A 140,436-nucleotide genomic window follows, 5' to 3' on the forward strand; every position below is an offset into this window, starting at 1 on the left:
GTATTTATTTATTTATTTTTTTTTTTGAGACAGAGTTTTGCTCTTGTTGCCCAGGCTGGAGTGCAATGGCGTGATCTTGGCTCACTGCAACCTCCGCCTTCCAGGTTCAACCGATTCTGCTGCCTCAGCCTCCCGAGTAGCTGAGATTATAGGCACCCACCACCACACCCGGCTAATTTTTGTATTTTTAGTAGAGACGGGGTTTCTCCATGTTGGTCAGGCTGGTCTCGAACCCCTGACCTCAGGTGATCCGCCCACCTCAGCCTCCCAAAGTGCTGGGATTACAGGCGTCAGCCACCGCGCCCAGCCTACTTTTTGTATTTTTTAGTAGAGATTTCACCATGTTGGCCAGGCTGGTCTCGGACTCCTGCCTCAGATGATCCGCCCGCCTTTTCCTCACAAAGTGCTGAGATTACAGGTGTGAGCCACCATGCCTGGCTGTGTTTGTGTGTTTTCATGCATGCAGATAGTGTTTGTGTGTTTGAATGCACATGTATCTGTGCATGCATTCCATGTGTACACACATGTGCATACACAAATATACGTGCATGAGTCTGCATGTGTGCATGTGTGTATGTGCCTAAAAGTGCATATTTGTTTATGTGCACGCATGTGTGAATGTATGTGTACAAATGTGTTTGCATGAGTGTGTACGTGTGCATGTATGTGCATCTGTGTGTGTGGCAGCCTTTCCCTTTTGAAAGAAGCCCTGCCAGCTGGGTGTGGTGGCTCATGACAGTAATCCCAGCACTTTGGGAAGTGGAGGTGGGCAGATTGCCCGAGGTCAGGAGTTCAAGACCAGCCTGGCCAACATGGCGAAACCCTGTCTCTATTAAAAATACAGAAATTAGCTGGGCGTGGTGGTGGGTGCCTATAATCCCAGCTACTCGGGAGGCAGAGGCAGGAGAATCGGTTGAACCTGGGAGGCAGAGGTTGCAGTGAGCCGAGATCGCGCCACTGCACTCCAGCCTGGACGACAGAGCAAGACTCGTCTCAAAAAAAAAAAAAAAAGAAAAAGAATAAAAGAAAGAGCTCCTGCCCTGGGGGTTTAGCCCGTTCTTGGCTCGAGCTGTAGCCACAAACCAGGAAAACACATCCTCTGCGGCACCAGGAAGCTCAGATGACAAAGCAATGGAAGGAAGTTTAATTACAATTATGTAACCAACACATAGAAATCCCTAAGTGGCTGCAGTTACCGTAACAAGGGGGTGCAGGACCTCAGCCTCCTGCGCTGGAACTTTCTGCCACATCCCAGACAGGCTGGCTCTCCTACATTGTGCTCTGGGGTGGCAGCTGTCTTCTTTTTTTTTGAGATGGAGTCTCACTCTTATCACCCAGGCTGGAGTGCAGTGGCGCGATCTCAGCTCACTGCAACCCCACCTCCTGGGTTCAAGTGATTCTCCTGCCTCAGCCTCCCCAGTAGCTGGAATTCCAGGCACCTGCCACCCCACCCAGCTAATTTTTGTATTTTTAGTAGAGATGGGGTTTCACCATGTTGGTCAGGCTGGTCTCGAACTCCTGACCTCAGGCGAACCGCCCACCTTTGCCTCCCAAAGTGCTGGGATGACAGGCATGAGCCACCGCGCCCGGCCTAACGTCTTTTAAAGAACCAAATGGCTTTAGCATCAGTGGACCTTGCTTGTCTCCGAATTATAAATGGAAGGGGTGAGCCTGGAAGAAGCTGAACCCCTTGAGGCTTGGGACAGGACTGAGGGCAGCAGGGAAAAGATGAAATGAGGTTCCAGAGGCTTCGGAGCCCCTTCCTGCCTGGGCAGAGGGACCAGAGCCCACCTCCAAGGCAACAGGCAATCTCTGGAGTCTCCCTTGGGACAGAGTCTGTGTTCAGCTCAGCCAAGAGACCAGGGGGTGAGTGCCCAGAGTGGCCTCGCTGTCCAAAATGTGCTGGGCACACCGTGCACGGTCACACTTGCCTGTAGGGGCCGTGGTCCAGGAAGACGCCTGAGTAAGAACGTTGGGAAATCTGTGCTCTTAACATTTATTGATTAATATTTTCATTGGCCAGGCACGGTGGCTCACGCCTATAATCCCAGCACTTTGGGAGGCTGGTTGGGGGGGGGAGTGGATTGCTTGAGGTCAGGAGTTTGAGACCAGCCTGATCAACATACTAAACATATAAAATCTCTACTACTCTACTAAATATACAGAGTCTCTACTAAACATACAAAAATTAGCCGGGCATAGTTGTGGGTGCCTGTAGTCCCAGCTACTCGGGAGGCTGAGACAGGAGAATTGCTTGAACTGGGGAGGTGGAGGTTGCAGTGAGCTGAGATCACCACTGCACTCCAGCCTGGGCGATAGAGTGAGACTCTGTCTCAAGAAAAAAACCACCACTTCTATCTTCTAGAACATTGTCATCACCCCAAAAGGAGACCCCAGACCCATTAAAGACCCGTCCTTCCCTCCCCAGCCTGTGGCAAACCACTCATCCACTTTCTGCCTCTGTGGATTTGCCTATATCTGGACATAGGGAATACGTGGAGTCATACAGACACTGTGTATCTTTTTGTATCTGGCCTCTCTCAGGAAGCATGATGCCGTCAGCGGTCACCCACATTGCCACCTGTGGCAGAGCCTTGTTCCTTTTCATGGCTGTGTAATATTCCACCGTGTGGATGGACCACATTATATTTCTCCATTTATCTATAGATGGGGGTATGAGGGCTGTCTCCACCTCTTGGCTATTGTGAATAAAGCTGCTTGTTCCTTTTCATGGCTGTGTAATATTCCACTGTGTGGATGGACCACATTATATTTCTCCATTTATCTATAGATGGGGGTATGAGGGCTGTCTCCACCTCTTGGCTACTGTGAATAAAGCTGCTAGGAGGGACCTGAGGTTTCACCAGCCATAGGGGGCATTCTGAGTCCCACCAGCCTTTGAAAACCACTGAGAAACACTACAAGCATGCTGGGGTCCCAGCCCCAAAAGCAGCTCCCCGGCTGACAGCCCGCCCTGGGCATGAGCTCCTTGACTAGCTGAACCAGCGCTTTCTAATAAACAGAGAACTGTAGCCACGTGTAGGTGTTTACATTTTCTAACAAGTACACCGAAAAAGCAGAAAACACAGTCAAATTACTTCTAATACTATCACCTTTCTAAACCCAAGGCATCTAACATGCTATGATGGCTTCAGCGTGAGATCCACGTACAAACGATGAATGATATCGCAAACATCCTTCTTTGGTACCAGGTCGTTCAATGGGCAGTGTGGTGCCCACGGACAGCAGGTCTCAGCAGAAACCTGTTACGTGCCAATGCCCCGTGTCTGCCAGCATGGATTTAGGAACCTACAGTCCACCGCCTCCCCTGCCTGCCCTCTTTTTCCCTCATCCCACCCTGGAGAGGGGACCTTACCTTAAATGCAGATCAAAGTGCTGTGTGGAAGAAACAGCCTCCGTGGCTCCAGTCGAGAAGATCTGGGGGGTCCTGATCCTAGGATGTTTCCGATATCTTCCCGTGTGTGCTGAAAGCAGCTTTCCCCAAAGAGAAACCGAAGGTTGTACTCCCTGATTGAGCTGTTTTATAACCTCCAGCCAGGGCCCCACCCCTGAAACTCAGACCCAATAAGGATATGGCAGTGGGAAGGGGTGGGCGCTGTCAGAGACCCCCTTCTCTCCCACAGGCTGGGATCCTGGGGTCAGCAGCCCGTAACCATGAACCTGACTTGCCTTGAAAGAAAGACTCTTTGAAAATTGTCATGTTCCCGTTCTCATTTTTTTTTTCCCTGCAAGTGTTTCTGTTTGCTATAATTAGAATTCTTGCTAGCTATTCAGGCAGGGTTGGGCAACTTCCTGACATAGTAAATTCAGCCCTGGAGGAGTGAATGCCGGTGTCCAGGGGTTCCTACCTGTGTTTCCTCCCTGTCCCATGGGAAACTGCACCCAGACAGGGAGGTGGACCCTGGTCTCAGATGATGGATCTTATTAAAGATATGTTAGTGGCCGGGTGCAGTGGCTCACGCCTGTCATCCCACCACTTTGGGAGGCTGAGGCGGGTGGATCACTTGAGGTCAAGAGATTGAGACCATCCTGCCCAACATGGTGAAACCCCGTCTCTATTAAAAATACAAAAATTAGCCCAGCGTGGTGGTGGGCACCTGTAATCCCAGCTACTCAGGAGGCTGAGGCAGGAGAATTGCTTGAACCTGGGAGGCGGAGGTTGCAGTGAGCAGAGATCGTGCCACTACACTCCAGCCTGGGCGATAAAGCAAGACTCCGTCTCAAAAAAAAAAAAAAAAAAAAAAAGATATCTTAGTGGTCTGGGGCTGTGGCTCACTCCTGTCATCCCAGCAGTTTGGGAGGCTGAGGCGGGTGGATCGCCTGAGGTCAGGAGTTCGAGACCAGCCTGGCCAACATGGTGAAACCCCGTCTCTAGTAAAAATTTAAAAATTAGCCAGGCCTGATGGCAGGTGCCTGTAATCCCAACTTCTCCCAAGGCTGAGGCAGGAGAATAGTTTGAACCTGGGAGAGACGTTACAGTGAGCCAGAATGGCGCCACTGCACTCCAGCCTGGTGACGAGCAAAACTCTGTCTCAAGAAAAAACAAACAAAAACCCTTTAATCCCTTTAAGCCCTGAATGGGGCACCCACCAACCTGTCCCGGGCTTCCCTTTCCAACGCTGAAATCTGTTATTTGTTTACTCAGCACACGCACTCCCAGACAGCCCTTCCCCTCCCTCTGAATGTATCAACTCTTCTCTCGTTCTTGGCACCCTTCCCGAATTCCAGCCCAACCTCAGCCCTTCCCTGGAGCCTCCATCTTGCAAACAGGCTCCTTTTTTTTCTTTTTTTTGAGACAGAGTCTCACTTTGCTTGCTCTGTCACCAGGCTGGAGTGCAGTGGTGCGATCTCGGCTCCCTTCAACCTCTGCCCCAGGTTCAAGCGATTCTCCTGCCTCGGCCTCCCAAGCAGCTGAGATTACAGGCACCTGTCACCATGCCTGGCTAATTTTTAAATTTTTACTAGAGACGGGGTTTCACTATGTTGGCCAGATGGTCTCGAACTCCTGACCTCAGGTGATCTGCCCTTGTCGGCCTCCCAAAGTGGTGGGATGACAGGTGTGAGCCACCACACCTGACCACTAAGATATCTTTTTTTTTTTTTTTTTTTTTTGAGATGGAGTCTCGCTCTGTTGCCCAGGCTGGAGTGCAGTGGTGCGATCTCGGCTCCCTGCAACCTCTGTCCCAGGTTCAAGCAATTCTCCTGCCTCAGCCTCCCAAGTAGCTGGGACTACAGGTGCCCACCACCATGCACGGCTAATTTTTTCAATTTTTAGTAGAGACGGGGTTTCACCATGTTGGCCAGGCTGGTCTTGAGCTCCTGACCTCAAGTGATCTGCCCGCTTCAACCTCCCAAACTGCTGGGATGACAGGCGTGAGCCACGCCGCCCGGCCCTGCCCCGACTCCTTTTGTCTCTCCTGCTATTCCAGGGTGAGCTGCCTCTCTCCCCACCGCCCCCCAAATTTATGTCCACCTGGAGTCTCAGAACATGACCTTATTTGAGAAGAGGGTTGTTGCTGATATAATTAACTCAAATGAGATTTTCTGGGAGCAGGATGGACTCTAAAGCCAATGACAGGTGTCATTCTAAGAGGAGACACAGACAGAGGAGGAGGAGGCCACGTGGAGATGGAGGCAGAGACTGGAGTGATGGTGCCACAAGCCCGGGGACCCCTAGAGCCTCCAGAGGGAACTGGATACAGCTGTAGTGGATTAATCTGTGGCCCCGGAAAGATCTGTCCATGTCTTAATGCCCAGACCTGGAATAAGGCCTTATTCAGCAATAGGGTCTTTGCAGATGTGATTAAGTGAAGGAGCGTGAGATGAGGTCATCCTGGAGTAGGGTGGGTCTTAAATGCAATGACATTCTAACAGAAGAGGAGACACAGACACAGAGGAGGAGGCCACGTGGAGATGGAGGCAGAGACTGGAGTGATGTGGCCACAAGCCCAGGGATGGCTGGAGCCCCCAGGAGCTGGGAGAGGCAGGAAGGATCCTCCCCTAGAGCCTCCAGAGGGAAGTGAACACAATCACAGTGGACCCAGCAGTGGCCCCCAGAAAGATCTGTCCACATCCTAAGAAGGAGAGACAGGGAGTCTTAACACTCAGACACACAGAAGGCCACGTGGAGACGGAGGCAGAGACGGGAGTGATGCGGCCACAAGCCCAGGGATGCCTGGAGCCCCCAGGAGCTGGGAGAGGCAGGAAGGATCCTCCCTTAGAGCCTCCGGAGGGAGTGTGGCCCTGAGGAACTTGAATCTCAGACTCCTGGTCTCCACAGCTCTCCTCTCCTACTTCCTCCTCCAGGCTCAGAATTCACATCTTTTTTTTTTTTTTGAGATGGAGTCTCTCTCTGTCGCCCAGGCTGGAGTGCAGTGGCGCCATCTCGGCTCACTGCAACCTCCGCCTCCTGGGTTCACACCATTCTCCTGCCTCAGCCTCCCGAGTAGCTGGGACTACAGGCGCCCGCCACCACGCCCGGCTAATTTTTTGTATTTTTAGTAGAGACGGGATTTCACCATGTTGGCCAGGATGGTCTCGATCTCTCGACCTCGTGATCCGCCCGCCTCGGCCTCCCAAAGTGCTGGGATTACAGGCGTGAGCCACCACGTGTGGCTCAGAAGTCACATCTTGTTGAGAATTCAGGCGTTTCTGAAATGAGCAGCATTGGATGCACAATGCCCATTCCCAGTGCAGACGGCTCGGTCTGGGGTCCCTCTGGGTCTGGGACCGTGCTCTAGGCAGACGGGGTGATAGGTGGACTCACAGAAGAGAGCGCATCAAAGTCCTACGGCCTTCAGCCGTGAGACCCTAAGGGCCTGCAGTTGAGCGCAGGGCTGGGCCTGTGTGGGGAGGCTCCTGTGTTAGACACCGCCGTGCACTTGGTGATCTGGACAGGGATCCAGCTCAGAGGCTGACTCTGATGCACCAACCTGGGTGGGGCATTTCCCACCAGCTCGGTGGCAACAAGAGCCTGGGAAGGAGAGGGTGGAGACGGGCACAGGAGGGGACCCAGGGGGACTTGAAATGCAGGAGGAGGTGCTGGGCAGGTCCTGGGCAGAAGCGTGGGGATGACAAGGGGATGACGAGGCAAAATTACCCCACACTTTTACCTCAGAACAGCTCCCGTTACAACACACACAGGCGCTGTCGTCATGCATTATGAGTCAAAGTGTGCTTTGGGGCAATGACCCTGAGTTTCCTCTGTTCTTAGAATGCCCCAAAATCAAAGAAAAGGGTTTTAGGCTTTCCTCCCTCCTTCTCTCCCTGCCTCTTCTCCTTCCTTCCTTCCTTTCTTTTCTTTTCTTTTTCCTTTTCTTCCTACCTGTTTTCTTTCTTTCTTCCTTTCCATCTTTTTTTTGCTTTCTTCCTGTTCTTTCTTTGCTTTTTCCTTCTTTTCTTCCTACCTTTTTTCTTTCTTCCTTCCTTTCCTTCTTTTTTGCTTTCTTCCTGTTCTGTTCTTTCTTTCCTTTTTCTTTCTTTTCTTCCTTTTTTCTTTCTTTCCTTTCTTTCCTTTTTTTTGTTTGTATTCTGTTCTTTCTTTCCTTTTTCCTCCTTCCTACCTTTTTTCTTTCTTCCTTCCTTTCTTTTCTTCTTCTTTTTTTTTTTTTTTTTTTTTTTTTTTTTTTTTGAGACGGAGTCTCTCTCTGTCGCCCAGGCTGGAGTGCAGTGGCGTGATCTTGGCTCACGGCAAGCTCCACCTCCCAGGTTCACGCCATTCTCCTGCCTCAGCCTCCCTAGTAGCTGGGACCACAGGCACCCGCCACCACGCCCGGCTAATTTTTTGTATTTTTAGTAGAGACGGGGTTTCACCGTGTTAGCCAGGATGGTCTCAACCTCCTGACCTCGTGATCCACCTGCCTTGGCCTCCCAAAGTGCTGGGATTACAGGCGTGAGCCACCATGCCCGGCTTCTTTTTTTTCTTTCTTCCTTTTCTATCTTTGCTTTTTCCTTCTTTTCTTCCTACCTGTTTTCTTTCTTCCTTCCTTTCTTTCCTTCTTGTTTTTCTTTCTTCCTGTTCTTTTTGTTTTCCTTCTTTTCTACCCCCCCTTTCTCTTTCTTTCCTCCCTCCCTCTCTTTCTTCCTTCGTTTCTTTTCTTTCTTCTTGTTTCCCTTTCTTTCCTTTCCTTTATATTTCTTTCCTTCCTCCCTCCCTCCCTTCCTTTTTCCCGTCCTCCCTCTCTTTCTCCTCTTTTTTTCTTTCTCCTCTCTCTCTCTTTCTCTCTTTCTTTTTGACAGAGTCTCGCTCTGTCACCCAGGCTGGAGTGCAGTGGCACCATCTCAGCTCACTGCAACCTCTGCCTCTCGGGTTCAAGCGATTCTCCATCCTCAGCCTCCCGAGTAGCTGGGATGCCAGGCATGCGCCACCACACCCGGCTGATTTTTGTATTTTTAGTAGAGACAGGGTTTTGCCATGTTGGCCAGGCTGGTCTCAAACTCCTGACCTCAGGTGATCCACCTCCGTTGGCCTCCCAAAGTGCTGGGATTACACGCATGAGCCACCGTACCCGGTCTCTTCCTTCCTTCCTTCCTTCCTTCCTTCCTTCCTCCCTCCTTCCTTCTTCCTCCTTCCTTCTTCTTCCTTCCTTCTTCTTCCTTCCTTCCTCCTTCCTTCCTTCTTCTTTCCTTCCTTCCTCCCTCCCTTCCTTTTCTTTCTTCTTTCTCTCTCTTTCCTTTTTCTTTTCTTTCCTTCCTTTCTTTTCTTTTCCTTTTTTTCCCTTTCTTTGCTTTCATTTCTCTTCCCTCCCCTCCTCCCTCCCCCTTCCTTCCTCCCTTCCTTCCTCCCTGCCTCCTTCCCTCCTTTCTTTCTCTGTCTCAGGATCAGCAGTCACTACAGCCCCCATTACAGCCCTCCTTGGAGACACATAAGATAGAAGTAAATTAAGCAACGGGTGTGGCGGGTGTAAGTGTGACGGTGGGTGGGGACTGCTGTGGGGCAGGCAGAGTCACACATTTCATTTCATGAAGACGTCAGAGCTGCCGGGAGTGAGCACAGGAACGCTGTGCTCACAGGAGGGTATTCTAATTTTAAAATTATTATTTGTTTTTTTTGCAGAGATGGGGTCTCAGTATGTTAGCCAGGCTGGTCTCAAACGCCTGGGCTCAAGTGATTGACCCGCCTCAGCCTCCCAAAGCGCTGGGATCACACGCATAAACCACCGTACCTGGCAAAGGCAATGCGTTCTAGATGCAGAAAACACCAATTGGCAATGTTCCAGGGCCTCAACTTCTGTATTGGGCTTTGTGGATAAGTAAGGGGGCTGTGTCTAGAGAGGGGAGGATGCTGAGGAGGTGGGATGCAGCTGGGAACCAGGTCCTGCAGGGCCTCATTGTGTCTAGAGAGGGGAGGATGGTGGCCAGGCGCAGTGGCTCATACCTGTCATCTCAGCACTTTGGGAGGCTGAGGCGGGTGGATCACGACATCAGGAGTTTGAGACCAGCCTGACCAACATGGGTGAAACCCCATCTCTACTAAAAATACAAAAATACAGGCGTGGTAGCGCATGCCTGTAATCCCAGCTACTGAGTAGGCTGAGGCAGGAGAATCGCTTGAACCCGGGAGTTGGAGGTTGCAGTGAGCCGAGATCATGCCACTGCACTCTAGCCTGAGCAACAGAGTGACACTCCATCTCAAAAAGAAAAAAAAGAGAGAGAGAGAGAGGCTGGGCGTGGTGGCTCATGCCTGTAATCCCAGCAGTTTGGGAGGCCGAGGCAAGCGGATCACCTGAAGTCAGGAGTTCGAGACCAGCCTGGCCAACATGGTGAAACCCCGTCTCTACTAAAAATACAAAAATTAGCCAGGCATGATAGCAGGTGCTGTAATCCCAGCTACTCGGGAGGCTGAGGCAGGAGAATCCCTTCAACCTGGGAGGCAGAGGTTGCCGTGAGCCGAGACGGTGCCACTGCACTCTAGCCTGGGTGACAGAGCAAGATTCTGTCTCAAAAAACAAAACAAAACAAACAAACAAAACAAGAAAAGCAAAAGAGAAAAAAGAAGGGAAGGGAGGGAGGGAGGAAGGAGACAGAGAGAGATGGGGGAAGGAGACAGGGACAGAGGGAGGAAGAGAGGAAAGGAGGAAGGAAGGAAGGAAGAAAGGGAGGGAGGGAAGGAAGGAGGAGGGAAGGAAGGAAGGGAGGGAGGGAAGGAAGGAAGGGAGGGAGGGAAGGAAGGAAGGAAAAAAGGAAATCAAGGAAGAAAAGGAGACAGAGAGGAAAGGAAGGAAGGAGGAAGGGAGGGAAGAAAAAAGAAGGGAAGGAAGGGAGGGAGGAAGGAGACAGAGAGGGAGAGAGGAAGGAGACAGGGAGGGAGGGAGGAAGGAGACAGGGAGAGAGGGAGGAAGAGAGAGGAAAGGAGGAAGGGAGGGAGGGAGAGAGGGAAGAAGGGAGAGAGGGAAGGAGAGAGGGAGGGAAGGAGAGAGAGGGAAGGAGTGAGAGAGGGAAGGAGTGAGGGAGGGAAGGAGGGAGAGAGGGAAGGAAGAGAGGGAAGGAGGGAGAGAGGGAGGAAGGAGACAGAGATGGAGGAAGGAGACAGGGACAGAGGGAGGAAGAGAGAAGAAAGGAGGAAGGAAGGAAGAAAGGGAGGGAGGGAAGGAAGGAAAAAAGGAAATGAAGGAAAGGAGACAAGGAGAGAGAGGAAAGGAAGGAAGGAGGAAGGGAGGGAAGAAAAAAGAAGGGGGGAAGGAGACGGGGAGGGAGGGAGGAAGGAGACAGAGGGAGGAAGAGAGAGGAAAGGAGGAAGGGAGGGAAGGAAGAAGTGAGAGAGGGAAGGAGGGAGAGAGGGAAGGAGGGAGAAAGGGAAGGAAGGAAGGAAAAAAGGAAATCAAAGAAGGAAAGGAGACAGGGAGAGAGAGGAAAGGAAGGAAGGAGGAAGGGAGGGAATAAAAAGGGAAGGAAGGGAGGGAGGGGGGAGAGAGGGAAGGAGGGAAGAAGGAGACAGGGAGGGAGGGAGGAAGGAGACAGGGAGAGAGGGAGGAAGAGAAAGGAAAGGAGAGAGGAAGAAAGGAAGGAAGGAGGGAGGGAGGGAGGGAGGGAAGAAGTTTGAGCAAAGTTTCCAAGCGGGCCGCCTGAACCGGGTCGTGCTCTTGCTGCTGGAGGTCTCAGCCCGCCAGGGGCTCTTTTATCGTGAAGCCTTCCCAGGTGGTAAGGGGAGAGAACCAAGGCTTTGGGGGCCCCTCCCAGGGTGCCCTCTACTCCGCTGTAACTTCCCCCACCTGCTGTGGCCCCTGTGAGTGGGGGTTGAGGGGGCCCTTACCCTTCCCAGAGGGAGTGTGAGGTCCTGGCCCCACTTTGGAGTTCTCTATGTTAAACCAGAGCCATCCGCCTGGCCTGGTGCTGCTGTGGGGATTCAGGAGGCAACCGTGGCCTCAGGGACGGGTGGCTTGCGGACGTGGCCTCAGGGACTGGTGGCTTGTGGACGTGCCCCTGGCTGTGGATCGGGTGGGGAGGGCTCTGCCATATTTTAATGTGACGGTTTCCCTCCAGAAAAAAACAGCAGGAAGTGAGACCCACCCTGCTAAGTCCCCGCCGAGGACAACAGCCTTCAAAGCTTTTCCTCTCTCCTGGACGATCTGCTCAACCCACACCACCCCTGGGCTGCCCACCGCTCCCCCTGGCATCCTTCCTGCCTCATTCTGTGAATCACAGGGTCAAGGTCTCCCCTACACCGGTGACTTTCAGCAACCAGAGGACAGTAGGCGCCTCTGAGACCGTCTGCTCTGTAACAGAATCCTGAGTCATTAGAACGCCTGGAATTCAACTACACGGGCATTGTATGTCTTTTTTTCCTTTCTCTTTTGCTTCCAACAACCCTTTAACTGTGTTTGGGGGCCAGGGTATCTCCCCGTCCCCTGGTCAGCCCACCCTGGACACCCAAGGGTCAACTGTCTATAGACACACTGAAACCTTTACTGCAGCCCAGGAGGCTAAGATGCACCCAGGCCCCCAAGTACACATAAGTCTCCTACGCAGGTTTTGTTTTGTGTTTTTGAGATGGAGTTTCGCTCTTGTCGCCCAGGCTGGAGTGCAATGGCACGATCTCAGCTCTCTGCAACCTCCGCCTCCCAGGTTCAAGCGATTCTCCTGCCTCAGCCTCCCGAGTAGCTGGGATGACAGGCACCTGCCACCACGCCCAGAAAAGGAAGTTTGAAATGATGGGGTTGTAAACTTGATGTCAACTCATGGCTAACCGCTTCCTTATTTTTTTTTAATTGGATATATTTAATGTACAAACAAGATGTTTTGATACAGAATTGACCCTTGAACAATGTGGAGGTTACAAACACTGCCACCATGTGCAGTCAAAATCCAAATATAGGGCAGGGCCCAGTGGCTCAAGCCTGTAATCCCAGCTCTGTGGGAGGCCAAGATGGGTGCATCACGTGAGGTCAGGGTTCGAGACCAGCCTGGCCAACATGGTGAAACTCCGTCTCTACTAAAAATACAAAACTGACCCAGGCATGGTGGCACACGCCTGTCATCCCAGCTATTCAGGAGGCTGAGGCAGGAGAATCGCTTGAACCCAGGAGGCAGAGGTTGCAGTGAGCTGAAATCACGCCACTGCACTCCAGCCTGGGCAACAGAGCAAGACTTTGTCTCAAAAAAAAAAAGAAAAATACAAAAAGTAGCCAGGCATGGTGGCAGGCACCTGTAATACCAGCTACTGAGGAGAATGAGGCAGGAGAATCGCTTGAACCTGGGAGGTGGAGGTTGCAGTGAGCTGAGATCGTGCCACTGCACTCCAGCCTGAGTGACAGAATGAGACTCCATCTCAAAAAAAAAAAAAAAGATTTAACACAAACACCCTGGCAGGCTTGGGTCAGTTTTTTCCATGGTAACATCTTACAAAATGAGGGTTGCAAAGTTGCAACCTAGAGATTGGTACAATCTTACTTAGGTGTTCCCAGTATTACTAAGCATTCACTTCTAAGTAATTTTATCACATGTAGAAAATAGCCCTTTAGATGATCATTCTACTATAAAGACACATGCACATGTATGTTTATTGCAGCACTATTTACAATAGCCAACACTTGGAACCAACCTAAATGCTCATCAATGATAGACTGGATAAAGGAAATGTGGCACATACACACCATGGAATACTATGCAGCCATTAAAAAGGATGAGTGCATGTCCTTTGCGGGGACATGGATGAAACAGGAAACCATCCTTCTCAGCAAACTAACACAGGAACAGAAAACCAAACACCACATGTTCTCACTCATAAGTGGGAGTTGAACAATGAGAACACATGGACACAGGGAGGGGAACATCACACACCAGGGCCTATTGGGGGTTGGGGGGGCAAGGGGAGGGAGAGCATTAGGACAAACACCTAATGCATGAGGGGCTTAAAACCTAGATGATGGGTTGATGCGTGCAGCAAACCACCATGGCACATGTGTACCCTTGTAACAAACCTGCATGTTCTGCACATGTACCCCAGAACTTAAAGTAAAATAAAATAAAAACAGAAATAAAAAACAAAGAAAACAGCCCTTTAAAAACCAACACCTCCCCTCCACCTTGAGTCTGGGGGAATGGGGTCATTTTATTTTTATTTATTTTTATTTTTTTAGATGGGGTCTCTCTCTGTCGCCTAGGCTGGAGTGCAGTGGTGTGATTTCAGCTCACTGCAACCTCTGCCTCCCAGGTTCAAGCGATTCTCCTGCTTCAGCCTCCCGAGTAGCTGAGATTACAGGCGCCAGCCACCACGCCCAGCTAATTGTTGTATTTTTAGTAGAGACGGGGTTTTGCCATGTTGGCCAGGCTAGTCTCAAACTCCTGACCTCAGGCAATCTGCCGGCCTCCCAAAGTGCTGGGATGACAGGCATGAGCCACCATGCCTGGTGGGGGCCATTTTATTTATTTATTTATTTATTTATTTATTTATTTATTTTTGAGACAGAGTCTTGCTCTGTCGCCCAGGCTGGAGTGCAGTGGTGTGATCTCAGCTCACTGCAACCTCCGCCTCCCAGGGTTCAAGTGATTCTCCTGCCTTAGCCTCCTGAGTAGCTGGGATTACAGGCACCTGCCATCATGTCCAGCTAATTTTTTTGTTTGTTTTTTGAGACGGAGTCTCGCTCTGTCGCCCAGGCTGGAGTGCAGTGGCGAGATCTTGGCTCATTGCAACCTCCGCCTCCCAGGTTCACGCCATTCTCCTGCCTCAGCCTCCCGAGTAGCTGGGATTACAGGTGCCCACCACCATGCCCGGCTAATTTTTGTATTTTTAGTAGAGACAGGGTTTCAGCTTCTTAGTCAGGCTGGTCTTGAACTCCTGACCTCAGGTGATCCACCTGCCTCTGCCTCCCAAAGGGCTGGGATTACAGGCGTGAGCCATGCACCCGGCAGGGGTCATTCTGAAAAACTCCTTGGGCTGGTGGCAGAGGAGGGAGGCAATTGGGAATAGCTTCAGAAATTTGCGAGAGGGGTGACAGCCTTGGCAGGACTCAGGCCTGCACACGGCGGGAGGAACAGAAACAAGGATATGAGAAGGGATGGTGGGTGAGTCTGGCAGATAACACAGATGGGAGACACCCGAAATAGAACCTCCTTAACGCAGCAAGGCGTGCACCTGTGTGTGCAGACCCTCGTGTGTGTGCCGCACAGGCCAGGAGCACAGCCGACGTTTTGTTTGTTCTTAGAGACGGAGTCTCGCTCTATCGTCCAGGCTGGAGTGCAGTGGCATACTCTAGGCTCGCTGCAAGCTCCGCCTCCCGGGTTCAAGCGATTCTCCTGCCTCAGCTTCCCGAGTAGCTGGGATGACAGGCACCTGCCATCATGTTCAGCTAATTTTTTTTTTTTTTTTTTGAGATGGAGTCTTGCTCTGTTGCCCAGGCTGGAGGGTGGTGGTGCCATCTCGGCTCACTGCAAGCTCTGCCTCCTGGGTTCACGCCATTCTCCTGCCTCAGCTTCCCGAGTAGCTGGGATGACAGGCACCTGCCATCATGTGCAGCTAATTTTTTTTGGAGACGGAGTCTTGCTCTGTCACCCAGGCCGCAGTGCAGTGGCGAGATCTGGGCTCACTGCTACCTCTGCCTCCTAGCTACTGTGGAGACTGAGGCAGGTGAACCCCGGGAGGCGGAGGTTGCAGTGAGCTGAGATCGCCCACCACACTCCAGCCTGTGTGACAGAGCAAGACTCCATCTCAAAAAAAAAAAAAAAAGGTGTCTCAGGGTTGACCTCCCTCTGGAGGCTCTAGGGGAGGGTACCTCCTGCCTCTCCCAGCTCCTGGGGGCTCCAGGCGTCCCTGGGCTTGTGGCCGCATCACTCCAGTCTCTGCCTCCGTCTCCACGTGGCCTTCTCCTCTGCATCTGCGTCTCCTTTTCTGTCTCTTAGAAGGACATCTGTCATTGCCTTTACGGTCCACCCCAACCCTGGATGATCTCATCTCCAGATCCTTCACTTAATGACATCTACAAAGACCCCTTTGCCATGAAAGAGGCATTTTCAGAGGTTCCAAGGATTGGGATGTGAACATCCTTCCGGGAGGCATTAGTGAGCCAACCACTCTCCCCTGGCCCCTCTCCCCCCACCCCACCCGCTATAGTCCATGGTGTCCCAGCATATCCAGCCTGCATTTGCCTGGGATGAATTAAACTGGGAGTAGTCAGCCGGGCACAGAGGCTCAGGCCTGTAATCCCAGCACTTTGGGAGGCTGAGGCGGGTGGATTGCCTGAGCTCAGGAGTTCGAGACCAGCCTGGGCAACACGGTGAAACTCCATCTCTACGAAAATACGAAAAATGAGCCGGGAGTGGTGGGGTGTGCCTGTGATCCCAGCTACTCAGGAGGCTGAGACAGGAGAATCGCTTGAACTCGGGAGGCGGAGGTTGCAGTGAGCCCAAATCACACCACTGCACTCCAGCCTGGGCGACAGTGAGACTCCATCTCAAAAAAAAGAAAAAGAAAAGAAATCTCAAAGAGTCAGCCCCACTTCCCCAGGGATCCCAGGAGTGAGGGGGCTGCAGAGCCTGCGACCGGATGCGTTTTCACTGGGAAAGTTCGCCAGGAAAGCCCCTCGTCTCAGGGGAATTCCACGGGCAATAATGGGGTCACGGAAACCAGGCCTGCCTGGGTTGGACAGTAACGGCTGCCCGGAGCCAGGAACTAGCCCCACAGGCCCCTGCAAGACCCTCCTAGGGATGGTGTCGCTGAGACCTTCCATGGCCAGTGGGTCTCTTAGACTGCGTGCTGACTCTTTGCTCTTACCCTGGCTTCTAAGAGGGTGGACGTGCAGGTCTGTCCCGGGGAAATGAGGCACCCTCCAGCCCCCCACCCTCCCCCCACCGTGAGGCTGACTCCTGGTTCCCGGCTCCTGCAATGTGGCTGGCTCTGCCACTGCTCAGAGCCCCCCAGGGCAGGGGCCACGGTCACTGGCAGTTGCAAGACCGACCCACTTCTGTCTGAACTTGAGATACCATCCCCTGGGTACTGTTCAAAGGGCTCGTGGGGATGAGGGGCTCCAACTATGCTCAGTTTTATTTATTTATTTACTTTTTGAGATGGAGCCTCACTCTGTCGCCAGGCTGGAGGGCAGTGGCGTGATCTCGGCTCACTGCAAGCTCTCCCTCCTGGGTTCAAGCGATTCTCCTGCCTCAGCCTCCTGAGTAGCTGGGATTACAGGTGCACACCACCATGCCCGGCTAATTGTTGTATTTTTAGTAGAGACGGGGTTTCACCGTGTTGGTCAGGCTGGTCTCGAACTCCTGATCTCAGGGGATCCACCCGCCTCGGCCTCACAAAGTGCTGGGATTACAGGTGTGAGCCACCGTGCCTCGCCTGATATTTTTGTTTTTTATTTTTTTATTATTTTATTTTATTTTTATTTATGTTTTTTTGAGATGGAGTTTTGCTCTTGTTGCCCAGGCTGGAGTGCAGTGGCTCTATGTAGGCTCACTTCAACCTCTGCCTTTCTGGTTCAAGCAATTCTCCTGCCTCAGCCTCCTGAGTAGCTGGGATTACAGGCACACGCCACCATGCCCAGCTAATTGTTGTATTTTTAGTAGAGATGGGGTTTCACCATGTTGGCCAGGCTGGTCTTGAACTCCTGACCTCAGGGGATCCGCCCGCCTTGGCCTCACGAAGTGCTGGGATTACAGGCGTGAGCCACTGCGCCTGGCCTGATATCTTTATTTTTTGTTTTTTTTATTATTTTATTTTACTTTTTTTTTTTTTTGAGATGGAGTTTCACTCTTGCTGCCCAGGCTGGAGTGTAGTGGCACGATCTCGGCTCACCTCAACCTCTGCCTCCTGGGTTCAAGCGATTCTCCTGCCTCAGCCTCCTGAGTAGCTGGGATGACAGGTGCCCGCCACCATGCCCAGCTAATTTTTGTATTTTTAGTAGAGATGGGGTTTCACCCGGTTGTCCAGGCTGGTCTCAAACTCCTGACCTCAGGTGATTCGCCCACCTCGGCCTCTCAAAGTGCTGGGATGACAGGCGTGAGCCACTGCGCCCGGCCTGATATCTTTTTTTCTTATTTTTTTATTTTATTTTATTTTATTATTTTTGAGACGGACTTTCACTCTTGTCACCCAGGCTGGAGTGCAGTGGCGTGATCTCAGCTCACCTCAACCTCCACCTCCCAGGTTCAAGCGATTCTCCTGCCTCAGCCTCCCAAGTAGCTGGGATTGCAGGTGCCTGCCACCACGCCCAACTAATTTTTATTAGTAGTAGTAGTAGTAGAGGCGGGGTTTCACCATGTTGGCCAGGCTGGTCTCGAACTCCTGACCTCAGGTGATCCGCCTGCCTCGGCCTCCCAAAGTGCTGGGATGACAGGCATGAACCACCACGCCGGGCCTGATATTTTTCTATAACTCCCTCCTGCTAACTCAGAAGTTTCTCCACAGCTGAGCTCATCCGTAGAGCCACAGCCAGGGTGTCCCAGAGAAACCTTATGTTTTGTGTTCAGAGGTTCTGAAAACCAAAACTACCATCACCGACGGTAATGTGGGCACTGCCTGAGTCACTCAGGGGCTATCACAGATGGCACCTTGACTGTTTGGCTGGGGGCACGGGGCTTATCTTGGTCAGCGGCTCCGCAGGAGCAGGTGGTCACAGAGATAGCAAATCATCTCTTTTTCACTGGGCAAGTGTCAACTCAGTTTCTCAACACAAAGGAAGTCTTTTGAAAGATGCTCGCTGTTAGCACCTGTTTATCGCTCCCCCTGCCTGAACCCAAAGACGTGGATGAAGTTTTGAAATTAAAATCTGTCTGATCAGGAGCCACGGCCTCTTAGGAAATGTGTTATTTCTTCATTGTTTTGACCCAAGGTCAGGTCAGGGTGTTTCTAATTCCCGCGGGAATCTCCTGGCTGGTATCTGTCTTGAGCACCCACCACTGGCATTTTTACTTTTCCTTCATAGCAGATTTGAGGCATGTGGCCTGGGAAAATTCCCCTGCCTTGCCTTCCCCTCCGCTCCCCTTCCCTCCCCTGCCCTCCTCCTCCTCCTCTCCCCTCATCCCCTCCCTCCTCCCCTCCCCTCATCCCCTCCCCCTCCTCCCTTCCCCTCCTCCCCTCCCCTTCTCTCCTCCCATCCCCTCCCCTCCCCTCCCGTCATCCCCTCCCCTCCACTCCCTCCTCTCCCCTTCCCTCCTCTCCCCCAACTCCTCTCCTCGGCTCCCCTCCCCTCCCCTGCCCTCCCCCCTCCCTCCCCTCCCCTTCCATTCCCCTCCTCCCCTCCTCGTCCTCCCTCCCCCCTCCCCTACTCCCATCCCCTCCCCTCCCCTCCCCCCTCCCCCCTCCTCCCTCTCCCCTCCCCCTCCCCTCCCCCATTTCCCCCCTCCCCTCCCCTCCCTCCACCCTCCACCCTCCCCCCCCCCTCCCCCTCCTCTCCTCCCCTCCCCTTTCCCCTTCCCCTCTGCTCCCCTCCCCTCCTTCCCCCCTCCCCTTCCCCTCCACTCCCCCCTCCCCTTCCCCTCCACTCCCTTCCCCTTTGCTCCCCTTCCCTCTCCTCCCCCTCCTCTCCTCCCCCTCCTCCCCTCCCATCCCCTCCCCCATCCCCTCGCCCTCCTCCCCTCCCCCTCCTTGCCCATGGTGTCAGCTGCTCGGGAGGCTGAGATGGGAGGATTCTTTGAACCTGCGAGGCCAAGGCTGCAGTGAGCTGAGATTGTGCCACTACAGAGTGATGTGTTTAGGCCAAGGCTGGCTGTGAATGGGCCCTAATTTGGAAAAAGGGTCTTTGCAGGTACAATTAGTTAAGAAGGTCACAGTTAGATCATGCTGGAATATTTGGGTGGGCCCTGAAGCCAATGATAGGTGTCCTTTGAAGAGACAGAAGGGGAGACACAGACACAGAGCAGGAGGCCATGTGGAGACGGAGGCAGAGACTGGAGTGATGAGGCCACAAGTCCAGGGACGCCTGGAGCCCCCAGGAGCTGGGAGAGGCAGGAAGGACCCTCCCCTAGAGCCTCCAGTAGGAACCAAACACAATTGCAATGGATCGGATGGTGACCTCCAAAAGATCTGTTCATGTCCTAACCCTTAGACTTGTGAATAGAATCTCATTTAGAAATAAGGTCTTTGCAGGTGTAATTAAGTTGAGGATCTTGAGATGAGATCACTCTGGATTAGGTGGGCTGTAAATGCAATGACAGGTGTCCTTCTAAGAGACAGAAGAGGAGACACAGCCACAGATGAGAAGGCCACGTGGAGACGCAGGCAGAGACTGCAGTGATGTGGTCACAGGCCCAGGGTCGCCTGGAGCCCCCAGGAGCTGGGAGAGGCAGGAAGGACCCTCCCCTAGAGCCTCCAGAGGGCGTGGCCCTGAGACACCTGCACCTCAGACTTCTGGCCTCCAGAGCTGGAGAAGATACTTCTTTTTTTCTTTTTTCTTTCTTTTCTTTTCTTTTTTTTGAGATGGATTCTCACTCTGTCGCCCAGGCTGGAGTGCAGTGGCGCGATCTCGGCTCACTGCAACCTCTGCCTCCTGGGTTCAAGCGATTCTCCTCCCTCAGCCTCCTGAGTAGCTGGGATTTCAGGCGCCCGCCACCACACCCGGCTAATTTTGTTGTATTTTTAGTACAGACGGGGTTTCACCATCTTGGCCAGGCTGGTCTTGAACTCCTGACCTCATGATGAGAGGATACATTTGTACAGATTTAAGTCCCCCAGTTTGTGAGCTGTTCTTCCAGAAGCCCCAGGACACTAATATGGGCTGAATGGGATACAGGTGGGAGGGAGGGATGCTGGACCAAGGCAGGACCGTGGCAGAGTCCACAGCACGAAATCAAACCAGAGTCCCCCTCCAGGACCAGGATTCACTGTGGGCGTCTCCACGGAGCCACGTCTGTCCCACACCCTGTGGGAACTCGACATGCGGCTGGATTTGGGTGGGGCATCTCTGCCACCTTAGCGGGAACCATTCTACCCCGGGAATCAGGAGAGGGAGACGCCGGCCTCGTGGGACCCAGAACTCATAACGGACCATCCACACGTGTGTGTTGAGGACACCCCGCCCTAGCAATGGGCTCATCATTTAGAAGCATTCAGCCGCCGGGCCTCATTCCTCCAACTTACCTGCAGGATCACCTGTGTGTGTTACCTGTGAGATCACCTGTGTGGGTCACCTCTGTAAAAAGTCTGTCTGAGGCCAGGCGCAGTGGCTCACGCCCGTAATCCTAGCACTTTGGGAGGCCGAGGCGGGCGGATTGCGAGGTCAGGAGATCGAGACCATCCTGGCTAACATGGTGAAACCCTGTCTCTACTAAAAATACAAAAACGAAATTAGCCGGTCATGGTGGCGGGCACCTGTAGTCTCAGCTACTCGGGAGGCTGAGGCAGGAGAATGGTGTGAACCCGGGAGGTGGAACTTTCAGTGAGCCGAGACTGCGCCACTGCATTCCAGCCTGGGCAACAGAGCGAGACTCCGTCTCAAAAAAAAAAAAAAAAAAAAAAAAAAAAGTCTGTCTAAGGTCAACGATTGGAAGTTACCTGTGTTTTCACCCGGGTTAGGCACCTGTATGGGTCTCCTGTGTGAGTTTATCTGTGTGGTCATTGTGTGTGGGGTCACCTGTGTAGGTCACCTTTGTAAAAAAACTTTCTGAGGTCTATTTGAGGTCACCTGTATTTTCACCTGTGTTAGGTAACCTGTGTGAGATTATCTGTGTGGTCACTTGTGTGGGTCACCTGTGCAAAGGATCTGCCTGAGGTCATCTATATGAGGTCACCTGTGTGGGTCACCTGTGTGAGGTCACCTATGACTGGGTGGGATACCTGTGGGAAAGGTCTGTCTGAAGCCATCTATATGAGGTCCCCTGTGTTTTCACCTGTGCTAGGTCACCTGTCTGGGTCACCTGTGTGAGCTCACCTTTGTGAGTCACCTGTGTGAGGTCACCTCTATAATAGATCTGTCTGAGGTCACCTCTATGAGGTCACCTGTTGGCCACCTGTGTTAGATGACCTATATTGGTCAGTTGTCTGAGATCACCTGTGTGGTCACCTGTGTGAGGTCACCAATGAGGTTACCTGTGTGAGGTTACCTGGGTAAAACATCTGTCTGAAGTCATCTATATGGGTTACCTGTGTGAGTCACCTGTGTGAGGTCGCCTCTGTAATAGATCTGTCTGAGGTCATCTCTATGAGGTCACCTGTTTGGCCACCTGTGTTAGGTCACCTATACTGGTCAGTTGTGTGAGATCACCTTTGTGGTCACCTGTGTGAGGTCACCTATGAGGTTACCTGTGTGAGGTCACCTGTTTAAAACATCTGTCTGAAGTCACCTATATGGGTCACCTGTGTGGTGGGTCACCTGTGTGAGGTCACCTATGAGACTACCTGTGTGAGGTTTCTTTTTTATTTTTTTATTTTTTTTATTTTTTGAGACGGAGTCTCGCTCTGTCGCCCAGGCTGGAGTGCAGTGGTGCGATCTCGGCTCACTGCAAGCTCTGCCTCCCGGGTTCATGCCATTCTCCTGCCTCAGCCTCCTGAGTAGCTGGGACTACAGGCACCCACCACGTCACCCGGCTAATTTTTTGTGTTTTTAGTAGAGACGGGGTTTCACCATGTTGACCAGGATGGTCTCAATCTCCTGACCTCGTGATCTGCCCACCTTGGCCTCCCAAAGTGCTGGGATTATAGGCGTGAGCCACCATGCCCAGCCGCTGTCTGCAGGTCTTAAAAGGAACCAGAATGGGTCAATCCAAAATATGCCAAGTTGGGGCTGAGCACGATGGCTTAGCCTATAATCCCAGCACTTTGGGAGGCCGAGGAGGGTGGGTCACCTGAGGTCAGGGGTTCAAGACCAGCCTGGCCGACATGGTGAAACCCCATGTCTGCTAAGAAAAATTACAAAAATTAGCTGGACGTGGTGGCATCTGCCTGTAATCCCAGCTACTTGGGAGGCAGAGGCAGGAGAGTCGCTTGAACCTGGGAGGCAGAGGTTGCAGTGAGCTGAGATCGCGCCACTGCACTCGAACTTGGGTGACAGAGTGAGACTCTGTCTCAAAACAAACAAACAAACAAAAAACAGAGATCATAAGGTTGACAAAACAGGCTGGGTGCAGTGGCTCATGCCTGTAATCCCAGCACTTTGGGAGGCCGAGGTAGGTGGATCACAAGGTCAGGGGATCGAGACCATCCTGGCCAACATGGCAAAACCCCGTCTTTTCTAAAATACAAAAAAAAATTATTAGCTGGGCATGATGGTTGGTGCCTGTAGTCCCAACTACTCAGGAGGCTGAGGCAGGGGAATTGCTTGAACCTGGCAGGCAGAGGTTGCAGTGAGCCAAGACCATGCCACTGCACTCCGGCCTGGGTGACAGAGTGACACTCCGTCTCGGAAAAAAAAAAAAATAGCCACATTGGCATACAAATTCTTCTGAACTGAGGCATTTGAGAATCAACAGATCTAGAGAGAAACTTCTTGCAGCTTCCCTTTTCTGACTAAAAGCAAAAACCTCTGAGAAATGATGAGTGTTGTAAATTCTGTGTGGAAGTTTTATGACCATGAAGAAGACAGCATTAGCCGAGTGCGGTGGCTCACGCCTGTCATCCCAGCACTTTGGGAGGCCAAGGCAGGTGGATCACCTGAGGTCAGGAGTTCGAGACCAGCCTGGACAACACAGTGAAACCCCGTCTCTACTAAAAATACAAAATTAGCCGGGCGTGGTGGCGGGCGCCTGTCATCCCAGCTACTTGGGAGGCTGAGGCAGGAGAATCACTTGAACCCAGGAGGTGGAGGTTGCAGTGAGCCGAGATCACACCATTGCACTCCAGCCTGAGCAACAAGAGCAAAACTCCGTCTCAAAACAAAAAAAAAACTATCTGCACAAACCAACCTTATTTAAATAGCCCTTATCTTCCATTAATTTTCCCCATACACTCACTTTTCCACAATTTATTTCCCACAGAAGCTCAAACCTGCTATTCTTTGCCTCGTTACCTCCAGAATGTATTGCTGTTTGTTAAAATGATATATAAGACCTGAACCTAATTGCTTCTCCGGGAGTGCTTTTTCTTTTATATTAACACCCCATGCATGTACAAATTAAAAATTGAGCCAGGCGTGGTGGCTCACGCCTTTAATCCCAGCACTTTGGGAGGCCGAGGCAGGCAGATCACGAGTTCAGGAGATTGAGACCACGGTGAAACCCCGTCTCTACTAAAAATACAAAAAATTAGCTGGACGCAGTGGTGGGCGCCTATGGTCCCAGCTACTCGGGAGGCTGAGGCAGGAGAATGGCATAAACCTGGAAGGCAGAGCTTGCAGTGATCCGAGATCGCACCACTGCACTCCAGCCTGGGTGACAGAGCGAGACTCCATCTCAAAAAAATAAAATAAAATAAAAATTGAAATCAAATTGGTGTGCTTTTCTTCTGTGAATCTGTCTTTTGTCCGTTTAATTTGCAGTCCCCATGCACAGAACTTAATAGCGTAGAAGACAATGGTTTCTTTCCTGCCCTGCGTTGCTAAGTGCAAGATGGCTGTGAAGTGCCTTCTGGAGAAAATACGTGTGTTGGAGAAGCTTCTCTCAGATATGAGTGATAGTGATAGTGGCTGTGAGTTCAGTTTGAATGCACTAACAATACGTGTTAAGTAAGGTGTCTCTTTTTTTATTTTATTTTTTATTTTTTGAGACAGAGTCTCACTTTGTTGCCCAGGCTGGAGTGCAATGGTGCGATCTCAGCTCACTGCAACCTCTGCTTCACGGGATTCAAGTGATTCTCCTGCCTCAGCCTCCCTAGTAGCTAGGATTACAGGCACGCACCACCATGCCTGGCTAATTTTTTTGTATTTTAGTAAAGGCGGGGTTTCACCATGTTGGCCAGGCTGGTCTCGAACTCCTGACCTCAGGTGATCCACCCACCTTGGCCTCCCAGAGTGCTGGGATTACAGGTGTTTGCCACCACGCCTGACCAAATAAGGTGTCTTTTTTTTTTTTTTGAGATGGAGTTTCACTCTTGTTGCTCAGGCTGGAGTGCAATGGCGTGATCTCAGCTCACTGCAACCTCTGCCTCCTTGGGTTCAAGTGATTCTCCTACCTCAGCCTCCCCAGTAGCTGGGATTACAGGCACGCACCACCACGCCCGGCTAATTTTTTGTATTTTAGTAGAGACAGGGTTTCGCCATGTTGGCCAGTCTGGTCTCGAACTCCTGACTTCATGATCCACCTGCCTCGGCCTCCCACAGTGCTGAGATTAGAGGCGTGAGCCACCGCTGCCGACCAATTAAGGGGACTTTAAACAGAAGGACATGTCAAACAAGGTCATTGATTGGTTGATTGGTTGATTACAACTGTGACGAGAAACTCTTGGGATCTAACCTTGTATTTCCCCTAGGAGGTAATGGCTCTGTATTTGTTCTTCCAATGCTTGCAGGAAATCTGTGGGCTGTAGCTGCCATGCAGAATGCGAATTGCTTATATCTACCATACTGTCATGCACCATACAAACCTAGGCCTCTTTTTTTTTTTTTTTTTGAGACAGAGTCTCGCTCTGTCGCCCAGGCTGGAGGCAGTGGCGCGATCTCGGCTCACTGCAAGCTCCGCCTCCCAGGTTCACACCATTCTCCTGCATCAGCCTCCTAGCTGGCTACAGCCCCCACACGCCGCTTTTTTTTTTTTGAGCAGGTCACCGTTAGCCAGGATCCGATCCCGACCCTGCCCGCCCACCCCAACGTGCTCGGATGACAGGCGTGAGCGCGTATGCCTCTTTTTCATTCCACCCGAGGGACAGTCACAGCCTGTCTTCCTCCTCCTTTGGGTATTTTCCAGACCCTGAGTCTAGACCTCGGATCTCTCTCAGGCTCATCTGGGTCCCACCACCCCCACCCCACCCGCTCATAGGCCAAACCAGAAAGCAGCAAAGGTAGACAGCTCCCATGGGGGAAGGAGCAAGCTGGGAGGTCAGCTTACCAATGGTAAAGGCTTTAAATGGAGGCAAGTCGGCCGGGTGTGGTGGCTCACAACTGTAATCCCAGCACGTCGGGAGGCTGAGGTGGGTGGATCACACGAGGTCAGGAATTCACGACGAGCCTGACCAACATAGTAAAACCCTGTCTCTACTAAAAATGCAAAATTAGCTGCATATGGTGGTGGACGCCTGTAATCCCAGTTACTCGGGAGGCTGAGGCAGGAGAATTGCTTGAACCCAGGAGGCGGAGGTTGCGTTGAGCCAAGATTGTGCCATTGCACTCCAGCCTGGGCAACAAGAGCAAAAATTCCATCTCAAACAAACAAAAAGGTAATTATTTTATTACTGAACTGGCATGAAACCTGAATGGGATGAACACGTCAGGCAATCTATAATAAAGGATTGCAAGACAGAAAGAAATCTTCCGGCCTGGCACAGTGGCTCATGCCTGTAATCCCAGCACTTTGGGAGGCTGAGGCGGGCAGATCATGAGGTCAGGAGTTTGAGACCAGTCTGACCAACACGCTGAAACCCTGTCTCTACTAAAAATACAAACAAATTAGCCAGGCATGGTGGCATGTGCCTGTAGTCCCAGCTACTGAGGAGTCTGAGGCAGGAGAATCTCTTGAACCTGGGAGACGGAGGTTGCAGTGAGCCAAGATGTTGCCACTGCATTCCAACCTCGGTGACAGAGCGAGACCCTGTCGCAAAAAAAAATTTTTTTAATTAAAAATTAGCCGGGTGTGGTGACATTCAGCTGTGAGATAAGTGAGTACTCACATGAGCTTGCTAGTTGGAGTATTGTTATAGAGAATTGTTGAAGAATTGGCTCTTGAATGTAACATACGGTCTCCATGGAATTTTTCTATTAAACTAAAGAGCTTCTGGACAGCAAAAGAAACTACCATCAGAGTGAACAGGCAACCTACAGAATAGGAAAAAATATTTGCAATCTACTCATCTGACAAAGGACTAATATCCAGAATCTACAAAGAATGCAAACAAATTTACAAGAAAAAAACAAACAACCCCATCAAATGTGGGCAAAGGATAGGAAGAGACACTTCTCAAAAGAAGACATTTATGCAGCCAAAAGACACATGAAAAAATGCTCATCATCACTGGCCATCAGAGAAATGCAAATCAAAAGCACAATGAGATACCATCTCACACCAGTTAGAATGGCGATCATTAAAAAGTCAGGAAACAAGTGCTGGAGAGGATGTGGAGAAATAGGAACACTTTTACACTGTTGGTGGGACTGTAAACTAGTTCAACCATTGTGGAAGACAGTGTGGTGATTCCTCAAGGATCTGGAACAAGAAATATCATTTGACCCAGCCATCTCATTGCTGGGTATATACCCAAAGGATTATAAATCATGCTGCTATAAAGACACATGCACACGTATGTTTACTGCAGCACTATTCACAATAGCAAAGAGTTGGAACCGACCCAAATGTCCAACAACGATAGACTGGATTAAGAAAATGTGGCACATATACACCATGGAATACTATGCAGCCATAAAAAATGATGAGTTCTTGTCCTTTGTAGGGACATGGATGAAACTGGAAAACATCATTCTCAGTAAACTATCGCAAGGACAAAAAACCAAACACCGCATGTTCTCACTCATAGGTGGGAATTGAACAATGAGAACTCATGGACACAGGAAGGGGAACATCACACTCCGGGGACTGTTGTGGGGTGGGGGGAGGGGGGAGGGACAGCATTAGGAGATATACCTAATGCTAAATGACGAGTTAATGGGTGCAGGAAATCAACATGGCACATGGATATGGATACATATGTAACAAACCTGCACATTGTGCACATGTACTCTAAAACCTAAAGTATAATAATAATAATAATAATAAAAAGAAAATGTGGCACATATACACCATGGAATACTATGCAGCCATAAAAAAAGATGAGTTCATGTCCTCTGTAGGGACATGGATGAAGCTGGAAACCATCATTCTCAGCAAACTATCGCAAGGAAAAAAACCAAACACCGCATGTTCTCACTCATAGGTGGGAATTGAACAATGCAAACACTTGGACACAGGAAGGGGAACATCACACACACGGGCCTGTTGAGGGGTGGGGGGAGGGGGGAGGGACAGCATTAGGAGATATACCTAATGCTAAATGACGAGTTAATGGGTGCAGCACACCAACATGGCACATGGATACATATGTAAGAAACCTGCACATTGTGCACATGTACCCTAGAACTTAAAGTATAATAAAAATAAAAAAGGAAAAAAAAAGAAAGTTAAAAATAAATCCATAACAAATTTGGTCTTACCAACCTCACATTATGAAATCTACTAAATATCTTGAGACTTTAACATAGATTCTTATAATCAATAAATGAAAATATTTGTGATATGTAAATGTATGATGTTGCTTTTCCTTTATATAGACATCAAATGTAAAATATTTTTATTTTCAAACTGTGGTAATACTATATAAGTTAACAATATTTTACAGGATGCTTATTCTGTCCCAGACACTATACAAAGTCATGTTATATAGACTATCTTGATTTACACATAATCTAGTTCTTTGATTTAATGAGAAACCTAAGAGGAATATACATTGTGTCTATTTTACAGAGGAGAAGCCAAAAGCAAGAGAGGCATTGATCATACCTCATTTACAGGGAGGAACTAGGGTATACCTGCTTGTAATGGTAGAAAACATTGTTCAGCTGCACCTAACAAGGGAAGTAAGAAACCTTCTTTTAAAAAATGAGTAAGAATGTACAGAAAAAATTATTATGTGATGAGAAAATGATATGCTTAAGAAATAATGCAGGCTGAATTTGTCTATAATTAAAATTTTTTGTAAAAATGCTTTTCATAGTGTTGTTTTAAGCACTATAAGAGAGATAAAAATTTAACTGATATTATTTAAAGGAAAATGAAGGATTGCAACTGGACTGGTGGGGGTATAACGATATTCAGATTGGAAAGGAAGAAGGGAAACTGTCTTTATTCACAGATGACACTATCATGTATATAGAAAATTCAATGAAATATACAAAAATGCTTCTGAACATAATGAGTGAGTTTTCCAAGGTTGTATGATACCAGTGGGTATACAAACATCAATATTTATATATGCTAACAACAAAAAATTGGAAATTGCAACTAAAAAAAAACTACATATAATAGTATGAAAAACAATATTTAGGAAAAATCTGGAGAGAAAAAGATGTGAAAGGCACATACACTAAAAAACACACAATATTCCTGAGAAAATGAAAAATCACATAAACAAATAGAAAGCTGTACATTTCTCAGTGGTCAGATTTCCTATTGTTAACATGCCAATTATCCTCAAATTGATCTATAGATTCAACAGAATCCTAATCAAATTCCCAACAGGACTTTCTTTTTTTGACATTGACAAACTGACTTTAAAATTTCTATAGAAACTCAAAGGACCAGGCCGGGCGCGGTGGCTCATGCCTGTAATCCCAGCACTTTGGGAGGCCGAGGCGGGCGGATCACCTGAGGTCGGGAGTCCGAGACCAGCCTGACCAACATGGAGAAACCCTGGCTCTACTAAAAATACAAAATTAGCCAGGCGTGGTGGCGCATGCCTGTAATCCCAGCTACTAGGGAGGCTGAGGCAGAAGAATCGCTTGAACCTGGGAGGCGGAGGTTGCAGTGAGCCGAGATCGCGCCATTGCACTCCAGCCTGGGCAACAAGAGTGAAACTCTATCTCAAAAAAAAAAAAAAAAAAAAAAAAAAAAAAGAAATTCAAAGGACCTAGAAAGAACTAACTTTATAAAAGAATATTGTTAAAGGACTAATACAGCCTAATTTCTAGATTTATTATAAAGCCAAAGTAACCAACAGAGTGTGAAATTTGTGTGACAGAAAAATCAATGGAAGAGAAAAGAGTGTCCAGAAATTGACCTTCAAAAAATATACACAACTGATATTCTACCAATTTCCAAATGTCATTCAGTGGAGAAAATTTAGTCTTTACAAAAATAATTCTAAAATTATCAGATATATGTAAGCAATAGGTACATTTTTAAATAAAAACTTTGATCTATATCTTGTGCTGTTTACAAAAATTAAACCTTGACCTATGGATAGGCCAAGTTTTCATAGATACATCAAAAGAAGCACAATCCATAAAAGAATAAGTTGATCAATTGGACTTCATCAAATTAAAAAACTTGCCTTTGACACTGTTAAGACAATGAAAAGGAAAAGCCAAGTGAAAAATTTGCAAATCATATATCTGATAACCTATTTACATCTAGAACACAGCAAGGATTCTCATCACTAAATATGATGTCCAGCAATACAATTTAAAAATGGGGAAAAGATCCACAGACACTTCAACCAAGGAGAGATAAGGATGGCAAATCATCAAATATAGAGATGTTCAATAGCAGTAGTGATTAGGAAACACACATGAAACCCACAATGAGATTCCACTATGCACCTGTTAGAATCTGGGCTGCGCTTGTGACGTCAGCGCTGCTCCGCCTCCAGGAAGGAACCTGGGCTGCACGTGGCTGGCGGTCTCCTAGCGACTAGAGTGGCAGGGATCAGAAACCGCAGAAGCTGGAGACTTGGCACCCCAGCGAGGGCCACCATGGCGGACCAGAGGCCGCAGGACCGGCTGAGGTCCCCAGGCATGGACTCCAAGCCCCGGTACTGTAACCATCCGCCTTCCAAGTGCTTCGCGAAGGGCAAGCACGGGCGCCTGAGGTTCCCATCCGTGGACACCCAGAACTGGGTATTTGTGAGGGAGGGCGTGGACAACTTCCGCTACGGCTGTCCGTCTCCCGAAGACACACTCGTTTGTCACCATGACGAGTTTTTACTCCCCAAAATATCTGTCAGAGGTCCCCAAGCAGACCCCAAACGACGGCAGAAAAAGCTGCTCAAGAAAGCGGCGCTATTTTCCAAGCTCTCTCCAGTGCAGCTAGCACGGAAGGCGTTTGTAGAGCAAGTGGAAGCCGAGCTCATGGCCAAGCATCCCTTGGCCATGTACCCCAATCTGGGAGAAGATCTGCCTCCAGATCTCCTACTACAGGTGCTGCAACAGCTGGATCCTGAGAGGAAGCTGGGGGACGCTTGGGCTTGTTGTGAGGCCCAGGAGAAGACAACCGAGATACCCACCGAGCCTGCTCAATATCCCCGTGGGGAGTTCTGCCCGCGGCCTTTCGAGACTGGCATGTCCCATCTCCTCCCAGTGCCTCCCAAGATTCTGGTGTCCAGTCTCCGCCTGGAGCCTCCCGAGACTGGAGTGACCCATCGGCGCCCGGAGCCTCCCAAGACTCCTCGGGGGTCCAGTCTCCACCCGGAGCCTTCCGAGACTGGACTGTCGCATCTCCGCCTGGAACCTCCCGACACCACTCGGGTGTCCAATCTCCTACTAGACGTGCTGAAATTGCTGGATCCTGGGAGGACGCTGAAGGACGTATGGGATCGTTGTGAGGCCCGGGTGAAGAAAACTGAGGAACCCAGCAAGCCTGATCAATGCCCTTGTGGGGAACCCTGCCTGCAGCCTCCCGAGACTCCGGTGTCCCATCACCACCCGGAGCCTCCCAAGACTCGTCGAGTGTCCAGTCTCCACCCGGAGCCTCCCAAAGCTCCAGAGTCCCATCAATTCTCGGAGCCTCCCAAGATTGGAGCATCCTGCATGAAAGAACTGCTTCAGGAAGATACACCAAGCACAAAAGAGTGCGTTTCTGACCCTCTTCAATATAGATACACGTCGGAAAAACTCCGTGAATTCTTCAAGTGGGCTGCAGACCTGGGAGTTGATGAAGAAACAATCTGGAATCTGTTTGACTTCACCACCGAGTACAGAGCAACCCATGACGACCAAAAGATTAAGAAGGTAAAGGAGTGCTCCTCAGAGCTGAAGTACAGCATGGAGCTAGATGAAAAGGATGAGGACAAATTCTTCTCACAGGAAAAATACCGGGGCAGGAAATTCCACAGGCCATCGAATGCTTATACCGCTCAGCCTGTGAAGATGAGGTATGGAGCACGGTACCTCAAGCCAAAGTTGTGGAAGAAGCGAACAAGTGATGAACCTTTGACTGACCCCAAGCTCTTACTTAAAAAGCCTGATGAACCTGACATTCTTGACGATCTTTATGGACCAATTGCCTTTAAGGATTTCATTCTAAGCAAGGGCTATGAAATGCCTGGAATCCTGGAAAGGCTGTTTGCCAGGAAGGGATGGACTGATGACTCTGTTAAGACTCCTATTCAACATGCAATGATATTTTACAAGTACGAAGAAATCGTAGAGTCATCGGAAGAAGATTAGGCGCTTTTCAATTTACTACTCAGTTGGGTATTTCTTGCTCTCATTTTAATCATCAATCATAATTTATGATGACTGGCCCCGTGGATGTACAACTTCGGCAACATCTGTAAATTCAATACCGAATGTTTATCAATGTTTCCTAATGACCTGCTTTGGCTTCATCATTTCATATATTTTATCAATTATGTGATTAATATTCACATATACTTTCTCACATTGTTGAAGCATTGTGAATATTACATCATCATGTCAATTATTTGTAAAAATACATAAAACCAGAAATTATTATTATTAGAATTATTCTTTAAAAGAGAAATAGGGTCACGCACATTTGCTCATGCCTGTAATCCTCCCCGCTTTGGGAGGCCCAGGTGGGTGGATTGCTTGAGCCCAGCAGTTCAAGACCAGCCTGGGAAACATGGTGAAACCTGGTCTCTATAAAAAATCCATAAATGTTGAAGCATTGTGGATTCCATTTTTGGATTTTTAACAACCTAAACTTTCTGTTGATATCTCTAAGAGCTATTCTCTAAGAGTAAGAGAGAACTAGAAATAGCTCAATCTCAACAAGGACTGAAGCCCAGTTTCTAATAATAAACTCATTACCACATGATTAAGGTGATCTTCCATTAGCACATCTGGTTGAGGGAAACAAAATGAAATTTCTTAGGAAGAAGTTAACATCAGATGGAATTTTAAAGTATCTGTACATTTTCCGCACATACTATCCTGAATAAAAAATAACCAGACATAGGAAAAGACAGAACTGAAGTAAACATTAATTGTAAACATGACCATTGCAATTGACCCACAATATAGTCAGGTATTTGAGATATCAGGCAAAAACTAAAATTACCTGGAGTGATATTTCAAAAAACGGAATGGCAAGTTAAACAATTTTAGCAGAGAACTGAAAAAATGAAAAATGGACACTTTAGGACTAAGTATACAATAAGCAATTTTAAGAACTCAGTAAATAGATTTAATAGTACGTTAGACAGCTAAAGAGAAAATTAATGGCCTGGAAGATAAGCCAGAAGAAAATATCCCTATCCAGCTATTGAGAGAAAAACAGAACAGATAACAGAGAAATAAGTGTAGAAGGCATTTGGGACATGGTGAAAAGTATAAAAATGTATAATTCGAGTTACAGAAGAATAGAAGAGAAAGATGGCACAACAACAATATTTGAAAAACTAATGACTAAGAAACTCTTGAAGCTGGAAAATACCAGTGACAGATTCAGGAAATGCTACAAACCACAGGAATGATAAATATAAGGAAAACCACACCTAAACACATCATATTAACATTTCTGAAAACCAAACCTGAAAATAAATACGCATGTTTGTCTGTTTTAAATTTTGTATTCCTAATTTTTGTGGGTACATAGTACGTGTATATATTTTAATATTGATATGTTAATATCAACAGAGAAATAATTTCACTGCCCTAATAATTCCTTGTGCTCCATCTACTCCTCCCTCCCTTAGAACCCTTAAATCTCTGAAAGTTACTGACCTTTTTACTGTCTCCATAGTTCAGGCTTTTACAGAATGTCAAATAGTTGGAATCACGCAGTACACAGCTTTTCAGATTGCCTTTTTCCACCTAGTGAAATTAGTTCATCTATGTCTTTCTGTTTTTATCACTGAATAATATCCCACTGAATGGATGTGCCATACATTGTTCATCCATTCATCTATTCAAGGATGTCATGGCCACTTCCAAGTTGTGGAAATTATGAGTAAAGCTGCTATAAACATTAGTTTTGTAAGAAAGTTTCAAGCTGTTTTCCAAAGTGGAGTACCATTTTGCATTTTCACCAGCAAAGAATAAGAGTTCTTGTTACTCAACTTCCTTGCCAGCATCAGGTGCTATCAGTGTTTTGGAATTTTCCATTTTAATTGTTATATAGTTGTTTCTTATTGTTTGTATCAATCAAGGTTCTTGAGAGTGACAGAGCCAATAGGATATATGTATATGTAAAAGGGATTTATTAGGGAGAATTGGCTCACATGATTACAAAGGTGAATTCCCACGATAGGACTTCTGCCAGCTGGGGACTGAGAAAAGCTGATAGTGAAGCTGACAGTGCTGCCCTCAGTCTGAGGCCAAAGGCCCAAGAGAACCCAGGAGCCTGTTGGTGCAAGTCCCAGAGTTCAGCGGCCAAAGAACCTGGAGTCCGATTACCAAGGGCATGAAGAGAGAAAGCTAACTTCTGGCAAGGGGAGGGACGGTCAGAGCAAGAGACCTCAGCAAGCTGAATACCCCCCTTCTTCTGCTCCCTTTGTTCTATCTCTGTTGGCAGCCAATTGGATAGTGTTTATCCACATTGAGGTGGGGTTTCCTTTCCCAGTACTCTGACTCACATGTCAATCTCTGAAAACACCCCTTTGCACACACCCAGAAACAATGCTTCAGCAGCCAGCTAAGCATCCTTCAATCCAATGAAGTTGACACATACTATTAACCATCATAATGCTGTTTCAGTTTACAATTCCCTAATTACATATACTGTTGAGCATGTTTTCATTTGCTTATTTTCCATTTGCAGATCTTCTTTCATGAGGTGTCTGTTTAGATATTTTATCTTTTTAATATTGAGATGTTTGTTTTCTTATAGTTGAGTTTCTAGAATTCTTTATGTATTGTGAATACAAATTCTGTATTCTATATATGTTTTGAAAATATTTTGTCTCACTGTATGACTTGATTTTCATTCTCTGAACAGGATGTTTCACAGAAAAACGTTATAATTTTAAGGAACTCCAATGTATCTACTTTTTTCCATAGATTATGCTAATGGTGCTGTATCTAAATAGTCTTGGCCAAACCGAAGGCCACCTATATTTTCTCTTATGTTATCATCTGGGACTTTTATAGTTTAGCATTTACATTTAGGTCTACAATGCATTTGATGCTATTGTTTGTAAAATGTGCAAGGTCTGTGTCTACATTCATTTTTTTGCATATGAATGTCCAATTATTCTAGCACATTTTGTTGAAGAGCATTCTTTCTCCACTGACTTTTCTTGCTCATTTGTCAAATATAAATTGGTTATATTAATGTAGGTCTATTTTTGGACTTTCTATTCTGTTCCATTGATCTATTTTTCTGTTTCTTTACCAATACCACAATATGTTGATTATTGTAACAATATAGCCTTGAAGTCAGATAGTATTAATCCTCTGATTTTGGTCTCCTTCAAGGTTGGCTATTTTGGGTCTCTTGCCTTTCCACATAAACTTTAGAATCAGTTTGCTGAAATCCACAAAACAATTTTGAATTTTGATTGGAAATGTATTGAATCTATGGACAATTTTGAAAAAGTTGACATCTTTAATTATTCATCAATTTTTTAGTTTCCCTTTATGTACATCTTATACATATTTTGTTAGATTGTACCTAAGTATTTCATGTTTTTGGTGTCAATATAAATGGCATTGTGTTTCTAATTTCAAATTCCAACTGTTCACTTCTAGTATATAAAAAAGAAAATGGGCCAGGCACGGTGGCTCATGCCTGTAATCCCAGCACTTTGGGAGGCTGAGGCGGGCAGATCATGAGGTCAGGAGATCAAGACCATCCTGGCCAACATGGTGAAACCCTGACTCTACTAAAAATACAAAAATTAGCTGGGCATGGTGGCATGTGCCTGTAGTAGTCCCAGCTACTCGGGAGGCTAAGGCAGTAGAATCGCTTGAACCTGGGAGGCGGAGGTTGCAGTGTGCCAAGATAGCATCACTGCACTCCAGCCTGTTGACAGAGTGAGACTCCGTCTCAAAAAAAAAAAAAAAAAAGACAGAAAGAAAAAGAAAATTGCTTTTGTATACTAACTTTGTAACCTGCAAACTTTCTGTAATCACATATTTGATCCAGATGATTTTGTTGATTCTTTGAAATTTTCTACATAAGCAATCATCCCAACTAAAAAAAAAAAAAAAAGAGTTTTATTTTTTCCTTTTCAATCTGTATACCTTTACTTCCACTTCTGGTTCTATTGCATTAACTAGGACTTCCAGTATGATGTTGATAGGAGCGGTAAGAGTGGACTTTCTTACTTTGCTCCTCATCTTAGCATGAACTTGGTTTCTCAACTTTAAATATGACAGCTGTAGACACACAAACTCCAGGGGAACTCAGTCTTAGGAAGCATGTTCACTCTTTTGTGAGTTTTACCTCCAGGAGCCCAACTAAATTTTCACAGGGAAGATCGGAAAAAATTACCGTGTGCACCTTGGTGGGGGGTGGGGGGTACAAAATAATCCCTTTGAAAAAATATGCCAGAAGAAATAAAAGAACACCTTACCTATAAAATAACAAAGAAAAGAATTATATCTTATTTCTCCCCAGAAAGCATGCAAGAAGAGAGTGAAAATTTAAATTGTTGAGAAGAAAAAATTACCCCTACCAGCCTAGAATTCTGCATTCTGCAAAATCATCCTTCAAAAATGAGAAATAAAGACTTTTGCAGATGAGATAAGTTGAGAGAATTTGCTGCCAGTAGATTTTCCTTGCAACAAATGTTAAAGGAATATATTCAAAGAGAAAGAAAATTATACAAGTCAGATGATCATATCTCCATAAAAAAAGATCTTTAGAGAAGGAATAAGTGATGATAAAATTGAAATGTTTAATTTTATTTTTTTAGTGATATAACAGATAGTTGTCTTTCAAAATGACCATAGCAAAAATATATGATTATGCTTTATATATAAGTGAATGAATGACAGTAATGATGTAAGGGATGAGAGAAAAATTGGGAATATGTGTTATTATAAGGTGCTTGCATTGCCTAGGAAGCAGTATCAAGTTATTTTAAGGTGGACCTGGAACAAGTGCAAATGTATATTGCAAACTCTAGGCAACCCATTTTAAAAAGTTGTAAAATAAGTATCACTGATATGCTAACAAAAAAAAGTAGATAAAATGGAATCACAAAAGAAGCTGAATTAAGATGACAAAAGGCAGAAAAAAGAATAGAAGAAAAAATAGGGATAAAGAACAGAAAAAGCATGGTACATATTAATTTAACTATATCAATAATCATATTATTTGTAAATTGTTTAAATACACCAATGAAAAGACAAAGATTGTCACAGTGGGTCAAATATAAAACCCAACTATATGTTTTTTACAAGAAACTCACTTTAAATATAAATGTAGATATATAAGATAGAAGTAAAGCGATGCAACAAGATGTATCATGCTGACATCTATCAGAAGGAAAGTCAAGTAGCTGTATTAATTTCAGCAGAGCAGACTTCAGAGCAAGAACAAGTATCAAGAATATAGAGAGGTACTAACGTGATGCCCTACCTTGTTTTAACCTGATTGACTCTCCCTTAGCTGAGAGAGCCAGACAGACTCCATTTTGGCTCCTTCACTTGCAGCCCCTTACCCATCCCCCTTCCTCAAGGTCTTAACTAGAGCAAGCTGACTCCAAGCACATCCAGGAACACACTTACTGATAAGATATTGAGACAAGCTGCACCAGCAGCTCCTAGGGAAGTGCTCGGTGGATGGTACCCAAAGCCCGTGCATTGTCTCTTTGTGATAGTTTGGGCCCCTGCACCTGGAACTGTTTATTTTTCTGTAACTATCTCTGTAACCATTAATTCTTGTAACTTTTTGCCTGTTCTGCTACCGTAAAAATTGCTTCAGCTAGGCTCCCCCTCCCCTTTTAGACCAAGGTATAAAAAAGAAATCTAGCCCCTTCTTCGGGGCCAAGAGAATTTTGAGTGCTAGCCGTCTCTCGGTCGCCAGAAGTAAAGGACTCCTGAATTAGTCTCAGAGTGTGGCGTTTCTCTATAACTCGCTCGGTTACAACACTATGTAATGATAAAGGTTTCAAGATGAAGAAGAAATAACAAATCTTAATTTGTAAGCACCTAACAGCATCAAAATACACGAGGTCAAAGCAATTTATTTCCCTATTTCTGTTATTCACCATTTTCATTTCACCATTAAATTTTTTTTTGGTCCACTGATCTTTCTGAATCACAGCTTTAATCAAGTTATTCTCTGTTTAAACCTTCAATGGCTCTTCATACCCAGAGAAATAAGAATAGTGCTTCAACCTGAATTTTAGGCCAATGCTCAGTGTGATAATTTATTTCATTTTTCACATTTATTTACTACTGGTTTACTGTATCCAAAATAAGGCCTTTGCTGTTCCTGTCTCCGGAGCTTTTATTTCTATTGCTTCATGCTGGAGTAGCTACTTTTCTCTGTTTCCTAACCTTCCTTTTGAACACCATCCAAAATGCCATGTTTAAATACCACGTCGTTTTCCACACCTTCTCATTTATTTGTCATGGTCACCTTCTTAGAACGTTGTTATACTTTTAATGTTTTTTATTTGTACCATATAATATTCTGCCTTATATGAGAGTTATCTGTGAACTTGTCTCTTATGCTCCTGAATTATAAAATATTTGAGGACATGGTTTAATCATTTATATATGTTCTGCACGATATAGCACACAATCACGCTCATAGTGATAAAATACATCGGTTAGATATTGTTTTAAAATTTACATCCATGACAGCAAAATTGACATCCTCTTTCATGACGATTTCCTGACCATTCAAGTGCTTTTTAATTTCTCGCTAGTCTGAAGTTCTATGGTACTCAATCTCTGCACCAGTTGTTAGCAGTTAAATAGTTATTTAATGGTTTCATGTGTCATCCTCAGTAGTTTAAAAGTTGCTTGAGGGCTGGGACCATTTTCATTATCTCTTTTGTGTTCCTTACAATAGCTTGAATATGTAAGTGATTCAATAAATACTTGTTGAATTAGATTAAACATAGTAGTCTTTTCTACTTCTTCCTAAATGCCACCATTTGGCATGCAAATGAAGCATCAATAAATTAGTGGACAATTGTGAAAATATCATGAAAGTTACATATAAAATCCAGCTACTTGAGAGGGCAATTTCTCTGCATTAATCCATATCATTTGACAACCACACTCCATCTTCATTTATACCACAATTATCGAAATGACCCCCTAGAAGGCTACAGTTTGATATACAACTATAATTCTGAATAACCACCCATTTGTTCATCCTGTAAATCTTTATTTCAAGAGGGTTTTGCTCCATTGCTCATTTATTTGCACTTTATAAAATATGTGCATTATATGTGCTCTCTTGCCTTCACATTCACTTTTGACAGGATTCCAGTCACAGTGAGATATGTTCAAAATAATAAGTACCTTTGTCAATCAAGAGGAAAGAGAACTGTAAACACGTCTTCCTTCATATTACTCTTATTTACTAGTGTGAGAAATACATACTCGTGAAGAAATATTGAGAATATGAAGAATATGATCCCCTGTCATTAAGCCTTCTTTTCCCTTTGGTAGGTCATTACAGGTTTATATAATATGCTACTTTGCAGAGATAATGGAGGGGTTAGGGGGTGCTACTTCTCCCACCTTGAAGTTTACAGTTATTGAAAGAATTAGAATTAACAAAATTCTATATTATTTTGCCATAGAAAAAGAATCAATTTAAAAATCTCCTTTCTGGAATTTTGTCATATTGTCTTAATCAAACAAATGAATACTGTATAAGTCCCAGAAACTGTGGTGCTTTTATATCATTAGAAATTATGAAATCATTGCATAATAATAATTTTAAATTATGAATTACTTTTTAATTTGATATATCCTGGATTTTGAATACCTGGCTTGGACCATAATAAAAATGCAAAAATGTACATATACAACAGAAAATCACTGATAAAAAAAGCCATATTTTTTGACACGCATGTCACATTTGTAAATCATATCAGAATATCTGTCACAGACTCAAAGTTGCTTAAAATAATTATTTGCCAATTAAAATTAGTCAATATACACAATTCTCTCATTGATATATATAAGTCAATATGCATATTAATATGTACATCTATTGATTTATATAACAATAAAATATCAATAATAATAAATAGATATATAAATACAGGTCAACATATATAAATATATATTAACAAAAGAATTTAGTAGAGACATAGATATATACAGAAACTCAAAGTTGCAAACAGAAAAAAAACTATCAAGTATTTTTTTCAAGATTACAAGAGGAAGCAGGAAGAAAATTTGCCAAAAGTAATTTAAAATCTATATATATTTTAAGATATGTATATATATATATATCTTACATATATATCTTACATATATATATCTTACATATATATATCTTATATATACCTTATATATATATATCATATATATATATGTAAGTGGAGGTTAAGAGGAAGGAGAGGATCATGAAAAATAACTAATGGATATTATTAGGCTGAATACCTGTGTCAAAAAATAATCTGTACAACAAATTCCTATAACAAAAGTTTATCTATATCACAAACCTGCACATGTTCCCCTGAACTTAAAATAAAAGCTAAATAGAAAAAAGAAAAATGCAAAAATATCCAAACAAAATTACAACTAGATAAGAGCAATAACTTCTAGTGTTCTATACCACTCTATTATGACAATAGTTAACAATAAGACATCATTTCAAGTAGCTAGAATGACTATATTTAATTTTGGCAACATAAATGAAAAACGTTTGAGATGATAATATGCTCTTCACCTTGATATGACTACTACACATTATATATATCAAAACATCACTGTGTGTCCTGTGAAAATGTACAGTTATTTGTCAATTAGAAAATATAAAATTAAAATAATAAAGTTTTAAATTTTAAAATGTGTTATTAAAAGAAACACAATGAGATACCACCACACACCATTTGAATAGCTAAAATTAAAAAAAACAGTGACAACAGGAAGTGTTGATGAGAATGAGGAGTAACTGAGAGTCTCATTTATTGCTGGTGGAAATGTAAAATGGTGTGGCTATGCTGGAAAATAGTTTGGCCATTTCTTACAAAGTTAAATGTATGCTTTCCATAAGATCCAGTAATCCCACTCCTAGTTATTTACCCAAGTGAAATAAAAATCCACAATTACACAGACACAAAAAGAAAGAATTAGTGAGATGGAGGACAGGTTATTTGAAAATACAGTCACAGGACGCAAAATAAAGAAGAATAAAAAACAATGAAGCATACCTAATATATTTACAAAATAGCTTCTAAATGGAAAATTTAAGAGTTAGGGACCTTAGAGAGGAAGCAGACAAAGAGATAGGAACAGAAAGTTTATTCAAAGGGATAATAAGAGAGAACTTCCCAAACCGAGAGAAAGATGTGAGTATTCACATGCAAGAAGGTTATAGAACACCAAGCAGATTCAACTCCCCACAAAGGCTATTTCAAGGCCTTTAATAATCAAAATCCCAAAGGTCTATGATATAGAAAGGATCCTAAAAGTAGTTGAGAAAAGAAACAAATTGCACAAAAGGGAACTCCAATATGTCTGGCAGGAGAGTTTTTAGTGTAAACCTTACAGGCCCCAAGAGAGCAGCATGTCATATTTAAAGTGTTGAAGGAAAAATGTTTTACCCTAGAATAGTCTATCTAGCAAAAATATTCTTCAAACATGAAGGAGAAATAAAGTCTTTTCCAGACAAACCAACCTGAGGGATTTCATCAACACGAGAAATGCTACAGGGAGCACTTCAATCCGAAAGAAAGGATGGTAATGAGCAATGAGAAATCATCAGAAGGTAAAAGACTCACTGGTAATATTAAATGCACAAACACAGGATATAGAACACTGTAACGGTGGTGTGTAAACTTCTCTTAAGTTCAAATAAATGATGAACCAATAAAAATAATAACTACAACAACTTTTCAAGACATATACAGTACAATCATATATAAATAGAAACAACAAAAGTTAAAAGGTAAGGTGATGAAGTTATGGTATAGAGTTGTTATTACTTTTCTTTTTCCTTGTTTGTTTGTACAGAGTGTTAAGTTGTTATCCGCTTAAAATAATCGTTTAAAAGACAGCATTTGCAAGCTTCATAGTATCCTCAAATTAAAAAAAATACAACAGACACATAAAAAATAAAAAGCAAGGAACTAAATCATACCACCAGAGAAAATCAAATTCACTAAAAGGAAGACAGGAAGGAAGGAAAAATGGAAGAGAAGACCACAAAATAACCAGAAAACAACAAAAAGACTGGTTAAGTCCTTACTTATTAATAATAACATTGAACGAAAGTGAACTAAACTCTCCAAAGCAAATACAGGATGGCTGAATGGATAAAAGAAAGACTCCATGATCAGTTGCCTATAAGAAACATATATCACCTATAAAGACACACACAGACTAAAAATAAAGGAATGGAAAAAGGTATTCCTTGCCAATAGAAACCAATAAGGAGCAGGAATAGCCATACTTAGACAAAATCAGTGTCAAGGCAAAAACTATAAAAAGAGACGAAGAAGGTTACCATATAGTGATAAAGTGGTCAACTCAACAAGAAGATATCATTAGGCAATTTTTGCACTGCTATAAGAATACCTGAGAGTGGGTAATTTATTAGAAAAGAAGTTTAATTGGCTCCCATTTCTTTTTTTTTTTTGAGACGGAGTCTCGCTCTGTCGCCCAGGCTGGAGTGCAGTGGCACAATCTCGGCTCACTGCAAGCTCAGCCTCCTGGGTTCAGGCCATTCTCCTGCCTCAGCCTCTCCGAGTAGCTGGGACTACAGGCGCCCGCCACCACGCCCGGCTAATTTTTTGTACTTTTAGTAGAGACGGGGTTTCACCGTGGTCTCGATCTCCTGACCTCGTGATCCGCCCGCCTCGGCCTCCCAAAGTGCTGGGATTACAAGCGTGAGCCACCGCGCCCAGCCTAATTGGCTCCCATTTCTGCATTCTATACAGTAAGCACAGAAGATTTGCTCTCGGGAGGCCTCAGGAAGCTTCCAATCATGGTGGAAGGCAAAGGGGAAGCAGGCACCTCACTTGGCAAAAGCAGGAGCAAGAAAGAGAGAACATGGGGAGAGGTTCCACACGCTTTTAAAATACCATATCTCATGAGAACTTACTACCATGAGAACAGCAGCAAGGGGATGCTAAAACACTCATGAGAAATCCACCCCCATGATTCAATCACCTCTCAACAGGCCCCACTTCCAACATTGGGGATTATAATTCAACATGAGATTTTGGCAGGGACAAATATAAACTACATCAAAGATATAACAATTGTAAATATGCACTCAAAAATGGAGCACTGAGATATATAAAGCAAATGCAATTAGAGGTAAAGAAAGAGATAGATCTCAATACAGTAATAGCTTGGGACTTTAATACCCAGCTTTCATCATTGGAGAGATAACCTTGACAGCAAACCTACAAAGAAACACTTGTCTTAATCTGTGCTATAGACCCAATAGACCTAATAGACACTTACAGAATATGCACCCAAAGGTTTCAGATTACACATTCTTCTCCTCAGCACATGGAACATTCTCAAGGATAGACCATATGTTAGGCCGCAAAAAAAAGGTCTCAAAAATTGCAAAAATATTGTATTTATGTCAAATATTTTTCTGACCACAATAAAGCTAGAAATCAATAACCAAAGGAATTTTGGAAACTATAAAAACACATAGGAAATAAACAAAATGCTCCCGAATGATGATTGGATCAATGAAGATGTTAAGAATAAAATTGTAAAATTTATTGGAAAAATAAAAATGAAAACACAACGTACAACAACCTATGCAAAAGCTCTACCAAGAGGGAAATGTATAGCAATAAATGCCTACATCATAAAAGGAGAAAAATTTTAAATAAACAAATGAATTATGCATCTTAAAGAAATATAAGAGAAAGAGCAAACCAAACCCAAAATTAAGTAGAAGAAAGTGAAAATCACAGTAGAAATACATAAAATTTGAGACTAAAAATTAGAAAAGATTAATGAAAGAAAAAGTTGGTTTCTTGCAAAGATAAAGAAAATTGACACAACTTCAGCTAGACTAATAAAAAAGAGAGATCTAAATAAATAAAATTAGAAGTGAAAAAGGAGACATTACAACTGATACCACAGAAATTAAACAGATTATTAGTGGCTACTATGAGTAACTATATGCCAATAAATTGGAAAATATAGAAGAAATGTATAAATTCCCAGATATATACAACCTATCTTGATTGATCCAGGAAGAAATCCAAAACCTGAACAGACTAATAATAAATCATGCAATAGAAGTTGTAATAAAAGTTTTCCACACCAAACAAAAGCTAGGGACCCAACTGCTGAATTTCACCAAACATTTAAAGAAGAACAATTACCAATACTACTCACAGTATTCTGAAAAATGAAGGAGGAGGGAATACTCTCAAATTCATTCTGTGAGGTCAGTATTACCCTGATACTAAACCAGACAAGGACACATCAAAAAAAGAAAACTATAGGCCAATATCACTGATGTGTATTGATGCAGCGATCCTCAACAAAATACTAGCAAACTGAATTCAACAACACATTTAAAAAATCATTCATCACAATCAAGTGGGATTTAGCCCTGGGATGCAAGGATGGGTCAATATATGCAAATCAGTCAGTATGATACATCATATCAACAGAAAGAAGGATATAAACCATGCAATCATTTCAACTGATGCTGAAAAGGCATTTGATAAAATTCAACACCTATTCATGATAAAAACCCTAAAAAAATGGTGACAGAAGGAACATACCTCAGCATAATAAAAGCCATATATGACAGACCCACAGTTAGTATCATGCCAAGTAGTGAAAAACTGAAACCTTTTCCTCTAAGATCTGGAATAAAACAAGGACGCGCACTTTTACCACTGTTATTCAACATATTACTGGAAGTCCGAACTAGCACAATCAGACAGGAGAAAGATTTAAAGAGCATCCACATAGGAAAGGAAGAAGCCAAATTATCCTGTTTGCTGATGACATAATCTTATATTTGGAAAAACATAAGACTCTACAGGAAAACTACGGGAACTTATAAACAAATTCAGTAAAGTTGCAGGATACAAAATCAACATACAAAAATCAGTATCATTTCTCTATGCCAAAGTTAACAACGTGAAAGCGAAATAAAAAAGTAATTCCATTTACAATAGCTGGAAGTAAAATAAAATACCTAGGAATTAAACTAACCAAAGAAGTGAAACATCTCTACAATGAAAACTACAAAACTTTAATGCAGGAAATTGAAGAAGAAACAAAAAGGGAAAGGTATTCCATGTTCATAGAGTGGAAGAATCACTATTGTTAAAATATCCATATTATCCAGTACAATCTACAGATTTAATGCGATCCCTACAAAACTACAGATGACATTCTTCACAGAAATAGAGAAAACAATCCTATAATTTAAATGTAACTACAAAAATTCCAGAATAGCCAAGGCTATCCTAAGCAAAAGAAATTAAACTGGAGGAATCTCATTACTTGTCTTTAAATTATGCTAGAGAGCTATAGTAACCAAAACAGCAGGGCACTGGCATAAAAACAGACACATAGACCAATGGAACAGAATGGAAAACCCGAGAACAAATCTACACACCTCAAACAACTCTACTGAAAAAAAATCTAAAGAAAGATTAAAAATGGGGATAATACGAATAGATATTTCTCAAAAGAATACATACAAATGTCAAATAGATATATGAAAAGGTGCTCAACACTGTTGATCATCAGAGAAATGCAAATCAAAACTTCAATCAGATATCATTTCACCCCCGGTTAAAATGGCTTATATCCAAAAGACAGGCAATAACAAATACAGGCTAGGATGTGGAGAAATGAAAACCCTTGTACACTGTTGGTGAGAATGTAATTATTACAACCACTATGAAGAAAAGTTTGAAGTTTCCTCAATAAACTAATAATATAGCTGCCATTGATCCAGCGATCCCACTTCTCAGTATATTATGCAAAAGAAAGGAAATCATATATCTAAGAGATATCTGCACTCCCATGTTTACTGCAGCACTCTACACAATAGCCAAGATTTGGAATCAACCTTAGTGTACATCAACAGATGAACAATAGAGAAAATATGGTACACATACACAATGAAGTACTATTCAGCTATAATAAGGAACGAGATCCTGTCATTTGTAGCAATATGCATGGAACCGGGAGTCATATGTTAAGTGAAATAAGCCAGGCACAGAAAGACAAACTTTGCATGTTCTCATGTATTTGTGAGGTTGAAAATTAAAATGATTGAACTCATGGAGATAGAGTTTAGAAGCATGGTTACCATATTCCGGGAAAGATAGTGGGGTACTGGGAGAAAATGGGATGGTTAATCAGTACAAAATGATAGCTAGAATGAATAAGAGCTAGTATTTGGCTGGGTGCAGTGTCTTGTGCCTGTACTCCCAGCATTCTGGAAGACCGAGGCGGGCGGATTACTTGAGCCCAGGAGTTGGAGACCAACTTGGACAACATGAGGAAATCCATCACTACAAAAAATACAAAATTAGCCAGGCATGGTGGTGTGCACCTATAGTCCCAGCTACTCAAGAATCTGAGGTGGGAGAATTGCTTGAGTCCAGGAGGCAGAGGTTGCAGTGAGTGGAGATCACCCCACTGCATTCCAGCCTGGGAGACAGAGACTCCGCCAAAAAAAAAAAGAAGATCTAGTCTTTAATAGTACGACAGAATGACTACAGTCAACAATAATTTATTGAACATTTTAAAAAACTTAAAGAATATAATTGGATTGTTTCTAACACCGATAAAGAATAATTGCTTGAGGGAGTTGGATGTCCCATTTACCCTGATGTGATTATTGAATGCCTGTATCAAAATATCTTATATACCCCATAAATATAAACACTATGTACTTACAAGAAATAAAAATTTAAAAAACTAAAATTTTTTTTTAATCTGAAAAGTACTGGTGGGAAAATAATAAAAAGTTATATTTGGGTCATTGGAGCACCAGAATAACACAGAAACAGTATTTGAAGAGATATGACAAATGAATAAGTTTGTCAAGTCACTGATTGGAAAATCTCTAAGAGCTCCAAGCCAAAAAACAAAAACAAACAAACAAACAACAACCAAAAAAAAAAAAAACAAAGAAAAAACCAAAAACCAAACAAACAAAAACAAGCAACCCCCAAACTAGACAATTTATAATGAAATCCTGAAAATCAAAGGTGAATGGAAACCTCTTAATGGTCAAAGTTAATCAACATGTGGCCTCCTAAGGCATAACAATCAAATTTAAAGATGACTTCTTATCAGAAAAATTGGATGTTAGAAGACAATAATTTGACAGCTTTAAAGTGGTAAGCATTAATAACTGGCAGCTTAGAATTATATAACCAATAAAAATATCCTCCAAAAATACAGGTGAAATAAATGTTTCTATGTGAAAAGGAAAAAAAATACTGAGATAATTCTCTCCAGTAACCTCTATACAAAAGCAATTCCAAAGTGAGATCATCAGATAAAACCAATAAAAAATTGTAGCAGTTCAAAACACAAAATCATGAAAAGGAATAAAGAACCATGAAAAGGATAAATATGTGGGTGAATCTGAAATTATATTAAATATGTAACGCAATAATATATATGGTACATAAGTTTTAAGTATATGCAGAATTAATATTCAGAAAAAAAGAATACAAAAATAAAGGAGCCTACATTACTTTTAAGTGTTGAAGGTCCTTGCATCATTTGGGAGGTGTTAAAATTAAAAATTTATGTTAGACATTAATAAATCTACAAGACCTGTTATAATCTCTAGCATAACTATTAAAAGAAGAGTATTTTAAAATAATCTAATGAAAGATGAAATGATTAAATTATTGATTCACTAAAAATAAGTCAACAAAATAGCAAAAAAAAGAGCATAGAAAATGGGACAAATAGAAAAGTTTGCTGGTGGATTCAAGTACAAATAAATCAATAATTACTTCAAATTAAAAAAGATCTAACTCTTCGAATTTAAAGACAGAGATATTAAGACTGAAGAAAATTCTAAGTGCATGCTGCTTAAAACAGAAACAAAAATTAAATATAAGGAGGATAATGTATTTTTAATTAAATGATAATGGATTTATATGATAAAAACAAAACAATTAAGAAACAATGTAGCTATACAGATTTCAGAAAAAATTGTCTAACATCAATAATTATTACTAAGAATGAATAAGACCTACTATTGGATAGCACAACAGGTGACTATAGTCAATGATAACTTAATTATACATGTTAAAGTTAACTAAAAGAGTGAAATTGAATTCTTTATAACACAAAGGAGAAATGCTCTCTATGATGCAATTATTATGTATTGCATGATTGTATCAAAGTATCTAATGTATACCAAAAATATACTCACCTATTATGTACCCATAAAAATTAAAAATAAAAAACTATTAAAAAACAAGAATTATTACTAATTATAATGAAAAAATTCCCATAATGATAAAAGAGTCAATCAACTAGGAATATATAACTATCCTTAACTTGTATGCTCTGAATTACATATCCAAGCATGTATAAAGAAATAAAATGACATAAAAATAAAGATAAATTGAGAAGTTCACATTCAAATTAGAGGATGATAGATGTCTCTTAGTGCTTGTCAGAAAAAAAATCAGTAAAAATACACAAAATAACAACGATCAAACTTGAACTTTAAATGTATAAAACACAGTACAGGGAACCTGTAGAAAGTAAATGTTAATAAAGTGCTCGGCTGTATAGCAAGTTTCAAAAAACTTCCTAGGTCGGGAATCATACTGAGTGTATTATCTATCATCTGTGGGATTAAGAAACAAATTTTAAAAATGAAAATAAGAAGAAAACTCTTAACAGTTTAAAAATTAAGCACTACCACTATATATAATCCAAGGCTCAAAAAGAGGGCAAAATATAAAGTAGAACATAATATGAGCCAAATGATACTAAAAATGTGGCTTAATGAAACAGAATACAGCAATAGCAGTAAGTAAAAGAAAATTAATAGCTTTAATATGCATACACTAGAAAAGAATAAAAAGTTTCAAAGTATCTGTATAGAAATTACTAGTACAGCAGAGAATGTAGGACAGAAATAAGTTAGAAGTGAGCCAAAATTAATAGAGTAGAAAACAATATAGAACAGAGAAAATCAACAAAAGTAAAAGTTGGTTTTTAAAATTCATAACTTCTTGGGGAAATTAATCAAGGTACAACTGGAGTGTCCCATCTGTACCCGGAGCCTCCCGAGACTCGTTGGGGGTCCAGTCTCTACTCAGAGCCTCCGGAGACTGGAGTGTCCCATCTCCGCCTGGAACCTCCCGACACTGGTCAGGAATGGAATCCACAATGCTTCAACATTTATGGATTTTTTATAGAGACCAGGTTTCACCATGTTTCCCAGGCTGGTCTTGAACTACTGGGCTCAAGCAATCCACCCACCTGGGCCTCCCAAAGCGGGGAGGATTACAGGCATGAGCAAATGTGCCCGACCCTATTTCTCTTTTAAAGATTAATTCTAATAATAATAATTTCTGGTTTTATGTATTTTTACAAATAATTGACATGATGATGTAATATTCACAATGCTTCAACAATGTGAGAAGGTATATGTGAACATTAATCACATAATTGATAAAATATATGAAATGATGAAGCCAAAGCAGGTCATTAGGAAATATTGATAAACATTCGGTATTGAATTTACAGATGTTACCGAAGTTGAAGTTGTACATCCACGGGGCCAGTCATCATAAATTATGATTGATGATTAAAATGAGAGCAAGAAATATCCAACTGAGTAGTAAATTGAAAACCACCTAATAAATTAATTCAAGATGGATTAAAGACTTAAATGTTAGACCTAAAACCATTAAAATCCTACAAGAAAACTTAGGCAATACCATTCAGGACATAGGCATGGGCAAGGACTTCATGTCTAAAACACCAAAAGCAATGGCAACAAAAGCCAAAATTGACAAATGGGATCTCATTAAACTAAAGAGCTTCTGCACAGCAAAAGAAACTACCATCAGAGTGAACAGGCAACCTACAGAATGGGAGAAAATTTTCACAACCTACCCATCTGACAAAGGGCTAATATCCAGAATCTACAATGAACTGAAACAAATTTACAAGAAAAAAACAAACAACCCCATCAAAAAGTGGGCGAAGGATATGAGCAGACACTTCTCAAAAGAAGACATTTATGCAGCCAAAAAACACATGAAAAAATGCTCATCATCACTGGCCATCAGAGAAATGCAAATCAAAACCACAATGAGATACCATCTCACACCAGTTAGAATGGCCATCATTAAAAAGTCAGGAAACACCAGGTGCTGGAGAGGATGTGGAGAAATAGGAACACTTTTACACTGTTGGTGGGACTGTAAACTAGTTCAACCATTGTGGAAGTCAGTGTGGCGATTCCTCAGGGATCTAGAACTAGAAATACCATTTGACCCAGCCATCCCATTACTGGGTATATACCCAAAGGACTATAAATCATGCTGCTATAAAGACACATGCACACGTATGTTTATTGCGGCACTATTCACACTAGCAAAGACTTGGAACCAACCCAAATGTCCAACAACGATAGACTGGATTAAGAAACTGTGGCACATACACACCATGGAATACCATGCAGCCATAAAAAATGATGAGTTCGTGTCCTTTGCAGGGACATGGATGAAACTGGAAACCATCATTCTCAGCAAACTATCACAAGGACAAAAAACTAAACACCGCATGTTCTCACTCATAGGTGGGAATTGAACAATGAGAACACATGGACACAGGAAGGGGAACATCACACTCCGGGGACTGTTGTGGGGTGGGGGGAGGGGGGAGGGACAGCTTTAGGAGATATACCTAATGTAAATGACGATTTAATGGGTACAGTACACCAACATGGCACATGTATACATATGTAACAAACCTGCACATTGTGCACAAGTACCCTAAAACTTAAAGTATAATAATAAAAAAAAAAAAATCCAAAAATTAGCCAGGTGTGGTGGCATGTACCTTGTAGTCCCAGCTACCCGGGTGGCTGAGGTGGGAGGATAGCTTCAGCCCAGGAGGTGGAGACTGCAATGAGCCGTGATCCTGTCACTGCACTCCAGTCTGGGTGACAGAGCAAGACCCTGTCTCAAAAAAAAAAAAAAAAAAAAAAATGTGCTGAGTAAAAGGAGAATTATATCTCCTCTTATATTAAAATTGTAATGAAATAATTATGACAATTATTTTGTTAATGAAAATTGGAGTCTATAGCCAAAATAATGTTAACACTTTTTAATAGTAAAATTGTTATCTTCCCATTTGGGATTCCATCAAACCCCCAAAACAAGTTTGAAAACTACTTATCAAAATCATAAGTGAAACTTGAGTTACGCCATTTTATCATATCTCTCAATAGAATATATGTATTTCACCATGTTCATAAGCCTTCACTACAAAAGACTATTACCAAATCATATAAACAGGTGCAGAATAGGAGGTAGCTTCAACTCCCTGGCAAATCTCATGTGCAAAATAGGATCTGTATGAGAAAAGCTACCAAGCAACATCAAATATCCTTACATATCTGTTCAAGTTCAAATAATTTTCATTTCATTCATAGCAATTTAAAATGCACTCATAAGTTTAAAATAATAAATCAAAGTAACTTATTTACCTTACAAAAATAACATGTAACACTGGTGGAGGTAAATTTGTGTCTAAATATATTCGTAGGGTAGATCTGAAGTGCACTTTTTCTTTCAGTGATGAAAGAGTCCATCTGTAAATGGAAGCATATGCATCTATTTCATCTAAGTAAGGAGTGATATATACATCTGTCTATGTACAAATTGTTTCTAGTGAAGTTTGTCTGTGGGCATTGTGTTCCTGAAGAACGAAGTTTTTTATGTTGTCTTCTAAGGCAAGGCCTAGAATTTCTCTTCAAATTCATCATCATAAACAGGTTCATGGTTCATGTCACCACTGTGTCTTATTGTATCTGCAACAATTTCCAACCCATGTCTCTTCTTGAGTGCATTTTTTGTGAAATACAAGCATGGCTTGTTAATTCTCCAGGCTCATCTAAACTTCTCTAGGTATATAAACACACACACACGCACACACACACACGCACACACATGCTCCTGCATTCCTGACTCCAGTCAATGTTCCTTTTCTTACCTCTGTGTCTTTCTTGCGTGTTTGTACAGACTTTTCTCTATTGTAAGGACTTGACTCAGGCCATGTAATCCTGTTTCGGTGTCTCCCCAAGGTCAATTTTATCATTACTTTTATTAAGATCTTATGTCTGTAGAGAAGGACACTCATTTTCCAGTTGTCTTCCACTGGAGAACTCACTTCAATATCCTAGAGAAATAAGTCATTAATGCCTTCAAAATAAGGGAAATCTCCATACTTATTTATTCAGACTTCTGAGAGGCCAATGTCATGCCTCATGGCTCAGAGTTATCTGGTTTCTTTTTTTTTTTTTGAGACGGAGTCTTGCTCTTTTGCCCAGGCTGGAGTGCAGTGGCACGATCTCAGCTCACTGTTACCTCCACCTCCCAGATTCAAGTGATTCTTCTGCCTCAGCCTCCCGAGCAGCTGGGACTACAGGCACGTGCCACCACACCTCGATAATTTTTGTATTTTTATTAGAGATGGGGTTTCACCATATTGACCAGGCTGGTCTTGAACTCCTGACCTCGTGATCCACCTGCCTCAGCCTCCCAAAGTGCTGGGATTATAGGCGTGAGCCACCACAACCAGCCAGCCGAGTTATCTGGTTTCTGAGGTTCTCCACTGAAGCCTTGGGCTTCATAAAGCAGCTTTCAATGTTAAGTTCCTTTCAGCAAGAGACACACCTACTCTTCCACATGTGATTACGTGACCTTGCACTTCACGGAGGATGTATCCTTATCTACACAATGGACACCATATCATCAAACTAAAATTCGGGCAAGACTTAAAGGATTATTATTAAATAGTCTAATGTCTCAAGCATCACAGAATCGATACTCAACATATATTTGTGGAAAAGGAGGGAGTAGGAAAGAAACAAAGGTACTAAAAAAATCACAACAGAAAGACACCAATAAAATGACTTTTTGATGGTGTTCGTCCGGTAATAGCCTTCATCTATATTACACACAAACTTAGCCTTTGCTTAAGATGAAAAAGTGGGGCTTGCTTTGGCTGCACATACACTAACATTAAGATGAAAAAGTCTAATTGCAAAATAAGAGCCACTGGTTAGGGCTTCTATTGCTTATTGGCAATGACTTCTTCCAGTGAAATAAACTTTCCTCAGAGAAATTATGTGGGTTTCTCCACATTGTAATTACACACATTGGTATTACTTGTCACACAGATATAAAAAGAAACAATGTTTGATCTATTTGGATTTTTAACACCAGCTGGACTTCTGAAAACGTCTGACTTCCAATCCATAGGTTTTAGAAAGAGAGGGAATTCAAGAGAGCTTGGTATATAATTGTCCCCGTGTAGCCTAAAGCTATGAATGATATATTCCATAAATACTGTAGTAATCGATTGTATTACAGCATCACATATTTTCATAAAAGCTTTGAATGATTTGTCTGTAGGAACGTGTGATTTAACGAAGATGAAGGGAATTATTTCATTTCTGAGAGTCTGCATGAATGAGCCAGGCTTTTGGAGTTAGGCAAAAATGACTTCATATCCCAGTGCTGCCATGTTCTTATCCTGTAGCTTTAGTCAGAGGCAGAACAGACGGGGGGAAACACAGAGGCTGGGCTGAAGGGGGAGGAAGCTAGGAACACTTCCGGGGGCTACTGCACACTGGAACGTGTTCCTGGCCCCCAGCGACTGCGACAAAGAGGATGTGTTTAACAGGCAACCCAAGGCAAGGAGCAACCCAAATTCACGGTAGGCCTTTGGAATCTCAGCAGGAGGAGACCCCTCAACTACCACGGACACTTGCATTGTCAGGGAAAGCTACTTAGAGAAGTGGTGGGGGCAGAACTCCAGCCAGGGGCAGAGCACAGACGGTGTCCTGTGGGAGCAACTGTAGTGGAGCCCTCTCAGAGACGGGCATCCCCCTAGGCTAGAATCTGCCATAGAATTTAGCCCTAAGGGAACTTTTGGACCTGAACTCTACAGGACAATCTTTTTTTTTTTTTTTTTTTTTTTTTTTTTTTTTTTGAGATGGAGTCTCGCTCTGTCGCCCAGGCTGGAGTGCAGTGGCGCAATCTCAGCTCACTGCAAGCTCCGCCTCCCGGGTTCACGCTGTTCTCCTGCCTCAGCCTCCCGAGTAGCTGGGACTACAGGCACCCGCCACCATGCCCGGCTAATTTTTTGTATTTTTAGTAGAGACAGGGTTTCACCGTGTTAGCCAGGATGGTCTCGATCTCCTGACCTCGTGATCCGCCCGCCTCGGCCTCCCAAAGTGCTGGGATTACAGGCGTGAGCCACCGCGCCCCGCCTACGGGACAATCTTATCCATGAAATAGGACCAGTACAACCAGAGCACCTCTCATTCTGCTGGACTCCTGCAGGTCCCCAGCCTGGCCACAGCTGTTTGCAGCACAGTTGCCAGGTGCCTCCTGGGGCTCACATCACAGCTGGTGGACCATGCCTGACAGGCAGAGTGCTTCAGCAGAGTGACCTCTGCAGACACACAACAGCTCATTTGCACCCATGGTCGCCATCCAAATTGCTATGCCTGTGCATGTATGCCCAGGCAGACCTAGCCTTCCCTTCCCTGCCAGCACACTGGTATGGAACTCCTGCACCCTGCCTTGACACTGCTGCTAGCGTGAGTGTGCCCCCTCACCCCTCCTCCCACCCCCACACCACCATTGTCTTCAGAACATTGGCGGGCTCAGAGCACCCCAGCCCTACCCCTGCCAGCACCCTGCCCCCGAGCCTGGGCCACCAGAGCAAAACTAGGCATGGAAAACAGACTAGCCCCAGCCTTGAGCAGACTGCTGCCAGCATGAACATGCACAGAGGGTGCACACAGTCCCGCACCCACCGATGCCTCACCTCCACGCTAAAACCTCCAGCTGCAGGGGGCATGCACACAGTCCCAGTGGGGGCTCCTCACCCCGCCAAGCCATACTGCCACCACTGCTGCTGCAAACATCCACATCGAGGCTAGCACCCCAGCACCCATGAGAACCCTGCCGCAGCAAATGGGTAAGTGTGCACCCTCCAGTGCTGCTGCTGATACATGGGAACAAGGACAGGTCCCACTGTCGAAGCCCTGTAAAGTGCTTTAGCTGGCACTACTCACTGGAATGTTGTGACCAGTGGTCTGGTAGCACCTCAGCCCCTCCAGAACAGGTTCCTAACCTGGAGGAGCCACAGATCAAAGCTGGGGCCTGATAGCAGTCTACCTGAGTTACAGCATACAATCCAGGCAGGAGTTCTGAGCTGAGCCTTGGCCCCCGAAAATCTTCCAGTCATGAAGCCAGTTGACCGAATCCACTTTGTATCACAATCAACCCCCCAAGGTCATCAAATAGGATGAAAGTAAAAAAAAAAAAAAAAAAAAAAAAAAATAGCCCATCCACAGTACAGAAACTTCAAAGATTTGAAAAACATCAGCCCACAAAGATGAGAAAGAAACAGCGCAAGAAGCCTGACATCTCAAAAAGCCAGAGTGTGTGTGTTTTGTCAAAAATGACAAAAGGGCTGTTACCACAGACCTCACAGAAATACAAATAACCATCAGAGACAATTATGAACACCTCTATGCACACAAACTAGAAAATTTAAAAGAAATGGATAAATTCCTGGACACATATACTCTCCCAAGACTGAACCAGGAAGAAATGGAATCCCCGAACAGATCAATAATGAGTTCTGTAATTGAGGGAGTAATAAATAGTGTACCAACCAGAAAAATTCCAGGACAACACAGATTCACAGCTGGGCAGATCACCTGAGGTCGGGAGTTTGAGACCAGCCTGACCGACGTGGAGAAACCCCATCTCTACTAAAAATACAAAATTAGCCGGGTGTGGTGGTGCATGCCTGTCATCCCAGCTACTCGGGAGGCTGAGGCAGGAGAATCACTTGAACCCGGGAGGTGGAGGTTGTGGTGACCTGAGATCGTACCACTGCACTCCAGCCTGGGTGACAAGAGCAAGACTCCGTCTCAAAAAAAAAAAAAAAAAGCTGGGCGCGGTGGCTCACGCCTGTCATCCCAGCACTTTGGGAGGCCAAGGCAGGTGGATCATAAGGTCAGGAGTTCGAGACCATCCTGGCTAACACTGTGAAACCCCCTCTCTACTAAAAATGCAAAAAAAATTAGCCGGGCATGGTGGCGGGCACCTGTAGTCCCAGCTACTCGGGAGGCTGAGGCAGGAGAATGACGTGAACCTGGGAGGCAGAGCCTGCAGTGAGCTGAGATTGTGCCACTGCACTCCAACCTGGGCGACAGAGCAAGAGTCCATCTCAAAAAAAAAAAGAAAATATGCATGTCTTGTTTCTTAGTAATCTATCTGGTTCATTGTTAGTGATTATTCAGCAAACCGTTAGGGGGGCAAGCGTGTTGGCCCTACGCCCTCAATGCCTCTGTGTCTGGGGCGTCGGCTGCTGGTTTTGTGTCCACACAGGAAGACAGAATTAGGGAACTTGCTCCCCACAGCATGACTCAACAGGATGAGAGAGGCAGGCACGGGTGTAGGAGGTGGTGTTGCTGTTGATCTCATTCAGGAGAGCCCAGGCGTTGGGGAGCCCCATGACGCCGGTGTTCCCTCCCGCGTGGATGGGCAGGGGCTGAACGTGAGTCTCCACAGCTCTTCTCGGGCCAAGCCCATCTCCAGGAGTTACCTTTCTCCTGTCCCTTGTTAGACACTGTGCACTGAAGACCTAGCCTTACCCAAAGGGGAGTCTTGCCTTGGGTCTTGGCTGGAGGGTGGTGATCCCTCAGGTCCTGGAATGGCCCCTGGTAGTATCTTTGCTGGCCTGGGGGCTTTGGATGGTTCACCGTCTAACAATGTGATTTAAGGTGAGGGCCTTGGAACAAGCGAGATCAGTTCCAACTTCCAGGAGGGAGCCTGAGAAACAGCAGATAGATCCCAGCTATCTATCTGTCTGTCTATCTATCTATCTATCTATCTATCATCTAATCTATCATCTGTCATCTATCAATGTATCTATGTATCTGTGTGTCTATCCATCTATTCTAACATCTATCTAATCATCTATCTATCTATCCATCTGTCTTCTATCCATTCTATCTATCTATCTATCGGTCTATCGGTCTATGCATCTATGTATCTATCTGTCTATTGGTCTATCTATGTATCAATGTATCTATATATCTATCTGTCTATCTATCCATCTATCTATCATCTATTTTCTATCAATCATCTATTTATCTATCATCTATCAAGGTGGCTCACGCCTGTAATCCCAGCATTTTGGGAGGCTGAGGCGGGCAGATCACTTGAGGTCGGGAGTTCGAGACCAGCCTGGCCAACAGGGTGAGACCCCATCTCTACCAAAAATATAAAAAATTGGCTGGGTGTGGTGGCGCACACCTGTAATCTCAGCTACTCAAGAGGCTGAAGCAGGAGAATCACTTGAACCTGGGAGGTGGAGCTTGCAGTGAGCCGAGATCATGCCACTGCACTCCAGCCGGGGTGACAGAATGAGACTCTGTCTCTTAAAACAAAACAAAATTCATCTATCATCTATCAAATATCTATCAGTCAATCATCTATCATCTGTTACCTATACATCTATTCATCTATCATGTATATTTTTCATCTGTCATCTATCAATCATCTGTCTTCTATATATGTCATCTATTTTTTAAATTTCTTTTGAGACCCATTTTCACCGCACCCGGCCTCATCATAGAATCTTTCTCTCCTCCCTCTCTTTTCTCCACCTGCACAACCCTGATCTCACACAGGTGAGCCGCGCCCCCCACCCCCACCGCCGACAGTGTGAATCTCACCTGAATGCATCTTATAAACAGTCTTCTCCAGTTTAGACGTGCAAAGGATTGAATGTCTCCATTGCTCTTCCTTTGGTGCAGTGCGGTTGGGCAGGTGCAGTGCGGTTGGGCAAAAGCTCCCTGTCAGCCAATATTGACAGCCTCTGCCCACCCATCCCTTGGAGATGGTCCTTAGGTGCCAGAGAACACAGGGCAGGGGCTGATCTCCACAGCCTTCAGGGGCCTCAGTCATCCTAGGCCCTGTCTCTGCTGGCTGTTTATTTTATTTTATTTATTTTGAGACAGAGTCTCGCTCTGTCACCCAGGCTGGAGTGCAATCGCATGATCTCGGCTCACTGCAACCTCTGCCTCCCAGGTTCAAGCAATTCTCCTGCCTCAGCCTCCTGAGTACGGCGCCTGCAATTACAGGCACCACCACACCCAGCTAAGATTTTATGTCTTTAGTAGAGACGGAGTTTCACCATGCTAGCCAGGCTGGTCTCGAACTCCTGACCTCAGGTGATCCGCCCACCTTCGCCTCCCAAAGTGTTAGGATGACAGGCGTGAACCACTGCGCCCGGCCACGGTCGTTTCTTTTTTTTTTTTTTTTTTTTTGAGATGGAGTCTCGCTCTGTCACCCAGGCTGCAGTGCAAAGGTGCCGTCTCGGCTCACTGCAACCTCCGCCTCCTGAGTTCAAGCGATTCTCCTGCGTCAGCCTCCCAAGTAGCTGGGATTAGAGGTGCCTGCCACAACACCTGGCTTTTTTTTTTTTTTTTTTTTTTTGTATTTTTAGTAGAGACGAGGTTTTGCCATGTTGGCCAGGCTGGTTTTGAACTTCTGACCTCAAGTGATCTGCCTTCCTTGGCCTTGCAAAGTGCTGTGATTACAGGCATGAGCCACTGTGCCTGGCCACAGCTCCTCTCTGTCACCCAGATTGGAGTGTAATGGCATGATCTTGGCTCACTGCAACCTCCGACTCCCGGGTTCAAGTGATTCTCCTGCTTCAGCCTCCTGAGTAGCTGGGATTACAGGCGTGTGCCCAATGCCCAGCTTTTTTTTTTTTTTTTTTGTATTTTTAGTAGAGACGGGATTTCACCATGTTGGCCAGGCTGGTTTTGAACTCCTGACCTCAAGTGATCCACCTGCCTTGGCCTGGCAAAGCGCTGGGATTATAGGCATGGCCACTGCGCCTGGCCTCTGCCGTCTCTTTGACACCGGAGGCCTCTGCTTCTGAGCTAAATGGGGCCTGAGGTCTCTGAAACCCACAGGTTCCTACCCAGGGATGTGGTGCTCCCTTGGGGAGGTGGACCTGCTTCCTGGGGCGCTCTATGAGGGTTTCCTCCTCTCACTTCTAGCGGGCCCAGGGGATTCCACGCTTTTTCTTCCTTGCTGTGTTAGACGCTTCTCCCCGCCAAAAGCCTGGCCCCGTCTCCTCCCCAAGCTTTGACTTGTGAATCAAAAGTCAAGGGTAGAAGGTTCTGGAAGGTTGCCTCTGCTCCATCGTCAAATCTCCCCTGAAACTCGGAAGCAAGGGGCTGGCCGGGGTTTGCAGGAGGGACGTGGAACACCTAAGAGGGAGGAAAAGAGCTGCCATCTCATCGTCAGATCCATCCCAAGCTCAGCTCTCTCTCGGTTCCAAGTCCTGAAGTCCCCTATAGGCCCTAGACCACCTGTCAGCCACCATCTCAGTTGATGTTTAAGCATCTGTGGCGATTGAATCACTCACTGATAGTGGGAGGCAAAATAATGTCCCGTAAATATCGCCATGTCCTAATCCCATGTGGGAGACAGAATAATGGCCCCAAAGATGCCCACGTCCTAATCTCTATGTGGTAGACAGAATAATTACCCCAAAGATGTCTATGTCCTAATGCCATGTAGTAGACAAAATAATGGCCCCAAAGATGTCCACATCCTAATCCCATGTGAGAGACAGAATAATGTCCCCAAATATGGCCACGTCTTAATCCCATGTGGTAGACAGAATAATGGTCCCAAAGATGTCCACGTCCTAATTCCCATGTGTTACACAGAATAACAGCCCCCAGCATGTTCTTCCCTGGATGAGCATCCTGTCGACACGTTACAGAATGCTCTCTATGGAAGGAGGACTTTTATTCCAGGGATATTGCCATGGAGAGATGATTCGGGACTGTCCACGTGGGCCTGACATGTAATTATAATTGTCCTTATAAGGGCCAGATGAGGTGGTTCACGCCTGTAATCCCAGCACTTTGAGAGGTTGAGGCAGGTGGATCACCTGTGGTCAAGTCAACACGGTGAAACCCCATCTCTACTAAAAATACAAAAATTAGCCAGGTGTAGTGGCAGGTGCCTGTCATCCCAGCTACTCGAGAGGCTGAGGCATGAGAATTGCCTGAACCTGGGAGGCAGAGGTTGTAGTGAGCTGAGATCGTGCCACTGCACTCCAGCCTGAGTGACACAGCGAGACTCCATCTCAAATAATAATAATAATTAACAATAATAATAATGGTCCTTATAAGAGGGAGGCAGGAGAGTCACAGTCTAGTGAGGTATGAGGAGGCAAGAGCAGGCCTGAGTGACAGCAACCACCAATGAAGAAAGTCAGCCTTTTCTAGATGTGGGAAATGGAGGGAAATGAATTTCCGTCTTGTCTTAGTCTGTTTTCTGTTGCTGCAAAGGAATTCCCCAGGCTGGGTAATGTATTTTTAAAAGATGTTTATTTGGTTGGACGCGGTGGCTCACGCCTGTCATCCCAGCACTTTGAGAGGCCGAGGGGGGTGGATTACGAGGTCAGGAGTTTGAGACCAGCCTGACCAACATGGTGAAACCCTGTCTCTACGAAAAATACAAAACAAAACACAAAATTAGCCGGGCGTGGTGGCTGGCGCTTGTATTCCCAGCCACTTGGGAGGCTGAGGCAGGGGAATTGCTTGAACCGGGGAGGTGGAGGTTGCAGTGAGTTGAGATTGTGCCACTGCACTCCAGCCTGGAGACAAAGTGAGACTCCATCTTAAAAAAAAAAAAAAAAAGGTTTATTTGGCAGATGATTCTGCAGGCTCTACAGGAATCATGCCTTCAGCATCTGCTGCTGGTGAGAACCTCAGCAACTTCCACTCCTGCTGGGAGAGGAAGGGGAGCTGGTGTTACATGGTGGGAGAGGTAGCAAGAGGCAGGGAAGGAGGTACCAGCCTCTTTTTCTTTTTCTTTTATTTTATTTTATTTTTTGGAGACACAGTCTAACTCTGTTGTCCAGGCTGGAGTGCAATGGCATGATATTGGTTCACTGCAACCTCTGCCTCCCGGGTTCAAGCAATTCTGCTGCCTCAGCCTCCTGAATAGCTGGGACTACAGGTGCACCTGCCGCCACACCTGGCTAATTTTTTGTATTTTAGTAGAAACGGGGTTTCACCATGTTGCCCAGGCTGGTCTCGAACTCATGAGCTCAGGCAATCCTCCCGCCTCGGCCTCCCGAAGTGCTAGGATTACAGGCGTGAGCCACCGCGCCCAGCCACCAGCCTCTTTTTCATAACCAGCTCTTTCAGGAACAAATAGAACTCACTCATTACTACAAGAAAGGCACCAAGCCGTTTATAAGGAGTCTGCCCCCCCTTGATTCAAACACCTCCTGCCAGGTCCCACCTCCAACCCGGAGAACCAAATTTCAAGCCGAGATTTGCAAGGGACAAACAACCAAACTATATCATCACTTTGTCCTCCAGAAGGAACCAGACCTACTAAAAACTGGATTTTTAACCCAGGGAGGCCTGGCACTGTACAATAATAAATTAATTTTTTTTTTTTTGAGATGGAGTCTCGCTATGTCATCCAAGCTGGAGTGCAGTGGTGTGATCTCGGCTCACTGCAACCTCCGCCTCCTGGGTTCACGCCATTCTCCTGCTTCAGCCTCCCGAGTAGCTGGGACTACAGGAGCCCGCTACCATGCCTGGCTAATTTTTTGTATTTTTAGTAGAGACGGGGTTTCACCATGTTAGTCAGGATGCTCTCAATCTCCCGACCTTGTGATCCGCCTGCCTCGGCCTCCCAAAGTGCTGGGATTACAGGCATGAGCCACCGTGCCCGGCCATGATTTTTTTTTTTTTTTAATGAGATGGAGTTTTGCTCTTGTGGCCCAGGCTGGATTGCAATGGCGCAATCTCAGCTCACCAGCTCAGTTATTTAAGGAGGAGGCTAGACAGTGCCTCAGTGGTTGGGTTGGAAGAAGATGCAAAAGCTTCTTGGATTCTAAGCACCTTTGCGAAATACACTTTTTTTGAGACAGAGAGATGGGGTCTTACTTTGTTACCCAGGCTGGAGTGCGGGGGTGCAATCATAGCTTACTGTCAGCTTGAACTCAAGTGATCTCCTACCTCAGCCTCCCAGATAGCTGGGACTACAGGCACAAGCCACCACGCCCAGCTAATTTTTGCCTTTTTTGTAGAGATAGGGTCTCGCTATGTTGCCCAGACTGGTCTTAAACTCCTGTCTCAAGCAATCCTCCAAAGTGTTAGGATTACAGGCATGAGCCACGGCCCCCAGCCAAATATCAGGTTTTTATTATTTACTATTTACTATTATTATTTGTTTTGAGATGCAATCTTGCTCTGTCACCCAGGTTGGTGTGCAATGGCGTGATCTTGGCTCGCTGCAACCTCCGCCTCACGGGTTCAAGCGATTCTCCTGCCTCAGCCTCCCGAGTAGCTGGGATGATGGGCATCCGCCACTGCGCCTGGGTAAATTTCTGCATTTTTAGTCCAGATGGGGTTTCACCATGTTGGGCAGGCTGGTCTTGAACTCCTGACCTCAGGTGATCGGCCCGCCTTGGCCTCCCAAAGTGCTGGGATTACAGGCATGCATCACCGCGCCTGGCCCCAAATACCATGTTTTTAAATAAAAACATAGAAAATTATATAAAGGCTCACAGCATCATCAACAAGAAAACAGTTCCCCAGTGTCACGGAGGCGGAGATGTCCACGCCATTCCTACACCCTCTGGGTCTCAGGTAATTTCCTTCACGGTCAAGACCTCTTCACGGTAGCCTTTCCCTTCCTCTGGGGTGAATTCCTCCCAGATGATCTGAGAAAAAGGAGGATTCAGGCTGTCAGATCTTCACGAGCTCAGCCTGGGACTCAGTGGGCTGTGTTTCTTTTCTTTTTCTCCCTCGAGACGGAGTCTCACTCTGTTGCCCAGGCTGGAGTGCAGTGGTGCGATCTCAGCTTACTGCAACTTTGGCCTCCCGGGTTCAAGTGATTCTCCTGCCTCAGCCTCCCAAGTAGCTGTGATTACAGGTGCTCATTACCACAAATTTGACTGATTAGATGGGGCCCACCCTTCTCCTTTAGACCTTCAACTGATTAGAGGAGGCCCACTCTTCCCCCTTTAGACTTTTGACTGATTAGATGAGGCCACCTTTCCCCTATATACCTTCAACTGATTAGACGACACCCACCCTTCCCCTTTAGACCTTTGACTGATTCGATGAGGCCCACCCTTCCCCCTTTAGACTTTTGACTGATTAGATGAGGCCATCTTTCCCCTATATACCTTCAACTGATTAGACGACACCCACCCTTCCCCTTTAGACCTTTGACTGATTCGATGAGGCCCACCCTTCCCCCTTTAGCTGCCACTGGCTAAATTTTGTATTTTCAGTAGAGATGGGGTTTCACCATGTTGGCCAGGCTGGTCTCGAACTCCTGACCTTGAGGTGATCCACTCGCCTCAGCCTCCCAAAGTGCTGGGATGACAGGTGTGAGCCACTGCGCCTGGCCAGGGGTTTTTCCTGGGGTAAAGATCTGAGACAGATCCACCCATGTGGCCTCATAGTTGACGATGAACAGGGTGGCCTTTGGAAGAGCTTGTGAGTATGAAACCTGGGCAGGGTACAGCAGGTGCTAAGCCCCAGGAGCCGACGGAGCTCAGAGAAGGGAAGGTTGAAGCCTGAAGCCGTCATCCTGGCACCTCGATGTGGGGAACCCATGGGGGTCAGTGGAAAGCAAGGGCTGAGGAAGAGGCTGGCGTGGGGGTGGAAGGTAACGGAATGACAGATGGACGGGTCTAGGACGGGGGTGTGCAAGTGGAAACCGGGAGGATGCGGGTCACACAGATCCCTCACCCTTAGTCACCCTCTCTGGGGTCTTGCTGTTGAGCCTCTCTCTCAGTCTCTCCGCCTCTTTTGTCTGTCTCTCTCTCTGTCTCTCCACCTCTTTTCTCTGTCTCTCTCTCAGTCTCTCCGCCTCTTTTCTCTGTCTCTCTCTCTGTCTCTCTTTCCTCCCCCTCTCACCATCTTCTACCCCCATCTCTGGGTCTCTATCTCCGTCTTCCTGCGTGTCTACCTCTTTCAGGTTCAGTCTCTCTGTTTCTCTTTCATCTCTTGGTCTCTGTCTCCGATACCTGGCACCAATGACGTGTCCCGGTGGCTAGGCTACAGTCCCCAATTATTGAATCAAACCTTGACTCAGGGGCTGCTACCAAGGTGCTTTGTAGATGTCAAGTTCACAATCAGCTGATTTCCAGGAAAAAGAGATTGGACTGGAGAATGTGGGTGGGCATTATCTAATCAGTCAAAGATCTAAAGGGGGTGGGCCTCATCTAATCAGTTGAAGGTCTAAAGAGGGTGGGCCTCATCTAATCAGTCGAAGGTCTAAAGGGGTGGGCCTTGTCTAATTAATAAGCTGAAGGTCTAAAGGGGAAGGGGGGAAGGGTGGGCTTCATCTAATGAGTTGAAGTTCTAAATGGGAAGGGTGGGTCTCATCTAATCAGTCAAAGGTCTAAAGGGAGAAGGGTAGGCCTCATCTAATCAGTCAAAGGTCTAAAAGGGAAAGGTGGGCTTCATCTAATGAGTCGAAGGTATATGGGGGAAAGGTGGGCCTCATCTAATCAGTTGAAGATCTAAAGGGGGAAGGATGGCCTCATCTAATCAGTCGACGGTATGAAGGGGAGGGTGGGCCTCATCTAATCAGTTGAAGGGCTAAAGGGCAAGGGTGGGCCTCATCTAATCAGTTGAAGGTCCAAAGGAGAAGCATGGGCCTCATCTAATCAGTCGAAGGTATAAAGGAGAATGGTGGGCTTCATCTAATCAGTCAAAGGTCTAAACAGGGAGAGTCGGCCTCATTTAATCAGTTGAAAGTCTAAAGGGTAAGGATGGGCCTTATCTAATTAATAAGCTGAAGGTCTAAAGGGGGAAGGGTGGGCTTCATCTAATCAGTTGAAGGTCTAAAGGGGAAGGGTGGGTCTCATCTAATCAGTCAAAGGTCTAAAGGGGGAAGGGTGGGCCTTATCTAATCATTCAAAAGTCTAAAGTGGGAAGGGTGGGCCTCATCTAATCAGTCGAAGGTCTAAATGAGGAGAGTGGGTCTCATCTAATGAGTTGAAAGTCTAAAGGGTAAGGGTAGGCCTTATCTAATTAATAAGCTGATGGTCTAAAGGGGAAGGGTGGGCTTCATCTAATAAGTTGAAGGTCTAAAGAGGAAGGGTGGTCCTCATATAATCAGTCAAAGGTGCAAAGGGGGAAGAGTGGGCTTCATCTAATCAGTCAAAGGTCTAAAGGGGAAGGGTGGGCCTGGCCTAATCAGTTGAAGGTCTAAAGGGGAAGGGTGGGCCTCATCTAATCAGTTGAAGGTCTAAAGGAGAAGTGTGGGCCTCATCTAATCAGTCGAAGGTATAAAGGAGAATGGTGGGCTTCATCTAATCAGTCGAAGGTGTAAACGGGGAGAGTGGGCCTCATCTAATCAGTTGAAAGTCTAAAGGGTAAGGGTGGGCCTTATCTAATAAATAAGTTGAAGGTCTAAAGAGGAAGGCTGGGCTTCATCTAATCAGTTGAAGGTCTAAAGGGGGAAGGGTGGGCCTCATCTAATAAGTCAAAAGCCTAAAAGTGGCTGGGTGCAGTGGCTCACGCCTGTAATCCCAGCATCTGGGAGGCCAAGGTGGGTGGAGCACCTGAGGTCAGAAGTTAGACCAGCCTGGCCATGGTGAAACCCCGTCTCTACTAAAAATACAAAAAATTAGCTGGGCATGGTGGTGTGAGCCTGTAATCCTAGCTACCTGGGAGGCGGAGGTTGCAGTGAGCCGAGATTGCGCCACTGCACTCCAGCCTGGGCAACAAGAGCGAAACTCGGTCTCAAAAAGAAAAAAAAAAGTCTAAAGGGGAAGGGTGGGCCTCATCTAATCAGCTGAAGGTATATAGGGGAAGGGTGGGCCTCATCCAATCAGTCAAAGGTATAAAGGGGAGGGTGGGCCTCATCTAATCAGTCGAAGGTCTAAAGTGGGAAGGGTGGGCTTCATCAGTTGAAGGTCTAAAGGAGAAGGGTGGGCCTCATCTAATCAGTCAAAGGTCTAAAGGATAAAAGCTGAGGTTCCCCGGACAAGAGTTTTATTTCCTTTTTAAAAATTTCATCTCCTACTCTGAGAATGTAGGACAGTTCTGCCTCTGGGATGCAGCATCAGCCCTGACCTGAATTTCCAGCCTGCCAGCCTACTGCAACATAAGACGCAGTCCCTGAGCCGGAGAGAGGTGGGTGGGAGAGGAGCGCCAATGGGGTCTCAGGGTGCAGGTCACATGGTTCCTCACCCTTGTTCACCCTCTCTGGGCTCTTGCTGAGACTAAGTCCCACTGCTCTGTCTTCCCTGTCTCTCTCGGTGTCTCTGTGTCTCTTTTCTCTGCCTCCCTCTCTGTCTCTTTCCTCCCTCTGTCTCTCTCTTCCACTCCCATCCCTTGGTCTGTCTCTTTCTGTCTCTCTCTCTCTCTCTCTCCCCTCTCCGTGTCCACCTATGTCTCTCTGTTTCTCCCTCTCTGTCTTTGTCTCTTTGTCCCTGTCTCTATCTCTCCTCTGTCTCTCTCTTTCTGTCTCTGTGTCTGTCTTTGTCTCTCTCCCCTCTCTGTGCCTCTGTTCTTCTCTGTCTCTCTCCTCTCCCTGCTGCGGTTGTTTTTTTGTTTTGTTTTGTTTTGTTTTGTTTTTGATATAGAGTTTTGCTCTTGTTGCCCAGGTTAGAGTGCAATGGCGCGATCTCGGCTCACTGCAACCTCCGTCTCCAGGGTTCAAGTGATTCTCCTGCCTCAGCCTCCAGAGTAGGTGGGATTACACGCGTGCACCACCACACCTGGCTAATTTTTGTAATTTTAGTAGAGACAAGGTTTCTTCAGGTTGGTCAGGCTGGTCTCGAACTCCCGACCTCAAGTGATCCACCCGCCTCCCAAAGTGCTGGGATGACAGGTGTGAGCCACCGCGCCCAGCCCCCGCCTGGGTCTTTGTGTTTGTTGTTTGTCTGTCTCTGCTTCTCCATCTCTCTCTGTTTCTCCATCTCTGTCTCTCTGTCTTTTTCTCTTCGTATGTCTCTGTATTCCTCTCTGTGGCTCTCTCTCTCTTTCCCTCTCCCTTTTTTCCCTCCCTCTCTTTCTCTGTCTGTGTGTCTGCCTTTCTTTCTGTCAGTCTGTCTGCCTGTTTCCCTCTCTCTTGTCTCCTTCTCATTATCTCCTATGTTCCTCGCTCTCTCCTCCATCTCTCTCCTTCCACCTTTCTCTGCCTCTGTCTCTTGTCTCTTTATTTCTGCCTCTCCCCTCTACCTTCTTTTTTTGTCACCCAGGCTGGAGTGCGGTGGTGCGATCTCGGCTCACTGCAACCTCCGCCCCCTGGGTTCAAGCCATTCTCCTGCCCCAGCCTCCCGAGTAGCTGGGATTACAGGCGTACACCACCACGCCCGGCTAATTTTTTTTATTTTTAGCAGAGATGGGGTTTCACCATGTTGGCCAGGCTGGTCTCGAACTTCTGACCTCACGTGATCCACCTGCCTCAACCTCCCAAAGTTCTGGGATGACAGGCGTGAGCCACCATGCCCGGCCCTCTCTACCACCTTCTCCTCCTTTTTTTGGCCACTACCCTGCCTCAATTTCTCCTGATGGAGCTCACAGAGACAACCCTGACCCCAACCTGGGAGAAGACCCAGGAGCGGGACACAGATTCCAGCCACACCCGTGGCGACGCTGCGGTCACAGCTGGTGGAGAAGCAAGACGGTCGACACTCAGAGGCCATGTCCCACGCTCCCCACTACCCGCTTTCCATCCCAGGTCACCTCTCCGCCCACCCCTACCTACCTCGTCTTCCACCTCATGGTTATCATTCAGTTTGTCTTTGATCTGTGGAACCGGCGGGAACAGTCGCTGCATCCTAAGGAACCTGAGACACAGAGAAAAAGTGTGAAGAGAATGAACCCCAGGTCACCAGAGTTCCTTCCATCACGCCCTGTGCCGAGGGACGCTGCGTGCGGGGTGTCTGCGCTCAACTACACAAAACAACTTCTCTAAGAATCACCAAGTGACGAAAATCTTAAGGAACTAGGCCAGTCGTGGTGGATCACACCTGTAATCCCAACACTTTGGGAGGCCGAGGTGGGCGAATCATAAGGTCAGGAGTTCAAGACCAGCTTGGCCAACATGGTGAAACCCCGTCTCTACTAAAAATACAAAAAATTAGCTGGGCGTGGTGGCGGATGCCTGTAATCCCAGCTACTAGGGAGGCTGAGGCAAGAGAATTGCTTGAACCTGGGAGGCAGAGGTTGCAGTGAGCTGAGATTGTGACACTGCACTCCAGCCTGGGCAACAGTAGGAGACTCCATCTCCAAAAAAAAAAAAAAAAAAGAGTTCAAGACCAGCCTGGCCAACATGGAGAAACTCCATCTCTACATCTCTACTAAAAATACAAAAATTAGCTGAGCATCATGGGGCATGCCTGTAATCCCAGCTACTCAGGAGGCTAAGGCAAGAGAATCGCTTGAACCTGGGAGGTGGAGGATGCAGTGAGCCGAGATTGCACCACTGCACTCCAGCCTGGGCAACAGAGTGAGACTCCATCTCAAAAAAAAAAAAAAAACACCTCCAACCCACAAACCGTGCTCTTCAAGGCTGGTGGGATCAAGGCAGGCGTTTCCCCTCTGGAGCTCAGCCCTTCAACACCAGTGACCTCAGACTCCCTGAAGCTGCCCACAGCTGACTGCCTCTTCCATTCCCATCCCTGTGCCTGAGAGGCTGAGGGAAGATTCTAGAAAGATTCCCTGTGAGCATCACTGTGTATTCCTGTAGGATCTCCTGTTTTTTCAGTTCTTTTTGTTTGTTTTGAGACGGAGTCTCACTCTGTCACCCAGGCTGGAGTGCGGTGGTGCAATCTCAGCTCACTGGAAGCTCTGCCTCCTGAGTTCAAGCGATTCTCCTACTTCAGCCTCATGAGTAGCTGGGACTACAGGAACGCGCCACCATGCTCGGCTAATTTTGTAATTTTAGTAGAGACAGGGTTTCCCCATGTTGGTCAGGCTGGTCTCAAACTCCTGACCTCAGGTGATCCTCCCACCTCAGCCTCCCGAAGTTCTGGGATTACAGGCGTGAGCCACTACGCCTAGCCTAGTTCCTTAAGATTTTCATCATTTGGTGATTTTTTTTTTTTTTTCGAGACGGAGTCTCGTTCTGTCGCCCAGGCTGGAGTGCAGTGGTGCGATCTCCACTCACTGCAAGCTCCGCCTCCTGGGTTCACGCCATTCTCCTGCCTCAGCCTCCCGAGTAGCTGGGACTACAGGCGCCCTCCACCATGCCCGGCTAATTTTTTAGTAGAGACGGGGTTTCACCATGTTAGCCAGGATGGTCTCGATCTCCTGACCTTGTGATCCACCAACCTTGGCTTCCCAAAGTGCTGGGATTACAGGCGTGAGCCACCATGCCCGGCGCATTTGGTGATTCTTAGTGTGTATCTGTGTGGTCCCTGAATCCAATGACAGATGCCCTTCTAAGAGACAGAAGAGGAGACACAGATGCAGAGGAGGAGGCCACGTGGAGACGGAGGCAGAGACGACAGTGATGCGGCCACAAGCCCAGGGATGCAGGGAGCCTCCAGGAGCTGGGAAAGGCAGAAAGGATCGTCCCTTAGAGGCAAAGCCACAGGAGACAGGAAGATACCGTAACCTTTGTGCCCACAGCTGACCTTTGTGGGGGTCTCACGTCTGGCAAGAAGGTGGGGTCCCAAGCAAGTTCTCCGTATTACTGGATGGGTCATGGGACCACCAGGTAGTTTTGCAGGCTGTGTTTCTCTCTTTTTATTTATTATTATTATTTTTTTTTTTGAGATGGAGTTTCACTCTTGTTGCCCAGGCTGGAGCGCGATGGTGCAATCTCGGCTCACTGCAACCTCCGCCTCCCAGGTTCAAGCAGTTCTCCTGCCTCAGCCTCCCGAATAGCTGGGATGACAGGCACCTGCCACCACGCCTGGCTAATTTTGTAATTTTAATAGAGACGGGGTTTCTCCACATTGGTCAGGCTGGTCTCGAACTCCCCACCTCAGGTGATCCTCCTGCCTCGGCCTCCCAAAGTGTTGGGATGACGGGTGTGAGCTGCCGCACCTGGCCAAGGCTGTTTCTCTTTCTCAGAGACAGAGACAGAGACTTGGAGAAAGCACTTTTCTCCCGGCCTGGCCTGTTTGCCTGGGGGAGGCCCAGGTGTTTCACAGATTACCTTTTAAAGAGGAAGCCGAGGACGAGGCCACAGACAAGGGTTCCCAGGATCAGGAGCACGTAAATGTACACAGAGCTGAGGTTTCTGTCGTCAGAGCCTAGAGAGGCACACAGGTTTGCGTCTGCGGTGAATCGCTGATGGACGTGTGAAAGGAAATTAAATCTCTTTGGGTGTCCAAACGCATTTAGCCAAAGGGAACAGTCAAGCTGGGAACTGGGACCAGCAAACCTGCCTCCCTCTTTTTGGTTCCTAAGTAAGATGGCTCTGAGATGAAAGGCGACCTGCCTGCCCCATGTTTTGGACAAGGAAATTTGTGGTGAGCTGTTAAAACTTCGCCACCATGGGCCGGACGCGGTGGCTCACGCCTGTCATCCCAGCACTTTGGGAGGCCGAGGCAGGTGCATCATCTGAGGTCAGGAGTTCGAGACAAGCCTCACTAAACATGGTGAAACCCCGTCTCTACTGAAAAAAAAAAAAATACAAAATTAGCCACTCATAGTGGCGTGCGCCTGTAATCCTATCTACTTGGGAGTCTGAGGCAGGAGAATCACTTGAACCCGGGAGGCAGAGGTTGCAGTGAGCCGAGATCGTGCCGCTGCACTCCAGCCTGGGTGACACAGCGAAACTCCATCTCAAAATAAATAAATAAATAAAAATAAAAATACAAAAATTGGCCACACGTGACACATGTCTGTAATCCCAGCTACTTGGGAGGCTGAGGCAGGAGATCACTTGAACCCGGGAGGTGGAGGTTGCAGTGAGCCGAGATTGTGCCATTGCACTCCAGCCTGGGCAACAGAGAGAAACTCTGTCTCAAAATAAATAAATAAATAAATAAACAAACATATATATTTTAAAAATGGCCAAGCATGATGCATGCCTGTAATCCCAGCTACTCAGGAGGCTGAGGCAGAGAATCACTTGAACCAGGGAGGCGGAGGTTGCAGTGAGCTAAGATCGTGCCATTGCACTCCAGCCTGGGTGACACAGCGAAACTCCATTTCAAAATAAATAAATAAAAATAAAAATACAAAAATTGGCCAAGCGTGATGCATGCCTGTAATCCCAGCTACTCAGGAGGCTGAGGCAGGAGAATCGCTTGAACTCGGGAGGCGGAGGTTGCAGTGAGCCGAGATCGTGCCATTGCACTCCAGCCTGGGTGACACAGCAAGACTCCGTCTCAATAAACAAACAAAAAACATTTCTTACAGGTGCAGTCACCCCGGCCCACCAGACACAAATGCACCTCTGATCATCTCTGTACCCCATTTTGTCTGTGATCTGGGAGATAGAGGTGCACCACTGCACTCCAGCCCACATTTTTTCCTCCGTCCCCTTTGTTTAGGCAAAAACCGCATACTTCTCAATATCCTGCCCCTTCCCCTTTTCAATTTGGAGCCCTCAAAATCATCTTCAGAGAAAAACATGGACCTGTCTCCTGGGCGGCCAAGACCTGGCTTTGAAGAGAGCTTCCCCGGCCGGGCGCGGTGGCTCACACCTGTCATCCCAGCACCTTGGGAGGGTGAGGCGAGCGGATCACCTGAGGCCAGGAGTTCGAGACCAGCCTGACCAACATGGAGAAACCCCGTCTCTACTAAAAACACAAAATTAGCCGGGTGTGGTGGCAGATGCCTGTAATCCCAGCTACTCGGGAGACTGAGGCTGGAGAATCACTTGAACCTGGGAGGCGGAGATTGCGGTGAGCCGAGATGGTGCCATTGCACTCCAGCCTGGGCAACAAGAGCGAAACGCCGTCTCAAAAAAAAAAAAAAAGAGGGAGAGAGCGTCCCCTTGGCGAGCCAGAATGGTGATGGTTTGACTGGACAAAGGCTGACTGATTATTTCCCAGTGGGGTAGAGGGAGGTGGGGCTTTAGGAGGGCTCTCAGTGGGGCCCTTCTCTGGCTATTCAGGGATTCTAGCTCATCTATCCTGAAAAAAACACCAGCAAAGCAATGTTGCATGACCCCATATGACTATGAGACCACCTGCTTCTACTTTTTTTTTTTGAGACAGAGTCTCGCTCTGTCGCCTGGGCTGGAGTGCAGTGGTGCGATCTCGGCACACTGCAACCTCTGCCTCCTGGGTTCAAGCCATTCTCCCGCCCTCAGCCTCCTGAGTAGCTGGGATTACAGGCACGTGCCACCATGCCTGGCTAGTTTTTTTTGTTTTTTTTTTTTTTTTTGAGACAGAATCTTGTTCTGTCACGCAGGCTGGAGTGCAATGGCATGATCCCAGCTCACTGCAAGCTCCGCCTCCCGGGTTCAAATGATTCTCCTGCCCTCAGCCTCCCGAGTAGCTGGCATTACAGGCACCTGCCACTGTGCCGGGTTAATTTTGTATTTTTAGTAGAGACGGGGTTTCACCACGTTGGCCAGGCTGGCCTCAAACTCCTGACCTTGTGATCCACCTGCCTCGGCCTCCCAAAGTGCTGGGATTACAGGCGTGAGCCACCGCACCTGGCCGAGTTTTTGTATTTTTAGTAGAGATGGGGTTTCACCATGTTGGCCAGGCTGGTCTCAAACTCCTGACCTCATGATCCACCTGCCTCGGCCTTCCCAAGTGCTGGGATTACAGGCGTGAACTGCCGCGCCCGGCCCTTCTCTGGTTATTAAGGGAGCCTAGCTCATCCGTCCTGAAAAAACATCAGCAAAGCAATGTTGTGTGACCGAGTACGAGACCACCTCCTTCTTTTGAGCCTCAGCAATAAACTCAGAGCCTGATACTACTCCCAGCGACGTTCTCAACTCGATCTCAGCGCCCAGAACAGAGCACCTGACCTCTGTGCCTGCTCCAAGGTGGCGGCAGACGACACAAACATCCCTCACCTCTGCCCGACGCTTACCAAATTCAGTGGCTTCACTCCAGGAACTCCAGTTCAGGATGCGGACGTCTGCAGCTCTGATCTTCACACTATGTTTCACTCTGGGCTCAGAGCTTGGAAAGTTGTATCTATTTTCCAAATCACCAGAAACATTAATCTTTGGAGGAAAAAAGGAAGTTAGAGATAGGCGTCTTCCACGTGGAGGAAAAGGTTGTCTTTTTTCATTCTTTTGTCTTTTAAATTTTTTTCTCCTTTTTTTTTTTTCTTTTTTTTCTACCACTCTGAATGCACTTGGTCTGATCGGGTCTTGGAAGCTAAGCAGAGTCAAGCCTCGCTAGTATTTGGATGGGAGACAATTTGGGAAAATTTGGGTGATGTAGGCTTTAAATTATTTTATTTTATTTTATTTTATTTATTTATTTATTTATTTATTTATTTATTTATTTATTTTGAGATGGAGTCTCGCTCTGTCGCCCAGGCTGGAGTGCAGTGGCGCATTCTCAGCTCACTGCAAGCTCCGCCTCCCGGGTTCACGCCATTCTCCTGCCTCAGCCTTCCGAGTAGCTGGGACTACAGGCGCCCAGCACCATCCCCGGCTAATTTTTGTATTTTTAGTAGAAACGGAGTTTCACCATGTTAGCCAGGATGGTCTCAAACTCCTGACCTCGTGATCCACCCGCCTCAGCCTCCCAAAGTGCTGGGATTACAGGCGTGAGCCACCGCGCCTGGCCTATTTTATTTTATTTGAGACAGACTCTTGCTCTGTTGCCCAGGCTGGAGTGCAATGGCATGATCTGGGCTCACCGCAACCTCCGCCTCCTGGGTTCAAGCGATTCTCCTGCCTCAGCCTCCTGCGTAGCTGGGATTACAGGCGCCCACCACCACTCATGGGTAATTTTTGTATTTTTAGTAGAGACAGGGTTTCTCCATGTTGGCCAGGCTGGTCTTGAACTCCTGACCTCAAGTGATTTGCCCGCCTCAGCCTCCCATGGTGCTGGGATGACAGGCTTGAGCCACCATGCCTGGCTAAAGTTTTATTTTTTGAAACAGAAATTGTTGGCCAGGTGTGGGAGTGGGTGCCTGTAGTCCCAGCTACCAGGGAGGCTGAGGCAGGAGAATCACTTGAACCTGGGAGGTGGGGGTCGCAGTGAGCCAAGATCGCACCACTGCACTCCAGCCTGGGGGACAGAGCGAGACTCCATCTCAAAAATACATACATACATAAATAAATGATTCAGGAGCAACAACTGATATTAACAGAGCTTCAGACGGATAGTTTAGCAAGGGATATTAAGATCCCCAAGTCTAGCATATGCATTGGACAGAGGAGGATACTGAGGGTCAGAGTGGCTGCAAGAGTTGGTGAATATCCGGCAACAGTACTCACTCTAAAAACATTTTAGAGGGAGACATAATCTCCTTAGACAGTCACTGGAATATATTTTTAACCCACTCAGAGGAAAGAGGAATAAAATGGGAAAATCAGTAGAACAGACTGAGCATAAATATTTCAACCATTGGGATATGAAGGTTGAGGCTAAGAGCGGACCCATGTGAGATCTGTGTCCTCCGGTTCAGGGTCCACCGTGTCCACCCCTGGGCCACACTGGCACTAAGTGTCCCATAAACCAAGACTGTAGGGTTACGCTGGGTTCATGGAGACTGTATGTACGGTGATGCTAGGGTTGTGAGTGGTTCAACTGTATGTGGGGCAGAGTATTCTCCTGTCTACACTGGATCCAGGTAGACGTAGGGCCGGCTCTACACTGGGTCTAGGTGGAGGTGGGGCAGGGTCTCCTCCTGTCTACCCTGGGTCCAGGCAGACATGGGTCGTGGGTCGGGGACTGTAGGGTTACTCCAGGGGTCATGACTAGGAGACTGTAGGGGTCGTGAGTAGGGGACTGTAGGGTTCTGCCAGGGTGGTGAACAGGGAACTGTAGGGTTACGCCAGGGGTCATGGGTAGGGGACTGTACAGTTACGCTAGGGGTTATGAGTAGGGGACTATAGAGGTCGTGAGTAGGGGACTGTAGGGTTATGCTAGGTGTGGTGAGTAGGGGATTGTAGGGTTATGCCAGGGCTCATGGGTAGGGGACTGTATGGTTATGCTAGGGGTCATGAGTAGGGAACTGTAGGGGTCGTGAGTAGGGGACTATAGGGTTACTCTGGGGGTCGTGACTAAGTGGACTGTAGGGTTACACTAGGTGTGGTGACAGGGGACTGTAGGGTTACACTAGGTGTGGTGATAGGGGACTGTAGGGTTACACTAGGTGTGGTGATAGGGGACTGTAGGGTTACACTAGGTCTGGTGATAGGGGACTGTAGGGTTACACTACGTGTGGTGATAGGGGACTGTAGGGTTACACTAGGTGTGGTGAGTAGGGGACTGTAGGGTTACACTAGGTCTGGTGAGTAGGGGACTGTAGGGTTACACTAGGTGTGGTGAGTAGGGGACTGTAGGGTTACACTAGGTCTGGTGATAGGGGACTGTAGGGTTACACTAGGTGTGGTGACAGGGGACTGTAGGGTTACACTAGGTGTAGTGAGTAGGGGACTGTAGGGTTACACTAGGTCTGGTGAATAGGGGACTGTAGGGTTACACTAGGTCTGGTGATAGGGGACTGTAGGGTTACATGGAGGGTCGTCAGTAGGGTCTGTGGTTTCACTTACCAGTAGGTTTTCCGTGCCAGGCTGGGTATTCTAGAAACAAAACAAAACACAATACAAGACTCACTGTTTCCATTTCTAAAACACTTTAGATGGTTCACACAGTGTCTCCCCTGGTGTGGACACCGAATGGGAAAGAGTCCCTGAGGAGCGGCGGGCAGGTCTCCCTCCACAAACCCCGAATCTACAAGACAGGTAGGATGAGGAGCTGCCAACACGGAATTCTTCCTGGCCAGATATCTTCCTGTGACCCATCCAGAAAGGTCTCACTGGCCTTGGGGCAGGGTATTCTCCTGTCGTCCAGGCAGATATGGAGCAGGCTCTCCTTGTCTACACTGGGTCCAGGTGGTTGTGGGACAAGATCTCCTCTTGTCTACACTGGATCGAGGTGGATGTGAGGCAGGCTCTCTTCCTGTCTACACTGGGTCTCCGTGGAGGTGGGGCAGGGTCTCCTATCTACACTGGGTGGAGGTGGAGGTGGGGTGGGGTCTCCTCCTGTCTACACTGGGTGGAGGTGGAGGTGGGGTGGGGTCTCCTCCTATCTACACTGGGTGTAGGTGGAGGTGGGGCGGGGTCTCCTCCTGTCTACACTGGGTGGAGGTGGAGGTGGGGTGGGGTCTCCTCCTATCTACACTGGGTGTAGGTGGAGGTGGGGTGGGGTCTCCTCCTGTCTACACTGGGTGGAGGTGGGGCGGGGTCTCCTCCTGTCTACACTGGGTGTAGGTGGAGGTGGGGTTGGGTCTCCTCCTGTCTACACTGGGTGGAGGTGGAGGTGGGGTGGGGTCTCCTCCTATCTACACTGGGTGTAGGTGGAGGTGGGGTGGGGTCTCCTCCTGTCTACACTGGGTGGAGGTGGAGGTGGGGCGGGGTCTCCTCCTGTCTACACTGGGTGTAGGTGGAGGTGGGGTTGGGTCTCCTCCTGTCTACACTGGGTGGAGGTGGAGGTGGGGTGGGGTCTCCTCCTATCTACACTGGGTGTAGGTGGAGGTGGGGTGGGGTCTCCTCCTGTCTACACTGGGTGGAGGTGGAGGTGGGGCTGGGTCTCCTCCTGTCTACACTGGGTGTAGGTGGAGGTGGGGTTGGGTCTCCTCCTGTCTACACTGGGTGGAGGTGGAGGTGGGGTGGGGTCTCCTCCTATCTACACTGGGTGTAGGTGGAGGTGGGGTGGGGTCTCCTCCTGTCTACACTGGGTGGAGGTGGAGGTGGGGCGGGGTCTCCTCCTGTCTACACTGGGTGTAGGTGGAGGTGGGGTTGGGTCTCCTCCTGTCTACACTGGGTGGAGGTGGAGGTGGGGTGGGGTCTCCTCCTATCTACACTGGGTGTAGGTGGAGGTGGGGTGGGGTCTCCTCCTGTCTACACTGGGTGGAGGTGGAGGTGGGGCGGGGTCTCCTCCTATCTACACTGGGTGTAGGTGGAGGTGGGGTTGGGTCTCCTCCTGTCTACACTGGGTGGAGGTGTAGGTGGGGTGGGGTCTCCTATCTACACTGGGTCCAGGTAGACATGGGGCAGGGTCTCCTTCTGTCTACACTGCGTCCAGCTGGAGGCGGAGCAGAGGCTCTCCCTCACCTGTGGTATCGTCCCCTACATCTCCCGGTCCACTTCCTGGTTCCATGGTTGCAGGATCATCCTTGTCCATCCTCCCTGCCACCTCCTTCAAGGTGGCTTCACAAGCCACAGACCCTTCACCTCTTCCTCTGCTACCCGAAGTGCGTTCACCCCAGAGTCACCGCTCACCACCCACCCATCCTTCCCCCAGGCCACTTCCCCGGGATTCCCAGGCTCCTCTGTGGCCGTGTCGCATACGCCTCCCTCCTGGTGCCCAGCCCCAGGGAGCTCTCACCGACCTTTCTGTGGACGGCCAGCTGGTACTGAAAGTCCAGGTACGACAGCTTCTGATAGGTCCTGGGCTGTTTCCACCGTACGAGGCAGTGTGTCGTGTTGCAACGTACAGTGACATTGCCGGGAGGGTTGAATCGTTCTGTAATGAGGGCGCAGGACACAACCCTGAACCTGAGAGGTCCTGTCTACACTGGGTCCAGGTGGAGGTGGGGCAGGGTCTCCTGTCTACACTGGGTCCAGGTGGAGGTGGAGCAGGGACACCTCTTTGACTACACTGTGTCCAGGTGGAGATGGGGCAGGGTCTCCTCCTGTCTACACTGGGTCCAGATGGATGTGGACTAGGGACACCTCTTTGTCTACACTGGGTCCAGGTGGACGTGGAGTAGGAACACCTCTTTGTCTATACACTGGGTCCAGGTGGATATGGAGTAGAGACACCTCTTTGTCTACACTGTGTCCAGGTGGAGGTGGGGCAGGGTCTCCTCCTGTCTACCCTGGGTCCAGGTAAACGTGGAGTAGGGACACCTCTTTGTCTACTCTGTGTAGGGAAAAGAAAGAGAGATCAGGGGGCTGGGCACGGTGGCTCATGCCTGTAATCCCAGCACTTTGGGAGGCCGAGGTGGGCGGATCACGAGGTCAGGAGATAGAGACCATCCTGGCTAACACAGTGATACCCCATCTCTAATAAAAATCCAAAAAAATTAGCTGGGCATGGTGGTGGGCGCCTGTAGTCCCAGCTACTCAGGAGGCTGAGGGAGGAGAATGGCGTGAACCCGGGAGGCGGAGCTTGCAGTGGGCCGAGATCGCGCCACTGCACTCCAGCCTGGGTGACAGAGCGAGACTCTCTCAGAAAAACAAACCAAAAAAAAAAAAAAAAAGAGCAAGCGATCAGACTGTTACTGTGTCTACGTAGAAAAGGAAGGTAAGAAACTCCATTTTGATCTGTATTTTGAACCATTGTTTTGCCTTGAGATGCTGTTAATCTGTAACTTTAGCCCCAACCTTGTGCTCACAGAAACGTGTATGGAATCAAGGTTTAAGGGATTTAGGGCTGTGCAGGATGTGCCTTGTTAACAATATGTTTGCAGACAGCGTGCTTGGTACAAGTCATCGCCATTCTCCATTCTCCATTAACCTGGGACACAATGCACTGCGGAAGGCCGCAGGGACCTCTGCCCAAGAAAGCCTGGGTATTGTCCAAGGTTTCCCCCAACTGAGACAGCCTGAGATATGGCCTCGTGGAAAGTGAAAGACCTGAGTGACCCCCAGCCCGACACCAATAAAGGTTCTGTGCTGAGGAGGATTAGTGAAAGAGGAAGTCCTCTCGCGGTTGAGATAAGAGGAAGGCCTCCGTCTCCTGCCTGCCCCGGGAATGGAATGTCTCGTGTAAAACTCGATCGGACATTCGTTCTATTCTGACAGGAGAAAACCGCCCTGTGGCTGGAGGCGAGATATGCTGGCGGCAATACTGCTCTGTTACTCTTTACTACACTGAGATGTTTGGGCGGAGAGAAACATAAACCTGGCCTGCGTGCACATCCAGGCATAGTAGCTTCCCTTGAACTTATTTGTGGCGCAGATTCCTTTGCTCACATGTTTTCCTACTGACCTTCTCCCCACTATCACCCTGTCCTCCTGCCGCATTCCTCTTGCTGAGATCGTGAAAATAGTCATCAATAAATACTGAGAGAACTCAGAGACTGGTGCCGGTGCCGGTCCTCCGTGTGCTGAGCGCTGGTCCCCTGGGCTCACTGTTCTTTCTCTATACTTTGTCTCTGTGTCTTATTTCTTCTCTCAGTCTCGTCCCACCTGACGAGAAATACTCACAGGTGTGGAGGGGCTGGCCCCCTTCACACTGGGTCCAGGTAGAGGTGGGGCAGGGTCTCCTCCTGTCTACACTGGGTCCAGGTAAATGTGGAGTAGGGACACCTCTTTGTCTACACTGGGTCCAGGTGGATGTGGAGTAGGGACACCTCTTTGTCTACACTGGGTCCAGGTGGAGGTGGTGCAGGGTCTCCTCCTGTCTACACTGGGTCCAAGTGGAGGTGGGGCAGCTACCATGTACAGGAGAGATACCCAGTGGGGCAGGGGGTCCAGGGTGGGAGGTGGGGATGGGCTCAGTGGGCAGGAGTCACACTTCTGTGAGAGTCCTGAGCCTGAAGAGGCTGGGAACGTCCAACGGGATGAAGGAGTCCACGGGCTTGGGAAGAGGACAGTGTGTGGGCATATGGGGCTGGCTCCAAGAGGCCAGCCAGGAGTGGGGCACTGGGACACGAAGAGATGTTGGTGAGGAAGAAATGAACAAAAAGAGGAAGGAAGGAGGAAAGGAGTGAAGGTGAAGGAAGGAGAGGAAGAAGGAAGGAAGAAGGGAGGGAGAGAGGGAGGGAAGGAAGGAGGGAGGGAAGAAGGAAGGAAGGAAGGAGGGAAGGAAGGAAGGGAGGGAGAGAGGGAGGGAAGAAAGGGAGGGAAGGAAGGGAGGGAAGGAAGGAAGGAAAGAAAGAAGGGAAGAAAGAAGAAAGGAAGGAAGGAAGGAAAGAAGGAAGGAGAGAAAGAGGGAGGTCAGTTACGTTGGCTGACACCTGTAATCCCAGCACTTTGGGATACTGAGGCCAGCCCGGCCAAGACGGTGAAACACCGTCTCTACTAAAAATACAAAAATTAGCTGGGCATGGCGGTGGGCACCTGTAATCCAAGCTACTAGGATGAGACAGGAGAATCGCTTGAACCTGGGAGGCAGAGGTTGCAGTGAGCTGAGATTGCACCACTGCATTCCAGCCTGGGCAACAGAGTGAGACTGTATCTTAAAAAAATGAAAGTTAAATCAGCTCAGTTCTAATTTGTTACAGCACCAAAATTACACAAATTTTTGTTTGTTTTTGAGACAGAGTCTTGCTCTGTCACTCAAGCTGGAGTGCAGTGGCACAATCTCACCTCACTGCAACATCCACCTCCTAGGTTCGAGTGATTCTCCTCAGCCTCCCGAGTAGCTGGGACTACAGGCACGTGCCACCATGCCTGGCTAATTTTTGTATTTTTAGTAGAGATGGGGTTTCTCCATGTTGGTCAGGCTGGTCTCGAACACCCGATCTCAGGTGATTGGCCTGCCTCGGCCTCCCAAAGTGCTGGAATTACAGGTGTGAGCCACCACACCTGGCCTCAGTTACACAGATTTTAAGGCAAATTCCATTTCACCTATAAACAATAGGAAAATCATATGTGTTATTCTCACCTATTTTCTTTGTGTCCAAAAGTGAATCGAAGAATTGGATGCCAATTTCTCGGCTAGTTCCGTTAACCAGAAAGTAATTGCGAGACGTTAATCCTGACAGGTTATCCAGGTGACATCCCACATGGGTTCCCGAGTCTTGTATGTAATAAGGACACCGGATCTCCCTCTTTCTCCTGAAAGATTAGAAAGTGTTCAGAGAGCAATCAGGAAAACAAAACAAAACACAAAAACACAAAACAAAACAAAAACAAACACAAAACAAAAAAAACAAACACAAAACAAAAAAACAAAACAAAACAAAAACAAAAAACACAAAACAAAAACACAAAACAAAACACAAAACAAAACACAAAACAAAAACACAAAACAAAACAAAAACAAAAAACACAAAACAAAAACACAAAACAAAAAAACACAAAACAAAAACACCAAAACATGAAACAAAAAAACACAAAAACACAAACCAAAACAAACACAAAACAAAAACAAAAGTAAAAACACAAACACAAAACAAAAACAAACACAAAACACAAAAACATAAAACAAAACCACAAAAACACAAAACAACAAAAACATGAAACAAAAAAAACAAAAATACAAAAGGAAAACACAAAAACACAAAACAAAACAAAAACAGAAAAACACAAAACAAAACGACACAAAACAAAACAAACAAAAAAACAGGCCCAGTGCGGTGGCTCACGCCTATAATCCCAGCACTTTGGGAGGCCAAGGCGGGCGGATCACTTGAGGTCAGGAGTTTGAGACCAGCCTGGCCAGCATGGTGAAACCCCGTCTCTACTAAAAATACAAAAATTAGATGGGTGTGATGGAGTGCACCTGTAGTCCCAGCTACTCGGGAGGCTGAGGCAGGAGAATCGCTTGAACCCGGGAGGGAGGCACAGGTTGCAGGGAGCTGAGATCACATCACTACACTCCAGCCTGGGTGACAGAGCAAGACTCTGTCTCTAAATAAATATATGGAGCCTGGTGTGGTGGCTCATGCCTGTAATTCCAGCACTTTGGGAGGCCAAGGCACGCTGATCACTTCAGGTCAGGAGTTTGAGACCAACCTGGGCAACATGACAAAACCCTGTCTCTACTAAAAATACAAAATTTAGCTGGATGTGGTGGCGGGTGCCTGTAATCCCAGCTACCTGGGAAGCTGAGGCAGGAAAATTGCTTGAACCCAGAAGTTTGAGGTTGCAGTGAGCCGAGATGGTGCCATTGCACTCCAGCCTGGGCAACAGAGCAAGACCATGTCTTAAGAAAAAAAAAAAACCAGCGTGATTTTTCTCCCATCCCTGCATTCCTCATAATTCTTCACATGAGGTGAACACTTACTTTGAGTTTTGTATGTACAAAAAATACTGGACGTCACGGGGGGCCGTCGGACCCCTCGCCCAGGTGCAGTTCAGGAAATCCACATTGTAGATGAAACAGGAGAAATTCTGAGCCGCGGTACCCTCCCTTCCTGGGAAGAGGCAGAAACAAAACAATTTTCACTCTGAAGTTCAACGGGATGTACTTTGATGCTGGTAGGATGGTGGGGGGTAGTGCTGTAAACGGATCCCTGAGCTGTCTTGCTTACCTGAGTTTGGATAAAGCAGTTTTTGCTGAAATCCTCTTTGACTGGTATTCACGTGAACCTCAAATGTGACTCCTTCATGTATACAATTTCACGAAATGTGCACGAACATTCGTTGTTACTGAGCTGAAGAGTTGCAACCAGACAGAGCCGATTAGGAAACAACCGTCTGTCTCCTACACTCTTCAGGCTGGAGGGCATTGGCGCGATCTCGGCTCACTGCAACCTCCGCCTCCCAGGTTCAAGTGATTCTCCTGCCTCAGCCTCCCGAGTAGCTTGGATTACAGACACCTGCCACCACACCCAGCTAATTTGTGTATTTGTAGTAGAGACAGGGTTTCACCATGTTGGCCAGGCTGGTCTCAAACTCCTGACCTCAGGTGAGCCACCCGCCTCGCCCTCCCAAAGTTCTGGGATTACAGGCATGAGCCACCACGCCCGGCCATGGTATTGGTTTTTACCTGGATTTGGCGACACACGGCTGCCTCCCTTTGTGAAATCATCTCCCTACGCTTCCTCTGAGGACTCTGAGTGGATACGCCAAATACCAGCTTGCAGGTGAAAACTCAATCTGATACTCTAGCAGTGCTGAAAGTATCAGACTAGAGGCCACGTGCAGTGGCTCACACCTGTAATCCCAGCACTTTGGGAGGCCAAGGCGGGTGGATCACTTGAGGTCTGGAGTTTGAGACCAGCCCGGCCTACATGGTGAAACCCTGTCTCTACTAAAAATACAAAAATTAGCCAGGTGTGGTGGTAGGCACCTGTAATCCCAGCTACTCGGGAGGCTGAGGCAGGAGAATCTCTTGAACCCAGGAGGCACAGGTTGCAGTGAGCTGAGATCGTGCCCATGCACTCCAGCCTGGGTGACAGAGTGAGACTCCATCCCCCCAAAAAGGGTTGGACACAGTGGCTCACACCTGTAATGCCAGCACTTTGGGAGGCCGAGGCTGGCGGATCACTTGAGGTCAGGAGTTTGAGACCAGCCTGGCCAACATGGTGAAACCCCGTCTCTACTAAAAATACAAAAATTAGCCAGGTGTGGTGGCGGGCACCTGTAATCCCAGCTACTCGGGAGGCTGAGGCAGGACATCTCTTGAACCCGGGAGCCAGAGGTTGCAGTGAGCTGAGATCACGCCACTGCACTCCAGCCTGGGCAACAGACGAGACTCCATCCCAAAAAATAAAGGTCGGCTCACACCTGTAATGCCAGCACTTTGGGAGGCCAATGGGGGGCGGGGGCAGATCACGAGGTCAGGAGTTCAAGACCAGCCTGACCAACATGGTGAAACCCCGTCTCTACTAAAAATACAAAAAGTAGCCGTGCATGGTGGCAGGCGCCTGTAATCCCAGTTACTCGGGAGGCTGAGGCAGGAGACTCGCTTGAACCTGGGAGGTGGAGGTTGCAGTGAGCCAAGATCACACCAGTGCATTCCAGCCTGGGGAACAAGAGCGAAACTCCATCTCAAAACAAAAAAAAATGTATGTCATCTGGGGTAACATAGCAAGACCACCTATCCATCTGTGTAACATCTATCTATAGAATTGATTATCAATCTCCCAATCATCTATTATCACCTATCAATCAATAAATCACCTATCACCTATCTATCGATCATCTATATTTCTCTCTTCCTCTCCCTCCTCTTCTGTTCTCTCTTTCTCTGTGTTTCTCCCTCCTTCCCTCCCCTCTCCCCGCTCTTCTGTCTCTGTCTCCTGTGTTCCAAAAACCCTGACCTTAATCCCTTGGGGGACCAGGATGGTGACACAGTGACAAAGTCACTGACACTTTAGTTTTCTCCGTCCTTCTTCCACCACAGACCCAGGTACACATCCAACTGCATTTGCCAGGATTTCTGTTATCTTGGGGTAAAATACGCTCTTGGGCTAAAATACAGTAAAATAGGCTCTGCCTCAGGGAATCAGTCTCCGGTACACATTGCAGACATGAGCCAACAGCACTTTCCCAGTCCCCCTGAGATTGTGGCTCCGACATTTCTCCAAATACCACACTTGTGTTGTTTGTGTCCGTGACCCTCTCGCTTTTATTTAATTTGATTTATTATTATTATTTTTTGAGACAGAGTTTTGCTCTTGTTGCCCAGGCTGGAGTGCAATGGCGCCATCTCGGCTCACCACAACCTCCGCCTCCCGAGTTCGAGTAATTCTCCTGCCTCAGCCTCCTGAGTAGCTGGGATTACAGGCATGCACCAGCACGCGCGGCTAATTTTGTATTTGTAGTAGAGACGGGGTTTCACCATGTTGGTCAGGCTGGTCTCGAACTCCTGACCTCAGGTGATCCACCCGCCTCCGCCTCCCAAAGTGCCAGGATTACAGGCATGAGCCACCGTGCCTGGTTGACCCTGTTGCTTTTAACTCGGAAAGGGCTGTGTAAAGGACAGGGGTTGAGCATGGGAAATTCGTCTCACCCTGGGTTCCACGACTCTGTTCTTGTCAATTAAGAAACACCTGCTGAAGGTTGTATTTTCTTGGCAGTCCCAGCTTAAATTCATCGTCCTGGAGTCAAACCTCACATTGAGACTAGAGGCTGGTACTGCTGTTCGCAGATCTGCAAAGAGTGGGCACTGGATTCAGAATTTCCTCTTTTCCTTTTTTTTTTATTTTTTTTTTTTGAGATGGAGTCTGGCTCTGTTGCCCAGGCTGGAGTGCAATAGCGCGATCTTCGCTCACTGCAAGCTCTGCCACCCGGGTTCAAGTGATTCTCCTGCCTCAGCCTCCCGAGTAGCTGGGATTACAGGCGCCGACCACCACGCCCAGCTAATTTTTGTATTTTTAGTAGAGACGGGGTGTCACCATGTTGGTCAGGCTGGTCTCGAACTCCCGACCTCAGGTAATCCACCCACCTCGGTTTCCCAAACTGCTGGGATTACAGGCGTGAGCCACCGCGCCTGGCCGGCCCTGTTTTCTCTCCTCCCACCCGGCTCTGGGAGGTGAAGTTCAGGGCTGGAGCCTGCTGACTTTCCTCTCTCACCCACGTGGCCCCAGGACGTCCCACATCCTCAGGTATCTGTTCCTCCCTTGTGCATCTTCCTTCCTTTTCTCAGCCCCCTTGCTGTTTCTGAAAAAGGAGATTTCTACTGCGGAAATACTCAAACATCACCTGAAGACTGGGGGTGGTGGCTCACGCCTCTAATGCCAGCACCTTGGGAGGCTGAGGCAAAAAGCTGACTTGAGCCCAGTAGGTTGAGATCCGTCTGGGCAACATAGCAAGATCGCATCTCTTAAAAAAAACAATTTAAAAAATAAATTTAAATGAGGCAGGCGTGGTGGTGCACATCTGTAGTTCCAGCTTGCTCTTTCTCCACATAGAGATGTTTACTGCAGAAATCATCAAAAACCGGCCGGGCTCGGTGGCTCATGCCTGCAGTCCCAGCACTTTGGGAGGCTGAGGTGGGTGGATCACCTGAGGTCAGGAGTTCGAGACCAGCCTGGCCAACATGGTGAAACCCCATCTCTACTAAAAATACAAAAAAATTAGGTGGACATGGTGGTGGGTTCCTGTAATCCCAGCTACTCAGGGGGCTGAGGCAGGAGAATCGGTTGAACCTGGGAGGTGGAGGCTGCAGTGAGCCGAGATCGTGCCACTGCACTCCAGCCTGGGAGACAGAACAAGACTCCATCTCAAAAAAAAAAAAAAAAAAGAAAGAGAAATCAAAAACCAGTCTTGGCAACATAGCAAGATCCCATCTCTATAAAATTAAAAAAAAAATTTAAATTAGCTTGGTGTGGTGGTATATTTTTGTAGTCCCAGCTACTTGGGAGGCTGAAGTGGGAGGATACTTGATCCCAGAAAGTTGAGGCTGCAGTGAGCCGAGATCGCACCACTGCACTCCAGCCTGGGTGACAGAGCGAGATCCTGTCTCAAAAAAAAAAAAAAAAAAAAGAGAGAGAGACAGAGAAATAAAACCGCTTGAATGAGAACAGGAAAAGACTCTTTATCCAGAGTGATGTGGCTTTGAACACGCTTCCCAAATTATGGAACTTGGCAGTTTAAAATAAAGCCGAAGGAATTTGAGAAAATTGCAGAAACAGAAAGCTGTCTTTGTCTCTCTTCCCTGAACCAGGTCACAAACACCTGGAAATATTTTCCTGAAGCAGGCCCTGACACCCTCAGTCAAGAGGGTCCCTCCTGGAAATGCAAATCAAAACCACAATGAGTTATCATTCCACACCAGTCACAATGGCTATTATTAAGAAGTCAAAAAACAAGAGGCTGGGTGTGGTGACTCACACTTGTAATCCCAGCACTTTGGGAGGCCGAGGCGGGGGATCACCTGAGGCCAGGAGTTTGAGACCAGCCTGGCCAACATGACAAAACCCCATCTCTACTAAAAATACAAAAAATTAGCCGGGCCTGGTGGCAGGCACCTGTAATCCCAGCTATTCGGGAGGCTGAGGCAGGAGAATCGCTTGAACCCGGGGGGCTGAGTTTGCAGTGAGCTGAGATTGAGCCATTGCACTCCAGCCTGGGCAACAAGAGGGAGACTCTGAAAAAAAGAAAGAAAAAGAAAAAGAAAGAAAGAAAAAGAAAGAGAAAAAGAAAGAAAAGGAAGAGAAGAAAGAAAAGAAAGGAAGGAAGGAAGGAAGGAAGGAAGGAAGGAAGGAAGGAAAGAAAGAGAAACAAAGAAGAAGAAGAAAGAAAGAAAGAAAAAGGAAGGAAGGAAAGAAGGGAAGAAAGAAGGAAATAAAGAAAGAAAGGAGAAGAAACAAAGAAGAAAGAAAGAAAGAAAGAAAGAAAAGAAAGAAAGAAAGGAGGGAGGGAGGGAAGGAAGGAAAGAAAGAAACAATGGAAGGAAGAAAGAGAGAGGGAAGGAGGGAAGGAAGGAAGGAAGAAAGAAGGAAAGAAAGAAAAGAAGAAAGAAGGAAGGAAAGAAACAATGGAAGGAAGAAAGAGAGGGAAGGAGGGAAGGAAGAAAGAAAAAGAAGGAAGGAAGGAAGGAAAGAAAGAAAGAAAAAGAAGAAATGAATCAGGAGGGAGAGAAGGATGGAAGGAAGGAGAGAAGGAAGGATGGAAGGAGGGAGGGCAGGGAGAAGGAAGCAAGGGAGGGAAGAAGGGAGGGAGGAAAAAGGAAGGAAGCAGAAAAAGGAAGGAAGGAAGGAAGGAAGGAAGGAAGGAAGGAAGGAAGGAAGAAAGAAACACTTTGGCCCCATGCAGACATGGGTCCTCATCCTGGCCCCATCACTACCTGGATGGTCGTTGGGTTAAACCGTGGAGGTCTCTGAGCCTCTGTTTTCTCATCTGTAGAATGGGTGGATGGGAATTAACAGCAGAAAAGGAGGTGAGGACAAGAGGAGCTCTGAGCTTCTGGTGGGTTGGCTGGTGCTTACTGGGTCCCTCATAAATATTAGAGATGAAAGGCAGATGGACCCAGGTATCCAGATAGGTCTCCAGATGCAGGACATCTAAATAGGGGCGCAGGGAAGGTTCAGCCAGGTTTCCATACTTACCCGATTTCTCTGGGATCAGGAGGAATGCTGGGTGTGGCAACTCACAGAGCAGAAGGCTTGTCACCAGGAGAAGCATGGTGCTGGTCAGAGGGAAGGGAAGAGCTGCAGGAGAGAAAATGTCACACAGTGAGAAGGGTGCTTCTCCCAGGACATTCCTGGCAGGGGACCCAAGGGAGGTGATTTGGGGAAACAAACCCAGGATGGTGGTCAGCTGCTGACCTGGTCGAATGAGGGGTCGTGGCCAGCTGGGGAAGGTCTGCAGGGCCATTATTCTGCCTACCAGATGGGACTAGGCTGTGGACATCTCTGGGGCCATTATTCCATCTACCACATGGGAATTAGGCTGCGGACATCTCTGGGGCCATTATTCTGTCTCCCACATGGGATTAGGATGTGTACATCTTTGGCGTCTCAAGATGGTCAATCTAGAGTCAAGCTTCCATGGTTCATGGGTCATGGCTCAGCTGACCTTCACGAGGGAACCCATAGCTGACGCTAAAGGTGGGTTCTAACACATTTCAAGGAAATTGCAGTCACTTTTATTCATTTCTCATAGCTTTACTTTCTGTTAATAATTAGTGGATTTGGAGAAATAAAATAAGAAAGGATGGCTCAAGTTTTCATTTTCATAACTCGTTTTTTTTGTTTTGTTTTGCTCTTTTGTACTTTTTTTTTTTTCTTTTTTGAGACGGAGTCACGCTCTGTCACCCAGGCTGGAGTGCAGTGGCGCGATCTCGGCTCACTGCAACCTCCACCTCCCAGATTCACACCATTCTCGTGCCTCAGCTTCCCAAGTAGCTGGGACTACAGGCGCCCACCACCACACCCAGCTTTTTTTTTTTTTTGTATTTTTAGTAGAGACAGGGTTTCACCGTGTTAGCCAGGATGGTCTCTATCTCCTGACTTCGTGATCCATCTGCCTCAGCCTCCCAAAGTGCTGGGATTACAGGCATGAGCCACCGTGCCCGGCCCTGCTCTTTTATACTTTTTAAAAAATCTTGACTTTTGCAACAGCTATAAAAGGCAAGTGAGAAAAAAAAAAAGAAGAGGAAAAAAAAAAGGGTGAGTACAGAAAACGACGTGAATGAATTTTAAATACTTATGACTAAGGGAAAGAAGCCACTTTGAGATGGCTGCAGACTGAGTCATTCTAACACTTGGATACCGTGGAAAAGACAAAATCATGGAAACAGTAAAAAGATCCGGAGTTGGTAGGCGTTGCGCAGAGGGAGGGATGAATACACGGACCTCAGAGGATTTTTAGGGCAGTGAACTACTCTTAACACTCCTTTAGGCAAAAAAAGGAAGAAGAAGAGGAAGAAGCAGCAGGAGGAGGAGAAGGAGGAGGAGGAGGAGGAGAAGGAGGAAGAGGAGAAGGAGCAAGAGGAGGAGGAGGAGGAGAAGGAGGAAGAGGAGAAGGAGCAAGAGGAGGAAGAGGAGGAGAAGGAGGAGGAAGAGAAGGAGGAGGAGGAGAAGGAGGAGGAGAAGGAGGAGGAGGAGAAGGAGGAGGAGAAGGAGGAGGAGAAGAAGGAGGAGGAGGAGAAGGAGAAGAAGGAGGAGGAGAAGGAGAAGAAGGAGAAGGAGGAGGAGAAGGAGAAGAAGGAGGAGGAGAAGGAGGAGGAGGAGGAGAAGGAGAAGAAGGAGGAGGAGAAGGAGGAGAAGGAGGAGGAGAAGGAGGAGGAGAAGGAGGAGAAGGAGGAGGAGAAGGAGGAGGAGGAGGAGGAGAAGGAGGAGGAGGAGGAGAAGGGCAGGAAGAGGAGGAGGAGGAGAAGGAGGAGGAGGAGAAGGGGAGGAGGAGGAGGAGGGGACGAGGAGGAGGAGGAGGAGAAGGAGGAGGAGGAGAAGGAGGAGGAGGAGGAGAAGGGGGAGGAGGAGGAGGAGGGGGACGAGGAGGAGGAGGAGAAGGAGGAGGAGGAGAAGGAGGAGGAGGAGAAGGAGGAGGAGGAGAAGGAGGAGGAAGAGGAGAAGGAGAAGGAGGAGGAAGAGGAGAAGGGGAAGGAGGAGGAGAAGGGGGAGGAGGAGGAGAAGGAGGAGGAAGAGGAGAAGGGGAAGGAGGAGGAGAAGGAGGAGGAAGAGGAGAAGGGGAGGAGGAGGAGAAGGGGGAGGAGGAGGAGAAGGGGGAGGAGGAGGAGGAGGAGAAGGGGGAGGAGGAGGAGAAGGAGGAGAGAAGGAGCAGGAGGAGAAGGAGGAGAAGGAGGAGAAGGAGGAGGAAGAGGAGAAGGAGAAGGAGGAGGAAGAGGAGAAGGGGAAGGAGGAGGAGAAGGAGAAGGAGGAGGAGGAGAAGGGGGAGGAGAAGGAGGAGGAGAAAGAGGAGGAGGAGGAGAAGGGGAGGAGGAGGAGAAGGGGGAGGAGGAGGAGAAGGGGGAGGAGGAGGAGAAGGAGGAGGAGGAGGAGAAGGAGCAGGAGGAGGAGAAGGAGAAGGAGAGGAGGAGAAGGAGGAGGAGGAGAAGGAGAAGGAGAGGAGGAGAAGGAGGAGGAGGAGGAGAAGGGGGAGGAGGAGGAGGAGAAGGAGGAGAAGGAGGAGGAGGAGAAGGGGGAGGAGGAGGAGGAGAAGGAGGAGAAGGAGAAGGAGGAGGAGGAGAAGGAGGAGGAGAAAGAGGAGGAGGAGGAGAAGGGAGAGGAGGAGGAGAAGGAGCAGGAGGAGAAGAAGGAGGAGGAGAAGGGGGAGGAGGAGGAGAAGGGGAGGAGGAGAAGGAGGAGGAGGAGAAGGAGCAGGAGGAGCAGGAGGAGAAGGAGGAGGAGGAGGAGGAGGAGAAGGAGGAGGAGGAGGAGGAGGAGAAGGAGGAGGAGGAGGAGGAGGAGAAGGAGGAGGAGGAGGAGAAGGAGCAGGAGGATAAGGGGGAGGAGGAGGAGAAGGAGGAGAAGGGGAAGGAGCAGGAGGAGAAGGAGGAGGAGGAGAAGGAGGACGAGGAGGAGGAGGAAAAGAAGCTACTCTGTATGATTCTACAAATGGTGGATCCATGTCAATATACTTTTATCCAAGCCCATAAGGAAGAAGAAGAAAAAGGAGGAGGAAGAAGAAAGTAGAAGGGGAAGGAGAAGAAAAAGAAAGAAGAGAAGAAGAAGGAGGAGGAGGAATAGGAGAAGGAGGAAGAGGAGGAGGAGGAAGAAGAGGAGGAGGAGAGGAGGAGGAGGAAGAGGAGGAGGAGGAAGAGGAGGAGGAGGGGGGGAGAAGGAGGAGGAAGAGGAGGAGGAGGGGGGAGAAGGAGGAGGAAGAGGAGGAGGGGGGGGAGAAGGAGGAGGAAGAGGAGAAGGAGGAGGAGCAGCTACAAACTCAACCAATTGGCAGCCAGAAAATGTTTAAATTCATTTATAGCCTGGAAGCCTCCATTTTGAGTTGTCCCGCCTTTATGAACCAAATTAATGTATTTAATTTTTTTTTTTTGAGACGGAGTCTCGCTCTGTCGCCCAGGCTGGGGTGCAGTGGTGCAATCTTGGCTCCCTGCAACCTCCGCCTCCTGGGTTCAAGCGATTCTCCTGCTCCAGCCTCCCGAGTAGCTGGGACTACAGGCGCCCGCCATTATGCCAGGCTAATTTTGCATTTTTAGTAGAGATGCTGTTTTGCCATGTTGGCCAGGCTAGGCTCGAACTCCTGACCTCAGGTGATCTGCCCGCCTCAGCTTCTCAAAGTGCTGGGATTACAGGCGTGAGCCACTGCACCCAGCCTTTGTGGAATGTTTAGTTCAAGCGTCTGCACCTGGTGGGAACCATCTGGCCACCCTGAGATTCCTGCTCCAAACTTCCTCTCTGAAAGATTGCGTCTCTTGGCCGGGCGCAGTGGCTCATGCCTGTAATTGCAGCACTTTGGGAGGCCAAAGCAGGCGGATCGCCTGAGGTCAGGAGTTCAGGACCAGCTTGGCTAATACGGTGAAACCCCGTCTCTACTAAAAATACAAATATTAGCCAGGTGGGGCGGTGGGCGCCTGTAATCCCGGCTACCCGGGATGCTGAGGCAGGAGAATCGCTGGAACCCAGGAGGCGAGAGGTTGCAGTGAGCCAAGATCGCACCACTGCCCTCCAGCCTGGGTGACAAAGCAAGATTGCAACTCAAAAAAAAAAAAAAAAAGAAAGAAAGAAAACGATTGTGTCTCTCAGAACATTCCTCTGCCAAGAGGAACCTCGCTGGCTAAGGGGAAGTAAAAGCATGTAGGCCACACCTGTTTCTTCTTCTCCTGCCCCCGCCCCCCCGCTCATCTATAGCCCACATGACATAGGGATGTGGCCGCTTACCCCACTGGATTGCGGCACCCCGCTTCTTGGAGCCTGCTTCTGGGTCTTGCAGGTGTTTCTGGGCACTGGACAGACTCTCCTGTGGCACCCTAGAGATGCACGTTCTGTCTGGGTGGGCCTGACCTTGAGATTCAGATACAACAGATACAACTCCCCAGGTGGTGGTAACAGGTGTAGAAGTCCTGTTCTATGAGACTGGCCCCCTCTGCTGAGTCACTAAATGTTTCGAATATTTGTGTACTTCTCTTGCACTACTTATTATTATTATTTTTAATTATTATTATTATTTTGGAGATGGTCTTGCTCTGTCGCCCAGGCTGGAGTGCAATGGCACGATCTCAACTCACTGCAACCTCCACCTCCCGGGTTCAAGTGATCCTCCTGCGTCAGCCTCCCAAGTAGCTGAGATTACAGGCGTGCACCACCACACCTGGCTAATTTTTGTATTTTTAGTAGAGACGGGGTTTCTCCATGTTGGTCAGGATGGTGTCGATCTCCTGACCTGGTGATCCACCTGCCTCGGCCTCCCAAAGGGCTGGGATTGCAGGCATGACCCACCACACCTGTCTGCTACTGTGTAACCTTTCTAGGAGGCCAGGATATGCCTCCCCAGATAAGACTGTGGGAAATCAGTATATGCCACTCCAAAATACATTTCACCCCAAAATATAATTATTTGACATATTTTGAAATGGTCCTGCAAAACTGTCTCTTGGCTGGGTGCAGAGGCTCACGCCTGTAATCCCAGCACTTTGAGAAGCTCAGGTGGGTGGATCACTTGAGGACAGGAGTTCAAGATCAGCCTGGACAATATGGTGAAACCCCGTCTCTACTAAAAATACAAAAACTAGCTGGGTGTGATGGTGGGCGCCTGTACTCCCAGCTACTCGGGAGGCTGAGGCAGGAGAATCACTGGAACCCAGGAGGCAGAGGTTGCCATGAGCCAAGATCATGCCACTGCACTGCAGCCCAGGCAACAGAGCAAGACTCTGTCTCCAAAAATTAAAAATAAATAAGTAAATAAATAAATAAATAAACATAAAACCAAGCTGCTGGCTGGGTGAGGTGGCTCACAGCTGTAATCCCAGTACTTTTGGAGGCTGAGGCAGGCAGATCATGTGAGGTCAGGAGTTCGAGAGCAGCCTGGCCAACATGGTGAAACCCTGTGTCTACTGAAAAACAAAAACAAACAAACAAAATTTAGCCAGGCATGGTGGCGTACCTCTGTAATGCCAGCTACTTGGGAGGCTGAGGCAGGAGAATTGCTTCAACTCTGGAGGCAGAGGTTGCAGTGAGCTGAGATCGCTCCACTGCACTCCAGCCTGGGCGACAGAGTGAGACTCTGTCTCAAAAAATAAAACAAATAAAATAAAATAGCCGGACACGGTGTCTCACGCCTGTAATCCCAGCACTTTGGGAGGCCGAGGTGAGCAGATCACGTGAGGTCACGAGTTTGAGACCAGCCTGGCCAACATGGTGAAACCCCGTCTCTACTAAAAATACAAAAAAATTAGCCGGGCATGGTGGCGGGCGCCTGTAGTCCCAGCTACTCGGGAGGCTGAGGCAGGAGAATGGCGTGAACCCGGGAGGCGGAGCTTGCAGTGAGCCGAGATCGCACCACTGCACTCCAGCCTGGGCGACAGAGCGAGACTCCGTCTCAAAAAAAAAAAAAAAAAAAAAAAATACAAAAATTAGCTGGGCATGATGGCGGGCGCCTGTAGTCCCAGCTACTCGGGAGGCTGAGGCAGGAGAATCGCTTGAATCCGGGAGACAGAGGTTGCAGTGAGCTGAGATTGCACCACTGCACTCCAGCGTAACAGACTGAGTGAGGCTTCATCTCAAAATAAATAAATAAATAAATAAATAAAATAAAGTAAAATAAGTAGACAAAAAAATAAACAAACAAAAACATATAAAACCAAGCTGCCGCTCAACCAGCTTGGATACGTGTTCTCAGGATCTCTTTAGACTATTTCCCCTGGGCCTTGCTCACTCATATTTGGCTCAGGATAAACCTCTTTAAATATTTTGCAGTGTTGGCTGCTTTTTGTTTGTTTGTTTGTTTGTTTTTGAGACGGACTGTCACTCTGTCGCCCAGGCTGGAGTGCAGTGGCGCGATCTTGGCCCACTGCAACCTCCGCCTCCTGGGTTCAAGCGATTCTCCTGCCTCGGCCTCCTGAGTAGCTGAGACTAGAGGCACCCACCACTACACCCAGCTAATTTTTGTATTTTTAGCAAAGAGGGGTTTCACCATGTTGGCCAGGCTGGTCTCGAAGTCCTGACCTCATGATCCCCCCGCTTCAGCCTACCACAGTGCTGGGATTACAGGCGTGAGCCACCGTGCCCGGCCGGCTCTTTTTTTTGACAGGTTCATGCGTCTCTTCTGCCTGGAGACCCTTCAGGAGGATGTACCTTGTCACACTGCTTCAGAAGGATGTGTGCACTGTCTCAGAGGGAACGTGACATGTTAAATTTGTCATAGGTCAGACAGTTCGTCGTTCAGAGTCTTCTGCCCTGAGTTCTCACTTCTATCTTGGTTCATCATTACGGAGCAAAACGTTTCAGTTCTTTAGACTTCACTTAAAAAAAAAATCCCCAACCACATTACCGACAGGCCGAAGGAAGTACGTACAGGGTTCTATGCAAGCATCGCCGCTTCTCAGATCTGCTGTCTCCACGGATTTTCCTGCTGTAAACTGTGAAAGGTAAATAAATCTCAGGACCCCAAAATCACGAGGGCAAGGGAAAGGTCATAGTGGAGACTGTCTCAGGCAATCCCGCCTCCCATTTTATTCGTAAATAAGGTACTACAAAGATTTTAAAAATTACATACCGGGGCCGGGCGCGGTAGCTCACACCTATAATCCCAGCACTTTGGGAGGCCGAGGCTGGTGGATCACTTGAAGCCAGGAGTTTGAGAGCAGCCTGGCCAACGTGGAGAAACCCTTTCTCTGCTAAAAATACAAAAATTAGCTGGGCATGGTAGTGCGTGCCTGTAATCCCAGCTACTCAGGAGGCTGAGGAAGTAGAATTGCTTGAACCCGGGAGGCGGAGGTTGCAGTGAGCTGAGATCGTGCCATTGCACTCCAGCCTGGGTGACAGAGAGAGACTCCATCTCGAAAAACAAAACAAAACAAAACAAAACAAAAAGAACTACATATCTCCCTCGCAATTTGGCCACAAGGAAATCCTCGGAGACAAAGGACAAACAGAATTCAAAGTCTGATTGTTTCCTCTCCCCTATCTTTTTTTTTTTTTTTTTTTTTTTTTTTAACAGTTTTGCTCTGTTGCCCAGGCTGAAGTGCAGTGGCGTGATCTCGGCTCACTGCAACCTCTGCCTGCGAGATTCAAGCGATTCTCCTGCCTCAACCTCCTGAGTAGCTGGGATTACAGGCACCCACCACCACACCACACCTGACTAATTTTTGTATTTTCAGTAGAGACGGGGGTTCCACCATGTTGGCCAGGCTGGTCTCGAACTCCTGACCTCAGGTGATCCACCCAACTCGGACTCCCGAAGAGCTGGAATTACAGGGATGAGCCACCGCGCCTGGCTCCTCTGCCCTATTGTTCATGTAAAAATGCAGATTTAGGTCCAGGTGCAGTGGCTCATGCCTGTAATCCCAGCACTTTGGGAGGCCGAGACGGGCAGATCACGAGGTCAGGAGATAGAGACCATCCTGGCTAACACGGTGAAACCCCGTCTGTACTAAAAATACAAAAAAATTAGCCAGGCATGGTGGTGGGCGCCTGTAGTCCCAGCTACTCGGGAGGCTGAGACAGGAGAACAGCTTGAACCCGGGAGGCGGAGGTTGCAGTGAGCCGAGATCGCGCCACTGAACTCCAGCCTGGGCGACACAGCGAGACTCTGTCTCAAAAAAAAAAAAAAAAAATGCAGATTTACTGAGCCAGACTAAACTGTGTATTCTGTGGAAGACTGATCAAGGACTCAAATGAAACCTTTTGTCACTTAAGGACTTACCGGACATCATCAATGCATATCTTACACGTATTGATTGATGTCTCATATCTCCCTAAAATGTATAAAAGCAGTGGACGCGGTGGCTCATGCCTGTCATCCCAGCACTTTGGGAGGCCAAGGCAGGTGGATCACTTCAGGCCAGGAGTTCGAAAACAGCCTGGCCAACATGATGAAACCCTGTCTCAACTGAAAATACAAAAATTAGCCGGGTGCGGTGGCAGGTGCCTGTAATCTCAGCTACTCGGGAGGTTGAGGCAGGAGAATCGCTTGAATCTGGGTGACAGAAGTTGCAGTGAGCCGAGATCGCACCACTGCACTCCAGCTTTGGCTACAGAACGAGATCCTGTCTCAAAAAAAAAAAAAAAAAAAAAAAATACAAAAATGAGCTGCGTGTGGTGGTCCATGCCTGTAATCCCAGCTGCTGAGGAAGCTGAGGCAGGAGAATCGCTTGAACTCGGGAGGTGGAGGTTGCAGTGAGAGTGAGCCGAGATCGCACCACTGCACTCCAGCCTGGGCGACAGAGCAAGACTGGATCTCAAAAAAAAAAAAAAAAGGCTGGGCGCAGTGGCTCACGCCCGTCATCCCAGCACTTTGGGAGGCTGAGGCAGATGGATCACTTGAGGCCAGGAGTTCGAGACCAGCCTGGCCAACATGGTGAAAGCCTGTCTCTACTAAAAATACAAAAACTAGCTGGGCGTGGTGGCGAGCACCTGTAATCCCAGCTACTCAGGAGGCTGAGGCAGGAGAATCGCTTGAACCCGGGAGGTGGAGGTTGCAGTGACAGTGAGCTGAGATTGCACCATTGCACTCCAGCCTGGGCGACAGGACAAGACTGGATTTCCAAAAAAAAAAAAAAAAAAGGCCGGGTGCAGTGGCTCACGCCTGTCATCCCAGCACTTTGGGAGGCTGAGGCAGGTGAATCACTTTAGGCCAGGAGTTCGAGACCAGCCTGGCCAACATGGTGAAACCCTGTCTCTACTAAAAATACAAAAATTAGCTGGGCGTGGTGGTGGGCACCTGTAATCCCAGCTACTCAGGAGGCTGAGGCAGGAGAATCGCTTGAACCCAGGAGGCGGAGGTTGCAGTGAGAGTGAGCCGAGATCGCACCATTGCACTGCAGCCTGGGCGACAGAGCAAGACTGGATCCGCTCCCAAAAGAAAAAAAAAAATGTATGAAAGCAAATTGTGCCCTGTGTATCCAGAGCACCTGTCATCGCGACTTCCTGAGGCTCTGTCATGGGCACGCGTCCGTAACCTCGGCAAAATGAACTTTCTAAATGGACTGAGACCTGTCTCAGATACGTCCTTTTTCGTTTACAGGACGTTTTGCAGTCATGGAAAATTATGCAATATCTTTGCGTTTTGTATGTACCGCTTATACTTTTTTCTCTTCTTCTTTTTTGTGTTTACAGAATGAGTTTTCTTTCCCCTTTCTGGAAATGTTCGGCTGATCCTAAAATAGAGGCTGCCAAGCTTCCTTCTCAGATTCAAAGCAAGAATGATGGAGAGTGAGGGAAATCATGATCTTTTACTCCAACACAGGGCTCCGTGGTAGAACGAGGATTTTAAATGAAAAACCCTTTCATGCCGGGCGCGGTGACTCACGCCTGTCATCCCAGCACTTTGGGAGGCCGAGGCGGGTGGATCACGAGGTCAGGATATCCAGACTATCCTGGCTAACACAGTGAAACCCCGTCTCTACTAAAAAAAAATACAAAAAAAAAAAAAATTAGCTGGGCGTGGTGGCTGGCGGGCGCCTGTAGTCCCAGCTACTTGGGAGACTGAGGCAGGAGAATCACTTGAACCTGGGAAGCGGAGGTTGCAGTGAGCAGAGATGGTGCCACTGCACTCCAGCCTGGAGACAGAGCAAGACTCCGTCTCAAAAAAAAAACAACAAACAAACAAAGAAAAAAACTCTTTGATGTCAACAAGCTCTAGAAGAGGTTTCCTCCTACCTCCGTAAAAATAGGACGGAGCTTCCAAGGAGAGCAATTGTTCTTTTTTTTTTCCCCTGTCATCTCATTATCTGTTGCAGACAAAAAAGACCAAGATCTTTTTTGTTGTTGTTGTTTTGTTTTGTTTTGTTTTGAGACAGAGTCTTTCTCTGTCGCCCAGGCTGGAGTGCAGTGGCGCGATCTCGGCTCACTGCAACCTCCACCTCCCGGGTTCAAGAGATTCTCCTGCCCAAAGTGGTGGGAATAGAGACGTGAGCCGAGGTGCCCCGCCTACCAAGTTCTTACCTCACCTGAACAGACCGTTTTACAAGTAAAAAGCATGTCTCCAAGAATCGAGTATGTTAAGTTCTCCAAACAGAACTATTTACATGTTAATCTCTGTTCCAATTCAATTAGCGTAGATGAAAAGAGTTGGACTCTGTAAAATATATATATGTGTGTGTGTATATATATATGTGTATGTATATATATGTATATATATGTGTGTGTGTATATATATATATATATATATTTTTTTTTTTTTTTTTGAGACGGAGTCTTGCTCTGTCACCAAGGCTGGAGTGCAGTGGCATGATCTCGGCTCACTGCAACCTCTGCCTCCCGGGTTCAAGCAATTCTCCTGCCTCAGCCTCCCGAGTAGCTGGGATTACAGGCACCTGCCACCACGCCTGGCTAATTTTGTATTTTCAGTAGAGACAGGGTTTCTTTATATTGGTCAGGCTGGTCTCGAACTCATGACCTCAGGTGATCCACCCACCTCGGCCTCCCAAACTGCTGGGATTACAGGCGTGAGCCACCACGCCAGGCTGACAAATGTTTTCTATTCAGATCTTAGTTAATCTCTTAAGGATTGGGAGGGTCTGGAAGAAAAAGATCCAGCTATGTCCAGCTATGTTAATACGGATTCTTTTTTTTTTTTTTTTTGAGACATAGATTCGCTCTGACAAGATGGCGTGATCTCAGCTCACTGCAACCTCTGCTTCCTGGGTTCAAGCGATTCTCCTGCCTCAGCCTCCCGAGTAGCTGGGATTACAGGCACGTGCCACCACGCCCAGCTAATTTTTTTTTTTGTATTTTTTTGTTTGTTTGTTTGTTTTCACTAGAGACGGGTTTTCGCCATGTTGGCCAGGCTGGTCTCGAACTCCTGACCTCAGGTAGTCCGCTAGCCTCGGTCTGCTGGGATTACAGGCATGAGCCACCACCCCCAGCGGAAATTCTTTACAGATGCAAATTTTCTCCAACAAAGGACAGCTTTGGGGGGTCATTCCAAAATATGACAAAGAAGGCTGGGAGTGGTGGCTCATGCCTGTAATCCCAGCATTTTGGGAGGTTGAGGCAGGTGAATCACCTGAGGTCAGGAGTGCGAGACCAGCCTGGCCATCACGGTGAAACCCCATCTCTACTAAAAAAAAAAAATACAATTAGCTGGGCACGATGGCTCATGCATATTATCCCAGCTATTTGGAAGGCTAAGGAGGCAGGAGAATCGCTTGAATCCAGAAGACAGAGGTTGCAGGGAGCCAAGATTGCACCACTGCACTCCAGCCTTGGAAACAGAATGAGACCGTCTCAAAAGAAAAAGAAAAATACAGCTAAGAAACATGTTTAGGGGCAAAATATGTTGCTTTTTTCTCTTTGTCTTGTAATGTTTGCCAGAGTCAGGTTGGAAAGTAAGTCACGATATATAGGGTTAAATAAATCCCATTTGATGAGAATTTATGGTTTGTAGGGCTTTCCTTCCCAGACCTCTTAGACAGGAATTTGGGCAAGATAAAAAAAAGTCAGAGGCCCGGTGTGGTGGCTCGCACCTATAATCCCAGCACTTTGGGAGGCTGAGGTGTGTGGATCACTTGATGTCAGGAGTTCGAGACCAGCCTGGCCAACATGGTGAAACGTCTCTACTAAAAATACAAAACAGTCAGGCAGTAGTGGTACGTGCCTGTAATCTCAGCTACTCGGGAGGCTGAGGCAGCAGAATTGCTTGACCTTGGGAGGTGGAGGCTGTGGTGAGCTGAGATTGAGCCACTGCACTCCAGTCTGGGTGACAGAGTGAGACTCCATCTGAAAAAAAAAAAAAAAAAAGAAAGAAAAAAAAAGAAAAAGAAGAAGAAGCCAGGCGCAGTGGCTCATACGTATAATCCCAGCACTTTGGGAGGCCGAGGCGGGTGGATCACGAGGTCAGGAGTTCGAGACCAGTCTGGCCAACATGGTGAAAGCCCCGTCTCTACTAAAAATACAAAGAAAATTCGCCGGGCGTGGTGGCAGGTGCCTGTAGTCCCAGCTACTCAGGAGGCTGAGGCAGGAGAACCGCTTGAACCCAGGAGGTGGAGGTGGCAGTGAGCCGAGATCGCGCCACTGTGCTCCAGCCTGGGCGACAGAGTGAGATGCCGTCTCAAAAAAGAAAAAAAAAGAAAAAAGAAAAAAATCAGAGTTCAGTCCTCAGTAGAAATTATATATTGCTCCTCAATAGAATTCCTTTTTCCCCCAACCGTATAACCTTGTTTTTTTTTTGTACCAGGGCCCAATCCCCTATCCTTTCTGTAGCCTCAACGTGGTGTACAAGCTTCTGAACCTCATTGTGGGGTGGAGTCCTCATTCTGAAGAATCTTGTGTATACACATTATATAAATGTGTAAATCTGGTGGGTGCAGTGGTTCACGCTTGTAATCCTAGCACATTGGGAGGCCGAGGCAGGCAGATCACCTGAGGTCAGGTGTTTGAGACCAGCCTGACCAGTATGGAACAACCCTGTCTCTACTAAAAATACAAAAATTAGCCAGGCACGGTAGCGCATGCCTGTAATCCCAGCTACTGGAGAGGCTGAGGCAGGAGAATCAGTTGAACTTGGAAGGTGGAGGTTGCAGTGAGCCGAGATCGCGCCATTGCACTCCAGCCTGGGTGACAGAGGGAGACTCCGTCTCAAAAAAAAAAAAAAAAGAAAACAAAACAAAACAAAAGTGTATGTCTTTTCTCTTATTAATCAATCTGCCTCATGTCTGTCATTTACAGCAAACCTATAGGGGACCAAGAGCTTTCAGCCCGCAAGAAGAGCTTCTTGAGTTTAAACCAAAAATTTAAAGAGTGAAATCTGGCCGGGCGCGGTCGTTCATGCCTGTAATCCCAGCCCTTTGGGAGGCCAAGGAGAGTTGGATCATTTGAAGTCAGGAGTTCGAGACCAGCCTGGCCAACATGGTGAAACACCATCTCTACTGAAAATACAAAACTTAGCCGGGTGTGGTGGTGGGCACCTGTACTCCCAGCTACTCAGGAGGCTGAGGCAGGAGAATCACTTGAACCCGGGAGGCGGAGGTTGCAGTGAGCCGAGATGGCATCACTGCACTCCAGCCTGGGTGACAGCGTGAGACTCTGTCTCAACAAAAAGAGTGAAATCTGATTTAGCACACCTACAAAACACCCAACAAGCTGTCCAAATCCAGATTCTTAGTACCCCAATCTGGTGGTAACTAAGATGCTTCATTTCTGTCTTTTTAAAATTTGTAATAATTTAATCTTCTTTTTATACACAAGGGATGGGGAATCTTACGATGTTGCCCAGGCTGGTCTGGAATTCCTGGCCTCAAGCAATCCTCTCTCACCTCAGCCTTCCAAAATATTGGGATTACAGGTGTGTGCCACCATGCCCAGCCTTAAATGTTTTATTTATTTATTTATTTTGAGACAGAGTCTCACTCTGTCACCCAGGCTGGAGTGCAATGGTGCCATCTCAGCTCACTGCAACCTCGGTCTCCCAGGTTCATGCGATTCTCCTGCCTCAGCCTCCCAAGTAGCTGGGATTACAGGCGCCCACCACCACGCCCGGCTAATTTTGGGTATTTTTAGTAGAGACGGAGTTTCACCATGTTGGCCAGGCTGGTCTCGAATTCCTGACCTCAGGTGATCCGCCCACCTCAGCCTCCCAAAGTGCTGGGATTACACCGTGCCCGGCTTAGAGGGACTCCATCTTGAATAGGGGCTGGGGACAAGGAAGCTGGGACAGGCTGGGAGGCATTCCCTGGAGGTCAGCCATTCCATGACGCAAGATGTGTGAACAGATGAATAGTGTTTACTAAATAGACCCAGGACTGAACAGACACAGGAACCTCCTGATGTGTTGATATCTTCAGAACAAAAGCTTTCATAGTGTGAGAATCCGTTTTGCTTTAAAGATGATAATATTGGGCCAGGCGCGGTGGCCCACGCCTGTCATCCCACCACTTTGGGAGGCTGAGGCAGGAAGACAGATTGAGTCTAGGAGTTCAAGACTAGCCTGGGAAACACAGTGAAACCCCCGTCCCTAAAAAATACAAATACTTGCCAGGAATGGTGGCATTTGCCTTTGTCCCAGCTACACGGGAGGCAGAGATGGGAGGATTGTTTGAGCCCAGGAATTCAAGACAGCAGTAAGCTGTGATTGTACCACTGCCCTTCAGCCTGGGTGACAGAGCCAGATGGTCTCAAAAAAAAATAAATAAATAAAATATATATATATATATATATGTATATATATAATATTGATTATTGCAAAAGATAGTCATGACAAAGATGAATCCTTTAACAGAAACCCTTGCGGTGGAGCATCTCTCCCTGTGACTTTTTTTTTAGTTATCTTTTTTTGGGGACAGAGTTTTGCTCTTGTTGCCCAGGCTGGAGTGCAATGGTGCGATCTGGGCTCACTGCAACCTCCGCCTCCCGGGTTCAAGCGATTCTCCTGCCTCAGCCTCCTCCGGAGTAGCTGGGACTACAGGCACACACTGCCACACCTAGCTAATTTTTTGTATTTTTAATAAAGGTGTGGTTTTGCCATGTTGGCCAAGCTGATCTCGAACTCCTGAGCTCAGGTGATCCACCCGCCTCAGCCTCCAAAAGTGTTGGGATACAGGCATGAGCCACCATGCCCGGCCCCCCTTTGCTATCTTAATAAGCTTGCTTTCAGTTTGCAATGTGAACTTGCCTCCAATTCTTTCTTGCGCAAGATCCCAGAACCCTTTCTTGGAGTCTGGATCAGGACCCCTTTCTAGTAACCAGAAACACCATCACACCCCCTCCCCCTGTCAGTTCCGCGTTCATCTCTTTTCATCTTTTTTTTTTTTTTGAGACAGAGTATCGCTCTTGTTGCCCAGGCTGGAGTGCAGTGGTGCAATTTCAGCTCACTGCAACGTCTGCCTGCCGGGTTCAAACGATTCTCCTGCCTCAGCCTCCCGAGTAGCTGGGATTACAGGTGCGCACCACCACGCCCGGCTAATTTTGTATTTTTAGTAGAGATGGGGTTTCTCCATGTTGGCCAGGCTGGTCTCGAACTCCAGACCTCAGGTGATCCGCCCACCCTCAGCCTCCCAAAGTGCTGGGATGACAGGCGTGAGCCACCGCGCCCGGCTGCATTCATCTCTCGAAACGGCTTCCGGATGCCACAGATAGCTATGAATTAACGTAATAATTCCGTGCTAGATACTATACCCCAACGCCCTGTAGCTTAGCAATGTATAGCCAATCATTAACCAATTGTTTTTTTCTGTAAACCAACGAGAATTCCCAGCAAACAGCTTCACAGAAGCCCCCTCCCTGTCCTCCAACAACACCTCCCTCTTTTTATTTTATTTTTATTTTGCCTTTAAAAACCTGCGTATAACAAAGGCAGAATACAACTCATATCCAAGGTTCTCTGGGTCTGAGTCTTCCGGGCCGCTGTCCCCACTTCGGCTCGAGTCAACGTCTGAAATCTTATGTTACGGTTCAGTCTCTTTCTTTTCGATCGACAGACACAGCAGAAACATGTACCCGGCTGACTCGACATGCTCAAAGACCACAGAAGGAAAGAACTTAGCTTACCCCACGGCATCCGCTTCCTCTCCTTTCACTTGCTTTTCTTCTCTCCGAGACTCCCGCTTCTGGGTACCTCCCTTCACAGCCCCTCTGTCTCGTCATGCCCTCCCTGCCCCTCCCTCCCCTGCTTCCTCATTTCATAGGATTGGGAAACCTGTAATTGCTCCGTGAGTTCATTGGCTCCTGACCTCGTCTCCAAAGACTGGCCCGTGGAACAGCTCAAGTGTGAGTCCCACATACATCTGCACACACACTCCTGCACACACATGCATGTCTGCACACACAACTGCACACACAGACCTGCACACACACATCCCCACACCCCTGCACACACATGTGCACACACACTCCTGCACACATACTTGCACGCGCATGCATGTCTGCACACACAGACCCGCACACACACATCCTCACACACCTGCACACAATGCGCATGTGTGTACACACAACTACACACACACCTGCACACACACACCTGCATGCACATCTGTACACACACATCTGCATACATGTGCATGTCTGCACACACAGACCTGCACACACACATCCCCACACACCTGCACACAGTGCACATATGCATACACACAACTACACACACATCTGCACATGCCTCTGCACAAAAAAGCATATTGGCACACACACACCTGCACACACACAAATACAGATGCCTTTTGTGCTGTCTACAAAATCATAAGAAACACCAAGCAGGCCGGGGTGGTGGCTCACTAAAAAAAAAAAAATACAAAAATTAGCCAGGCATGGTGGCAAGTGCCTGTAATCCCAGCTACTCAGGAGGCTGAGGAGGAGAATCCCTTGAACCCAGGAGGTGGAGGTGGCAGTGAGCCGAGATGGTGCCATTGCACTCCAGCCTGGGCAACAAGAGTGAAACTCCGTCTCAAAAAAAAGAACCAAGCAGACTAGAGATGTGTTACGATACAAACAGTTGGCGCCTAAACAAAGCATAGGGCTTCATGCACATGCAATGGAAAATGACACCTGGATAGCAACAAAAGCAAAGGTGAAAGACGGCTGCACAGGCTGCACCTCTACCGTCTTAGCCTCCCCATTCCTGCAGCAGCTGTGTCTTAGTCCATTCATGTTGCTGTAAAGGAATACCCGAGGTTGGGTAATTGATAAAGAAGAGATCATTGGCTGGGCGCAGTGACTCATGCCTGTAATCCAAGCACTTTTGGAGGCCGAGGCAGGTGGATCATGATGTCAAGAGATCGAGACCATCCTGGCCAACATGGTGAAAACCCATCTCTACTAAAAGTACAAAACTTAGCTGGGTGTGGTGGCGTGCAGCTGTAGTCCCAGCTACTTGGGAGGCTGAGGCAGGAGAATCAATTGAACTCGGGAGGCAGAGCTTGCAGTGAGCTGAGATGGCGCCACTGCACTCCAGCCTGGCGACAGAGTGAGACTGCGTCTCAAAAAAAAAAAATTATAAATCATGCTGCTATAAAGACACATGCACACGTATGTTTATAACGGCACTATTCACAATAGCAAAGACTTGGAACCAACCTAAATGTCCAACAACGATAGACTGGATTAAGAAAATGTGGCACATATACACCATGGAATACTATGCAGCCATAAAAAAGGATGAGTTCATGTCCTTTGTAGGGACACGGATGAAACTGGAAACCATCATCCTCAGCAAACTATTGCAAGGACAAAAAACCAAACACCGCATGTTCTCACTCATAGGTGGGAATTGAACAATGAGAACACATGGACACAGGAAGGGGAACATCACACTCCGGGGACTGTTGTGGGGTGGGGGGAGGGGGGAGGGACAGCATTAGGAGATATACCTAATGCTAAATGACGAGTTAATGGGTGCAGGAAATCAACATGGCACATGGATACATATGTAACAAACCTGCACATTGTGCACATGTACCCTAAAACCTAAAGTATAAAAAAAAAAATTTTTTTTTAAAAAGGTAAAAAAAAAAAAAGAGAGATTATTTATTCGGCTCATGGTGGTTCTCCAGGTTGTCCAGGAAGCATGGTGTTTGGACCTGCTTGTGGTGAGGACGTCACGCTGCTTCCAGTCATGACAGAAAGTGAAGGGAAGATGTTGTGTGTGGAGACCACATGAGCAGAAAGGAAGCAAGAGAGAGGGGTGGAGGTGCCAGGCTCTTTCCAACAGCCAGTTCTCCTGGAAACTGAGAATGAGAACTCACTCATGACTATGGAGGCAGGACCAAGCCATTCATAAGAGATTCACCCACATGATTTAAACATCTCCCACCAGGCCCCACCTACCACGCTGGGGGTCAAATTTCAACATGAAACTTGGCAGGACCACACAAACCGTACCCAAACCGTAGCACACTGCTTCTGTCCAGAATTGATGTAGAGAAGGTTATCTTCCCAAGAGCTCGATCAGATGGCTCACCAAGGTTGCTGGAGCTGACCACGAAGGTGGATGTTCTCGTCAATGGCTCATACACTGTTGCTGACATCAATGTGAGAACTTTCCCATATTTTTTTTCTTTTCTTTTTTTTTTTTTTTTTTTGAGATGGAGTCTCCCTCTGTCGCCCAGGCTGGAGTACAGTGCCGCGATCTCGGCCCACTGCAAGCTCCGCCTCCCGGGTTCATGCGATTCTCCTACCTCAGCCTCCCAAGTAGCTGGGATTACAGGCACCTGCCACCACACCCGGCTAAGTTTTTGTATTTTTAGTAGAGACGGGATTTCACCATGTTGGCCAGGCTGGTCTTGAGCTCCTGACCTCAAGTGACCCTCCCGCCTCGGCCTCCCGAAGTGCTGGGATTACAGGCGTGAGCCACTGCACCCCGGCCTGAAGTGAGTTTTTCTTGCTGTTTTCTGTTCCTGGATGGGATGGCAGAACTGGTTGGGCCAGGTGAGCAGTCTAGGTGGTGTCAGCTGATCCGCCAAGCGCAGGCTCCGCAAAACATCTCAAGCATCGATCGTAGTTTTACAGCAGTGACGTACTCCTTCAGAGCAACACTCCTGGAGCCAGAGGCTGCAGGAACCCTCAACTGTAATTTCTAATTTTGTAGCTAATTTATGAGTCCTGCGAAGGCAGACTGGACCTTAGCCCTTAGGGAAAGGGCTGTTTTCCATTTTGTTTCAGAATCACACCACGAACTGAATTTCTTCTCTTTTTTTTTTTTGAGATGGAGTCTCGCTCAGTCACCCAGGCTGGAGTGCAGTGGCGCGATCTCGGCTGACTGCAACCTCCACCTCCCGGGTTCACGTCATTCTCCCGCCTCAGCCTCCCGAGTAGCCGGGACTACAGGTGCCCGCCACCACGCCCGGCTAATTTTTTGTATTTTTAGTAGAGACGGGGTTTCACCGTGGTAGCCAGGATGGTCTTGATCTCCTGACCTCGTGATCCGCCCGCCTCGGCCTCCCAAAGTGCTGGGATAACAGACGTGAGCCACCAAGCCCGGCCTGAATTTCTTCTCAAAGTTAGTTCGGCCTACACCCAGGGAAGAACAAGGACAGCTTAAATGTTCGAAGCAAGACAGAGTCGGTTAGGTCTGGCCTCTTTCACCGTCCTAATTTCCTCAGTTAGCATTTTGCAAAGGCGGTTTTAGCCACAGCACCTGCGGCGTCAGTCATGTCAGAGCAGCGCTGTGTTCCCTAGGGAATCAGGAATAGAAAGCTGCGGCCCCTATATGAGTGTGAACCCTGCAAATCTGAGACAGGACCCAGTGAATTTAGAAAGTTGGCCAGGCGCGGTGGCTCATGCCTGTAATCCCAGCACTTTGGGAGGCCGAGGCGGGCGGATCACAAGGTCAGGGGATCGAGACCATCCTGGCTAACACGGTGAAACACCGTCTCTACCAAAAATACAAAAAAATTAGCTGGGCGTGGTGGTGGGCGCCTGTAGTCCCAGCTACTCAGGAGGCTGAGGCAGGAGAATGGCCTGAACCCGGGAGGCGGAGGTTGCAGTGAGCTGAGATTGTGCCACCGCACTCCAGCCTGGGTGACAGAGCCAGACTCTGTTTCAAAAAAAAAAAAAAAAAGAAACTTGATTTTGCCAAGGTTGGGGGCTTCTCACGGGACAATGATGTGTCACCCAACCAGCGTTTTTCCAGCGTGAACCTTGAATAACTGAGACAGGTCTCAGTCAGTTTAGGAAGTTATTTAGCCAGAGCTAAGGATGTAGAGCCGCGACAGGTGCGTAAGGGGCTCAGAGCACAGTGGGATTTGTTTTTTGTTTGTTTCTTTGTTTGTTTGCTTTGAGATGGAGTTTCACTCTCGTGGCCCAGGCTGGAGTGCAGTGGCATAATCTTGGCTCATCACAACCTCCGCTTCCCGGGTTCAAGCGATTCTCTGGCCTCAGCCTCCCGAGTAGCTGGGATTACAGGCATGCGCCACCATGCCTGGCTAATTTTGTATTTTTAGTAGAGACAGGGTTTCTCCATGTTGGTCAGACTGGTCTCTAACTCCTGACCTCAGGCGATCTGCCCACCTGGGCCTCCCAAAGTGCTGGGATTACAGGTGTGAGCCACCGCGCCCGGCCTCACAGTTGGGTTTTATACATTCTAGGGAGACATAAGAAATCAATCAACATAAGCAAGATGGGCCAGGGGCGGTGGCTCACGCCCCTGACCTCAGGTGATCCACCCATGTCTGCCTCCCAAATGGCTGCATTCTTTTGAGTTTCTGGTTAGCCTCTCTAAAGGAGGCAGTTAGATATGCATCTATCTCAGTGAGCAAAGGTATCACTTTGAATAGAATGAGAGGGAGAGGCCCTAAGCAGTTCCCAGCGGGGCCCAAAGATTTATTTTTCTTTCTTCCCGCCCAGGCAGGAGTGCAGTGGCACGATCTCGGCTCACTGCAACCTCTGCCTCCTGGGTTCACGCCATTCTCCTGCCTCAGCCTCCTGAATAGCTGGGATTACAGGCATGTGCCACCACGCCCGGCTAATTTTTGTATTTTTAGTAGAGACAGGGTTCACCGTGTTAGCCAGGATGGTCTCGATCTCCTGACCTCGTGATCCGCCCCCCTCTGCCTCCCAAAGTGCTGGGATTACAGGCGTGAGCCACCGCGCCCGGCGATTTATTTTTCTTTCACAAGGGACATCAGCTTTCCTGGAAGGGGCTAGAAGCAGGTGAAGGAGGAGGTGGGTTGGGGAGGAGGTGGAGTAGGGGAGCAGGGGAGCTGGCGAGAAGGTTGATTTGGGGGAATGCAGAGATAAGAAATAAAAGCTCTGGGCTGGCCACGGTGGCTTACGCCTGTCATCCCAGCACTTCGGGAGGTCGAGGTGGGAAGATCACCTGAGGTCAGAGGAGTTAGAGACCAGCATGGCTAACATGGTGAAACCCCATCTCTACTAAAAATAGAAAAATTAGCCGGGCGTGGTGGCAGCCGCCTGTCATCCCAGCTATTCGGGAGGCTGAGGCAGGAGAATCGCTTGAACCTGGGAGACAGAGGTTGCAGTGAGCCGAGATCGCGCCACTACACTCCAGCCTGGGGAACAGGAGCAAGACTTTGTCTCAAAAAAAAAAAAAAAAAAAAAAGAAAGAAAGAAAGAAAGAAATAGAAGCTCTGCTCTCAGGGGAATGGGAATGGGATTAAGGGGCAAGGAGAGGGGGCTCAGCTTCCCCAGGGAGAAACCATTCAGCTGTGGGGAGGGGTCTACAGAGCACCTGCTCTCTGCCGGGTTGGAAGCACTGATGATGCTACCGGAGAGCTTCTCATTCAGGCTGTTCTTTGTTCTCTACATGACAGAAAGCGCCCCTCACAGGGGTCTCCTTGGGGCAGTGTGATCAGAATGATCCTGTCCAGATAACTCCTTCCCAACTGGAAATTCTCCATGACAAAAAGCTCATGCTTCTGGGCTGGGCTCGCTGGCTCACCCCAGCACTTTGGGAGGCTGAGGCGGGCAGATCACGAGGTCAGGAGTTCAAGACCAGCCTGGCCAACATGGCAAAACACCATCTCTACTAAAAACACCAAAGAAATATTAACCGGGCGTGATGGCGGGCGCCTGTAATCCCAGCTACTCAGGAGGCTGAGGCAGGAGAATCACCTGAACCCGGGAGGCAGAGGTTGCAGTGAGCTGAGTTCATGCCACTGCACTCCAGCGTGGACGACAAGAGTGAAACTCCATCTCAAAACATAAAACAAAACAAATCTCTTGCTGACCGGGCGCAGCGGCTCATACCTGTAATCCCATCACTTTGGGAGACTGAGGCGGGCTGATTACCTGAAGTCAGGAGTTCAACACCAGCCTAGCCAACATGGTGAAACACCATCTCTACCAAAAATACCAAAAAAAGGCTGGTGCAATGGCTCACCCTGTCATCCCAGCACTTTGGAAAGCCGAGGGGGGCAGATCACCTGAGGTCAGGAGTTCGAGACCAGCCTGACCCACAGGGAGAAACCCCATCTCTACTAAAAATAACAAAAATTAGCCGGGCACGGTGGCACATGCCTGTGATCCCAGCTACTCGGGAGGCCGGGGCAGGAGAATCGCTTGAACCCGGGAGGTGGAGGTGGCAGTGAGCCGAGATCGTGCCACTGCACTCCAGCCTGGGCAACAGAACGAGACTCTAAAAAAAAAAAAAAAAAACCCGAAAAAAATTAGTTGGGCGTGGTGGCCGGCACCTGTAATCCCAGCTACTCGGGAGGCTGAGGCAGGGGAATCGCTTGAACCCAGGAGGTTGCAGTGAGCTGAGATTGTGCCACTACACTCCAGCCTGGGTGAGGAGAGTGAAACTCCGTCTCAAAACATAAAACAAAAAAAAAAACAACAAAAAAATCTCTTGCTGACCGGGCGCAGTGGCTCATGCCTGTAATCCCAGCACTTTGGGAGGCCGAGAGGGGTGGATCACTTAAGGTCAGGAGTTTGAGACCAGGCTGGCCAACATGACGAAACCCTGTCTCTACTAAAAATACAAAAAAAAAAGAAAGAAAGAAAAATTAGCCAGGCGTGGTGGCAGGCACCTGTACTTCTAGCTACTTGGAAGGCTGAGGCAGGAGAATCTCTTGAACCCGGGAGGCGGAGGTTGCAATGAGCCAAGATCGTGCCACTGCCCTCCAGCCTGGGTGACAAGAGTGAAACTCCGTCTCATAACAAAAACCAAAAACCAAAAAACCCTCATTCCTCTGGAGCCCACAGAACTTCCAGAACCAAAATCCCATGGCCCAGAGGGGTCAGTTTCTACTTCTCAAGAACCGAGGATTACCCGGAAGCTGTGAGTTGCAGGATTTCAAGCCCCCCTTGTCTGGCAGTTTATCCTAAAGATTAGTGGCTGAGAGAAAGGTTCTGAGAACAGATGACAACCAGGCTTTCCAAGAAACGGAGACTGGGCTTCCCGCTCTGCATGATCTTCTGCCCACACAGAGAATTTCCCACATCTTATTATTCTCCCAGGTTTGGGCCAAAAACTCCCAAACTGATGTCCTTTGCAGGGGCTACTTATTAGCTACTGGTTTGTTTTGTTTTGTTTTGTTTTGTTTCTTGAGACGGACTCTCGCTCTGTTGCCCAGGCTGGAGTGCAGTGGCACAATCTCGGCTCACCGCAACCTCCACCTCCCAGGTTCAAGCGATTCTCTTGCCTCAGCTTCCCGAGTAACTGGGATTACAGGCATGCGCCACCATGCCTAACTAATTTCGTATTTTTAGTAGAGACGGGGGTTTCTCCAGGTTGGTCAGGCTGGTCTCGAACTCCTGACCTCAAGTGATTCGTCTGCCTCGGCCTCCCAAAGTGCTGGGTTTATGCCACCATGCCTGACACCCCGCTTTTTTTTTTTTTTTTGAGACAAAGTCTCGCTCTCTCGCCAAGTTGGAGTGCAATGGCAAGATCTTGGCTCACTGCAACCTCAGCCTCCTGAGTTCAAGAAATTCTCCCGCCTCAGCCTCCTGAGGAGCTGGCATTACAGACATGCACCATCACACCTGGCTAATGTTTGTATTTTTAGTAGAGATGGGGTTTCGCCATGTTGTCCAGGCTGGTCTTGAACTTCTGACCTGAGGTGATCCACCTGCCTTGGCCTTCCAAAGTGCTGAGATTACAGCTTTGAGTTACCGCTTCTGGCCCAAACCAACGCGTTTCTTAAATGTATTTGATTGATGTCTCATGCTTCCCTAAAATGTATAAAACTGTGCCCGACCACCTTGGACACACGTTCTCAGAACCTCCTGAGGGCTGTATCACGGGCCATGGTCATCGTATTTGGCTCAGAATGAATGTCTTCAAATATTTCACAGAGTTTGACTCTTTTCATCGACAACATGAAAAAGTGGTTGGGACCATGATGGAGAGAAGGTCGGACAAGCCTCATGATACCCCTTCAGCATTATTTTATTTTATTGTTATTTTATTTTATTTATTTTATTTATTTTTTATTATTATACTTTAGGTTTTAGGGTACATGTGCACAACGTGCAGGTTTGTTACATATGTATCCATGTGCCATGTTGTTTTGCTGCACCCATTAACTCGTCATTTAGCGTTAGGTATATCTCCTAATGCTGTCCCTCCCCCCTCCCCCCACCCCACAACAGTCCCCGGAGTGTGATGTTCCCCTTCCTGTGTCCATGAGTTCTCATTGTTCAATTCCCACCTATGAGTGAGAACATGCGGTGTTTGGTTTTTTGTCCTTGTGATAGTTTACTGAGAATGATGTTTTCCAGTTTCATCCATGTCCCTACAAAGGACATGAACTCATCATTTTTTATGGCTGCATAGTATTCCATGGTGTATATGTGCCACATTTTCTTAATCCAGTCTATCGTTGTTGGACATTTGGGTTGGTTCCAAGTCTTTGCTAGTGTGAATAGTGCCGCAATAAACATACGTGTGCATGTGTCTTTATAGCAGCAAAAAATATGGAACGCTTCACGAATTTGCGTGTTATCCTTGCGCAGGGGCCATGCTAATCTTCTCTGTATCATTCCAATTTTAGTATATGTGCTGCCGAAGCAAGCACTATTTTATTTTATTTTTTGAGATGGAGTCTTGCTCTGTCGCCCAGGCTGGAGTGTAGTGGCACGATCTCGGCTCACTGCAACCTCCGCCTCCCAGGTTCACGCCATTCTCCTGCCTCAGCCTCCCGAGTAGCTGGGACTACAAGTGCCCGCCACCACGCCAGGCTAATTTTTTTGTATTTTTAGTAGAGATGGGGTTTCACCGTGTTAGCCAGGATGATCTCGATCTCCTGACCTCGTGATCCACCCGCCTCGGCCTCCCAAAGTGCTGGGATTACAGGCATGAGCCACTGTGCCCAGCCACACCTTCAGCATTAAAATCCACAGTGACCTTAACTCGAGCAAAAACCATTGGCAATCTATTCTCTCTGAAGTCTGCTACCTGGAGGCCTGTTTCGTCTATTTTTTTTTTTTTTTGAGACACAGTCTGCTCTGTTGCCCAGGCTGGAGTGCAGTGGCAAGGTCTCAGCTCACTGCAACCTCCGCCTCCGCGGTTCAAGCAATTCTCCTGCCTCACCCTCCTGAGTAGCTGGGATTACAGGTGCCCGCCCACCACACCTGGCTCATATTTGTATTTTTAGCAGAGACGGGGTTTCACCATGCTGGCCAGGCTGGTCTTAAATTTCCGACCTCAGGCAATCTGCCCACCTCGGACTCCCAAAGTGCTGGGATTACAGGTGTGAGCCACCACGCCTGGCGTGTTTTGTCAATCTTATGATCTCTGGTTTTTTTTGTTTGTTTTTTTTTTTGTTTTTTGTTTTCAAATTGAGATAGTCTCCCTGCAACACCCAGGCTGGGGTGCAATGGCGTGATCTCATCTTACTACAACCTCCACCTCCCAGGTTCAAGCGATTCTCCTGCCTCAGCCTCCCGAGTAGCTGGGATTACAGGCATGTGCCATCCCGCCCAACTAATTTTTTTTTTTTTTTGTATTTTTAGTAGAGATGGGGTTTCACCATGTTAGCTAGGCTGTTCTCGAACTCCCGACCTCAGGTGATCCGCCCGCCTCTGCCTCCCAAAGTGCTGGGATTACAGGTGTGAGCCACTGTGCCAGCCTGTTTTGTGAATCTTATGATCTTGGTTTTCATGTGAACGCTAGTCAGCTGTGCCTGAATTCTAAAGGCAGGAGGCTGTAATGAGGCATGTCTGGCCCCGCTCTCTATGACGGCCTGAACTAGACTTTCAGGTTAACTTTCTTTTTTTTTTTTTTTTTGAGACAGAGTCTCACTCTGTCACCCAGGCTGGAGTGCAGTGATTCGATCTTGGCTCACTGCAAGCTCCGCCTCCTGGGTTCACGCCATTCTCCTGCCTCAGCCTCCCAAGTAGCTGGGACTACAGGCACCTGCCACCACGTCCGGCTAATTCTTTGGTATTTTTAGTAGAGACGGGGTTTCACCATGTTAGCCAGGATGGTCTCGATCTCCTGACCTCAGGTGATCTGCCCGCCTCGGCCTCCCAAAGTGCTGGGATGACAGGCGTGAGCCACCATGCCCGGCCTTAACTTTCAAATGTCATTAGCTGAGGGAAGGGATCCATTTAGATGGTTGAGCAAGCATTCAAATTTTATTTGTGGCTTACATTAGTGATAACAGGAGCCTGTGGAGATGCTATAAACCTGTTTTTCCTTTTCTTGTTTTTTTTTTCTGTTGTTGTTTTGTTTTTTGTTTTTTGTTTTTTGAGACAGGGTCTCACTCTGTCCCCCAGGCTGGAGTGCAGTGGTGTGATCTCAACTCATTGCAATCTCCGCCTCTGGGTTCAAGTGATTCTCATACCTCAGCCTCCTGAGTAGCTGGGATTACAGGCATGCAGCATTACGTCCAGCTAATTTTTGTATTTTTAGTGGAGACGGGGTTGCACCCTATTGGTCAGGCTGGTCTCGAACTCCTACCTCACGTGATCCTCCTGCCTCGGCCTCGCAAAGTGCTGGGATGACAGGCTAGGATCACTGCGCCCAGGCAATTTTATAAAAAAAGTTATTTGTACACACGAGGTCTCGCTATGTTGCCCAGACTGGTCTGGAACTCCTAGGCCCAAATGATCTGTCTGCAGAAAAACCACAGAGTGATAGATGATCTTGGCACATTCTTTTTTTTGAGACTGAGTCTCACTCTGTCACCCAGGTTGGAGTGCAGTGGTTTGATCTCAGCTCACCCGCAACCTCCACCTCCCAGGTTCAATCGATTCTCCTGCCTCAGCCTCCTGAGTAGCTGGGATTACAGGCGCACGCCACCACACCCGGCTGATTTTTGTAGTTTTAGTAGAGACGGGGTTTCACCATGTTGGTCAGGATGGTCTCGATCTCCTGACCTTGTGATCCGCCTGTCTTGGCCTCCCAAAGTGCTGGGATTACAGGCATGAGCCACCATGCCCGGCCTATTTATTTTAGTTTATTTTTGAGGTGGAATCTCACTCTGTCACCCAGGCTGGAGTGCAATGGTGTGATCTCAGCTCACCGCAACCTCCGCCTCCCAGGTTCAAGCGATTCTCCTGCCTCAGCCTCCCTAGTAGCTGGGATTACAGGCATGTGCCACCACACCTGGCTGGTTTTGTATTTTTAGTAGAGATGGGGTTTATCCATGTTGGTCAGGCTGGTCTCGGACTCCCGACCTCAGGTGATCCGCCTGCCTCGGCCTCCCAAAGTGCTGGGATTACAGGCGTGAGCCACTGTGCCCGGCCTTTATGGCCAATTTTTACACAGAAAAGTGGAGGGAAAATTAGAGTCCTATTTTTATTTTATTTTATTTTTGAAGTGGAGTCTCACTCTGTCACCCAGGCTGGAGTGCAGTGGCATGATATCAGCTCACCGCAACCTCTGCCTCCCAGGTTCAAGCAATTCTCCTGCCTCAGCCTCCCTAGTAGCTGGGATTACAGGCATGTGCCACCACGCCAGGCTAATTTTTGTATTTTTAGTAGAGACGGGGTTTCACCATGTTGGCCAGGCTGGTCTTGAACTCCCTCAGGTGATCCACCCTCCTCAGCCTCCCAAAGTGCTGGGATTACAGGCATGAGCCACCGAGCCCGGCCCAACACAGATCTTAAGTCTGAATAAGAAATATTTACAATCGGCTGGGTGCAGTGGCAAAAAATAAAAATAAAAAAATTAGCCAGGCATTGTGGCACCTGTAATCCCAGCTACTTGGGAGGCTGAGGCAGAAGAATCACTTGAACCCGGGAAGCGGAGGTTGTGGTGAGCCGAGATCACGCTACTTCACTCCAGCCTGGACAACAGAGCAACACTCTATCTCCAAAAAAAAAGAAAAAATGAGAAACAATCTGTTCTCTCTGAAGCCTGCTCCCTGGAGGTGTCATCTGCTTGATAAAACATTGGTCCCCAAACCCTATACCATTATAACCCAGACATTCTTTTCTATTGATAATAATTCTCAGCCGGGCACAGTGGCTCACGCCTGTAATCTCAGCACTTTGGGAGGCTGAGGCGAACGGATCACCCAAGGTCAGGAGTTCAAGACCAGCCTGACCAACATGGAGAAACCCCGTCTCTACTAAAAATACAAAATTAGCCGAGCGTGGTGTCGCATGCCTGTAATCCCAGCTACTCTGGAGGCTGAGGCAGGAGAATCGTTTGAACCCGGGAGGTGGGGGTTGCACTGAGCTGAGATCACGCCACCGCACTCTAGCCTGGACAAGAGTGAAACTCCGTCTCAAAAAAAAAAAAAAAATTATTTCAAACAATTACCAATCACAAAATGTTTAAATCTACCTATAACCTGGGAGCTTTCCCTTTGAGTTTCCCCATTTTTCTGGACTGAACCAACGTGTATCTTAAATATGTTTGATTCATGTCTCGCGTCTCCCTAAAATGTATAGAAGCAGCCCGGCCTGGTGTGGCTCCCGTCTATCATCCCAGCACTTTTGGGAGGCCGAGGCAGGTGGATTGCCTGAGCTCAGGAGTTGGACATCACCCTGGGTAAAGTGGTGAAACCCTATCTCTACTAAACATACAAAAAATTAGGTGGGCGTGGTGGTGCGTGCCTGTAATCCCAGTTACTCAGGAGGCTGGGGCAAGAGAATCACTTGAACCCGAGAGGCGGAGGTTGCAGTGAGCCGAGACCGTGCCACTGCACTCCAGCCTGGAAACAGAGCAAGACTCCGTCTCAAAAAAAAAAAAAAAAAAGAAAAAGAAAAAAGACAGACTCTCACTCTGTCCCCCAGGCTGGAGTGAAGTGTCCTGATCTCGGCTGACTGCATCCTCCACCTCCTGGGTTCAAGCGATTCTCCTGCCTCAGCCTGCCACGTAGCTGGGGTGACAGGTGTGTGCCACTGTGCCTGGTAATTTTCGCATTTTTAGTAGAGACGGGTTTCACCATGTTGGCCAGGCTGGTGTCGAACTCCTGACTTCAAGTGATCCTCCCGCCTCGGCCTCCCAAAGTGCTGGAATTATAGGTGTGAGCCACCGCACCCAATCCATTTGTTAAGAATTTAAAGAGTAGGTTGTTGTAATTATCTCCACTCTTTTTTTCCTTTTCTTTTTTTTTTTTTTTTTTTTTTTTGGAGACACAGTCTTGTTCTGTCGCCCAGGCTGGGGTGCAGTGGTCCAATCTCTGCTCACCACCACCTCCGCCTCCTGGGTTGAAGCCTTCTCCTTCCTCAGCCTCTGGAGTAGCCGGGATTACAGGTGCCCGACACCACACCTAGCTAATTTCTTTTTTTTTTTTTTTTTTGAGACGGAGTCCCGCTCTCTTGCCCAGGCTGGAGTGCAGTGGCGTGATCTCGGCTCACTGCATGCTCCGCCTCCCGGGTTCACGCCATTCTCCTGTCTCAGCCTCCCCAGTAGCTGGGCCTACAGGCGCCCGCCAGCACGCCCGGCTAATTTTTTTGTATTTTTAGTAGAGACGGGGTTTCACCGTGTTAGCCAGGATGGTCTTGATCTCCTGACCTTGTGATCTGCCCATCTCGGCCTCCCAAAGTGCTGGGATTACAGGCGTGAGCCACCGCACCCGGCCGTAGCTAATTTCTTATATCTTCAGTAGACACGGGGTTTCACCATGTTGGCCAGGCTGGTCTTGGAACTCCTGACCTCACCCACTCTTCATTATTTTATTTTATTTATTTTTTTTATTGTTTTGAGACAGAGTCTTGCTCTGTCAACTAGGCTGGAGTGCAGTGGTGAGATCACAGCTCACTGCACCCTTGAACTCCCAAGCTCAAGCAGTCCTCCCACCTCAGATTCCAGAGTAGCTGGGACCACAGACACGCAACATCAAGTCCAGCTGTGAAATATTTTTTTATTTCCGTATTTTGAAATAGGGTCTTTGCATTTGGCCGGGCGCAGTGGCTCACGCCTGTAATCCCAGCACTTTGGGTGGCCGAGGCGGGTGGATCACAAGGTCAGGAGATCGAGACCATCCTGGTTAACATGGTGAAACCCCGCCTCTACTAAAAATACAAAAAAAAATTAGCCGGGCGCGGTGGCGGGCGCCTGTAGTCCCAGCTACTCAGCAGGCTGAGGCAGGAGAATCGCTTGAACTGGGAGGCAGAGGTTGCAGTGAGCCGAGATCGCGCCAGTGCACTCCAGCCTGGTGACAGTGAGACTCTGTCTCAAAAAAAGAAAAAAAAAGAAATAGGGTCTTTGCAGGTGTAATGAGTAAAACATCTTGAGATAAGATCATCCTAGGTTTACGGTGGATTCTCAATCCAATACCAGGTATCCCTGTAAGAAACAAAAGTGGAGACACAGACACAGAGGAGGAGGCCACATGGAGATGGAGGCAGAGACTGGAGTGATGTGGCCACAAGCCCAGGGATGCCTGGAGCCCCCAGGAGCTGGGAGAGGCAGGAAGGATCCTCCCCTAGAGCCTCCAGAAGGAAGCACACCCAACTGTATTGGGTTGGGCGGTGATGCCCAAAAGATATGTCCATGTCCTAAGCCCAGGAATCTGGGAATGGGACCTCATTTGGAAAAAGGTTCTTTGCAGATGTGATTAAGGATCTGGTGATGAGATCATCCCGGATTAGGATGGGCCCTAAATGCAATGGCAGGTGTCCTTCTAAGAGACAGAAGAGGAGACATAGACACAGAAGAGAAGGCCACGTGAAGACAGAGGCAGAGACTGGAGTGTTGTGGTCAGAAGCCCAGGGATGCCTGGATCCCCCAGGAGCTGGGAGAAGCAGGAAGGATCCTCCCCTAGAGCCTCTGGAGGGAGCACATCCCTGAGACACCTTGATCTTAGACTTCTGGTATCCAGGACTGGGAGAGGATAAATCTCTTTTGTTGCAAAACTCCCAATCTATTTTAATTTATTGTCATAGCCTTAAGAAACTAACACAGTTGGTAGGGCACAGTGGCTCAAGCCTGTAAACCCAGCACTTTGGGAGGCTGAGGTGGGCGGATCCCCTGAGGTCAGGAGTTCGAGACCAGCCTGGCCAACATGGTGAAACCCCGTCTCTACTAAAAATACAAAAATTAGCTAGGCATGGTGGCAGGCACCTGTAATCCCAGCTACTCAGGAGGCCGAGGCAGGAGAATCACTTGAACCCTGGAGGCAGAGGTTGCAGTGAGCTGCGATTGTGCCACTGCACTCCAGCCGGGGCAACAAGAGCAAAACTCTGTCTCAAATAATAATAATAAGGCCGGGTGCGGTGGCTCATGCCTGTAATCCCAGTACTTTGGGAGGCTGAGGCGGGTGGATCACCTGAGGTCAGGAGTTCCAGGCCAGCCTGGCCAATATGGTGAAACCCTATCTCTACTAAAAGTACAAAAATTAGCCAGGCATGGTGGCACACACCTGTAATCCCAGCTACTTGGGAGGCTGAGGCAGGAGAATCGCCTGAACCCTGGAGGCAGAGGTTGTAGTGAGCCAAGATTGTGCCATTGCACTCCAGCCTGGGTGACAAGAGTGAAGCTCTGTCTCAATAATAATAATAATAAATAAGAAAAAAAGAAATTAACACAGTTGAATTTTTCTGCATTTTGCTTGATTGTTTCAGATGGGAGGGTAAAGTGTGTTTCCATGATTCCATCTTGGCTGAATGTAGACTTCTCTGTCCCTACTTTTATCACCATCCCACAGCCCACCATGGACGTGCAGCTGTAATCCCTGTCATCTCAGCTACTCAGGAGGCTGAGGCAGGTGAATCGCTTGAACCCTGGAGGCGGAGGTTGCAATGAGCCTAGATCACGCCACTGCACTCCAACCTGGCAATAGAGCAAGATTCCCTCTAAAAAAAAAATTGAGATGGTGATAGAATTTGTATGTTTGTACCCTCCAAATCTCATGTTGAAATGGGATCCCCAATGTTGGGGGCTGGGGTCTGGTGGTAGGTGTTTGGGTCATGGGGTGAATCCCTAGTAAATAGTTTGGTGCAGGCCCCAAGGTAATGAGACAGTGAGTGAGCTCTCCTCTGTGAGCTCGTGTGAGAGCTCGTTCTTTTACTATCCTGCCTAACATGGTGAAACCCCATCTCTACTAAAAATACACAAAATTAGCCAGGCATGGTGGCGGGCACCTGTAGTCCCAGCTACTCAGGAGGCTGAGGCAGGAGAATGGCATGAACCCAGGAGGCAGAGGTTGCAGTGAGGTGAGATCGTGCCACTGCACTCCAGCCTGGGCAACAGAGACTCCATCTCAAAAAAAAAAAAAAAAAACCCTGGCACCTCTCTTGCTTCCTTTCTCACCGTGTAATTCCTTCTACCCCTTTGCCTTGCACCATGACTGGAAACCCTCCACCTCCAGTTCTCAGTTCTCTGCTTCCCTCATTGGTCACCTTCAGATGACCTTGAGCATTTGTTTATTTATACTTCCCTGCCTTTCTAGAAACAATGGTCCCATGAATCTTTAACCTTCAGTGCTAAGGCCAGAACGTGGCCCTGAGGGATGTGTTCAAACAACCGAGCTCTGAGATTCATCCCAGCACCTGTAAGCGGCTTCCTGTAGGTGCCTGTCCTGGTCTGTGAACCTGGGGACGGTGATATCTTTTGCTTAATGAACACATGGCCTAGAGAATGTCACTGTTTGAACAGATGTAGTCTTGTCTGTGCCATCTCCTTGTTCCTTGCTGGGAAGCCCCAGTTCTTTGCCTTCTGCCATGACTGGAAACCCTCCGCCTCCCAGTTCTCAGTTCTCCGCTTCCCTCTTACGTCACCTTCAGACAACATTGAGCATTTGTTTATTTATACTTCCCTGCCTTTCCAGAAACAATGGTCCCATGAATCTTTAACCTCCAGTGCTAAGGCCAGAACGTGGCCCTGAGGGATGTGTTCAAACAACCGAGCTCTGAGATTCATCCCAGCACCTGTAAGCGGCTTCCTGTAGGTGCCTGTCCTGGTCTGTGAACCTGGGGACAGTGATATCTTTTGCTTGATGAACACATGGCCCAGAGAATGTCACTGTTTGAACAGATGTAGCCTTGTCTGTGCCATCTTCTTGTTCCTTGCTGGGAAGCCCCAATTCTCTCTTTAGAATGAGGGGTGAGGGCCAGGCAGGGACTTTCTGACCTGAAGTTTCCTCTTAGCTGAAAATAACTGTGGTTCCTGGTCTCCTTCACCTCCCTTGTCTCGGGCAGGGATGGGTGCCAGGAGAGGGGGTGGTATGAGGTAAAGCTCAGAGACAGAATTTAGATGGTGGGTTGGGCAAGGTGGCTCACACCTATAATCCCAGCACTTTGGGAGGCTGAACGGGGGCATTTAATAAATCTACACATTGGCCACGCGCAGTGGCTCACACCTGTAATCCCAGCTGTCTGGGAGGCCAACGCAGGCCGATCACTTGAGGTCAGGAGTTCGAGAGCAGCCTGGCCATCATGGTGAAACCCCATCTCTAACAAAAATACAAAAAAATTAGCCAGGCATGGTGTCAGGTGGCTGTAATCCCAGCTACTCGGGAGGCTGAGGCAGGAGAATCGATTGAACCTGGGAGGCGGAGGTTGCAGTGAGCTGAGATCGTGCCATTGCACTCCAGCCTGGGCAACAAGAGTGAAACTCTATCTCAAAAAATAAATAAAATAAAATAAAATAAAAATAATAAAATAAATTCACACGTCGTGATTTTCTTGGAAAATGTTGATGCTGTTGGGAAGCAGAGAAGTCCTGAGGGCTCAGATAAGCCTGTTCTGCCTCTGAAGCAGTTGGCTCAGGGTGTTGTCTGCTGAAGCAGCCTCAATGAGATTTCCTGTGTGGGGTGGTGGGAAGGTTGCCAGGTAGACCACAAGGCAAATTAAGATAAGCATCAACTGCTGGTGACTCCCGCCTTTGGAACAAAGAGATGGAAAACCACAGCCCCAGGCCGGGAGTGGTGGCTCACGCCTGTAATCCCAGCACTTTGTTTATTATTATTATTATTGTTATTATTATTATTATTTTGAGAGGGAGTCTTCCTCTGTCACCAGGCCTGAGTGCAATGGCACGATCTCAGCTCACTGCAACCTCCGCCTCCCGGGTTCACGCCATTCTCCTGCCTCAGCCTCCTGAGTAGCTGGGATTACAGGCATGCATCACCACGCCTGGCCAATTTTTGTATTTTTAGTAGAGACGGGGTTTCACCATGTTGGCCAGGATGGTCTCGAACTCCTGACCTCGTGATCCACCTGCCTCGGCCTCCCAAAGTGCTGGGATTACAGGCGTGAGTCACCATGTCCGGCATCTATCTATGTATCTATCTATGAATTAGCTATGCTATCTATCTATCTATCTATCATCTATCATCTATCAATTATGTATCCTATCTATCATCTATCTGTCAATTATCTATTCTATCATCAATTATCTATCATCTGTCTACATATCACCTACCATCTATCATATCTATAATGATCACTTATATCAATTAATCTTCTATTCCATCTATCATCTATGTTTCTCTATCTTTGTATCTAGTCTCTCTATATATCTATATATCATAATCATTTATTATATCTATCATCTAAGTTTTATTTTATCTATCTATATGTCTATCATCTATCTATCATCTGTCTACCTATCACCTATCATCTATCATATCTATAATGATCATTTATATCAATCGATCTTCTATTCTATTATCTATGTCTCTCTCTTTGTATTTACTCCCTCTATATATCTATATAGATATCTATGTATCTATCACCTATCATAATCATTTATTATATCTATCATCGAAGTTTTATTTTATCTATCTATCAATCGATCAATCTATCATCTGTCTACCTATCAGCTATCATCTATCATATCTATAATGATCATTTATTATATTGGTCCATCTTCTCTTCCATCTATTATCTATCTGTCTTTCTATCTACTCTATCTATCTATCTATCTATCTATCTATCTATCTATCTATCTATGTATCATCTATCTATAACAGTGGTTCACAGGCCAGGGAGAATTCTACCCCCAGGGGAAATTTGGCAATGTCTAGAGACAATCACAAGAGAATGACAGTCTCTCTTGGTGTCAGTCCTGGGTGTCAGTCCTGGGAAGTTTGCCCCTGGCCCCAGGTGTGTGAATCCCAGGAAGGCTGCTCAACGCCCTCCAGTGCCCAGGACGGCCCCACCACAGAGAATCCTCCCGCTCCAAATGTCAGCAGTGCCGAGGTTGAGAATGCCCCATCCTGCATGTTGGGGACAATATCAGTTTGCTTTTTCCTTTTCTTTTTTTCTTGAGAAGGAGTCTCACTCTGTCATCCAAGCTGGAGGGCAGTGGCGCGATCTCGGCTCACTGCAACCTCCGCCTCCCGGGTTCAAGCGATTCTCCTGCCTCAGCCTCCCTAGTAGCTGGAATTACAGGTGCCCGCCACCACACCTGGCTAATTTTTGTATTTTTAGTAGAGATGGAGTTTCACCGTGTTAGTCAAGCTGGTCTCGAACTCCTGACCTTGTGATCAGCCCACCTCGGCCTCCCAAAGTGCTGGGATGACAGGCGTGAGCCACCGTGCCCGGCCTCAGTTTGCTTTTTCTGCTGATACTGGCTCACTTTCCCTGTGGCCACACATTCTTCTGTCCACAGACCATCCCTGTAGCTACAGAAGGAAGGAGGGTGTGACCCCAACCCCTTATCTAGCAACAGAAGGAGCTGTGGCCGGGCAGCTCCTCAGAAGCCGGAAATCTGCAAGCTTTCTGGGGAGGGTGGAGCCCAGCGCATTGTAACATCTCTTTTTCCTGAAGGGGAAGCACAGACTATCAGGCCTGTTTCCAAATCATCCGAGTTGAAATTTCTCAACTTCCGATGATGGAGTGGAGCCGTGATCCTTCCCTGGGAGAGAGAGTGTGGGGGCCACATCTCCCCCATGGGGGGCGGCGCTCAGGTGCCACCTGGTGTCTGGACCAGGGGAAGAAGACATTGGTGGCAATGGATTTTTTTTTTTTTTTTTGAGACGACGTCTCGCTCTGTCTCCCAGGCTGGAGTGCAAAAAAGTCAGCATTTTTGTATTTATTTATTTAGAGACGGAGTTTCACTCTCGTTGCCCAGGCTGGAGTGCAATGGCACGATCTCGGCTCACCGCAACCTCCACCTCCAGTGTTCAAGCGATTCTCCTGCCTCAGCCTCCCTAGTAGCTGGGATTACAGGCATGCGCCACCACGCCCGGCTAATTTTGTATTTTTAGTAGAGACGTGGTGTATCCATGTTGGTCAGGCTGGTCTCAAACTCCTGAACTCAGGTGATCCGCCCGCCTCGGCCTTCCAAAGTACTGGGATGACAGGCGTGAGCCACCGCGCCCGGCCTTTATTTATTTATATTTTTTGAGAAAGAGTCTCCCTCTTTCTCCCAGGCTGGAGTGCAAAAAAGGTCACCATTTATTTATTTATTTATTTATTTATTGAGACAGTGTCTCCCTCTGTCTCCCAGGCTGGAGTGCAAAAAAGTTACTGTTGTTATTTTTATTTATGTATTTGTGTATTTATTTATTTTGAGACGGAGTTTCGCTCTTGTGGCCAGGCTGGAGTGCAATGGCACAATATCGGCTCACCGCAACCTCCGCCTCCCGGGTTCAAGCAATTACATCTCGCCCTTCCTATTTATTATTTATTTATTATTTATTTATTTTTGAGATGGAGTCTTGCTCTGTCTCCCAGGCTGGAGTGCAAAGAAGTTACTGTTTTTGTTTTTATGTATTTATGTATTTATTTATATTTTTTGACACGGAGTCTCACTCTGTCTCCCAGGCTGAAGTGCAAAGAAGTTACTGTTTTTGTTTTATTTATTTATTTATTTGTATTTTTTGAGATGGAGCCTCGCTCTGTCTCCCAGGCTAGAGTGCAAAAAAGTTACCGTTGTTGTTTTTATTTATTTACTTATGTATTTATTTATTTTGAGACGGTGTTTTGCTCTTGTCGCCCAGGCTGGAGTGCAACAGCATGATCTCAGCTCACCGCAGGCTCCGCCTCCTGGGTTCAAGCGATTACACCTCGCCCGGCCTATTTATTTATTTATTTATTTATTTATTTATTTATTTATTTATTTATTTTTGAGACGGAGTCTTGCTCTGTCTCCCAGGCTGGAATGCAAAACATTTACCATTTTTGTTTTTATTATTTTTGAGACAGAGTTTCGCTCTGTCGCCCAGGCCGGAGTTCAGTGGCGCAATCTTGACTCACTGCAACCTCCACCTCCCGGGTTCAAGTGATTCTCCTGCCTCAGCCTCCCCAGTAGCTGGGATGACAGGCATCTACCACTACACCTGGCTAATTTTTGTATTTTCAGTAGAGACGGGGTTTCACCATGTTGATCAGGCTGGTCTCAAACTCTTGACCTCAGGCGATCCACCTGCCTTGGTGTCCTAAAGTGCTGGGAACACACGCGTGAGCCACTGCACCCGGCCTATCAATTTTTATTTTTTGAGACAGAGTCTCACTCTGTTGCTCAGGCTGGAGTGCAGTGGTGCAATCTTGACTCACTGCAACCTCCACCTCCCAGGTTCAAGAGATTCTCCTGCCTCAGCCTCCCGAGTAGCTGGGAATACAAGCACCTGCCACCACGCCCGGCTAATTTTGTATTTTTAGAAGAGGTGGGGTTTCACCATGTTGGTCAGGCTGGTCTTGAACTGCTGACCTCAGGTGATCCGCCCACCTCGGCCTCCCAAAGTGCTGGGATTACAGGCGTGAGACCAAGAGCCCACCTAATTTTATTTCTTTCTTTTTTTTTTTTTTTCTTTTCCAGAGACAGCGTCTCATTCTGTCTCCCAGGCTGGGGAGTGTAGTGGTGCTATCTTAGCTCGCTGCAGCCTTGAACTCCTGGGCCCAGGCTGGAGTGCAGTGGCACAATCTCGGCTCACTGCAACCTCCGCCTCCCAGGTTCAAGCGATTCCCCTGCCTCAACCTCCTGAGTAGCTGGGACTACAGGCACGCACCACCACGTCCAGCTAATTGTTGTATTTTTAGTAGAGACGAGGTTTCACCATGTTGGCCAGGCTGGTCTCGATCTCTTGACCTCGTGAACCACCTGCTTCAGCCTCCCAAAGTGCTGGGATTACAGGCTTGAGCCACCGTACCCGGCCCATGCTGATCACTTCTATTTAAAGAAAGAGAAATAGGCTGCGCATGGTGGCTCAGGCCTGTAACCATAGCACTGTGGGAGGCCAAGGCGGGTCAATCAACTGAAGTCAGGAGTTCGAGCCTGGCCAAGGTAGGGAAACCCCCCGTCTGTACTAAAAAAAATACAAAAATTAGCTGGGCATGGTGGTGGGCACCTGTAATCCCAGCTACTCGGGAGGCTGAGGCAGGAGAATCACTTGAACCCGGGAGGCGGAGGTTGCAGTGAGCCGAGATCGCGCCATTGCACTCCAACCTGGGTGACAGAGCGAGAGTCTGTCTCGAGAAAAAATAGAAAATAAATAAATAATAAAAAAAGAAAAATAGGCCGAGCACAGTGGCTCATGCCTCTAATCCCAGCACTTTGGGAGGCCGAGGCAGGAGGATCGCTTGAGCGTAGCAGTTCAAGACCAGCCTGGGCAACACAGTGAGAACGTCTCACGAAAAACAAACAAACAAACAAAAACAAAAAAAAAAGAGAGAGAGAGAAATAAACATAAAAAAAGCTGTTACTAATTTGATTCTGCCACCACTAGAAAAAAGACAAAAGCAACCTACATATATTGTTATACCTGGTTCTGACGTCCCCGGAGGCCAACCCGGTGGGGGGTGTCTGGTGTCCTATTTGAGGGTGCCAGGGACACCTGTTCTGGGTTTTGAGTTTGGGTGGAATTCCCAGGACCATCAGGCTTTTTTCTTTTTTGTTTTCTTTGAGATGGAGTCTCGCTCTGTCTCCCAGGCTGGAGTGCAGTGGTGCAGTCTCGGCTCACTGCAACCTCCACCTCCCGGTTTCAAGCGATTCTCCTGCCTCAGCCTCCTGAGTAGCTGGGATTACAGACATCTGCCACCACACCTGGATAATTTTTATATTTTTAGTAGAGATGAGGTTTCACCATGTTGGCCAGGCTGGTCTTGAACTCCTGACCTCAGGTAATCCACCTGCCTCGGCCTCCCAACGTGCTGGGATTACAGGCATGAGCCACCGCACCGGCCTACCTTCAGGCTTTAACAAGCTTCCAGCCTCTTCCTAGCTGGCTCTGGCTAAAGCTGGAGTCCAGGAACCTCAAATAGCCTAGAGGCTCTCTCCAGGGCTTGAGTAACACCAGGAAGGGCCACGTGGTCTAGGCTGGACAGAGACCTTCCTGGGGTGCAACGTGACACTTCCTGTCCCAGAGGCAGCTCCAGCAGAAAGAGCTGCAGGCATCCCAGGAATCCTCATCCCAAACTCCTTCCACAGCTCACAGAGTCCGTGATGTGGGATTAACACAACCTGCTGGCTATATTTGAGGCTTGCCGGATAGCCTGGCTCCTGCATGCCTAGGGATGCCCGCTGTGAGCTGCTTTTTCCAGTCCTTTGTGTGACCCCTTTCGTTGCTGACAGCCGCTGGGGGCTGAACCGGCCAGGGCTGAATCTGCAGACGGCGCCCCTGGCCCCTCCTGTGCCCAAGACTTCCAAATCTAAGGCGTGTCCCAGAGTAAGGGCTTGGGGGAGCTCAGGGACCCGGGGCCTGTCGTTTAATGAGCTCTCACGGACACTTTAAGCCCGTTTATGCCGGAGGTTGCAAGTTTTTTGTGTGTGAAAAACCAGATCTTGGCGATGACCTTCAGCCTTCAGACAAGCTTAGCGTTCCAATAATGGAACGCTAGGCATAAACGCGTTCCTCATGAGCTCTCCACCCAGGAAAACCTGAAGGCTCAAGGGCGGCCTTTCTGCAGCTGAGGACACGCAGAGGCAGAAGGCGGGAGACGCGCCTCGATCGCGGCCCCAAAATATATACGTTGAGTTCCAAATGCCTGGTCTCTGGGAATGAGACCTCATTTGGAATTAAGGCCCTTGCAGATGTAATTAGTTAAAAGAAAGGCACTGGGGCTAGCCGTTAATTCAATACCGCGGGCGTCGAAATCCGAGCCTGGCTGCGTCTTTGGAATTCCAGGGATGGGGGAGGGATTCCTTTAACCCTTTCTTCTCCGGATCGCTAGTAATGAATCAAGCATCCAGGACAGTGAACCCTGCCAGAAACAAGAAGCAGAAAAGTGACAGCTGTGACTAATCCTGGAATCCCTCCCCTCCACCTCCACAAGAAAAGTCCGGGGAAGCAGAAAAGTGACAGCTGTGACTAATCCTGGAATCCCTCCCCTCCACCTCCACAAGAAAAGTCCGGGGTTTTCCGGCACCCCTCAACTCAAGGGGTGGGTAGTACAGGCTGCGTCCTCTCCTCTCCCCTCCCCTCTCCTCTCCTCCCTTCCCCTCCCTTCCGCTCCCCTCCCCTCCCCCCTCAACTCAACGGGTGGGTAGTACAGGCTGTCTCTTCTCTCTTCTTTCTTTCTTTCCTTCTTTCTTTCTTTCTTGAGATTCTTTTCTTTTCTTTTTTTTTTTTTGAGATGGAGTTTCACTCTTGTTGCCCAGGCTGGAGTGCAGTGGTGCGATCTTGGCTCAGTGCAACCTCCGCCTCCCAGGTTCAAGCGATTCTCCTGCCTCAGCCTCCTGAGTAGTTGGAATTACACACATGAACCACCACACCTGGCTAATTTTGTATTTTTAGTAGAGACGGGGTTTCACCATGTTGGCCAGGCTGGTCTCGAACTTCTGACCTCGTGATCCGCCCGCCTGATTTTTATTACCGTATTTATCCAAATCCCGGAACCTTAAACCAATCACGAACCAGCCACGCAATTTCTTTCTGGGGACTCGACTGCCACCTGCTGGCCATGCCTATGTTTGCAGGCGTGCGGTGCTGGGAGAATTAGGCTTGGAATTTGTAGGGTGTGTAGTTTCTTGGGGACAGACAGAACAAACCGAGGGCCTTAAAACAACTGAAATTTATCCTCTCTGAGTCCTGCAGACCAGGAGTCTTGAGATCCAGGTGTCTCAGGGCCACACTCCCTCCGGAGGCTCTAGGGGAGGGTCCTTCCTGCCTCTCCCAGCTCCTGGGGGCTCCAGGCATCCCTGGGCTTGTGGTCGCCTCACTGCACTCTCTGCCTCCGTCTCCACGTGGCCTTCTCCTCTGTGTCTGTGTCTCCTCTTCTCTCTGATAAAAACATCAGTTAGGCCGGGCGCAATGGCTCATACCTGTAATCCTAGCACTTTGGGAGGCTGAGGCGGGTGGATCACATGAGGTCAGGAGTTCGAGACCAGCTTGACCAACACGGGGAAACCCCATCTCTACTAAAAATACAAAAAATTAGCCTGATGGGCCAGGTGCGGTGGCTCATGCCTGTAATCCCAGAACTTTGAGAGGCCGAGGTGGGCGCATGACCTGAGGTCGGGAGTTCGAGACCAGCCTGGCCAACATGGAAAAACCCCGTCTCTACTAAAAATACAAAATTAGCCGGGCATGGTGGCCCACGCCTACAATCCCAGCTACCCGGGAGGCTGTGGCAGGAGAATCGCTTGAACCCAGGAGGCGGAGTTTGCAGTGAGCCAAGATCGCGCCATTGCACTCCAGGCTGGGCGACAGAGCAAGACTCTGTCTCAAAAATAAAATAAATAAAAACATCAGTTATTGTATTTTGCACCTATTCTAATCCAGGTTGATTTGATCGTGAGATCCAGGCGTCCCTGGGCTTGTGGCCGCATCACTGCAGTCTCTGCCTCCGTCTCCACGTGGCCTTCTCCTCTGCGTCTGTGTCTCCTCTTCTCTGTGATAAGAACATCTGTCATTGCATTTTGTGCCTATCCTAATCCAGGTTGATTTGATCTTGAGATCCTTAACAAATTACATCTGCAAAGACCTATTTCAAAATAAGGTCCCACTCCAGGTTCTGGGCTTTAGGATGTAGACAGATCTTTCTGAGGGCCACTGTTCACTCCACTAGAATTATATCCAGTCCCTTCTGGAGGCCCTAGGGGAGGGTCCTTCCTGCCTCTCCCAGCTCCTGGGGACTCCAGGCATCCCTGGGTTTGTGGCCACATCACTGCAGTCTCTGCCTCCGTCTCCATGTGGCCTCCTCCCCTGTGTCTGTGTCTCCTCTTCTGTCCCTTTTTTTTTTTTTGAGATGGAGTCTCTGTCGCCAGGCTGGAGTGTAGTGGCTCGATCTTGACTCACTGCAACCTCTGCCTGCCGGGTTCAAGTGATTCTCCTGCCTCAGCCTCTCGAGTAGCTGGAATTACAGGCGCCTGCCACCACGCCCAGCTAATTTTTGTATTTTTCGTAGAGACGGGGTTTCACCATGTTGGCCAGGCTGGTCTCGATCTCCTGACCTCGTGATCCGCCTGCCTCGGCCTCCCAAAGTGCTGGGATTACAAGCGTGAGCCACCTCTCCTGGCCCCTTCTGTCTCTTAGACCCACACTCATGGGATTTATGGCTCACCTTAATCAAAAATGATGTCATCTCAATTTACATTTTAATTACATTTCCAAATACGGTCCCAGTATTCACAGAGACTGGAAATTGGGAACTCAACATATATTTCACCCCTTAACAAATGATCCTGGTGCATCTCCCATCTTCTGCCTCTGCTTGTCTTCGGCCACAGAAAGGCTGCCCTGGAGCTTTCAAGTTTGCCTGGCTGGAGAGCTCATTAATAACTCGTTTACAGGCCGGGCACGGTGGCTCACGCCTGTAATCCTAGCACTCTGGGAGGCCGAGGCGGGTGGATCACCTGAGGCCAGGAGTTCGAGACCAGCCTGGCCAACATAGTGAAACCCCATCTCTACCAAAAAGACAAAAGTTAGCCGCGCATGGTGGCAGGTGCCCGTATTCCCAGCTACTCGGGAGGCTGAGGCAGGAGAATCACTTGAACCCAGGAGGCGGAGGTTGCAGTGAGCGGAGATCACACCACTGCACTCCAGCCTGGGTGACACAGCGAGATTCGGTCTCAAAAAAAAGAAAAAAGGAATTACAGGCCTGAGCCATGTTGCCCAGCCATAGATGGGTTTAAAGTGTCTCTGCAGAGTTCATTAAACTGCAGGCCCTGGGCCGCCTGAGCCCACCCAGCCCTTGCTCAGGGACACGCCTTTAATTTGGAAGTTTTGGACACTAGGGGTCAGAAGCATCCTCTGCAAATTCAGCTTTGGCTGGCTCAGCCCCCCAGCAGCTGTTGGGGATGAAAGGGCCACAGGAGGGGCTGGAAAAGCCTCTCTGTATCCTACAGCACTTGGAGACCCAGTGTCCCGCGGGGCTGGAGCCAAGCTGTCTCTCCCGCCTCAAAGGTAACCAGACGCTTGTGTTAATCCCACACCTGGGACGCAGTGAGCTGTGGAAGGAATTTGGGATGAGGAAACCTGGGATGTCTAGGGCTCTCCCCTTCCCTTCCCTTCCCTTCCCTTCCTCTTCCCTCCCCTCCCCTTCCTCCCCTTCCCTCCCTCCCCTCCTTCCCTCCCCTCCCTCCTTCTCTCTCTTTCCCTCCCTCCTTCCTTTCTTCTTTCTCTCTTTCTCCTTCCTTCCTTCCTTTCTTTTCTTTCTTTCCTTCCTTCCTTCTCCTTCCTTTCCTTTCCTTCCTTTCTCTTTCCCTCCCTCCCTCCTTCCTTTTCTTTCTTTTTCTCTTTCTTTCCTTCCTTCCTTCTCCTTCCTTTCCTTTCCTTCCTTTTCTCTTTCCCTCCCTCCCTCCTTCCTTTTTCTTTCTTTTTCTCTTTCTTTCCTTCCTTCCTTCTCCTTCCTTTCCTTTCCTTCCTTTCTCTCTTTCCCTCCCTCCCTCCTTCCTTTTCTTTCTTTTTCTCTTTCTTTCCTTCCTTCCTTCTCCTTCCTTCCCTTCCCTTCCTTCCTCTCTCTTTCCCTCCCTCCGTCCCTCCCTCCTTCCTTCCTTTTCTTTCTTTCTTTTTCTTTTTCTTTCCTTCCTTCCTTCTCCTTCCTTCCCTTCCCTTTCCTTCCTTCCTCTCTCTTTCCCTCGCTCCCTGCTTCCTTCCTTTCTTTTCTTTCTTTGTTTTCTTTCTTTCTTTTTTCTCTCTCTGTTTCTCCTTCTTTCCTTCATTTCTTCCTCTTTCTGTCTTTCTTTCTCTCTTTCTGTCTTTCTTTCTTTTCTTCTTTTCTTTGGAATCTTGCTCTCTCACTCAGGCTGTACTGCAATGGTGCGATCTCCACTCAACTGCAAGCTCCACCTCCCGGGTTCACGCCATTCTCCTGCCTCAGCCTCCTGAGTAGCTGGGATTACAGGCACCCACCACCACGCCCGGCTAACTTTTTGTGTTTTTGGTAGAGACGGGGTTTCACCAAGTTGGCCGGGCTGGTCTCAAACTCCTGACCACGTGATCTGCCTGCCTCAGCCTCCCAAAGTGCTGAGATTACAGGCGTGCGCTACCGCGCCCAGCTAGGAAGGTCTCTTTCTGGGAACTACCTCCCTGTTGAGCCAAGCCCAGGAGAGCACGTCTTGGCCTTTGTGGTTTACCCGCTGGAGCTTTAGCCAAAGCCCGTTAGAAAGAGGCTGGGAGCTTGTTACTGCCTGAGGGTTTCAGAAATTCATTCTGAACTGACAACTTGGACAGGTACCCCCTGGCCCCCTCAGACAGTACCTGTTCCTGACTGGATACCTTCTGGGTATTTGAACCAGATGTGAAAATCTAGTAGCCTTTTTTTTTTTTTTTTTTTTTTAATGGAGTTTTCACTCTTGTTGTCCAGGCTGGAGTGCAGCAGCATGATCTCAGCTCACTGCAACCTCCGCCTCCTGGGTTGAAGCGATTCTGCTGCCTCAGCCTCCCGGGTAGCTGGGATTACAGGTGCCCGCCATCATGCCCGGCTAATTTTTGTATTTTTAGTAAAGACGGGGTTTCACCACGTTGGCCAGGCTGGTCTCGAACTCCTGACCTCTGGTGATCCACCCGCCTCGGCCTCCCAAAGTGCTGGGATGACAGGCGTGAGCTGCCCTGCCAGGCCGGTAGTTTGCCTGTTGTTTCTATTTCCTGGTGTTTGCAGAACCGGCTTTGCCTGAAAACTCTCAGCATCCTTATCTCCTGGAGTTATCTTGTCTGTTGGTGCCTCGGAAACCCCCTTCCCACCTCCAGCACTTGGCTTGAAAAATCTTTACAAGAGAAATCAGATGCCTTCAAGAAGGCCAGGACGCTCTCTGGTTTGCTAAGTTTTGACAAAACATCCTGGGCTGGGAGACCCGCAAACTGGGGTGTAACTCCCACATGCTGGGTCCTTCCTGGGCGGGGAGGGTGGGGGGACCTTCCTGGGTTGGGGGGTCTCCCAGTATCTTTGCTGACCAGCCCCCCGCTGTTTTCTCCTGTGGGGTTCGGCCCTAGGCCTCAGGGCATATTTCACACCCTGAAAGCAAGCCCTGAGTGGGAAGCCACAGGTGGGATGACTCAGCTGGGAAGAGGGTTGCTGTGTGTTGTTTTTTTTTTTTAATTTTTTTCAGATAGAGTTTTGCTCTTGTTGCCCAGGCTGGAATGCACTGCTGCGATCTTGGCTCACTGCAACCTCTGCCTCCCAGGTTCAAGCGATGCTCCTGCCTCATGCTCCCGAGTAGCTGGGACTACAGGTGCCCACCAACACGCCTGGCTAATTTTTGTATTTTTAGGAGTGACGGAGGTTTCACCATGTCAGTCAGGCTGGTCCGGAACTCCTGACCTCAAGTGATCTGCCTGCCTCGGCCTCCCAAAGTGCTGGGATTACAGGTATGAGCCACCGTGCCAGGCCCTATTCATTAATTTATTTATTTAGTTTTATTTATTTATTTTTTGAGGCAGACTTTCACTCTTGTTGCCCAGGCTGGAGTGCAGTGGCGCGATCTCAGCTCACTGCAACGTCTGCCTCCTAGGTTCAAGTGATTCTCCTGCCTCAGCCTTCCGAGTAGCTGGGGTGACAGGCATGCATCACCACGCTTGGCTAATTTTATTTATTTATTTATTTATTTTTTTAAAATATATTTTTCCAAGACAGAGTGTTGTTCTGTCACCCAGGCTGGAGTGCAATGGCATGATCTGGGCTCACTGCAACCGCCGTCTCCCGGGTTCAAGCAATTCTCCTGCCTCAGCCTCCCGAGTAGCTGGGATTGCAGGTGTCTGTCACCATGCCTGGCTGATTGTTGTATTTTTAGGAGTGACGGGGTTTGACCATGTTAGTCAGGCTGGTCTCGAACTCCTGACCTCAAGTGATCCACCTGCCTCGGCCTCCCAAACTGCTGGGATTACAGGCGTGAGCCACTGCGCCCAGCCTGCACTTTTTTTTTTTTTTGATTTAATTTTTTTTGAGATGGACGTTTGCTCTTGTTGGCCAGGCTGGAGTGCGGTGGTGAGACCTCGGCTCACTGAAACCTCCATCTCCCAGGTTCAAGCAGTCCTCCCTCCTCAGCCTCCCAAGTAGCTGGGGTTATAGGTGCTTGCCACCTTATTCCCCCTGTGTCTCAATCTTGGCTCAGAAGAAAGAGCATCCAAGCTATTTAGGCCCAAACCCAGTTCAGGAAAAAATGCAGGAGAGAAAATGTGATCCGGTTACTGCCTTTCTGATCGTCACCCCACGGATGGTCTTTACCCCAAATCTCTCTCGCTCAGAGAGAGACCCCCACTCACTCCAAATCTCCATCCCTCAGAGAGAGACCCCCACTCACCCCAAATCTCCATCCCTCAGAGATCCACATTCACCCCAAATCTCCATCCCTCAGAGAGAACCCCCTCACCCCAAATCTCCATCCGTCAGAGAGAGACCCCCACGCACCCCAAATCTCCGTGCCTCAGAGAGATCCCACATTCACCCCAAATCTCCATCCCTCAGAGAGAGACCCCACTCACCCCAAATCTCCATCCCTCAGAGATCCACACTCACCCCAAATCTCCATCCCTCAGAGACCCCCACTCACCCCAAATCTCCATCCTTCAGAGAAACCCCACTCACCCCAAATCTTCATCTCTCAGAGACCCCCACTCACCCCAAATCTCCATCCTTCAGAGAGAGACCCCCACTCACCCCAAATCTCTGTGCCTCAGAGAGATCCACACTCACCCCAAATCTCCATCCCTCAGAGAGAGACCCCACTCACCCCAAATCTCCATCCCTCAGAGATCCACACTCACCCCAAATCTCCATCCCTCAGAGACCCCCACTCACCCCAAATCTCCATCCTTCAGAGAACCCCACTCACCCCAAATCTTCATCTCTCAGAGACCCCCACTCACCCCAAATCTCCATCCTCAGAGAGAGACCCCCACTCACCCCAAATCTCTTCCTCAGAGAGATCCACACTCACCCCAAATCTCCATCCCTCAGAGAGAGACCCCCACTCACCCCAAATCTCCATCCCTCAGAGATCCACACTCACCCCAAATCTCCATCCCTCAGAGACCCCCACTCACCCCAAATCTCCATCCTTCAGAGAGAGACCCCCACTCACCCCAAATCTCCATCCTTCAGAGAGAGATCCACACTAACCCCAAATCTCCATCCCTCAGAGAGAGAGACCCCCACTTACCCCAAATCTCCATCCCTCAGAGACCCCACTCACCCCAAATCTCTATCCCTCACAGAGACCCCCACTCACCCCAAATCTCCATCCCTCAGAGAGAAATCCACACTTACCCCAAATCTCCATCCCTCAGAGAGAGATCCACACTCACTCCAAATCTCCATCCCTCAGAAAGAGACCCCCACTTACCCCAAATCTCCATCCCTCAGAGAGAGATCCACTCACCCCAAATCTCCATCCTTCAGAGAGAGATCCACACTCACCCCAAATCTCCATCCCTCAGAAGAGACTCCCACTCACCCCAAATCTCCATCCCTCAGAGAGAGATCCATACCCCAAATCTCCTTCCTTCAGAGAGAGATCCACACTCACCCCAAATCTCCATCCCTCAGAGACCCCCACTCACCCCAAATCTGCATCCTTCAGAGAGAGATCCATACCCCAAATCTCCTTCCTTCAGAGAGAGATCCACACTCACCCCAAATCTCCATCTCTCAGAGACCCCACTCACCCCAAAATCTGCATCCTTCAGAGACCCCACTCACCCCAAATCTCTGTCTCTCACAGAGACCCCCACTCACCCCAAATCTCCATCCCTCAGAGAGATCCACACTTACCCCAAATCTCCATCCTTCAGAGAGACCCCCACTCACCCCAAATCTCCATCCTTCAGAGAGAGACCCCCCACTCACCCCAATCACCCCTCCCGCAGAGGCCTTCACTCACCCCAAATCTCCACCATGCCCCAGAGACCGCACTCAGCCGGTGAGCTCCGAGGCTGGGGCCATGAGCCTCTGGGATGGGGCTGTGGCCGACTGCTCACTGGTCCCAGGCAATTCAGGGATCTTTATGGATGTCTTGTCTTGTCTTGTCTTTTTTTTTTTTTTTTTTTTTTTTTTTTGAGATGGAGTCTCCCTTTGTCACCAGGCTGGAGTGCAGTGGTGTAATCTTGGCTCACTATAACCTCCACCTTCCAGGTTCAAATGATTCTTCTGCCTCAGCCTCTCGAGTATCTGAGATTACAGGCACGCGCCAGCACGCCTGGCTAATTTTTGTATTTTTAGTAGAGACAGGGTTTCTCCATGTTGCTCAGGCTGGTCTCGAACTCCCGACCTCAGGTGATCTGCCCCTCGGCCTCCCAAAATGCTCGGATGACAGGCATGGCCACTGCCGCCGGCTAATTCTGTATTTTCAGTAGAGACGTGGTTTCTCCATGTTGCTCAGGCTGGTCTCAAACTCCCGACCTCAGGTGATCTGCCCACCTCGGCCTCCCAAAGTGCTGGGATGACAGGCGTGAGCCACCGTGCCTGCCTGTCTAATTTTGTATTTTTAGTAGAGACGCGGTTTCTCCATGTTGCTGAGGCTGGTCTCGAACTCCCAACCTCAGGTGATCTGCCCTCCTCAGCCTCCCAAAGTGCTGGGATGGCAGGCCTGAGCCACTGTGCCCAGCCGAGAATGCAACATTTTGTGTCTTAGCTACCCATGAGCTGGAAGCCCCCACTTCCAGTTTTACCCCTGCCTTTCTGGACAGAAGCAATCTGCATCTTACACACATTGATCAAGGTCTCGTGTCTCCCTAAAATGTGTAAAACCAAGGGGTGCCCCCGACCGCCTTCAGCACCTGTTCTCAGGACCTCCTGAGACTGTATCATGGGCCATGGGTCAGTCATATTTGGCTCAGAATAAATCTCTTCAAATATTTTGCAGTTGGCCAGGCGTGGTGGCTCACGCCTGTCATCCCAGCACTTTGGGAGGCTGAGGCGGGTGGATCACCTGAGGTCCAGAGTTCCAGACCAGCTTGACCAACACAGTGAAACCCAGTCTCTACTAAAAAATACAAAAATTGGCCGGGCGCGGTGGCTCATGCCTGTAATCCTACCACTTAGGGAGGCCGAGGTGGGCGGATCACGAGGTCAGGAGATCAAGACCATCCTGGCTAACACGGTGAAACCCCGTCTCTACTAAAAATACGAAAATTAGCTGGGCGTGGTGGCGGGCACCTGTAGTCTCAGCTACTCGGGAGGCTGAGACAGGAGCATGGCGTGAACCCGGTAGGCAGAGCCTGCAGTGAGCCGAGATTGCACCACTGCACTGCAGCCTGGGCAATAGAGTGAGACTCTGTCTCAAAAAAAAAAAAAAAAAAAAATTAGCCGGGCTTGGTGGCACGTACCTGTAATCCCAGCTACTCAGGAGGCTGAGGCAGGAGAATCGCTTGAACCCAGGAGGCGTAGGTTGCAATGAGATGAGATCGCACCATTGCATTCCAGCCTGGGCGACAAGAGCGAAATTCTGTCTAAAAAACATACATACATATATATTTTACAGAGTCTAACTCTTTTTTTTTTTTTTGAGATGGAGTTTTGCTCTTGTTGCCCAGGCTGGAGTGCAACAGTGTGACCTTGGCTCATTGCAACCTCTGATTCCTAGGTTCAAGTAATTCTGCCTCAGCCTCCCGAGTAGCTGGGATTACTGGTGCATGTCACCATACCCGGCTAATTTTATTTATTTATTTATCTATCTATCCAAGACAGAGTCTTGCTCTGTCACCCAGGCTGGAATGCAATGGACCTATCTCAGCTCACTGCAACCTCCACCTCCCGGGTTCAAGTGATTCTCCTGCCTCAGCTTCCCCAGTAGCTGGGATTACAGGCACCCACCACCACACCCGGCTAATTTTTTTTTTTTTTTTTTTTTTGAGACAGAGTCTTGCTCTGTCACCCAGGCTGGAGTGCAGTGGTGCGATCTCAGCTCACTGCAAGCTCCGCCTCCCGGGTTCACGCCATTCTCCTGCCTCAGCCTCCCGAGTAGCTGGGACTGCAGGCGCCTGCCAACACGCCTGGCTAATTTTTTGTATTTTTAGTAGAGATGGGGTTTCACCGTGTTAGCCAGGATGGTCTCGATCTCCTGACCTCGTGATCCGCCCGCCTCAGCCTCCCAAAGTGCTGGGATTACAGGCTTGAGCCACCGCGCCCGGCCTCTAATTTTGTATTTTTAATAGAGATGGGGTTTTGCAGTGTGGGGCAGGCTGGTCTTGAACTCCTGACCTCAAGTGATCCGCCCACCTCGGCCTCCCAAAGTGCTGGAATTACAGGCGTGAGCCACCGCACCCAGCCTAATTTTTGTATTTTTAATAGAGACAGATTTTTGCCATGTTGTCCAGGCTGGTCTCAAACTCCTGACCTCAGGTGATCCATCCGCCTTGGCCTCCTAGAGTGCTGGGATTACAGGCATGAGCCACCACGCCCAGCCTAATTTTTGTATTTTTTTTTTTTTTTAGACGGAGTCGCTCTGTCGCCCAGGCTGGAGTGCAGTGGCGCGATCTCTGCTCACTGCAAGCTCTGCCTCCCGGGTTCATGCCATTCTCCTGCCTCAGCCTCCCAAGTAGCTGGGACTACAGGTGCCTGCCACCACTCCTGGCTAATTTTTTGTATTTTTAGTAGAGACAGGGTTTCACTATGTTAGCCAGGATGGTCTCTATCTCCTGACCTCGTGATCCACCCACCTCGGCCTCCCAAAGTGCTGGGATCACAGTTGTGAGCCACTGCGCCCGGCCTAATTTTTGTATTTTTAATAGAGACAGGTTTTTGCCATGTTGTCCAGGCTGGTCTCAACTCCTGATCTCAGGTGATCCATCCGCCTCGGCCTTCCAAAGTGCTGGGATTACAGGCGTGAGCCACCACGCCCAGCCTAATTTTTGTATTTTTAATAGACACAGGTTTCTGCCATGTTGGTCAGGCTGGTCTCAAACTCCTGACCTCAGGTGATCTGCCTGCCTCAGCCTCCCAAAGTGCTGGGATTACAGGCATGAGCCACCATGCCCGGCCCTAATTTTTTTATTTTTAATAGACACAAGTTTTTGCCATGTTGGTCAGGCTGGTCTCAAACTCCTGACCTCAGGTGATGCACCCACCTTGGCCTCCCAAAGTGCTGGGATCACAGGTGTGAGTCACTGTGTCCGGCCAGAGTTTGACTCCTTTTTTCTTGACAACACCCAGCACCAGAGGACAACTCCGGAGGCTTCCCTGTCACATCCGTGCGTCAGCGCCGTGAGTGGGTGGGAATATTCCTAGAAGATACTCCTATCATCATGGAAGGCCAGACCCCCGTGAGCGAGGCCTGGCCGTGACGTTGGAACCCACGGGCAGATCCCTCAAAGACCACACGCAAATCAACTGCAGGTCAACTTCCCTGTATCAGCTCCCCAAAAACCCACCTCTGCCCCGGGGCCGTCCAGCATACGGGGAACTTAGAGGGGAAGTGGGAGTGGAGAGAAACCGCAGCTAAATGGAGCCAAAATGTCTCATTTTGGCAAATTTTCCAAAGCCGGTGATCCTGTGAGGTTAGACCCTTCCCAGACTGGAAGACGAGCCGGCCTCCTGGGTAATTCACCTGTCTCTTACTTTTGTGTTTTTTAATTTTTTTTATTTTTTTAAATTTATTTATTTATTTTTATTTTTATTTTTTGAGACGGAGTCCCGCTCTGTCACCCAGGCTGGAGCGCAGTGGCATGATCTCGGCTCACTGCAAGCTCCGCCTCCCGGGTTCAAGTGATTCTCCTGCCTCAGCCTCCCAAGCAGCTGAGATTACAGGCACGTGCCACCACACCCGGCTAATTTTTTATATTTTTAGTAGAGACGGGGTTTCACCATGTTGGCCAGGCTGGTCTCAAACTCCTGACCTCAGGTGATCCACCCGCCTCCACCTCCCAAAGTGCTGGGATGACAGGCGTCAGCCACCACGCCCGGCCAGAACTTGTGTTTTCCGTTGCTTGTGATGTCAGCATCGAGCACAGGTTCATGCCTCATTACAATGCTCCCCACTGACCTGTCCTCAGAGAGCGGGGTGGACAGGCACAGCCATAACATAAACCATCGTGGACAAGGTGGGTAACAGGTGTCCTTCTCCCTGGCATGTACAGCCCCCAACCTTGGTCTACTCACGCAATATCTGAAGCCAACTCTCTCTGCAGCCTGAAAGGTTCTGGATCAGAACAAAATCGGTTTTTTTTTTTGTTTTTTTTTTTTGAGACGGAGTCTTGCTCTGTCACCAGGCCAGAGTGCAGCGGCTCGACCTCAGTTCACTGCAACCTCCAC

The 140,436-nt window shown here is 47.8% G+C and overlaps 2 protein-coding genes and 1 non-coding gene across 3 annotated transcripts; 1 reads left to right on the forward strand and 2 right to left on the reverse strand.

Moving 5' to 3' along the window:
* The first annotated feature begins 29,999 nt into the window (after nt 1-29,999).
* On the forward strand, nt 30,000-31,769 carry LOC100602070 (protein FAM47A-like). The gene has a single exon (XM_003282388.3). It carries the CDS (start codon nt 30,000-30,002, stop codon nt 31,689-31,691), a length of 1,692 nt encoding a protein of 563 aa, XP_003282436.2. The 3' UTR covers nt 31,692-31,769.
* Nucleotides 31,770-62,306: 30,537 nt separating this feature from the next.
* Nucleotides 62,307-87,962, reverse strand: LOC100602399 (granulocyte-macrophage colony-stimulating factor receptor subunit alpha-like). Its single transcript, XM_030809149.1, is given in 13 exon segments — nt 62,307-62,606; nt 67,622-67,703; nt 70,022-70,118; nt 72,865-73,000; nt 75,512-75,541; nt 77,353-77,486; nt 80,577-80,749; nt 81,921-82,050; nt 82,168-82,254; nt 82,257-82,290; nt 84,594-84,733; nt 87,634-87,735; nt 87,853-87,962. Coding segments are annotated over 13 exon segments (1,272 nt in total). The 5' UTR covers nt 87,902-87,962; the 3' UTR covers nt 62,307-62,528.
* Nucleotides 87,963-112,437: 24,475 nt separating this feature from the next.
* On the reverse strand, nt 112,438-112,544 carry LOC115834400. The gene has a single exon (XR_004029282.1). It is a non-coding gene; the product is annotated as a U6 spliceosomal RNA (small nuclear RNA).
* Between the last annotated feature and the right edge of the window lie 27,892 nt (nt 112,545-140,436).

Source organism: Nomascus leucogenys, unplaced genomic scaffold (assembly GCF_006542625.1).
Source record: "Nomascus leucogenys isolate Asia unplaced genomic scaffold, Asia_NLE_v1 000642F_140476_qpd_obj, whole genome shotgun sequence".
In the NCBI taxonomy this organism is placed as follows: domain Eukaryota; kingdom Metazoa; phylum Chordata; class Mammalia; order Primates; family Hylobatidae; genus Nomascus; species Nomascus leucogenys.

Coding starts and splice junctions, on each gene's coding strand:
- LOC100602070 (XM_003282388.3), top strand. CDS start 30,000: ATGGCGGACCAGAGGCCGCAGGACCGGCTGAGGTCCCCAGGCATGGAC.